This window comes from Zalophus californianus, chromosome 2 (assembly GCF_009762305.2).
Source record: "Zalophus californianus isolate mZalCal1 chromosome 2, mZalCal1.pri.v2, whole genome shotgun sequence".
In the NCBI taxonomy this organism is placed as follows: domain Eukaryota; kingdom Metazoa; phylum Chordata; class Mammalia; order Carnivora; family Otariidae; genus Zalophus; species Zalophus californianus.
Window position 1 is genome coordinate 56,452,936 of NC_045596.1, and position 121,896 is coordinate 56,574,831.

Here is a 121,896-nt window from a genome sequence, read left to right on the forward strand (position 1 = left end):
GGAGAAGCAGACTCCCTGCTGAGCAGGGAGCCTGATGTGGGACTCGATCCGGGGACTCCAGGATCATGACCTGAGCCGAAGGCAGTCGCTCAACCGACTGAGCCACCCAGGCGCCCAAGACTTAAGTGTTAAAGAGGTGTTAAAGACATACTAGTTACTAGTATCCAACCAAAACTTTCTCCTCCATAAAATCAGAAGAAATGAAGACAAATTTAAAGGGGAATAACTTTCCTAATATGTGACTCAATATTATGTAATATTGTGTGTTTGTGTGCTTGTGTACCACTTAAAATCCCACCTCCTCAATAATATAAAGCCCTGGGATGTTCTGATTCCCCATGAATTCGATAGTACCTGGGTTCAAATTTTGAATCTGCTACTTACTACTGTTGTTATATTAGGTGTGATTTAATACCCTCATTCATAGAACTAGGACAGTAGCCTCTGCCTCAGAGGGGTGTGGTGAGAATTAAATGAGATACAGACTCTTGCAAGATTCCTGGCAGAAAATTACACAGCATAAAACAAATATTCGTTCCCCTCATTTCCTGAGGGTTCTGTGGTCTCTTTCCAGTACTGGATTAGATTTTCATATGCTCCCACGATTATACAAGCTCTCTAAGAGCCATGGCAGCACAGGCAGCCACAGTCGGCTCCAGACTGTTAGAGCAAACAAAGAGCTGCTTTCAGTCCTATCCAGAGTAGCTACTAAGGCCTCTTGGAAGGCACAGGCCTTTTAAGCCCGTGCTGTGTAGCCACCAACCATCCCTTCCCACCCCCCAGCCTCCTGTGAGAGTTGCTGATGATCCAGGGAAGATTTATGGAAATTGTAAGCATGAAGGCCCCGAGACAGTAATTCTAATAGATGGCGCAAGTCCCTGGAGATTGCTGGAGGGAGGAAAGAGGCCACGGAGAAGGAGGAGCCTTTGTCCCTCAGAACAGAGTTGTGGCTTCATCTTAATTTCCTTATACACACACACACACACACACACACACACACACACACACACACACACACACACACCTGCTCCAATTTTAGACCTGCCATTTGACCATGCAGTCACTGAGTTATGGCTAAAGGCTATACTTTAAACATTCCCAGCACTTCCTATAGATTTAATTTGCAATTCTGTGATATCAAGTAAAGCAGAGTTCAACAGAGCATTGGAATTATTTTCTGCTCGGTGGTCAGAAGACCTTTTTTGTCTTTATGCTGTGACTCTAGAATTTCTTCACTACTTGATTCCTGATAACTTTACTCTTCTAAAATATTGCTTTAATAAGGCTTGAGATTTCATGCCATAATTAGGGATGATGAAAATGCAAACACAACTAGAGTTAATGCACTGACAAATTCAAAGTATCTCCTCCCCACTAGAATATAAACTTCTTGGGGTCAGGGAATTTGTTTTGTACCCTACTATAACCCCCTAAGTGCTAACATAAGTAACTAGCATATGGTTAGTACTAATAAATACTGTTGAATGAATAAATGAGAGTTCATACATGGTAGTTGGTTGTAGCAGTCAACATTTCCTTTGTTTACATATGTATTTTTTTTCATGCTTCTGGGCTTTACACATGTGGCATCATCTTTCTGTAATGCCTTCTCTCTTCCTTTTATTCCTCTATCACGCCTTCCTGATTTGTAGAAAGTCCATTAACTCTTTAAGCCTTGTTTCTTTGGTAAAAGTCTCTGTGACCCTTATCTTCCTTCTCAAATTAACTCTTTCCCCAGCTGAGCTCCTGTAGCCCTTTGCAGATAATCCTGTTAGATTTTGTGCTGTAATTATTTGTTTACAGGTCAGTCTCTGGCACTAGAAATGAACTCCTTGAGGGTTGTAATGTTTCTTTTGTATCCTCATACTTGGCATGGTGACTAGTTTATGGTCCATCTTTAATAAACGTTACTGACTGACTGAATGAATCTTGCAAGGGGTCCTCTATCCTGCAGGGCTCCAGAAAGTTCTCAGATCCCTTATAAGGAGTGCATTACAAGATCACTTCCTTCAAATGCTTTATTTTGAATAGGAAATCTTCTTGCTCACCATGGTTTCATTCTATAAAGCCCTTCCCCTATACTCAAATGGAATGATTGGTGTGGAAACACAGAGTAGAGCCTATAAATAAGGGATTTGGAAATGGTCAAATTTCAAGGTGGGACGGATTATCCTGGGCTGCTTCTCTGTAGATGCGTCCTGGTTACCCTGATGCCATACAAACCTTAAAGGTAGTGATATTTTGGGAGGGATGAAATATTTCTCCCAAGGAAAAACAAATGGTTGGACTATCTGGCACCAGATTCCTGTTGGTGCAGTACAGGGGAATTATATTGTGTAAAGCAGTAACTCACATCTCCAGCTATAAGAGGATTGTGGCCTGCTCAGGTTGCTATGGTTGTGACCATGACAACTGTGAAAAACATGACAGAATGCCAAGAAGAGGGTGCAGTAACGACCATAAGCAAGAGAGAACAAATGGCCAGGACTAGGGACTGCTTAGGGTCCCCAGAGTCCAGCGGTTGTATAGGCAAGGATTCAAGACTATATTGGAAGATCTGACTTCCACGTTTCATTATACATTGACGCAAACCCTGAACAGCTCGTAATTAATATCTATTATTCATCCATTCTGCTTTTAAGTAACTCTGAGGAGGGGAATGGAGATGGGGGAAGCAGCCTAAGAACATAGGGCACAACTCAAAGGCCTTCAGCTCTTGAGAATAGGCACTATTTAATTAAGCCAACTGTGAATTTGTGTGGGTGAAAGTAACAGCTGCTGATTCTTAGGGTATTTTTAAGTTGCAGCCAGTTGGGATACTCTCCATGCCTATATATGGTCCTTCATGCTAAAGGACCTCATGGAGATGGGTGGGCTGAAAACATAGACTCCTTGAAACTGTATCATCATCTCTTGGTCTCTGACAGCACATAAGCAGCTTGCTCTCAGGGAAACTTCAGCAAGGTTAAAAGTTAAGCTGCACATCTGACATACTCAGTAGTGACTCTTCCATCCCCCACCCCCCACATTGTTGCTAGGCCTCTTTGAGATTAAAAAAGACTTATTTGTTTAGTCCCCATACACTTTCAAGCTGCTTAGCTACCACATCTTGTGCACAACATGCACTCCAGGCAAACAAATTTTCAGGGCACAGCAGACTGAAGCAGCAAGCAAGCCTACCAGATTGAACCCCCTGAGCCCATATGCTATATGAAGCAAACCAAAACACAGCTGGTAGAGTTAATTTTAGGCTTTCTGACCTTGGCAATGTCCTATCAATTTGGGGAAAGCAGCTTTGATAGGTTCAAAAAGGACCCTTCCTCCTCCTTCTCCCAACACAGCTGCCTGGAAAAGTGGCTACATGGTCTAAGTTTAGTGGGGGAAAACAATTAATTTTGGCCAATAATAAATTTGACAGATCGAGAAATTTAGTATTTACTGAGCAAGTGCAGAGTCCATGTGAGAAATCTTTTATGATTTTTGTCTTATGAACTAAGATTCTAACAATTGTAGTGAAAGTAACACCTTCCAAAAAGTTCTAAGACTGGCTTCTCGAAAACAAAAATCAATTTCGAAATCATGGTGCTTCAAAACACCAAAAGTGGGCTGACAATGATAAGAGGGTTAGTAGTTTTATTAAACTATGCTGTTTATAAACATAACAGGAATTTAAATGCAAGGAGTAAATATGTACTATTCATTTCTGAATGCACAGGATCCAATTTTCTGACAACCAAAAATAGGTAAGGTCACATATAACATACACATATATACGCTCACATATAACATGGACTTTTCCTTCCTGAAACTTATACAATTTTTAATTTTGTTTTTATTTATTTTATTGCCTGTATTTCCCAATGACCTACAGGATTCGTAATTTTTTTGCTCCCAAAGGCCATAGTAGACAATAAATGCTTGTTCAGTGGATAAATGATTTGCATCCCATCATTGTATTAAATTTAATATTCTGATGCACAAACCTCACCTTCAAAAGAATGAACAGCTTGGGAGGGTATTGGGAAGATTTCTTCTTCTGCTATAACGCTTTAAATAAGCCTTGTGTTTTGATACGTTATGGCTTTCAGAGATAAATGAATGTACTGAGAGACACCAAGTTTCATGAACCAATCTTTTATACTTCCATTCTTTTCTATTATATCAGAATAATATGTCCTTGAGAAGCATTTATAACCATACACTGGTTTGTGAATAACCATACATGGTTGTTTTTAATGAAGCAAGTTACAGAATTAAAATCTAAAGAGCATTAATAAGGGTTAGGTTGAATTGCTAGGTACGTTAAGTGGGATTGTGTAGCATGCCAAAATTCACTTAGGATATATTCATTCTAATGTAGGTCATCCTGGGAATGGGGAGAGGGAAATGGGCTTTACTGAATTCAGACTGTGCTTATTAGCTATGTGATTTTGAGCAAGTTAAATACATAACCTCTTAGCATTAGTTTCCTTACCTATAAATGGGGGAAGTAATACCTAACACCAACTGTATGGGGCAGTGTAAGGAATAAATAACGGAAGGATAAAATATATGAAAAGCTTCGCAGAGTGACTAGACCGTCAGAAATATTCAATATATGGGGCGCCTGGGTGGCTCAGTCGTTAAGCGTCTGCCTTCAGCTAAGGTCATGATCCCAGGTTCCTGGGATCGAGCCCCGCATCAGGCTCCCTGCTCTGCGGGAAGCCTGCTTCTCCCTCTCCCACTCCCCCTGCCTGTGTTCCCTCTCTCGCTGTGTCTCTCTGTCAAATAAATAAATAAAATCTCTAAAAAAAAGAAATATTCAATATATGGTAGCTATAAAAACAATCTTATGAAATGAACTAATTAGATGGAATAATTACCACATCAGTCTAGATGTTATGTAACCAAAACACTGCTGCACAACAGAATGCATTTTATCAGGTTACTAAAGATTTGTTGCCCAGGTATACCTTTTCTTTTTTTTTTTTAAAGATTTTATTTATTTATTTGAGAGAGAGAGAATGAGATAGCGAGCACGAGAGGGAAGAGCGTCAGAGGGAGAAGCAGACTCCCTGCTGAGCAGGGAGCCCGATGTGGGACTCAATCCCAGGACTCCAGGATCATGACAAGAGCCGAAGGCAGTCGCTTAACCAACTGAGCCACCCAGGCGCCCCTTTTGCTGGATTATTTTAAAGCGGTCCCCTTGTAAAAGAATATATTTTTTTAAAAAAGATTTTATTTATTTATTTGAGAGAGAGAATGAGAGAGAGAGAGCACATGAGTGGGGGAGGGTCAGAGGGAGAAGCCGACTCCCCGCCAAGCAGGGAGCCCGATGCGGGACTCAATCCCAGGACTCCAGGATCGTGACAAGAGCCGAAGGCAATCGCTTAACCAACTGAGCCACCCAGGCGCCCTGTAAAAGAATATCTTAATATATAGGCAAAAACCTGGCTAATATGAGGACAAGGAAAAAATGCTCTAGTCCAAAGAATCATTGTCTATAACAGCAAATTTTAAGTTCCCATCATTAATAATACCTTTCTAGTCCTCTTCAAAAGGAGACCTGCTATTTCTCTTTCTTTTTTATTATGGAAAATTTCAAAACAAAACAGACAGGAGAGTATAAGGATCCTCGTGCACTTGTCTACCTGGCTTTGACAACTATCAGCTCATGGCCAATTTCATTTCATCTATACTCCTACTTCCCTCTCCTACATTATTCTGAAGCAAATCCCAGGCATAGTATCTCACCCGTGAATGTTTCAGCATATTTTTATAAAACATATGGGCTCTTTAAAAAAACATAACTACAACATCCTCATCACAACCGGGTAAATAGTGATCAGAAACCAGAGATATCTGGGAAGAGAAGTAAAGAAAGAACAAACTCAGATGCTTACAGGTAACACTTCGTTATGTCCATCCTTATTGGGCATGTAAATTCCTTTTTGGAAGCCCATCTTATGGATTCAAATACTTTTTTTTTAATTGTAGCAAGAATTACTACCAAACTCCACTCATCGGGCCAGAGACACTCGTGGCATTAGCCAAAGACTTGCCCCTCATGTAGTACACTACCTACACTTGTGAGTTCATTGGCCAACCAACCTCAACTCCAAGCTCTAACAATATGCAGGGCTTCAGATACTATTTACTTACTGAAGTCTGCATTCATGCCTCTAGTTCAGGTCTCCCTACTCCCTCTTTGCACAGCAGTCAAAACTCTACCTGATATCACTACTTTGATGTCTAATAGACATCTCAAAGCTAACATATCTAAAATGGAATTTTTAGTTTTACCTCCAAATTGTGACTCATATCTTCCCTATTTCAATAAATGTCTTTTTCCATTAATTGCTAATGCCAAAAATAATTGGAGTAATCTTTGACTCCTTCCTTTCCCCAACCTCCACAATTAATCAATCACCAAATGCTGTTGGTTTTACCTTGAGATTATTAATTTCTCCTATTATTAATGACACTACCCTAAGCCAAATCACAACTGAGAAATAATTGGACTATTAGAATAGTCTTCTGGTTTCCCTTCTGACATGTTGGCCCCCTCTGGTCCATTCTCCACAAAAAGTGAGAGTGATCTTTCCAAATGTTAATCACGGATCATGAGCTGATAATTGCTGAAGCTGTGTGATGGATTCATTATATTAATTTCTTCTCCTTTGTATATGTTTGAAATTTTCCAAATTAAAAAAAATGAAATGTTACTCGGATTATCTTATTTCACTTCTCTGCTGACTTTGCAATGTTCTTACAATAAAATCCAAATGTCTTGCCTAGGCCTGTGAACCCTAGTCTGCCCTCTGTCTACATGTCCAGCTTTATCTGATGCCATTTTTCTTGCTCACTCTGCCCAGGCCATAACCTTTCAGCTCTAAGAACTCTTTAAGCTCTTTCTTATCTTAGAGCATTTGTGCTTGTTATTTCCTCTACTAGAAAATGGTCATCCCCTCGCTCTTTGTGAGGCTGGCTTCTTCTCTTGTTTCAGGTCTTAGCAAAAATGTCACCTCCTTAGAGAGGCTTTTCTTAACCACTCCGTCTAAATTAGATCCTCTCCCTTCACCATTACTATCACATTATTCTGTCTACTTCCTATCTTACCACAATTTATAACTATCTTGTTTGTGTGCGTATATATATATATATCGTAAATTTGAATGAATCTTTTTAAAACATATTTGAAGGCATACCCACACATGTTCTATTCCATTCATGTTATAGTGTCAATTCTTTGAAAAATTGGTAAATACAAATTTTAATCATCTTCCTTCATAAACAAAGATTTATAAACGAATTAAGATTTTGATCAGGGGAGTAACTTCTCAAAATTTTAAGAGGAGAGTGATATGAAATATGAATTGGTGAAGGTGAAATTGGAATTAGAAACGTCTATTTGAATATACGCCCTATTTGATTCTAAATTTCCCAATGCTTTTGAATCTGAATAATTTTAAGTGACAGCCATGGTTTGATTTAAATGTTTAACCTCTGGAATTATATTCTGTATTATTAACATGACATCTCTATCATTTCTAAGACCAATATATTTACGTTTTATCAGCTGTTAATTTCAGGCAACTCTCCTTGAGATATGAAAAGAACTCAGCAGGTAATTTAGCAGAGTCTCTCCTCTGCCCATCATTATCTTGATTCAGTGTCAGAGAATTCATCTAAATTGTGTTAGAGCAAAGCTACATAAGCCAGTTACCAAATCAGGGAGCCGATGGGAACTGTCTGCCAGTCATTTGAAGGATACCCCTGACATGACAGAATTTTAGAACTGGAGGATATCTTACAGATCATGTAATAATCCAAGGCCCTCATTTTAACAGGGTTGAGACTGTTGTTCTAACAGGTTAACTGATTTACTCTTCCCAAACATAATTTCCTAATCTGGTAATTCAAGTTTTACTTGAATTGTCATAAATCCATTATTTTCACTATATTAAGATAAATCCTTTCTCCTCTTCTTTCCTCCAACTTTTGAGTCTTTAAGTCTTCTCAAATTACTTCAGTAACCTCTGCTATTTCTGAGATAGTGTCAAGAATCCAATATTTCCTTCTGTTTAAAAAAATGGTTTGATTTACTGACATACTAAACTAATACTTCACAAACCTCTCAGAATATATTTCATATTGTTCCTTCTTTTTTTTTAAAGATTTTATTTATTTATTTGACAGAGAGAGACACAGAGTGAGAGAGAGGGAACACAAGCAGGGGGAATGCGAGAGGGAGAAGCAGGCTTTCCCTGATCTCGTTTTTTTAAAGATTTTATTTATTTATTTGACAGAGAGGGAACACAAGCAGGGGGAATGGGAGAGGGAGAAGCAGGCTTCCCGCGGAGCAGAGAGCCCGGTGGGGGAAGGGGCTCAATCCCAAGACCCTGGGATCATGACCTGAGCAGTAGGCAGACACTCTCAACTGACTGAGCCACCCAGGCACCCCAAATAGCTGTACATTATTTAAGTTTTGTTCAGATACTTTGAAAACTTGTGGATTTGATGCGTGTTGCAAATAAAGAAGATGTACATCTCCTGTGTAAAATCAATGGGTACTCGAATTGATAATGTTGTGGTAGGCTGCTCATCAGTGGCAATGCTGATTAAGCATTTATGGGGCCCAAGACCATTATAACCAACCATTGGGCCTTCTGCTGCACAAAACATTCTAGAGGCACAAAACTGATTCAGTACCCCTTATAGAGAGTCTTGCATTTCAGAGTTAAGGGGTTCAGGTCCAGGCTTTATAATCTATTTAAGAATGCTCCACATACCTTGAATATGTCACTACAGCCATTCTCCCAGCTACTGATGACAGCCTAACTCGCCTGTTGAAACAATGATGGACCCTGACCTCTCCTAGTTCAGGGTTTTAAGATACAACCATAAAACGACAGGGAGCTTGAAAACCCATTTAGACTTTCTCTCTTCTGGCCGAACCACACCCAAACCATTCAAAACACGTTAGACTCCCTCCTGTTTTTATTTACTAGCAAAAGACTCCATAACCTTTCATCATCCTTTGCTGAACACTTGCAGCGGGCAGAACTCTGGTGGCAATTCCATCCCTCACTGCAGAACCCTGACATCCCAGAGTTGAAGCCTACTTCCTTCCTGACTGCTGAAACCCAGCTAAGCAGTTCGGAGGGCTCTGCCACAACCCCCAACTGAGTGGACTGGCCTTCGCTGGCCTGGTGGCCCCAGTGCACTCGCTGGGCGTGGTCTGGGGCTGCAAAGATGTCCAGAACTTGGCTGACCCGCGGCCACAGAGGGAGGAGGGTGGGCGTGCGCCGCTCTCGCGAGAGCTCGCGAGGTGAGAGCCGCGGGGGGCTAGGGGTTAGGAGCGGGAAGAGGAGGAGGAAGAAGAGGAGGAGTACGGAGAGGTGCGGCGAGCAGCTCAGAAGCCGCGGCGGCTGTTCTCCGGGGAGCGGGCGTGTGGCCCTTTCCCCGCCTTCTTTTCCTTCCCCTCCCAGTGAGTGATTCAGGCCGTGCGCTTCCCACTTCCGCCCCCTCTGCCTGCCTCGGAACTAGGAAAGCAGAACAAGTTGTGGCCGTCGAGCAGCTGGCGCTCCTCTTCCTCCTCTCCTTCTCCTCTTTTCTCCTTCCCTCTTCTTCCCTGGCCGCCGCCGGAACAACCGCCGCCGCCGCCCCGAGGCCTAGAGACCGCCGAGCCCCCCAGCCCACGCCGCAGCCGACATGAGCTTCTTGTTGTGAGTAGCCAGGCCCCGCGCGCGCCGGCTTTGTTCGGGAGACCAGGGCCGCGGGCCCCGCTCGCCTTGCCCCTTGCTGCTCGGGCCGGGCATTCCCATCGAGCAGGTCTTTGGGAACCTGCCCGGTGCGCTGGCGCTGCCTGACGGCTGTCGCCTCCACAACCCGCTTCGAGCTCGCCTGGAGCCCTCCAGCCCCCAAGGAGGCTCATTCTTCCCGGACCCCAAGTCCCGACACACCCCGGTGCCTGGATCTGCATTTCTCCATCACCCCGATCGTTGTCTTCCCTCTTCTCTTGGGTTTGTGGGTTTGGACGCCCAGCACAGATACCACTCACTCCCCCTTATGCCCCCTACGCGTCGCGTGCCCGGTGGCCCTGTCTCCGTTTCACTTGCCAATTGCATTTTTCTGGGTCCCAAGCATAGAAAATCGGGGGTTATACTTTTCCCTGTCACCCCAGCACCCTTTTAACTTCACTCTTAGGTTTTAGGAGTGGAAAGTTGGGGTGACAAGTCTTGTGGATATAACACCCTTAATGAGGCTGCTTTCGGGTCGGGATCCCATGGGTCTTGGGGTCTGGAGCAGCTCCTTGCTTCCCCGAGGCGCCCTTCTTCCCAGTGCGCTCCCCTGAAAAGTACGGGCTTTATCTTTTTAGACAACCACCAAGTAGTCTGAGTAGTGTGCCCCAGGGTTGATTAGGTCCTCTGGGGAGTTGTTTTGCAAATCATTGTAAATGCCGACTTGCCGTCACATTTAGGGCTGGTCATTGTTTCATTTACTTAACCTTTATTGTAGACGAGTTTGGGGGGATGGGCAGAAAGATGGGATGGCCAAATGGGGGTATGGAGGCAGCAGCCAGCCTCAGGTCGTCAGTAAACAGGACATTACACCCTTGGAATTCCTCTTTTGAAAGCTTCGTTGTGATTCATCTATGTTTAATCGGTATTTAGAAAGCTCATAAAAACTCAGAGATTGAAACTCGCACCATATACTCCTTTACTGTTGTGGATAGAATAGCATTTTTCTTCACAACAATAATAGTTCTGTTCTGATTCTCCCACCTGTCATTTTTAGTCATCACATTGGCACTTGGATCCTGAGAATTTAATTAACCCTTAATTTCACGTGCTCAGATGTAGAATATTGTTCGTTTTTCAAGCATTCAAGCAATAATGAGTGATCACAGAAGGCTAACTGGCAGGCCGAATTGCTAATGTTTCTCATACGCACAGGAGGCCTGGCTTGTGTCACCCTGCCTAATGTATGTGAGTTTGTGAAATCTCTTTATTAGGCTCATCTTAGAAGTTGATTCTGAGTTTGTCATGTAGGTAGTGCTAGATGAGAGGACTGGGTGACTTTGTTTCCTATTTTAGATTGAATCAAGATATCCAGGTATCTCAGCTTGAAGCTTCTCATCTTGACTATATTTTATATTGCTGATGTTTGATTTCTTCAAGAATTTAAAAGCTGTCTTCAAAATAGCAATGTAGGTGATGTCCATGACTGCTGCTGATGGGCTTATGTCTCTTGGAACTCATAGCTATAAATTGGTTGGAGCAGGGAAGAACCATATTTGGCTGAAACTAGGGGATCGAGAAGGTTTTGGTGGTATTTTCTGAATACAGATAGAACAGTATCCTATTTTTACATGGCTCAGTATTTAATAGTTACAGAAATGCAGTGGGTAAGTTCATTTCTCCTGAAGCATACTAGTTACATAAGAAAAATCTTGCCATAACGAATATATATATATATATATATATATATATATATATAGCACGTTAGGGGGTTTGTACTATTTCGAGCACAATTTTGCATTTGGGTCTCATGTAGCAGTTAATGTATTCCCAACATATTTAGCCCTTGTGCTTGACAATACAGAAAAGTAAATCCAACCTTACTGGTTTTGGGTTTTGTACACCAGTAGTTTCAGATCTAAAGTGGAGACCTCATAGATAGAAATAATTATTATAAGACGTGAAAGAACAAAGTTTTGGTTATTTCATATATATGTTATTTGGTATAGCTTTCTGAATATTATTTCTCTACCAGTAGGTGAGCAGAGAAATTAAGAGTTGCAGGTTAGGAAATAAATATAAATATTTTCCTCTAGTTCTTGGAAGCCTACTTGTAAGGCTACTGTGAGTGGATGGAGCTGAGGAATGTTTATGAAGGTGCTGACTCATAACTCCTGAGGGCTTTAAGACAGAAGGAAAGAATTATTGATTAAAAAAATCATTTAATGTGCCAGGCACTGATGCTGGCACTGGATATCATTTATGAACAAAACCAACAAAAATTCCTGTATTCAGCTTATGTTTTGGTAAGTGACCATAAACACTGAATATCAGTAAATTATATTACATGGTAGAGGATGTAGGTGCCATGGAACAAAGTAGAGCAGGGTAAAGAGGTTTTTTTGGATAGGGAGATGAGGTAGATTAGGTAATCTCCAGAGGACGCCTAGATAATCAGCAGCAGTGATACCTTTTGTAGCTTTTGTACAAATGCTGAGAATAAATTTGTACGGCATATGTAGATATGACTGGGACAAAGCTATGGTTGTGCTGCAAATTGGCCTTTGTGTATCTTCAAATTAATAAGCTAAACTCCCGAATGTACATAGGGAAACTTCACAGGAACCTAATTTAACTTTGTAGACTCAAATCTTTAAACATCCTCAGCACCTGCTGTGTGCTAAGCATTGTGCAAGATGTGGGACTCCAGAGTGGTAGACAGTTTATAAATAGTCATCTATGATAGAGGCAGTACAATTATGGGGGGTCTAAAAATACGGAGCAATTTGTTTTATTTGGGCTGGAGGAAGGCTTCATGAAAGAAGTGTTGGGTAGTTAATGAAATGTATAACAAGGGTTCTCTAAAAGGGTATGGGGAACTCGAAGATTTCAGTCAGAGGAGACATCATAGAGATATGAACTTGCTTGTGAATTGTCCATTTTCAGGTTTGTCCAAGAGGCTGTGGAATTGTGGAGCTAGATGGGATCTATCCATAACATAGCTTGCTCAACCTCTTAGTAAAATGGCAAAATCACCAACATCAGGTTACTGGTCTAATTATTGGGTTGGGTTGAATCGGAACATGGGTCTCTTAGGGTTTTTCCTCTTATGTCATTTTATGCATATAACATTCAGGGAAATTTAGGATCAGAGTGAGTTCTCAACATTCACTCAAAGTATATTGAGTGTTCTCTATGTTTCTAGCATTTTGAAATTGCTAGTCTCTTCTGACCAGTAGAATTTCACAGAAATATTTGACTTGGAGAAGACCAAGGTATTATTTCCTAATGTAGGGCTACTTGGTTGGAACAGAATTAAAAACAAATACTTGTAGTTAACTTTAAAATGGAAGTTGGAAGAAAGGTGGTTTAGGGATGTGAATGAATATAAACCAGGTCTGTTTCTGTATAGGAAGAATCAAAGAGATGGGTTGGGAAAAGAAGGAAATATTTATTGAGCATTATGCTGGGTAACTTCAATTTATCTTTTCTAAAAAGTAGCAATTTAGGGGCGCCTGGGTGGCTCAGTCGTTAAGGGCTGCCTTCGGCTCAGGTCATGATTCCAGGGTCCTGGGATTGAGCCCCGCATCGGGCTCCCTGCTCAGTGGGGAGCCTGCTTCTCCCTCTCCCTCTGCTTGTGCTCTGTCAAATAAATAAAGTCTTTAAAAAAATAAAAATTAAAAATAGCAATTTAGGAAAGGAGATGTAGCTGTGTTTGTATGTCTGTCTCTGTCTCCCTCTCCTATCTTCCCTCCCACCCCCAGTAATCCCAGCATCTTTGTTTTAAGGCAGATGAGTTGACTGACGTGAGTGCTTCAGCATCTTCACCTATGAAAGGAAGTTAATAATAATGTTATCATTAATAATAAATCTTGCTAAGTACTTGCCATGTGCCAGGCACTAAATGTTTTAAATGATTAACTCAGTTCAGTAACTAGCAGGAACCCTAGTAATTTGTTCAGAATTATGTAGCCAGTGATATAGCTGGGGTCTGAATCCTAGCAGTCTAGATCCAGGGATCCTGCCTCATACTGTTGTATCTGTAATTGATAAAATTATATAAAAAGATAGTATTCAAAATAGGCCTTGTTTTAAGAGAAGTCTCTCTTCCCAGGTATTGATATTTCATACTCCTGGGACTGTTTGTTAAGGGTCACCAAGACTATAATGGTAGAAGAAAAAAATATATAAACTTTTAAATTGAAATAATACTTTAAAATTATTTTTGACCTATTTTCAATGTAAAAATAATACACATGTTGGAGAAATCACAATATAGTGCTAAGAAAAGAAAATAAAAGTCACTCATAATGATTACACCTTCCGAAATAACTGTAACTTGTATTTTGTAATACAGTTTCCTAATCTTTTCTGCCATATTTCTACCATAAATAGATTAGGTTTTTCATTTGGGAATTTTTTATGTCAGTAAACATCATTCAGCAACATCATTTTGAATGGCTTTTGACCAAGTGTTAACAGTTTTGTTGCCTGACAACCTGATTTAATATGTTACGTTTTTTTGTCGGGGGGAGAGGGCATGGAGTAAGTGTGGTCATCTTTTTAGAACTACAGTTTGGGAATTGTAGACACTTGACTGGCTTTAGTTTACTTTTCCTCTCATATAGGACTACTTTTGCTTTACATTACTGAATGCAAAGTAATTACTATGTGATTACTTTTACCATTACTTTTTTCCCCTCTGTATAGTTGCAGAGTTTTTGTACCTTGGATTTTCTAATATACAAAAGCACATGTAGTACATCTTTTCAGCTGTATATTCAATTAGGAGGTATTGAGGCAGAATAGCTTTGGGTTACTTGAAAAATATGGTACCTGTTAGAAATGTTGAATTAAGTCCTACAGAGAATTCTTTTTTTTAACTCTCCTTTTCTTTCCACGTTTCCATTTTTTAAAATTGAGATATAATTGATGTATAGCATTGTATTAATTTTCTTTCATATCAGTTATCTAACTTAAGGCCATCTTTTATAGAGCATTTAGTTAAAAGTGTAGCTGTGAAACCTGTTCTTTTGCAGAAAGTTTTTAAATTTTATTTTGAAAGATTTTCGAATTTTTAGAGAAGTTACGGGGCGCCTGGGTGGCTCAGCTTTTAGGCGTCTGCCTTCGGCTCAGGTCATGATCCCGGGGTCCTGGGATCGAGCCCCATATCGGGCTCCCTGCTCCGCAGGAAGCCTGCTTCTCCCTCTCCTGCTCCCCCTGCTTGTGTTCCCTCTCTCGCTGTCTGTCTCTCTCTGTCAAATAAATAAAATCTTTAAAAAAAAAAAAAGAAAAGTTGCAAAGAATGGCACAAAGAATTCCTACATAGTTTTTATCCAGAGACCCTATTTAGTGTCATCTCTTGCTCCCATAATGTTATCCTCAGCGGCAGGATCCAGTCATGAATCACACCCAATTTTGTTCTGCAGCCTTCTTCAAACTGAAACGTTTCCTTAGTTTTTCCTTGCCTTTCAGGACCTTGATATTTTTGAGGATTATAGTCCAGTCATTTTGTGGAATATCCCTCAGTTTGAGTTTGTCATGTTTTCTTGTGGTTAGACCTGGTTCTGCATTTGGGGCAAAAATATCGCAGAAATGTTCCGTGTTTATCTTACAGCTTCTTACCAGGTGCATATAATGTATGTTTGTCCATTATTGGAATTGATCCTTTGATTAAAGTGTCTACAAAGATTCTCCAATGTGAAGTTATTATATCTTTTTTTTCCTCTTAGTAATTAATATTTTGTGGGGAGATGTATTGAGACTGTGTGACTGTCTCATACCTCATTTTGTTGTCATCCACTAGTTTTAGTGTTCATTGATGTTTCTTGTCTAAATTATTATTAATGATGTCTGTTCTGTCATTGCTTTTACATTTATTATTTGACATTTTTACTGAGAACTTACTATTTATTGATCTATAAGTGTGGACACTTAGATTCCTATTTTATTTAATGAGTTATAATCTATAACTATACTTATTTTGGTGCTCATAATGTCTCAGTTTTGGCTAATGGGAGTCCTATTCAAGCTGGCTTCTATGTCTCTTTGCTTGCCTCTGTCTTACCTAGTAGCTTTCTGGCACAACCAGATATTCCAGGTTTATCCTCCACTTCCTCTGCCCTATCCCTGCAAATGGTCATTTCTCTAAAGGTGTTGGTTCTGTTCATTGAAAAATACTATTGAGAAAACAGAATGTAGGTAATTGGTATGCTTATTACTGCAGATATGTTTCTGCTCCCAGACCCTCTCAGTGGACAGTGCTAGAAAACAACATTTCCACACACATTTACATACATAGATATTTTTTTCTATCTGTATATATTGAATGAGTTCACCCTAATAACCTGCAGTTCTGAGCCAAGTAGCACAAGGTTCATCCTAGCCTTCTCCCTTTACATATTTTTTACTTTGTTAGTGAAAAACCAGGCTCTCATAATCCTCAACATAATGTATTTGCTCAAACCACTGTATATAGCCATTCTCCTAACCCTTCCTGGCCACCCTTCTTGTGGCATGGCCCTCCACATGTCATCCACATCTCCTGAACATGTGCGGGCCCCTGCTTCAGCCATATTACTGTTGAAAGCAGTCTGAGACTCCACTGTGTATGGTATGAGTGTGACAGTAATCTAATTTTTTCTCTATGAATCCTGTGTTTAGGATCAGTACCTCAGATGGTGGGAGGATTAGAGATATGTAAAAGGCCTAACTCAATAAATTCTAGTTAAGTATAGCAGTGATATCTAGTTCATTATCGATAACTCAGCAGTGTCATTGCTAGTAGCTGTTATTATTTTTTATTGACATAGTCATCATTTCTGATTACTTAAATCATAGCCAATTTCTGTAGGTTTATAATCATATGTATCAGTGCTGCTTTGATCTTCTGCAGTTAGAACTTAAAAGCAGGAGTTTGAAGGTAAGCAAATATTTGGGTAATAGTTTACGTCATAGCCAAGTAGCCTTATTATTTATAAAGAAAAGTTTGAATTTTCTTTTATTGCTACTATTGTTTTATCTTTCAGCCTAAATCCTTTTGTTCTCAAATTGAAATTTGATGGAAATAGTTCAGTAGTTGTAGTTTTGGGTATTAGAGAAATATTTTTTGTGTGTTTCTTTGTAGAAATAGGTAATGGTATAACAAACACTTTCTTGGGACACCTGGGTGGCTCAGTCAGTTAAGCGTCTGCCTTCGGCTCAGGTCATGATCCCTGGGATCGAGTCCCGCATCGGGCGCCCTGCTCAGCCGGGAGCCTGCTTCTCCTCTGCCTGCCGCTACCCCTGCCTCCGTTTGTGTGCTTGCTCTCTCTCTCTCTCAAAAACAAAAAAACAAAACCCAAGGCTTTCTTAATATTCAGTGTAAATATAGAATAATTAAGTAAAAGCAGTAGGGGTGAAAACCTTTTATGGCAACTTTTCTGGTATCTTGGTGCCTAGATCATGTTCCAGACAGAGCAGCAGCATGGCCTCTTTGCTCTGTAGAGAATCTGTTAGCTTGTTAGTGCCCTATAGCATTAGATTTAACTGCTGAAATAACTTTGTTTAAAAAATTCCCCATGGTTATGGTTTTTACTCACATATGCCTGGTTCCATTCTCCCTAACTCTTCCCACATCCTGCCAAATGTTCAGCTGGCCCTCTTATTTTCAACTCTTAAAATTTTCACTTTTGAATCCGTGAACAACAAACCGATTTGACAAAGCCGAATTCTCTCAACTGGAGCACAGCTTTGTTTTGAGGACTGATGCTTGTTTTTGTCTCTAGTCTATTGTTAGGGACTCCCAAAGGGGTCTTAACAGTTAGCCTGTTTACCCTTTAATCAGTCCTTTGTCAACCTTGTCAATTTTTTGTGTGTGTGTTTTTTTTTTAAGTAAATTCTACCTCCAACATGCAGCTCCAGCTCTACCGACTGAGCCAGCCGGGTACCCCAACCTTGCAGTTTTTAATTTGGGAAATGACAAGTTATCAAGAACAAGAATAAAAGTATTTTTTTCTTCCAAACTACAGGCACAGCCAAACTGTTCCAAAAAATACAAAGTACAATTATAAGTTGCTAGACGTTTGGGAACCAAAATGTACCTCAATTGAGATATATTGATCTTAGCTTTTGCTTAAGTGGGAACATAATTTGGGTGTTGGGACTGTATTCTCCAGTGATAACTAGGGGTTCCAGAGATAACTTTTTTTTTTATTTGACAGAGAGGGAGACAGTGAGAGAGGGAACACAAGCAGGGGGAGTGGGAGAGGGAGAAGCAGGCTTCCCGCAGAGCAGGGAGCCTGACAGGGGCTCAATCCCAGGATCCCCGATCATGACCTGAGCCGAAGGCAGACGCTTAACGACTGAGCCACCCAGGTGGTCCAGAGATAACTTTATTATTATTACTTTTTAATGCCATTCAACATTTAGAAAAAAGTACCACTGTCATTTTATAGCACCATTCGGAAGAAAGGTTGCTGTTGGCTGTCTGGGGACAGAAGGCTACCCCCAGGACTAAGGAGATCAATATCTTAGCTCTTGATAAATCTACTTTAGATCCTTAAAGTGTGAAGCTTTGGTGTCACCTAGGAGCATGTTAGAAATGCAAGATTTCAGGCCTGAAACCTTGAATGAATTTTAAGATTCCTAGGCACGGTCAAGTTTGAGAAGCTTTAGATAATAACGAGTGGACAATGCCTGTATATTGAATTAACTGATTGAAAATAAGGTAAAGAAGAAAAATCCAAAAGAAGAAAAATAATAAAAAAAAAAAGATTCAATATGGCACTACCTTGGGGCGCCTGGGTGGCTCAGTCGCTGAGCGTCTGCCTTTGGCTCAGGTCATGATCCCGGGGTCCTGGGATCAAGCCCTGCATCGGGCTCCCTGCTCTGCAGGAAGCCTGCTTCTCTCTCTCTCCCACTCCCCCTACTTGTGTTCCCTCTCTCTCTGTCTTTCTCTATGTCAAAAAATAAATAAAATCTTAAAAAAAATACATATACCTATATATAGGTATATGTATTACTACCTCTGTTCTTGAGACATTCTGTGAGAGCCTGACAGATTCAGTGCTTGACCAAACTTTAGTCAGGCTCTTGAACCTTCTTCTAGGCTCATCTGTGCACTTACAAAGTTTACTTTCAGCAGGAACCCTGCTTGTTCAGTTTAACCAGAAGCCCCTCCCCCAATTTAAAAATCTGATTTAGCTTTGTCATCCTCCCCTGTCCCTCAGGTGATGTTTGATCACCCTGGCCTGTCTTCAGCAAGAATCCCATTAGGTCAGTTTAGCCAGAACCCTCCTAACCCTGATCTTTTCTCCTAGTAATTTTCTGTCCACTCATCACCGAACTCTGCTCTCACTTCCTGTAATTCCTTGCACATGCTGTATTTAGATTTGAACCCAGTTTCTACCTGTGCTCCGCCCCCCAGTGTAAAATCCCATTGCACTGGTTCCTATATCTGTCTCATCATTCCTGAATAAAGACTGCCTTACTATCTTTGACAATTGTCAGTATTTTTTTTCTTTAACCACTCTCAAGGAGGTTAAGTCCCTTGGTTGTCTTTGCCCATCTGTGATTATTTAAATTATTAATTAAGGTTTTTCATCCCTTCTGGACTGTAAGTTTCATAGGGTTTGTTCACTGTTCTATTTCCCAGGATGTTTGGACCACTTTCTTCCTGCAGTTCATTTGGGTTTTTCAGATAGAGACTGGAGTATGCTGGCAGTGGTTGGCAAAATCCCAAGGCATAGAGAGCCTCCGTGATAGGTGTTTTCTTATCACACCAGAGTCATTTGTGCCTTCCTTCCATGTCCTCCTCCACAGAGCCCAGCCATTTTATTTGCATTTCTTTTTTTATTTTATTTTTTATTTTTGGAGGGGGAGGGGCAGAGGGAGAGAGAGGGAATCTTAAGCAGGCTTCACGCCCAGCACAGAGCCCTGAGATGTGTGAACTGAGCTGAAATCAAGAGTCACATGCTGAATCCACTGAGCCACCCAGGTGGCCTGATTTGCATTTCTTTCAACATGCAGTTCTCCCGAGTCAGCCTGCCTTTGTAAATGCTGTTCCTGCTCTTCTGGCTGGACTGCCCTTCTCCTTCCCACCCTCATTTCTTTAGCTCAAGAGCCAAGTCTTTTTCCCTACCCTACTACTACTTTTTCCCTACCTACTAATAATTTAATGCAAATATGCCCCCTTTTCAGTTTGTTGGATACCATTTCAGATTCCTTCATATTCCTTATTATAGCCCTTATCAAAAGGATACTGTACTTGTCAGTTTTTAGGCCTTTCTTCTTCATCAGAATGTGTGACCTTGCAATTTCAATTTCAAAAAGCCGTTTTTAAATCTCTTCCACCTAGCACAGTGCCTGGTATATATTACATACTCAGTAACAAAAATTTTTTTATTTATTTTAATTTTTAATTTTAATTTTTTTTTTAAAGATTTTATTTATTTATTTGATGGAGACATAGAGAGCATGGATAGGTAGAGCATCAGGCAGAGGCAGAGAGAGAAGCAGGCTCCCCACTGAGCAGGGAGCCCGATGTGGGGCTCGCTCCCAGGACCCTGAGATCATGACCAGAGCCTAAGGCAGACGCTTAACCGACTGAGCCACCCAGGGGCCCCCCAAATTTTGTTAAATCAGTGACATTTTCAAGTATTTTCATGGTCGTAGGTGGAGGTGTGAGTATTCCTTTTATTCTGCTCTAATTTTGACCTTCAAGAGACTTCTTGGGAAATATAAATAGGTGGCTACCGTGCACAGAAAGGTTTGGAACACCTATTTATTGGATCTTTATCTCACAATTTTTTTTTATATTTTAAAGATAATAAACTTTATTGCCCAGCAATTACAAGTTTCACACATGTATTTTTTTTTTTTAAGATTTTATTTATTTATTTGACAGAGAGAGCGCGCACAAGCGGGGGAACAAAAGGCAGAGGGAGAGGCAGGCTCCCCGCCGAGCAGGCAGCCCCATGTGGGTCTTGATCCCAGGACCCCGGGATCATGACTCGAGCCGAAGGCAGAGGCTTAACCGACTGAGCCACCCAGGTGCCCCCAAACGTGTATTTTTCTACATAACTTATTGTGATGTGATCAATGTTAAAGAAAATATTAATTTTCATCATCTGTTTCAATTCATGTCTTCTTGACCAATTCTTCATTTTTCCTTCCAATTGCATGCCTTTGAGGCAATGAAGAATTTTAACCCCGGTAGTTATGGACTTGATATGCATCTGCAGCTATCTATATGCTCATTACCTGCAGTTGTGCTCTTAGTGGTTTTTTTACAGCCATCCTTTGGGGGTTTCTGGAAAACATCAGGAGGACCTTCAGTCATCTTCATCTCATAGGCTTTGTTGCACCTCAAAGAGCCTAGCGACTGGCCTGCAGACACTACTGCCCGGCCTGCTTGGCTGATGGTGCTTCAGGTACCCTCCTCCTTTGGTGTCTGTTCAGAAAAGAAAACCATCTCACAATTTTGTAGAGACCTTCTTGTCTTACCCTTTTTTCAGGATTAATATATGCCAGCCACGTTTCCTACCTGCCACTGTAAATTGTGTTACAGTAGCGGTGAGTTTGAGTACCCATTTCCTTGCATCCCTACCACCATTGCACTATTAATAATAATCAAGAAAACTTCTTGGCTTCTTGGGGTTTTCATATTAATACCAAGTAAACAAGTGGTTTTTATTTATTTATTTACGCCCAGCGTGGAGCCCAGTATGGGGCTTGAACTCACAACCCTGAAATCAAGACTTGGGCTGAGATCAAGAGTCGGATGCTTAACCGACTGAGCTACCCAGGCGCCCCTGAAGTAAACAACTTAATGGTAAAGATTCTTCCAAAGAATTTCTGTCCCCTTTATTTCTTTTTTCTTTTTCTTTTTTTAAAGATTTATTTATTTATTTGACAGAGAGAGAGAGACATGGTGAGAGAGGGAACACGAACAGTGGGAGTGGGAGAGGGAGAAGCAGGCTTCCTACTGAGCAGGGAGCCCAATGTGGGGCTTGATCCCAGGACCCTGAGATCATGACCTGAGCCGAAGGCAGACGCCTAAGGACTGAGCCACCCAGGTGCCCTGTCCCCTTTATTTCTAACAAAATAGGGTACTTGCTTCTATTACCATCAGTCTTTTTCCTCTTTTATTTTGAAAGGGTAAAATAATGTATTTTATGTTATAATTTAGAATGGAGCTCTTTGTTAATAATTAAAACTTAAAAATTAACTGTCATATAAAAATAATAGAATATAATTAAAAAATTTTTGTTGATAAATGTGTTTAATGGTCACAAAATTAAGTTTTAAGGGCGCCTGGGTGGCTCAGTTGGTTAAGCAACTGCCTTTGGCTCGGGTCATGATCCTGGAGTCCTGGGATCGAGTCCCACTTCGGGCTCCCTGCTCAGCGGGGAATCTGCTTCTCCCTCTGACCCTCTTCCCTCTCGTGCTCTCTGTCTCTCATTCTCTCTCAAATAAATAAATAAAATCTTTAAAAAAAATTAAGTTTTAAAATACTAATAACTTATTAGTAAAATACTAATTTTCTCCAAGATCTGCACAGATAATAGTCTGTAAAGGGGGATTTTACAAAATGAAATTTTTATTTATTTATTTATTTTTAAAGATTTTATTTATTTATTTGACAGAGAGAGAGACAACGAGAGGGAACATAAGCAGGGGGAGTGGGAGAAGGAGAAGCAGGCTTCCCGCGGAGCAGGGAGCCTGACACGGGGCTTGATCCCAGAACCCCGGGATCATGACCTGAGCCGAAGGCAGACGCTTAACAACTGAGCCACCCAGGTGCCCCCCAAATGAAGTATTTAACTTGAATTTCTTGTTATCTTTTTGGTACTTTAATGCAGAAAATAAACCAATAATTTAATGCAAATAATGAACATGTTTGGGAGGCAGATGGCATACTTGGAGCTGTAAAAATGACTTATAGATTCTGAAGATAGATTTAAAGCTGCTTTTCACTTATTACTTTTAACATACTGCTTTTCTCATGGAGTCTGATAGGGAGCTCTGCCTCTCTGTATTATTTTTCTCTCTGTATTATTTCGAGGGAGAGAGTTTTTTTTCCCCAAAATATAAGTAAATAGTAGTATCTAATTGCTGTTGAATCTGAAGCATATGCTTTTATGAAGTGCTTATAGTTTTGGGCATTTATGGGCTGCCTGTTTTAAGCATGAGTAAGTTAGTTGGTATCACAACTCAGAACACTTTATCATTTTATCAGTAAATACTTTGCATATTTGTATATATGAGAAACCCTGCCAACCTTAATGAATTTGTTCCTTTTTCTGATACTTACATTTCACTTAGTTCGAAAAAGAAACTGGAGATGATGAGAGATTTTTGCAATTAGTTTTATGCATTTTTTTTTCTTTTTCTCCTCTTTGGTGGTTTTCACTGATTTGTGTTATCCTTTCATAGTTTTAAATGGCTGCAGTTGAAGCCCATTGCATGTACTGGGGAGCATTGCTGAATCCAGATAATGCAAAAATGTTATTTTTACAGTATTAGGATTAAAGGGGATTTTTTTTTTTTAATTGTACTGTTCCTGTACAGTTCCGGGAGCTTTATATATAGCCCTTTCTCTGCCTTGTGTTCCCAAGTTTGACTGCATCTGATTATTTTCATAGGGGCTTTCCTGACATCCCACTGGTAACTACAAGCTGTTCTTGTTAGCTTTCATTTAGAGGAATGATTGTCCTGTGCTTGGGTGCCATAAGCTCATGCTTAAATCATTGGTGATTGGAAAGATGGAAACCCTTGCTTCCCAAAAGAAAGGGAGAATGAAGCATTTTTTTTTTTTTAAGATTTTATTTATTTATTTGACAGAGAGAGACATAGCGAGAGAGGGAGCACAAGCTGGGGGAGTGGGAGAGGGAGAAGCAGGCTTCCCACTGAGCAGGGAGCCCGATGGGGGGGCTCAATCCCAGGACCCTGGGATCATGACCTTAGCTGAAAGCAGACGCTTAACGGCTGAGCCACCCAGGCGCCCCGAGAATGAAACAATCTTGAAAAAAAAAATTTAAATTTCTCTGTAGAAGAATTCGGTTATTCTTATGACCTGCATTTGTCCTCTAAAACGGTATACTAGAGGGGCGCCTGGCTGGCTTAGTGGGTTAAGCATCTGCCTTCCGCTCAGGTCATGCTCCCAGGGTCCTGGGATCGAGCCCCCACATCAGGCTTTCTGCTCAGCGGGGAGCCTGCTTCTCCTTCTCCCTCTGCCTGCTGCTCTGCCTACTTGTGCGCTCTCTCTCTGTCAAATAAATAAATAAAATCTTTAAAAAAAATAACAGTATGCTAGAGCCAACATCTGTCATTTCCTGACTGGTTAATTTTAGCCATTCTGATTGATGTGAGGTGATATCTCATTGTAGTTTTGATTTGTATTTCCCTGATGCTGAGTGATGTTGAGCACTTTTTCATGTATCTGTTGGCCATTTGGATGTCATCTTTGGAGAAATGTCTGTTCATGTCTTCTGCCCATTTCTTGATTGGATTCATTGTTCTTTGGGTGTTGAGTTTGATAAGGTCTTTATAGATTTTGGATACTAGCCCTTTATCTGATATGTCATTTGCAAATATCTTCTCCCATTCTGTTGGTTGTCTTTTGGTTTTGTTGACTGTTTCCTTTGCTGTGCAAAAGCTTTTTATCTTGATGAAGTCCCAGTAGTTCATTTTTGCCTTTGTTTTCCTTGCCTTTGGAGACGTGTCTAGCAAGAAGTTGCTGTGACCAAGGTCGAAGAGGTTGCTGCCTGTGTTCTCTACGATTTTGATGGATTCCTGTCTCACATTTAGGTCTTTCATTCATTTTGATTCTATTTTTGTGTATGGTGTGAGGAAATGGTCCAGGTTCATTCTTCTGCATGTGGCTGTCCAATTTTCCTGGCACCGTTTGTTGAAGAGACTCTCTTTTTTCCATTGGATATTCTTTCCTGCTTTGTTGAAGATTAGTTGACCTAATTAGTTGAGGGTCTGTTTCTGGGGTCTCTATTCTGTTCCATTGATCTGTGTGTCTGTTTTTTTGCGAGTACCATACTGTCTTGGTGATTACAGCTTTGTAATAGAATTCCGGAATTGTGATGCCAGTTTTGGTATTCTTTTTCAACATTCCTTTGGCTATTTGGGGTCTTCTCTGGTTCCATACAAATTTTAGGATTATTTGTTCCAGTTCTGTGAGAAAAGTTGATGGTATTTTGATAGGGATTGCATTGAGTGTGTAGATTGCTGTAGGTAGCATAGACATTTTAACTATATCTGTTCTTCCATTTCTTCGTGTCTTCCTCAATTTCTTTCATGAGTGTTCTATAGTATTCTGAGTATAGATCCTTTGCCTCTTTGGTTAGGTTTATTCCTAGGTATCTTATGGTTTTTGGTGCAATTGTAAATGGGATTGACTCGTTAATTTCCCTTTCTTCTGTCTCATTGTTTGTGTATAGAAATGCAACTGATTTCTGTGCACTGATTTTGTATCCTGCCACTTTGCTGAATTCCTGTATGAGGTCTAGCAGTTTTGGGGTGGAGCCTTTTGGGTTTTCCACATAACGTATCATGTCATCTGCAGAGTGAGAGGTTGACTTCTTTATGCCTATTCAGATGCCTTTTATTTCTTTTTGCTTTATTTCTTTTGAGGCTAGGACTTCTAGTACTATGTTGAATAGCAGTGGTGAGAGGACATCCCTGCCGTGTTCCTGACCTTAGGGGAAAAGCTCTCAGTTTTTCCCCATTGAGAATGATACTCACTGTGGGCTTTTTATATATGGCTTTTATGATATTGAGGTATGTTCCCTCTATCCCTACACTGTGAAGAGTTTTAATCAAGAAAGGATGCTGTACTTTGTCAAATGCTTTTTCTTTATCTCTTGAGAGGATCATATGGTTCTTGTCCTTTCTTTTATTTATGTATTGTATCACATTGATTGTTTCGCAGATGTTGAACTACCTTGCAGCCCAGGAATAAATCCCACTTGGTTGTGGTGAATAATCCTTTTAATGTACTGTTGGATCCTATTGGCTAGTATCTTGGTGAGAATTTTTGCATACATATTCATCAGGGATATTGGTCTGTAATCATCCTTTTTAGTGGGGTCTTTTTCTGGTTTTGGAATCAAGGCAATTCTGGCCTCTTAGAAAGAGTTTGAAAGTTTTCCTTCCATTTCTGTTTTTTTGAAACTGCTTCAGAAGAATAAGTATTAATTTTTCTTTAAATGTTTGGTAGAAGCCATCGGCCCTGGGCTCTTGTTTGTTGGGAGATTTTTGATTACTCCTTTAGTTTCCTTGCAGGTTATGAATCTGTTCTGGTTTTCTATTTCTTCATGTTTCAGGTAGTTTATACGTCTCTAGGAATGCATCTGTTTATTCCAGATTGCCTAATTTGTTGGCATATAGTTACTCATAATTTCTTCTTATAATTGTTTGTATTTCTTTGATGTTGGTTGTGATCTTTCCTCTTTCATTCATGATTTTATTTATTTGGGTCCTTTCTTTTTTCTTTTTGATAAGCCTGGCTAGGGGTTTATTGATCCTATTAATTCTTCCAGAGAACCAGCTCCTACTTTCATTGATCTATTCTACCATTCTTTTGATTTCTATTTCATTGATTTCTGCTCTAATCTTTATTATTTCTCTTCTCCTGCTGGCTTTAGGCGTTATTTGCTGTTCTTTCTCCAGCTTCTTTAGGTGTAAGGTTAGATTGTATAGTTGAGACCTTTCTTGTTTCTGGAGAATGGCTTGTATTGCTATATACTTCCCTCTTAGGACTGCCTTTGCTGCATCCCAAAGATTTCGAACAGTTGTGTTTTCATTTTCATTTGTTTCCATTAATTTTTAAAATTCTTCTTTAATTTCCTGGTTGACCCATTCATTCTTTAGTAGGATGCTCTTTAGCCTCCATGTATTTGAGTTCTTTCCAACTTTCTTCTTGTGATTGAGTTCCAAAGTGTTGTGGTCCAAAAATATGCAGGGAATGATTGCAGTATTTTGGTACCGGTTGAGACCTGATTTGTGACCCAGTATGTGATCTGTTCTGGAGAGTGTTCCATGTGCACTCGAGAAGAATGTGTATTCTGTTGTTTTAGGATGGGATGTTCTGAATATATCTGTGAAGTCCATCTGCTCCAGTGTGTCATTCACAGCCCTTGTTTCCTTGTTGATCTTCTGCTTAGATGATCTGTCTGTTGCAATGCGGGGGGGTATTGAAGTCCCCTACTACTATTGTGTTATTATCAATGTGTTTCTTTAATTTTGTTATTATTTGGTTTATATAATTGGCTGCTCCCATGTTCGGGGCATAAATAGTTACAATTTTTGGATCTTCTTGTTGGATAGGCCCTTTAAGTATTATATAGTGCCCTTCCTCATCTCTTATTACAGTCTTTGGTTTAAAATCTAATTTGTCTGATATGAAGATTGCCACTCCAGCTTTCTTTTGATGTCTGTTGGGAGGATAAGTCATTTTCCACCCCGTCACTTTCAATCTGGAGGTGTCTCTGGGTCTAAAATGAGTCCCTTGCAGACAGCGTATTGATGGGTCTTGCTTTTTTATCCAATCTGATACCCTGTCTTTTGATTGGGGCATTTAGCCCATTTACATTAAGAGTAAATATTGAAAGTTAGGAATTTAGTGCCATTGTATTACCTGTAAAGTGACTATTACTGTATATTGTCTCTGTTCCTTTCTGTTTTATGTTCCTTTTGGACCCTCTCTTTGCTTAGAGGTTCCCTTTTAATATTTCTTGTAGGGCTGGTTTGGTGATCACAAATTCTTTTAGTTTCTGTTTGTCCTGGAAGGTTTTTATCAGTCCTTCTATTTTGAATGACATTCTAGCTGGATAACGTATTCTTGGTTGCATATTTTTCTCATTTAGCAGTGTGAATATATCATGCCATCCCTTTCTGGCCTACCAGGTCTCTGTGGGTAGGTCTGCTGCAAGTCTAGTGTTTCTGCCCTTGTAAGTTACAGACCTCTTGTCCTGAGCTGCTTTCAGGATTTTGTCTTTGTCCCTGAGATTTGTACGTTTCAGTATTATATGTTGGGGTGTTCACCAATATTTTTATTGATTTTTGAGGGGGTTTCTCTGTGCCTCCCAGATTTTGATGATTGTTTTCCTTCCCTCGATGAGGGAAGTTCTCTACTATAATTTGCTCCAATATTACCTTTTGCTTCTCTCTCTCTTTCTTCTTCGGGGATCCCAGTTATTCTAATATTGTTTCGTCTTATGGTATCATTTATCTCTCGAATTCTCCCCTCGTCATCCAGTAGTTGTTTATCCCTTTTTTCTCAGCTTCTTTATTCTCCATCATTTGGTCTTTTATATCACTAATTCTCTTTTCTGCCTCATTTATCCTAGCAATTAGAGGCTCTTTTTTTTTTTTTTAAGATTTTATTTTTTATTTATTTGACAGAGAGAGACACAGTGAGAGAGGGAACACAAGCAGGGGGAGTGGGAGAGGGAGAAGCAAGTTTCCTGCAGAGCAGGGAGCCTGATGCAGGGCTTGATCCCAGGCCCCTGGGATCATGACGTGAGCCAAAGGCAGACGCTTAACGACTGAGCCACCCAGGCGGCCCTAGAGCCTCTATTTTTTATTGCATCTCATTACTAGCCTTTTTGAGTTCAACTTGGTTAGATTTTAGTTCTTTTATTTCTCCAGAAAGGGATTCTCTAGTGTTCTCTATGTTTTTTTCAAGCCCAGCTAGTATCTTTATAATCATTCTGAACAGTAGTTCTGACATCTTACTTAGGTACATACTGATTAGGTCCCTGACAGTTTGTACTGCCTCTTGTTCTCTTTTTTGAGGTGATTTTTTTTTCTCTTGTCATTCTGTCCGGAGAAGAACAGATGAACGAGAGAACAAAATACTAAAATGGCAACAACAACCCCAGAGAAATACACACTAATCAAATCAGAAGAGACTCAAAACTGGGAGGAAAAAAAGAATATAATCAGACAGATGAGAATAGAGCAATACACTGGATTCTGTGTGTATTTTGGTCTGTTTTTTAGAAAACTAGTTCCCAAAATTGTAAAGAAGGAAAAACTTATATATGTACAAAAATTAAATACAGTGAAAGGATAGAATGTAACTGTAAAATGGAAATTAAAAGACAAGAGAAAAACAGAAAAAAAAACCCAACAACAGCAAAAAAAGGGATATAAACAAACAGGGGAAGAGAATAGAGCAATATACTATCTCCTGAGTATATTTTGGTAAGTTTGTTCGAGGAAACTACATCTCAGAATTGTAAAGAAAGGAAAACTTACATATATAGAAATAAAATTAAATACATTGAAAGGATTGGATGTTACTGTAAGATGAAAATTAAAAAAGACTAACAACAACAAAAAAAGAATATGATCAGACAGGTGAATGGAATAGAGCCATACACTAGATTTTGGGTGTATTTTGGTGGTTAGAAGAAACTGCATTTCCAAAATTGTAAGAAAGAAAAAGACTTAAAAAAGAAGTTGATAAAATAAGAAATTGGTTCAAAAAGGAAACAAGAAGAATTAAAAAAAAAAGAAAAGAAAAATTAAAAATTAAAGTTGAAAGACTAAAGAATCATGGGAAAAAAGCCATGAATTCTCTGTGCTGTATTCCCCTAGCTCTGGAGTTTTGCCGTTCTCATTGATCAGTAAACTTGGTCTTGGCTGGATGTTCTTGCTGATCTTCTGGGGGAGGGGCCTGTTGCATTGATTATCAGTTGTCTTTGCCCCAGCTGGAATTGCACCACCCCTGCCAGGGCACCAGACTAAGTAAGTGGTTCTGGATTGTTCTGTGTGGCTTTTGTTCCCTGAAAGCTTTCGGTACAGCTTTAGAGGATGAGGATGAGAATGAGAATGGCGGCCTCCCAGTTTCCTGCCCCAGGGTGAGAACTCGGGGCCCCACTCCTTGGTGCGCCCACACAGAAAAGCAGTCAATCACTCCTATCTCCCTGGTCTCCAGCCACATTCCGTGCTCACCCGGCCTGTGACCAAGTGTTTCTGTCTCAGGCACGCAATCCCGTTTGGAGTCTCCAAACCCTGCAGATTCCTGCAGTGCGCTCCCGTGCCACTTCTCCCAGAGGAGAAAAGGGGGTCTCACAGGTTCTGCCGCTTGTTGGGCCTCTGCTCAGAAAGCACGCCTGACTGTGCCCCGATTCACAGCTTATGGCAACCCTGAGCTGAGAGCCCACTCCTGGGCTCCCCGTTTGCAGCAGGCTTCCCTGCTCTGATGCCAGGGAGCTCTGCTGCACTCAGGCACCTCCAGTCTTCCCTGACCCCAAGGATTCTGAGAGCTCACTGTCCCAGGTAGAGTTCTGTCCCAGGTAGAGTTCTGTCCCAGCTTAGCCACCTGAGCGATGTCCCTCAGTGGAGCAGACTTCTAAAAGTTCCAATTTTGTGCTCTGCTCCTCTATCACTTGCTGGTAGCTGGCTTATGGAGGTTCCCTCCCCCTGTGGTCTGTCTTCCTATGTATCTCCTAGGAGATACTTCTCCACACATCCTACCTTAATGAAAGTGGTTGCTTTTCTATTTGTAGAGTTGTAGCTATTCTCTTCTTAGATCTCCAGTTGAGTTCGAAGGTGTCTAGCTGAATTCCTGGGACCAGACGAAACTAAGGTCTCCTACTCTTTTGCCATCTTGGACTCCTCTCTTAATAAATAAATCTTAAAAAAAAAAAAGAGGAAAGAAGAAAAATTAAAAAAAATCGAAAAGAAAAGAAAATTAAAAAAAGAAAAATCGTGTATTTTGTATACAATAATTGTATATTTTTGCCTCCTTTGTTGTAAATTGACTATATATGCTTGAGTTTATTTCTAAGTTCTCTATTCTGTTGCATTGATTTGTGTGTCTGTTTTTATGCCAATACCATACTGTTGATTACTGTAGCTTTGTAGTATAGTTTGAAATTAGGGAGCATGATACATCTGGCTTTGTTCTTTTTTAAGATTGTTTTGGCTGTTCATGGTTGAATTCTTATAATGGAAGAAGAAAATATCACCCCCCTCCTATACCACATATATACATACTTCCCATTCTGCCAGCTTTCCATATGGTTAGGACTATGTAAACACTGTTGACAATTGAGCCAAGTATGGACTGTAATTTTTAAAAAACATTTTATTTATTTGACAGAGAGAGAGAGAGAGAGCACAAGCAGGGGGAGCAGCAGAGGGAGAGGGAGAAGCAGGCTCCCTGCTGAGCAAGGAGCCCAATGCCGGGCTTGATCCTGAGACCCTGGGATCATGACCTGAGCCGAAGGCAGCTGCTTAACTGACTGAGCCACCCAGGCGCCCCATACTATAATTTTATTTTTCATTTCTTAAACAACTTACAGTGTCTCTGGAAATGTTTTATTTTCTATGTACTCATTGTTCTTTTAATATCCCAGTACTCCCCCAGTTAACCTTTAAAAACATTCAGATTCTTTCACTCTATTTTCTTCAGTAAGTGCCTGTTGGAGTTTTCTGACCTGCTCTATTCTGTCTGTATTGGCTGATGTTATCTAGTCTTGCTGCATAGCTGTTACTTGTGGAATCTCCTTTCATCTTCATTCTGCGGATTCCCCCTTGCATGGCTTTTGGATTGGATTTCTTATTTCTTGGATCTCATGTCCTTTTTCTTGGTTTCCTCCCTTATTTCGGTGGGGCAGATCTGTAAAAACTCCCTAGAAACAGTAAGCAGAATGTAAATATTTTGAGACCTTATGTATATAGAAATATATTCTACCTTCCTACTTGGTATTATTTTTATTATGTCAGTATAGAGTTCTAGGTTGTAAATAATTTTTCCACAGAATTTCAATTTCAATTTATATGGGGTTTAAGCTCCAGTTGTTGAAAAGTCCAGATGCCTTTCTGATTCCTAACTCTTTGTATGAAACTTAGTTTGGTTTTTTTTGTCCCCTGGACCATTGTAGGGTCTTTTCTTTGTACATACAGTTCTGGAGTTTTCATAATGGCATCTTTTGATGTGGGTCTATTTTCATCCAGTGAATTGGTGGTCTCTCAGTCTAAAAAGGCATTTTCAATTCTGGGAAATTTTCTGATTTACCTTGATAAAATATTTTCTTATTTTTCTATCTTTTTGGAATTTCTTTTTCTCGGATATTGGGCATCTTAGACTGGTTCTTGATTTTCTCCTTTCCATCTCTTTATTTTGTATGCTTTGTGTCCCAAGAGATTACTTCAAGTTTATTTTCTATTCTTTCTACTACGTTTTTGATTTCTGCTACCATTTTTTAAAAGTTTCAAGTGTCCCATTTAGTTTCTCTCTTTTTTTTATAGTATCCTATTCTTATTTCACAAAGCAATGTTTTGTTTTTTGTTTTTTTCCCTGTAAGTATTAGTAGTTTTTTTGGAATGGGGTCATTTTTATTCTTCTGGATTATTTATTCTTCAAGTTGCTTTTTTCTATATTAGTGTCTTCTTTCATGTTAGAGGCATCCTGCAAGTGCCTGGTAACCCTTTTGCTTTCTGCTTTTATTTACAAGTAGGATAACTGAAAAGCCAATTGGAAACTGTGTGCAGGTGTGTGAAGGGTGTGTCAACTGTGGTCTTTGTTGAAGGGTGATATGGCTAGGTTGTTTCCCTGAAGAACTCCTAGTATAAATCTTTTTAGGTCTTTGTACATGGGTGGTTAGATTTGTCAGGAAGAGCTCTTCTTGTGTTTGGAGATTATTATCCTGGCTGCATGGTTTTTGGGATCCTGTAGGGGGGCAGTGCAGGGGAGGCTAGGTAGAGGTCTTGACTTTGATTTTTCACACTCATCCAATCTCCCAGTGTTAGTCATGGTACATTTGCCTGCAAGTGTGCCTGATTTCCCAAGCCAGACACCATCTCTGTTTTGTCCTTTTCATAGAATAACTTTAGTTCCTAGTCTTTTCTTAGGATGGGGATAGTATTGAAGTCCACTGTGCAGATTGCAGAGGGGATTTGGGTGTGTAATTTCTTAGACTGTGAAAGTTTTGTTCCATCTTCACTCCCACTTCCAGAGTGTTTTACTTTATTTCTGAACCTTTTGTGGGATCTATGGTATAAATTGGGTTTGGGTTGCTTCTAAGTTTAGGATTAGGTTTCCTTAGGTATGTTAATTCAGTTATTTATTCCTCTACTTTCTAATTTTCAAAATTTTGTTGCCTTCTCTTTCATTCTCTTTGTCCTTCTGGGATTATGATTTTTTAAAAATTCACTTTAGGAGCGCCTGGGTGGCTCATTCGGTTAAGTGTCTGCGTTCAGGTCATGATCCCCATCTTGGGATCGAGCCCATGTCGGGCTTCCTGCTCAGCAGGGAGTCTGCTTCTCTCTCTTTCTCCCTCTGCCCCTCCCTACCATTCGTTCTCTCTCTCAAATAAATAAAATCTTGAAAAAAATTTAAAAAATCGCTTTATTATCATTTTGAGCACGGAGTGGAAACTAGTAGTCCACCACCTTCAACTATCACTCTTCAAAATAGTCTTATTATAAATTCTAATTCATTCTATTGCCACATTCTGTTACGTATCAACAGTTGTATGATGTCTCTTAAGTGAAAGGAAATTATGTCTCTGTTAAATTACTCCATTTTTTGAGTTGTTTTTGTTTCAGTGATGTATTAATAGGTAGTGAGTTTAAAGGTCCTTTTTCCAACTAACAGGGTTTAATAACTTATTTTTACAAGGAAACAGATTAATCCATATTTGAGCTGTAAAGAACTATCTTTTTTTATTATTTATTATGAGTCTTCACTGATTTTCCACATTATTCAGGTTATGCTTCTGAAGTATGTTTTAGCAAATCTCATTTAAATCTTTAATGTCTTTGACTTTAATTATTAATTGGTTAAAATTTATTTCTAAATCAGGAATGATCTGTTTTATTTAAAAACTAATAAAAACCAGTCAACTGCATTGGGAATTATATATATATGTTTTTAAGGATTTATTTTATTTGAGAGAGAGAGAGAGCAGGGGGAGGGGCAGAAGGAGAGGGAGAGAACCTCAAGCAGACTTTGAGCTGAGCACAGAACCTGGTGTGGGGTTTGATCCCACGACCCTGAGATCATGACCTGAGTAGAAACCAAGAGTCGGACGCTTGGTCCGCTCAGTTGGAGTGACTGAGCCACCCAGGTGCCCCTGAAATTATGTTTATAGGAGAAAATGATTTATAACTTTTGTCTTCATATCTCTGATATCTTTCTCCAGGTCCAGTAAATAAAAGAAATAAAGTTTTTTCCCATTTTCCTGGATACTTTATCATTTTTCGTAGGCAATCATGAGCTTCCTTATTTTTCTTAAGACTATTTAATGTGTTGGGACACCTGGGTGGCTCAGTCAGTCAAGCGTCTGCCTTCAGCTCAAGTCATGATCCCAGGACGAGTCCCAAATCAGGCTCCTTGCTCAGCAGAGAGCCTGCTTCTCCCTCTCCCTCTGCTGCTCCCCCTGCTTGTGCTCTCTCTCTCGTTGACAAATAAAATCTTTAAAAAAAAAAAAAAAGACTAATGTGTTGAATTTCTTAAAAATGCTATGGTTTTGAACTTTAAAGTATTCTACAAATATGATCAAAGCTTTCTGTTAGAATCACTGTTTATTAAAGAATAAACCATAGAGTATAAACTATATATTTTTTCATTGAATAAAAGGCCTGTATTTATTCATTGTGAATGTCTATGTGGTTTTATCCAAAAGAATACATCTATAGGATTAGCAAATAAATGTGGAGCTCATAGAAGATTTCACGAAAGTGAATGTTCTTGTAATAGCCTGAGAGAAAGGAGACAGATTAGGGCAGGAGTTCTGTATCTGGGTTTATGAACAGGTTCTAGTGCCTCCCTGAATTCCTGTATGTAAAATACTTGGTCTCTTATGTCTCTAGAGAAAGTTTATAAATGTCTTTCAGATTATCAGAGGCACAAAAACATTAAGAACAAGAGGCAAAAAAGTCAGTAATGAAAAAAATGTTGTTTAAGTGTTTAAGAACATTGTGGGAGGTGTATTTCTATATTATGTAGCTCAGAGATACGTCTTAGGCTCACATTCACTGCTTTAGGTTTATTTTTGTTTTTGTTTATTGAAATACAATTTATAAACAGTGAAATCCTCAGATCTGAGGTATATAATTTGATTAATTTAGACAAATGTATCCTCTTGTGTAACCCATACCCTTTTCAAGACCCAGAACATTTTCATGACCCCAGAAGGTACCCTAACTTTTTAAAGTAAAATCAAAGTCCATTCTTTGTAGCCCTTTGATATAAGGATGCATTCTTTTTTTTTTTTTTTTTTTTTTAAGATTTTATTTGTTAGAGCATGGGCGAGAGAGAGTGAGCGAGAGTACAAGCAGTGGGAGCTGCAGGCAGAGGGAGAAGCAGGCTCCCTGCTGAGCAAGGAGCCCGATGTGGGACTCGATCCCAGGACCCTGGGATCATGACCTGAGCTGAAGGTAGCCGCTTAACTGAGTGAGCCACCCAGGCATCCCATAAGGACGCATTCTTTGTAGCCCTTTTACATACGTTCCCCTTCATTCACTTCATGCAGTTCTGGAGAATCTGTTAACTAAATGAGTTGCTCAGCATTTTTTTTTTTTTTCCAATTAAGCTCAGTGTCCAATGAGGGGCTTAAACTCACAACTCCAAGATCCAGTCTTACACTCTACTGACTGAGCCAGGTAGGCAGCCCATAAATTTCATTTTATTTTATTATTTTTATTTCTTTTTAAGTAGGCTCTATGCCCAACGGGTCTCAAACTCATGACCCTGAGATCAAGAGTCACACCCTCTACCAACTGAGCCAGGCTGGCATCCCTTGAATTGCTCAGCTTTTATAGGGGAAGAACAAATAGTCTTCTACGGTCTGCTGATCACCCTTGCTGCTAATTCTCCCCATTGGACAACACAGCCTTTTTTTTTTTTTTTAAGGTTATTTACTTACTTTAGAGAGGGAGAGAGAGCAAGTGCGAGTGAGGGGAAGGGCAGAGGGATTGAATCTCAAGCAGACTCCCTGCTGAACTGGGGGGCCTGATGTGGGGCTTAATCCCAGACCCTGAGACCATGACCCCAGTCGAAATCAAGAGTCAGATGCCCAACTGACTAAGCCACCAGGCGCCCCTGGACAACACAGCCTTTTAAACTGATGATCTTTTAGGTGAGCAAAGCACTGAGATGACACTTAAGTACTTCACCTCCTAGGTTCTTAAAGAAATTAGCTCATGTGAATTGTTATAGTTAATCCTGTTACTTAACCCACAGTGGTTAATCAACATCTGATATAATGAGTGAAAGAACTTTAATAAACTTTCCTAAAAATAGTAGTTCAAGGAGTAGCAACTTCTAGAAAGATTAACAATTATTGATCATTTATTGCATTAAGAGTAGCTTCTGAAAAAATACCCACATGAATAAGAGGTGTAGGACCAGCTCTTAAGCACATGGTAATAAGGGAGACAGACTGTAGCATATAATTTTTCAGTTTGGTAAATACAGAAATAGAAGACTGCACAGAGTACAGTATCACCAGGAGGAAGGCATGGTTAATTCTTTAGGGGTTGGTCAAGGGCAGTTTCTCTGGGAAGGTACTTGACTAAGTAGGTTTATGTGTGGATAATTGAGAGAATCAGTTATATCAGCCAACTTCTAATTTTCCACCTGTCAGTACCTTTAGTGATCCTTAAAATGGATAGAGACTAGAGATTTGGTAGAGATTTGGGGGCCCTTCTTGAGAAAATGAATAAAAACTTATGAATACAAAATTCGGTAGCAAAGTAAATATTTTGAGTAAAAATACCACAATAAATTACATACTTAATAAAACAAAGTCAATGAATATCACAAAATATAGAAAAATAACATTTTTAAAAATTAACTGCCTGATATACCTTAATATATTTTTACTTAACATTTTTTGGTTGCATACTTTCAGACCTCTTGTCAACACTTTGTAAAATAGGGTTACTGTTTTCTATTGAGAGAATGGAAGGATTATTTCCTCTTTCTTCTAGCATGACTGATCAAAATGTGTTGTTTATTATTATTATTGATAGCTTCCAAGAGTCAGAGTTATAACTCATTGCGAATATCATGTACTATTTTAAGATTGTTGTCATATTTGAGTATATCTCTACTAAGTTTCTCCCATAGGTGATATATATTACAGTGTTCTTATGTTTCTGCCAGTATCCTGTGGAGCTCATATCTAGATGACTCTTGATCCTGTGCATTAGTGTAAATGACACCAGATAAGGCAGTGCTTGGGTGATAGGAATATTCCTGGTAGTCATTCCTATACCTAGACTGGTGGTAATTTAATCATACATGGAAGTGATTGAGAACTACACGTATCCTGTGAAACCTAAATACATCTCCCACCTCAACCTCCTTTTAGCGAAATACCCAGAACACTGCATTAACCAAGGATGGAGCAGGAGTTAGAGAAAGCAGTCTTACCACTTGCAATTAGCTTACTTTTGCAACTTTTTGTGAAAACATATGACCATGGGAGCACATTGTTAGGACTCCTTCTTGCACTTGGAAGGGACCCTGCCATTGAGGATCCCTGAAGTTTAAACTGTTATGTCAGGGTAAATCCAATCCTACAGTCTCAAGCTGTAATTTTGTGCTTAGACCATTCCATTTGTTAATTGACTACCAAAAATGTTAGTTTAAAGGAAAATATGTATACCACCATACATATGTAGTAATGTAGTATGTGCTATGCTACTTATATCTGTTAAGACTGAACCTAATTTTATAAGCCCAGAATATGAATTTAGCAAACATTGCCAAAATATTTGCTTTACCTTACTATTTTTGGCCTGGAGTCCTTTATTGGTTTGGTTCAACAGACATTTATCGAAGATCTAACCTATGCCTTCTGCTAGGTTCTGGAGATGCAGTGTTGACTTAGAAGTAGTTCTTGCTTTGAGAAACTCATAGTACATTGTAAAATAGAGACGCATGATAGTGACCTATGTGAACACAGAGGAGGCTTCGTTAATCCAGTTTAGGCTATCAGGGAAGCCTCCTGAGGAAAATGATACCTGAATTAATTCTCTGGGGATGACTAGACATCCAGTGAAAAAAGAAAGTTCAGTTAAAAGTATATGAGATAAGGAGAGTAGGCTCTGATTTTAACTTCATATTTTTTTCCTAGTTAGGCTGGTTTTATTATAAGAATTTAATTTCCTAGCATTTAGACCACAAAACTGCTATATTTTGCATTGTACACCTATTGCTTTACTACTTTGTATTTGTAGGCAAATGATAGACAACAGGAATTGTAGGTGAGCCTTTGCTCTTAGTGTTAACTTGAGATCTATATCTGATATAAAAATTGTTCCAGGGGACAAATGGTGGCTCAGTTGGCAGAGCATATGACCTTGATCTTGGGGTCGTGAGTTTGAGCCCCATGTTGGGCATGGAGCCTACCGAAAAAAACCAAAAAAAAAGATTGTTCCATTACTGCCAGGGCTGCAGACTTGGTCCTTTATTGCATCCTTTAAAATGGGTCATAGTATTGGATTAAATACCAGGGTAATTCTGCTGTTTTGCTTTGGAAAAAAAGAAAAAAAGAATCCTATTATTACAAGGAAGTGCTTATTAGCTTTTAAAGTATGATTAAATAACTTTAAAGTATGGGAGGATATGGCAACCTCTTCAGTTATTAAAAATATATATATATATATGAATACATCACAGAGATGAAAAGTATAGTGTAGAGGCTCCTGGGTGGCGTCTGCCTTCAGCTCAGGTCATGATCCCAGGGTCCTGGGGTCGAGCCCCACATTGGGCTCTCTGCTCAGCAGGGGGCCTGCTTTTCCCTCTCCCGCTGCCCCCTGCTTGTGTTCCCTCTCTCCCTGTCAAATAAATAAATAGTCTTAAAAAGAAGTACAGTGTAGAGAATATAGTCAATAATTTTGTAATAACATATGGTGAAAGATGGTGACTACACTTACTGTGAGCATTGAGTAACATATAGAATTGTTGAATCCATATGTTGTACACCTGAAACTAATATAACAATGTATGTCAATTGTATTTCAATAATAAAAAAACTGTAAAAACTAATTCTTCCCTTCCCCCCCCTCAGTGGGAGGAGTAAGCTTGTTTAACATTGCTGAGATGTCTTGCTTTGATTGACCAGTTTTTAAACCAAGGTTTAAGTAGGGCAGGACTACAAAGGGCCCAAGATTGAAAATGAAATTTTGTTACCCGGATTAGGAATAACCCAGATCCATCTGCTACTTACGTTGCAGTTAAAATCTTTTAGATTTGTTGTGCCAAATAAAGACAGAGGATCAGTTTTTTTTTTCTTTAATATTGGGACCAACTGCTCCTTGCAATAAGGACAGTTTTTTCTCCCCTTTCAACATCATTATTTAAAGTTAAATAAACATTTGTTAGGTGTCTGTTACATCCCAGGTTCTGTGTTAGGTACTAGGGATTCAAGGGTGACTAAGACATGATCTATATTCTTGACTAATTCACATTCTAGTGTAAAATGCAAACAAATAAGCAAGAGAGGGAATGATTTAACCCTTTATGGATTAGTGTAAGTGTGGCAGTACAATTGCAATGGTCTGAATGTGTATCCCCAAATTTATATGAACTCCTAATGCCCAATGTGATGGTATTAGGAGGTGAGGCCTCATGACTGGGGTTAGTGCCCTTATTCAAACAAACAAACAAAAAACCACAAAAAACAAAACAACCCACAGAGATCCCTGGCCCCTTCCACCATATGAAGACGCAGAGAGAAGTGGGCAGGCAGCAACCGCAGAAGAGGGCCTTCACCAGTACCTGACAATGTTGGCTCCCTGTTCTTGTACTTTCAGCCCCTAAAACTGTGAGAACTAAACTTGTATTGTTTATTAGCCACTCAGTCTGTGATATTTTGGTACAGCAGCCTGAACAGACTAAGACAGGGATAAAATGAGGATTGGTGTTTTATTTATACATACTCATATACATATGTGTATACATGCATGTAAACGTGCATATACATATAGTCATTCATTCCCTGAACATTTTAAAGCTGTCAGTTCCTATACTGCGCATATGCTGTGTGACAGCTACCTTAAAACTAAGTTGCTTTAAATGTATTGTCATAATAGTCCTACATAATTGGTGATACTGATCTCCAGTGTACTATCTAAAAAAGAACAAACACAAAAATACATAAGGTATTATAGGTACTTTAAGCTACAGTGAAACACGAGAGAATAGACAGTTTTTCCTGGGCGGTTAGGAAAAAATTTTATAAAAGAAGTGATGTTTAAGCTCCCTAGAGTTGTCTTGGTTGAAATACCAGTATATTTGGAATTATTGCCAACTCAGTTGCTAGATTGATGTTCATTCTGAGCTCTGCACAGGCAAAATTCACTTTCTTCCCTTTAACAGTGCAGTAAATTGTATAGGATTCTGAAAATGGAGTCACTGCCTTGCATGGAAATCACCCAGATGTTTGCCTCTGGGCACTTCCTAAAATCTCTTGCGGTTTCAGTACCTATTTACTGACTGGAATAATGAACTTAGTGCTGGGCAAAGGAAACTGCTGCCAATATACGACTCAAAAGCTCAGAGGGTGATTGAAGATGAGTGATTAAACTTTAGTGTCTTCGCCTGTAGTTGAGATAATGCCTTAGATCACTTCACAGGTGTAGAAACTAATTGGCCTTTGTGTGTGAAGTGCTTTATTATTTTCTAAGGATTAGATTGTAAAATGTGGGGCATTAAATAGTGAATTGACCAACCCTCTACCTGTTCTTATATGAAGTCACTGAGTTATACTTTATAAAGTTGTAAATGTTGTGAACCTACTTTACACTGAGGGGCAACCCAGTTATCAGTTTAATATACTGGTAAAATATTCCCTAATAATGTGTTAAAGAGCAAGATGTTAAAATACGGAAGAAAAGTTTCCATGACTAAAGATGTTTGGGAAGCCCTGGACTAAATCATAAACAATTTTCTTTACTACTATAAGACTTCTCATAGCTTATAAAATACTCATTTAATAATACACTAGTGCATCTTTTGGCACTGTGCTAACCAGTGAAATTAGCAAAATTATCTGTTACCTTTAGTCTGATCTTTCCTCTAGAGCCTGAGTTTTGTAAATACAGTTGCCTACCTAACATATCCATATGAATGTCTGATAGATATCTCAAATTAATATGTCCAAAACCCTCCATAAAGGGCCTATCTTCTACCTACTTGAGACTAAAAACCTAGGTATCCTTGATTCGTCACCACTTTCCACAAATCTTGAAATCCGATAGTGAGTCTTGTTGGTTCTACCTACAAATATTGGAATCTTTCTTCTTCTTTCCATCCCCACCATGAGAGTAGAGATCTTGTCTTTCTTGTTCAGTGCTGTGTCTCAGCGCTTAGAAGAGTGCTACTTAGAACATAGGTGATGGTCAGAGTATGTAATTTGGACGTGCATGAAAGAAACTGACTTATTGAGGTGGTGAGAAGCATTTTTTTTTCTAAAATCTTATTTATGTGACAGAGAGAGATAGTGAGAGCAGGAACACAAGCAGGGGGAGTGGGAGAGGGAGAAGCAGGCTTCCTGCTGAGTGGGGAGCCCGATGTGGGACTCGATCCCAGGACCCTGAGATCATGACCTGAGCTGAAGGCAGACGCTTAACGACTGAGCCACCCAGGCATCCCAGCATTTTTTAATAATAAAGATTATTCTTTGAAAAATGTAAAAGATGGAACTATAATTCACACACCATAAAACTCGTCTTTTAAAGTGTACAGTTTAGTGGATTTTAGTGTAATTTTTTAAGATTTTATTTATTTATTTGAGAGAGGGAATGAGATAGAGCATGAGAAGGGGGAGGGTCAGAGGGAGAAGCAGACTCCCCGCTGAGCAGGGAGCCCGATGCGGGACTGGATCCCAGGACTCCAGGATCATGACCCGAGCCGAAGGCAGTCGCCCAACCAACTGAGCCACCCAGGTGCCCCGGATTTTAGTGTATTAACAAAGTTGTGCAACCATCCTGGCTATCTAATTCCAGAACATTTCATCACACCCCAGAAGAAACCTTGTATCATTAGTAGTCACTCTTCCATTTCTTCCTCTCCAGCCCCTATTTTCTGTCTCTACGAATTTACCTATTCTGGACATTTCATATAAATGGAGTCATATGGTATGTGATACTACATATTTTGTGTCCGAGTTCTTTTCACTAGCATAGTATTATCAAGATTCACTCATGTTATAGCATGTATCAGTGGGCATGTCCTAGGCCAGGTTTTTTAGATTTTCTAATAAGATTTTATTTATTTGCCAGAGAGAGCACGAGAGAGCGTGAGAGTACAAGCAGGGGGGAACCACAGGCAGAGGGAGAAGCAGGCTCCCGGGGGAGCAAGGAGCCTGATGCAGACTCGATCCCAAGACTCTGGGGATGACCTGAGCTGAAGGCAAAAGCTTAACGGACTGAGCCACCCAGGCATCCTTTTTTTTTTCTTCTTTTTTTAAAGATAGACTTTTTCTGTCACTGTATCTCATCAACATTTGTTTAAATCTGTTTTTTTATTGAAGTATAATTGACATATAATATCCTCCTAGTTTCAGATGTATTCTCATCAGCTTTTTATTTTATTTTTTTTAAAAGATTTTATTTATTTATTTGACAGAGAGAGACACAGCGAGAGGGAGCACAAGCAGGGGGAGTGGGAGAGGGAGAAGCAGGCTTCTCGCCGAACAGGGAGCCTGATGCGGGGCTCGATCCCAGGACCCTGGGAACATGACCTGAGCCGAAGGCAGATGCTTAATGACTGAGCCACCCAGGGGCCCTCAGCTTTTTAATCTTACCAGAATTCCTCAATTTCTGGTCTACTGATAGCCTTCTTTCTTGCTTTCTAGCAATGTTAAGGACTTTTTACTTTCCTAACATTAATGATAGCAGCAATAGTACCACTAATAACAGTGACTTAAAAAGAATGTTAGACATGGGGTGTCTGCGTGGCTCAGTCGGTTGAGAGTCCCACTCTTGGTTTTAGCTCAGGTCATGATCTTGGGGGTTCTGGGATGGAGCCCTGTGTTGGGCTCCATGCTCGGTGGGGAGTCTGCTTGAGATTCTCTCTCTCCCTCTGTCCCTTTCTCTCCCTTCCCCTGCTTGTGTGTGTGTGCTCTCTCTCTCTCTCTAAAATAAATAAATCTTTTTAAAAAAGAAAAGAATGTTAGGGTTAGGGAGAAATGTAAGTAGGTATGTTTGTTCAGATTGCTCACTTTCTTGGATGAAGATGATCTTTTTGATACTCATAGCTTTTAGCCTATAGCCTTTAGCTTTATTATTTTTAGAGCATGTTCTCCTTGATTTTGGTAATTTCTAACTTTTTTTGCTGGCACACATCTGCCTTTCTGAAAGCATTATTATGTTCGGCAACTTTGAGAGAAATTGCTCTCTGGCGGGATTTTATTTTTTCTTAATGGTAGTACTAAATATTCATATAAATTAGAAGAGATAGGAGGAGAAGAAATGGAATTAAGTAGTTTGAAGATTGTTTTGAAAATGTGCCTGATACTCAGTTTGAATTAGTCTTGTGCTTTTTCATAAGTGGTTTAATTAAACTATGGTGATTTAGGAAGAAAATTGTTAGAAATAATTGGATAGAAGATAAAGATAAGTATCATGTAGTCTTTGGTAGTGGGTAAAAGAATGGGCTTTAAAGATTTAAATCCTAGATTTAAATTCTGGCTCCTTTATCTACCACTCTTACAATCTTGAGCAAATTATGTAAGTTCTTTAAGCCTCAGTTTTGTTATCCATAAAATAAAATAATAGCCTGTACATCGTAGAGTTAAAAGGATTAAATGAGATGTTACATGTAAAATACTTCTGAGCACAAAGCCTGCAGCAAATGTTAGTTAATATATCATATATGTATAATATATATATGAAATAGATAATATATGTTATATAATACATTCATCATTACTATTCTGATGTAGGAGTTCTTAACCTGAAGTTCATTGAAACTATCAATTAACAACTGTTTATCAAGTACCTGGTCTTTAGTATTGGACTTAGACCTATGGAAATAACAGGTTGGTACCTAGAGGTGGTGCAAAGAGAACAAATATTAGTGGAGTTCTTACCACAGGGTTCAGTAGTAAGGTAGATATTATTATTCCCATTTTATAGATGAGGAAGCTGAGGCTTGGTAATGTTAAGAACCTTTTTAAGATAATTGTCATGTTCTTCAGTGTCAGTAAAACATACAGATAACCTTCTAACCCTTGCTAGTGGCCCTGTTTTGAGTTCTCTGCGTATCTCCCCCCTGCCTCATTTCCTTTAGCCTTAAGATTCTCTTGTCCAAATTTGAAAATATCAACTTCATTGATAGTTGGATTGGACAATAAAGGATTAAAATTAAGGGTAATAATGGATGTGACAGTGTTGAGATGGTAGGAAATGGTTTATGGGAATTAACCTAGGTGTCACTGTGGGAACTAATCTATTCTTTAGGTTCTCAAAGAGGAGATAAATAATGCTGTTGAAACTTAGAAAGGGTAGATCAAATTGGATGACTAATTAAGTATAAGGAAGGTGGATTTAGGGTTTTCCCTTAGGAAAATCAACCTGTCTTGCTTTAGAAATTGATTGGCCTGACTTGTGTCAGGACAACCCTGATGTTTATAGCAGCAAACTGTGGAAAGAGCCAAGATGTCCACTGACAGATGAATGGATAAAGAAGATGTGGTGTATATATACAATGGAATATTATGCAGCCATCAAAAGGAATGAGATCTTGCCATTTGCAACGACGTGGATGGAACTGGAGGGTATTATGCTGAGTGAAATAAGTCAATCAGAGAAAGACATGTATCATACGACCTCACTGATATGAGGGAATTCTTAATCTCAGGAAACAAACTGAGGGTTGCTGGAGTGGGGGGGGTGGGAGGGATGGGGTGGCTGGGTGATAGACATTGGGGAAGGTATGTGCTATGGTGAGCGCTGTGAATTCTGTAGGACTGTTGAATCACAGACCTGTACCTCTGAAACAAATAATACATTGTATGTTAAAAAAAAAAAAGCAGGAAGGGAAAAACGAAGGGGGGGAAATTGGAGGGGGAGACAAACCATGAGAGACTCTGAGAAACAAACTGAGGGTTCTAGAGGGGAGGGGGGTGGGGGGATGGGTTCGCCTGGTGATGGGTATTAAAGAGGGCACGTACTGAATGGAGCACTGGATGTTAATATGCAAACAATGAATCATGGAACACTGCATCAAAAACTAATGATGTAAAATGTATGGTGATTAACATAACATAATAAAAAATTTGAATATGAAAAAAAATTAATTGGCCTTCTGGTGTGAATAAGAGGACTGACTGACCAGGACAAACAATCCTGAATCCTGGTTTATTTGGAAAGAAAAGACCTCAGGGTAATGCCATGAATTATCAGTTCAACTCCCTTATATGTAATGTATCATTCACATTTTAATCAGAAAGCCCCAAATTCTCATAAAGTTATACTGTGTTAGGAGCCATACAAGAATAATTAGCAGTTAGAATCCTTGTTGTCTAAGACTGAAAATGTGCATAGCTATTTTCATGCATTGTCAATGGGATTGTAAAAGGGTACAGCTTATTTGGGGAAAAATAGCTTATATAAAATTTAAAAATGTGAATGTCCTTTAGCACAGCAATTTTATTTTTAGTGATTTATCCTTCATATATGCATGTGCAGGAGGATACTTACTTCAGTGTTGTTTGTAATAACAAATGACTGGAAACAACCTAAATGTTTATCATTAAGTGACTAAGACATATTATACATTTATATAAGGAAGTACTATTCAGTCTTAAAAAGAATAAGTTAGATCTAGTTCTGTCTTAATATACAACCATCTCCTGGATATGTTTACTGAAAAACATTATTTAGTATAGCATGCAACAATTGTGTAAAAACAAAAACAGGCCCAGGTGTTCTTTGCCTTGTTTAGACATAGACTCTTTGGAAGGATATACAAGATATTTCTTCTGAGATTCTTCTGACACACAGATTTCTTCTGAGGAGGGTGGGGTGGAAGGGCAGCATACTTTGTGTTATTGAAAATGTTTTTGAATATTTGCATCAAATGTCTTAAAATGCCATATGAGATATATGCATTTGGCCATACATTGTTATTATGAGATCTTGTACTCATCGATGAGGACTTTTGCATATATGCTTTCATATTTGTGCTTTTGAACTTGAGGACTCTGTCAGTTGGTCTTTTGACTTAGGAATGGGGAGCAGTACTGACTACCCCTTCCAGGGTAGGGTGGATCCTGGTAGAAGTTTCAGGTTGAAAAAGCTGAATGTGGTTTTTAAAAAGAATATTTAGAAAATATTGAAATGGTTAGGTTATTCTGCCTGAATAAAGCAGAAAGCTTAGAGAGAAAGAAAATTAAAGGACTTGAGAACATTTTGGAAGTTTGAATGTACATGGAAAAGAGGAATGGAGAAAGGAGTCAACAGTTTCCAAGGAACTAAAATCATTTTATAAATATTATCTCATCTCTTAAATTATAACCTTTTGTAAAAAGTTATTTTCTAGACTTTCAAAAAACAAAATAAAGAAATTGAAGCCCAGATGATAATTTGTGGTTTTCTAAGTAACATAAGAAGAAAATAGCAAAATGAGGAATAGAACCTTGTTTCTTGATTTCCAGTCTAGTCCCACAATTAGCATTAGATCATCTGAACCTTGTTATGGGAATAGCATGAAAAAACAGAACAAAAATTTTAAAACTTCTTATGTAAACTTGATGTGTAAAAGTAAGGTTATATTTTCCCCCTATCCAGTCTTAGGAGAAGAGGGTGGGAATAGTGGTTGAATCCAGCTTTGGATATTGCTCTACCATTTCCTTTGTTACTCTGTCATTCTGGTTCAGAAACAGGAAGGACAATGAAAAAAACTAGCATTTTATGTGCACAGCATTTTACAGTTTTAAAAACTTTTTCACATATATTTTCTCATTTTGCAGCAGATCTGTCATATAGGTAGTGGTGATGTTTTGTTATTTTTATTAGGCTTTCACTGTTTAAGAAAGAATAGACTCAAGAAGGTTGGGGTATTTGCCTGAGAAAACATAGCTGGCCCTCACAAAATCGAACTCAGATTTTTTTTTCTTTCTACTCAAGAATAAAGTCTTATGGGGTAGATTTACTTAGCTTTGTGGAAGACCAATTCTGGATGGCACATCAATCAAAAAACATTTGGAAGCCTAAAATTTTGTGGCTGAGTGATTCAATAAATAGATGGTTTTGGGGGGCAGGTGAGGCTCTGACCTTCCTCTTGAGTGCAGGCACAACTGATGTTCCTGTAGCTCATGTACTTTGCCAGCCCTTTTCAGAATAGCGTGTCCCATCCTCAGTTGCTGTATTAGTCTGAAGAGTGGCTAATTAAGGGGAGTGTACTTAACTTACACCCTGCCTGAAGACATGCACCAGATTAGTCACAGGAGAGTTATTTTTGTAATTAATCACACATAAATTAGTGAAATGTCTTTGTTGTTTCTCACACTAAATTTTGATAAACAAAGGGTGAGAAGAGCAGGAAAATGAAGTAAGTCTCAAGCTTAGTGTAGCCATAATGATCTTTTCTGTGTTTTTGTATTTTAGAGATGCTAGGAGAGAATTTGGTGTTTAATGCATTATCTGACTAAACTGAAGAAGAGTTTCTGTACTCTACTGTTGGTCCAGGGCCTGACTGTGTCTAATGTTTGACATTTGGATTTACTTTGAGAGCATTGGAAAACCACTGAGTGTGGTTTTTTTTTTTTTTTTTTTTAAACCACTGAGTGGTTTTAAGCAGAGGAGTAATGTCTGATCAGGGCTTTTAGAGATACCTTGACTGTTAAGTAGAGATACCTGGCAGGGAGAGGGGGCAGTGTTAGAGTTGAAGAACCTCAGTTTACTCCAGTTGAACACCTGAGACGAGACCGGTTTAAAGGAGAATGCCATTGCCTTAGAAATGAAAAATACTTGTCATTTGATTGGATATTTGGGTTGATTGGTAGATTCTTAGTTTATCTCAGGATCCTCAGTACTTTTTGGAAAGCATATCAAGTGACTATAATATGTAAGCAACATTGAGAACTACCCTTTACCTTGGGGAAGACAGGAGAGATCATGGGATTAAGCTTGGGAGAAGGGGTAGTGAGTGAAAAGCTATGGAGAGCTTGGAAAGTATAACTATTGTTCATCTATTCTTTTTGGAATTCCTCTTTCGTATGTATAAGCTCACATGTCTGAATGTTTTGGTGGTATGGATTTAGTAACATTAAACTTTACAGAGTTGCCACTTACCCAGCCTCCTCTAATTCATTCTTAACTGTTCCTTTTTTATATGAAGAGAAGAAAAGGGAAGTATTGAGAAGGGATGACTGGGATATAATACAGTTTGATAAGAATTTGATAGCATTAATAGAAAAATCTATCTCTTAAAAACTCTTAAAACCATTTCTAAGACTAGTTTCATTTGACCCATTTAAAAAATGCATGTGTGTATCCACACGAATTCAGAAATTTGAGCAAGTCAGCCATATTAATGTCTAGCTACTTACCTGCATATGTGAAATTCTGGATTAAGATTGCTGTTGCTTCCTATAATTGGGCAGAACATGTAGCTTCTCTTTCTCACTCTAGGGTTTTTATGTTTTATTGACATAAAACTATCTTTAATGAAGGAAATAAATTATTTGTATTAGAATGAGAGACTTAATAGGGGTGAAAAGGAATAAAATGACCGGAAACAAGTACTTTGTTCTTGTAGACTACAATTTATAATCCTGAATCATTAATTTATTGTGAAAAGCTGGATGAATTATAGCTAAAAATTATCTTTCTCCTAGGGAGTTGCAGTAGGGAATGTAGAGGTTTGTAGGAGTTTTGGGTATCAAACATAGTAGCTACAACAATTATTTTTATTTTTTTTTTTTTTTTAAATTTTTTATTGTTATGTTAATCACCATATATTACATCATTAGTTTTTGGTGCAGTGTTCCATGATTCATTGTTTGTTCATAACACCCAGTGCTCCATGCAGAACGTGCCCTCCTCAATACCCATCACCAGGCTAACCCATCCCCCTACCCCCCTCCCCTCTAGAACCCTCAGTTTGTTTTTCAGAGTCCATCATCTCTCATGGTTTGTCTACAACAATTATTTTGCTGGGATTTAATGTATCCAATACAATTTAGGGCTATTTGTGGACTTTAGGATCACCTCAATGTTACTTTATTCAGTAGTACAATGTGGAATATTCTGTTGAAAGTCATGCCTTAAATATTGAGGTTCTTTTTTTCTTTTCTATTCATAGTGGTAGCCGCTCCTCTAAAACGTTTAAACCAAAGAAGAACATCCCAGAGGGTTCTCACCAGTATGAACTCCTAAAGCATGCAGAAGCCACACTTGGTAGTGGCAATCTCCGGATGGCTGTCATGCTTCCTGAGGGGGAAGATCTAAATGAATGGGTTGCAGTGAACAGTAAGTAGCCTATCTGTTTCTAGGTAGACTCTAAATTAGGTTAGTAGCCTCATTGTAGATGAGTGTTTGGATGTTTGTTCAAGGATCTAGTTATCAAACCTAATGCCACAGTTAAAGTGATACCTCAATCCACTTTAGCCTTTATGTTATTATATTTGTGAGTATGGAGTTTTTTGAAATTTTTTATCTCCTGTTACAATGTAACACAAAGCATAGATTTACCATCTTCAGTAGAAAAAATTGTAATAATAACAGCATTTAATATTTATGGAACATTAATTCTATGTCTGGCCCTCAGTTACCCTTTCTGCATGGATTCTTTTTATTTCATCTTTATAGCCTCATGATGTAGGTTCTGTTGTTATTTCAGTTTAATATGGATAAGGAAGGTGAGACAGAAAGATTAGTAATTTGCCTAGGTCATACAGCTATCAAATGATAGAAACTGGGCTCAGATATAGAGCTTTAGAATTTTAGAAACTATACTTTTTTTTTTTTTTTAAAGATTTTATTTATTTGACAGAGACACAGTGAGAGAGGGAACACAAGCAGGGGGAGTGGGAGAGGGAGAAGCAGGCCTCCCGCGGAGCAGGGAGCCCAATGCGGGGCTTGATCCCAGGACCCTGGGACCATGACCTGAGCCGAAGGCAGACGCTTAACGACTGAGCCACCCAGGCGACCCAAAACTACACTTTTTTTTTTAAGTTTTTAGTTTAATTCCAGTTAGTTAACGTACAGCATTGTATTAGTCTCAGGTGTACGATATAGTGATTCATGACTTCCATGCATCACCCAGTGTTCATCATGACAAGTAGAGACTACACTTTAGCCACTATACTAAATTGCCTTTTTCAGTAGCATACTCAGTTATTTGTTTACATTATGCTTTTTTTTTAAGGCAATTCAATAATGATTTTTGAAGTTAGTAAAATATGTTTGAGATACTCTTTTATTTTTGGGTAGACTTTAAAAAAATTTTAAATCCAGTGTAGTTAATATACAGTGTTATATTAGTTTCAGATGTACGATAGTGTTTCACCAATTCTATACATTACTCAGTGCTCATCAAGATAAGTGTACTCTTAATGCCCTTCACCTGTTTCACCCATTTCCCCCCCAGCCCCCACCGCCTCCCCTCTGGCTACCACTAGTTCTCTATAGTTAAGAGTCTGATTTTTGGTTTGTCTCTTTTCTTTGTTTCATTTCTTAAATTCCATATAGGAGTGAAACCATATGGTATTTGTCGTTTTTGACTGGCTTATTTCACTTAGCATTATACTCTCTAGATCCATCCATGTTGTTGCAGGTAGCAAGATTTCATTCTTTTTTGTGGCTGAGTAATACTTGTGTGTGTGTGTGCGTGTGTGTGCGCGTGCGTGTGTGTGTGAGAGAGAGAGAGAGAGAGAGATCTTCTTTATCCATTCATCTGTTAATGGACACTTACTTGGCTTGCTTCCATATTTTGGCTGTTATAAATAATGCTGCAATAAACATGGGGTGCATATATCTTTTCGAATTTAGTGTTTTTGTTTTCTTTGGGTAAATAACCAGTAGTGGAATTACTGGATCATATGGTAATTCTATTTTTAGTTTTTTGAGGACCCTCTATACTGTCTTCCAGTGGCTACATCAGTTTGCATTCCCACCAGCACTGCCTGAGGGTTCCTTTTCTTCACATCCTCTCCAACACCTGTTTCTTGTGTTGTTGATTTTAGCCATTCTGACAAGGTGTGAGTTGATATCTTGTAGTTTTGATTTGCATTTCCCTGATGGTAAGTGATGATGAACATCTTTTCATGTGTCTGTTGGCCATCTGTATATCTTCTTTGGAGAAATGTCTGTTCATGTCTTCTGCCACATTTTTAATTGGATTATTTGTTTTTTGGGTGTTTTTTAATTCTTTATATATTTTGGATATTAACCCTTTATCAGATAGGCCTTTTGCAAATACGTTCTCCCATTCAGTAGGTTTCCTGTTAGCTTTGTTGGTTGTTTTCTTTGCTATGTAGAAGCTGTTTATTTTGATGTAGTTCCAATAGTTTAATTTTTCTTGCCTCAGGAGACATATTTAGAAAAATGTGGCTCTCTTCTGTGTCAGAGACATTACTGCCTGTGCTCTCTTCTAGGGTTTTTATGGTTTATGGTTTTGTGTCTCACATTTAGGTCTTTAATCCATTTTGAGTTTCTTTAGTGTTTGGTGTAAGAAAGTGGTACAGTTTCATTTTTTTACATGTAGCTGAACAGTTTTCCCATTGCATTACTCTTTTCCTGCTTTGTCAAAGATTAATTGACCATTGACCATTCTGGGTTTATGTCTGGGTTTTCTGTTCTATTCCCTTGATCTATGTGTCTCTTTTGGTGCCAGTACCATACTGTTTTGATTACTACAGCTTTGTAATACACCTTAAAATCTGGAATTGTGATACCTCCAGCTTTGCTTTCCTTTTTCAAGATTGCTTTGGCTATTCAGGATCTTTTGTGGTTCCATACAAATTTTAGGATTGTTTGTTCTAGTTGTGTGGAAAATGCTGTTGATGTTTTGATAGAGATTACATTAAATCTGTAAATTGATTTGGGTAGTATAGACATTTTAACATTTGCTCTTCCAATCCATGTCCTTCCAAGACATTCCTATTTCTTTGTGTCATCTTTAATTTCTCTCATCAGTGTTTTATAGTTTTCAGAGTATAGGTCTTTCACCTCTTTGGTTAGATTTACTAGGTATCTTACTTTTATGGGTGCATTTATACATGGGATTGTTTTCTTTCTTTTTTTTTTTAAGAGAGGTCGTGTGAGGGGGGATGAGGCAGAGGGAGAAGACGAGAGAGAATCTTTTTTTTTTAAGATTTTATTTATTTATTTGAGAGAGAGAGAGTGTGTGAGAGAGAGAGCATGAGTGGTAGGGAGGGGCAGTGGGAAAGGGAGAAGCAGGCTCCAGCGCAGTGACCAGGGAGCCCAACATGGGGCTTGATCCCAGGACCCCGAGATCATGACTTGAGCCTAAGGCGGACGCTTAACCGACTGAGCCACCCAGGCATCGCAAGGACGAGAGAGAATCTTAAGTAGGCTCCACACCCAGGGTGGAGCCCAGCGTGGGGCTTGATCTCACGTTAAGGTCAGACGCTTAACTGACTGAGCCACCCAGGCACCCAAGTGGGATGGTTATCTTAATTTCTCTTGGAAGAAAGCATATTCATTCAGTCAATATGAATGAATGTTGAAAAACCAGAATATTAGGATTGTTATTACTACACCAAGATTATTATTACCAATAGATAAATTTAACAAGATTGTTACTGGAGTCAATATCAAAATTAGAAATAGCATCAAAAATATAAAAAACCCTAGGAATAAATCCAGTGAAACATAGAAAACTGTGTTATTAGTCCTTTTTGTGCTCTTCTTAAGAAATTTATTTGTGGAGATAGGTTGGGGAATGGGTGAAATAAATGAAGAGGATAAAGAGTACACTTAATGTGATGAGCACTGAATAATGTATAGAATTGTTGAATCTCACTATATTGTACACCTGAAACTAATACACTTCTGTGCTAACCTGTGTCTGGTCTCCATTCTGTTCCATTGGTTTATTAAGACCACACAGTTTTCTTCGTTGTGCTTCATAAATTTTGATGTTCATCTTGTTCAAGAATATGTTGGATATTCTTAGTTCTTTGCATTTTCAGATACATTGTAGCTTTTTTGATAGCTGTGGAATGGCATCCCACTATCATTTAAATTTGCAGTTCCATGATTGCCAATCTCTTGTGCTTTTTGGCAATTTGGAAGCTTCCTTTTGTTAAGTGCTGGTTCAAAACTGTCTCACATTTTTCTACTATGTTGTCTTTCTCTTTTTAATCCATAGGAGTTCTTTTTTTTTTTTTAAGATTTTATTTATTTATTTGAGAGAGAGAATGAGATAGAGAGCATGAGAGGGTCAGAGGGAGAAGCAGACTCCCTGCTGAGCAGGGAGCCCGACATGGGACTCGATCCCAGGACTCCAGGATCATGACCTGAGCCGAAGGCATAGGAGTTCTTCATATATTCTGAACACAATATGTTTTTCTTCTTTGAGAGAGAGTGCAAGTGGGTGTGGGGAGGTGGTGGGAGTGGTGGGAGAGGCTGAGGGAGAGGGAAAGAGAGAATTTTAAGCTGGAGCCAGATGAGCCTGACATGGGGCTGGATCCCAGGACCCTGAGATCATGACCTGGGCTAAAATCAGGAGTTGGATGCACCCCCAAATTTTTGTTGGCTCTGTGTGTTGCAAAGAATTTCTCCCACTCTGTGGTGGTTTTTTTTTCACCCACCTAAGGATGAACTTAATAAACAGAAGCCCCTAATTTCAGAGTAGCCACGTGTTGTGATTTCTGTGTATGCTTTTTGCCTCTTCTTTGTAGAGGAAAGAACACTGATAAATCTAGGATTCTCCTTGAGTAAAATTAAAATTTAATTTTTTACTGAAAACTGATACTTGCTTTGCAGCTGTGGATTTCTTCAATCAGATTAATATGCTTTATGGAACAATCACAGATTTCTGTACAGAGGAAAGTTGTCCAGTGATGTCAGCTGGCCCAAAGTAAGACATGGTTTATGATCAATTCTCATTTTTACTTAAAAGTTCTTAGATAAGAAGAAAGTTTCTGACCATATAGTTTCTCTATTTAGCATCTCCTTCAGTGGTTCACTAATGATATATTAAGTCCAGATTTTTTAGCCTGAGCTTTATGGCTCTCCCTGTATAATCGTCCTTCCTCCTTTCCTCTCTGTTTATGAATCTCCTCTTGTCTATCCAAACTGAATTACTGGAAACACCTCACTATTCCCTCCATTACTTATACTGTGAAAACTTGCTCATTCCATTCTTTTTTTTTTTTTTAAGATTTTATTTATTTATTTTACAGAGAGAGACTCAGCGAGAGAGGGAACACAAGCAGGGGGAGTGGGGAGGGAGAAGCAGGCTTCCCGCGGAGCAGGGAGCCCGATGCAGGGAGCCCGATGCGGGGCTCGATCCCAGGACCCCGGGATCATGACCTGAGCCGAAGGCAGACGCTTAATGACCGAGCCACCCAGGCGCCCCTCATTCCATTATTTTGGATATTTTTCTTCTCTTCCCATCTCCCTCCAATCATTATCTGGTAATAGTTCAAAAAATCTTACCCATCTGCAAGGTCCACATCAAATGCTTCTTTCTTTATGAACCTTTTGATTTTTTTCAGACTAGATCTGATCTATTTAACTTTTTTGTCTTTGTGATTACATTTCTTTGTTATATTATACTTACACTCTTTATACATGTCTTATTTAACCTATTAGATTCCTTCTTTGTTTAAATCCCTTTTGGTGCAAGAACAGTGCCTGCCACCTAGTTAGCACTTGGTAAATGTTTGCTTAGATCAATAAATTTTTGAAACAATTTTATTATTACTATGGCTGATAATGACTGCTACCATTTATTAATGCTACCTAAAATGTTAGGCCTTTCATACATTTTATCTTTCACTTCATACAGCAACCCTATGAGGTAAGAAAAGAAATTGAGTCTGAGAAAGGTTAAGTAACATGTCCAAGGTCCTATTATCTAGAAGCAGGCTGAACCAGAATTGAAATCTAAGTCACTTCGATTCTAGTGCCTCTATTCTTACTTTCTACATTGTATTATTATATTATTATAAGAAATATTAATTGATACAAGACATAAAGAGAGAGGTTTTAATTTTTAGTGTGACTTTTTATAAAGTGTATCCTACACTCCCATCATATATAAGGTGTAAATATCAAAACAAAACAACACTGCCCAAACTTAAAGTGTTCAGGAGTATTATCATTATAAGTTGTGACCTTAGATTGCTAATCACTTACTGTAGACTATTTTGGGTGACTTTTAAAGAGTCAGATTACTAACTACCCAAGAGATGCAGTGTTATTAGTTCATAGTCGTACTTTATTTTTTGACCAAATTCACATATTGAGCAAAGTGTTACCTAGTTGGAGTTGTCTACCTTATCCTTCAAATTAATTCCAAGTGAGTTTAGATGTTTCTCGGAATCCAGTCCTTTTAAAGAGGACTGACAGTTTGTTCAAAAGAATATGATTTGAATATTTCTTAAGGTAATTTTTTTTGAAAAGAACTTATTTTCAGACTATTTCAAACTTTGAAGCTTCCAATAATTTTAAGTGTACAGAAAAGTTGCCAAAAGAGCATAAGGAATTCCCATATTTCTTTCACAACAGATTCCCCAGTTATTAACATTTTACTGCATTTGCTTCATCACTACTCTGTGTATATACTCATTAACATTAATTTTTTCTGAACCTTTTGAGCAAGTTGTAGACATTAATGCCTCTTTTCTCTTCATACTCAGCTGTGTATTTTCCAAAAACAAGGGCACTCTTCTACATAGTCAGCATACAGACCCTCCAGATCACTTCTTCCAGTCCATGGACACCATTCACATTTCATGACTGCTTCAACAATATCTGTTTTCCCTTTCTGGTCTAGGATCCAGGGTCCTATCTAGGAATATGTATTGCATTTATTTGACTTATCTCTTCAGGTACCTACAATTTAGAATAATTTCTCAGTCTTTTTCTGGTATTGCCCTTTTTATGGAAAAGAGTTAACATAGCAGGCCTGACTTTATCTCTTGAAAGGCCTATTTACAAGGTTGATCCATGGATAGCAACTGGGAAGTTGGATTTCTTTTTCTTTTCTTTTCTTTTTTCTTTTTTTTTTTTAAAGTTTTCTTTATTTATTTGACAGTGAGCAAGAGAAAGAGCACAAGCAGCAGGAGTGGGAGAGGGAGAAGCAGGCTCCCCTATGAGCAGGGAGCCTATGCGGGGCTCTGTCCCAGGACCCTGGGATCATGACCCTAGCCAAAGGCAGACGCTTAACAACTGAGCCACCCAGGTGCCTTGGGAACTCGGATTTCAAAAGGGTTTCCACCTCCCTAACTTAAGATGAGACTGGCTCACTATGCCTAAACTCTTTGTACAAACAGTATGGCTAATGCTTTCCTTCTTGGATTCTAGAATTTTAATATGTGCCACCCAGAGGGTGCCTACTTGGCCATCCCCCAATAAATAAAACATTTTTTATTGGACACTGAGTCTCCAATGACCTTACCTGGTAGACAGTATTTAACATGTGTTATCATAACTGAGTCTTAGGGGAATTTAAGTGGGCCCTCTGACTCCACTGGGAAAAGACCCTTGGAAACTTGTGCATGGTTTCCTCTGGACTTTGCCCCATTTGTTTTTTCTTTTTTGCTGATTTTGGTTTGTGTTCTTTCACTGTAATAAATAATAACTGTGAGTACAACTGTGTGCTGAGTTCTGTAAGTCCTCTTAGCAAATCATCAAACCTGGGGGTGGTCTTGGGGACGCCTGACACAGGCTATCTGACGTTTCCTTATGACCACATTCAGGCTATGCGTTCTTGGGTGGACACCATAGAAATGATCATTTTTTTCTCGGTGGATCGTATCAGGGGGCACACAGTGTGAACCATCCCATCACTGGTGATGTTAACCCTGATTACTTTATCATCTTAGTGTCTGCAAGGTTTCTTTACCTCAAATTTGTCATTTCTCCCCTTGAAATTGACTAGTATTTTACTGTGAGGTTTTCTGATATTATACCAATATCCTGTGAACTAGGGAGAATTACTGCCACTTAGAATACTGCTGTGATCACTTTCTCCACAGAAACCTTCTCTAAAAAGCTGGCTAGAAAGAATGTATGTATTTCTTTGAAAGTAACAGGCACAGGATCTCTATAAAGATACTATAAAAACAAAAATGATCTTCCTTTTCTTTTTCCTTCCATTCATCCATCCTTCCAACTACCTTTCTTCTTTTTATTCTTTCCTTCCTTCTCCTTCCTTCCCTTCTTCCTTCCCCTCCTTCTGCCTTTGCTTCCATTTACTTCCCTCCCTTCCTTTTTATTTTGAGAGTCTTTTTTTTTTTTAAAGATTTTATTTATTTATTTGAGAGAGAGAGAATGAGAGAGAGAGAGAGCACATGAGAGGAGGGAGGGTCAGAGGGAGAAGCAGACTCCCTGCTGAGCAGGGAGCCCGATGCGGGACTTGATCCTGGGACTCCAGGATCATGACCTGAGCCGAAGGCAGTCGCTTAACCACTGAGCCACCCAGGTGCCCCATATTTTGAGAGTCTTAAGTTTTGTCCGTTGTTAGTGCTGAGGAGATGCAGTTGTCCTCATGTCCATCTTTAGCAGAAGATGCTTGGGATTGTACCAAGGAGAGGCATTTATTAGTAGCTTAGTACTGGCCCCTTGCAAAGTGTTATTGAGTGATACCTCAGAGGATTTTGTCAGTTATTATTTATTATTATTATTAACCAAGAAATGATGAATATTTTACAGTTTGCAGTTGATAAGTTCATACCATGATGACAAATAAGTTTCAAAGAGAATGATCTGCCAAAAGTGGAATAAAAAAATCAGTGTGGGCAAAATAGAGTCATCTATTTAATACTGAAGTCATCTTCAGTATAAACATGACAAAAGAAGAAGAATGGATCAGAAAATCATAGTTATAAGCTGTAGTGGTATAAGCAGTATATCAAAAAGCTTTGGGACATTGAGAATTAGTAGGCTTAAAAAAAGCTTCAGAATATTGAAAATGATTTCTAGGTCAACTGTGTCTGCTTTTGATTTTTGCATTTAAAAATAGACCTGATCACTAACAAAATGAAAAATATGATTGGGAGGAAAGGCAAAATGTTAAGGTTTCTTAACATGTGGGAGAAAACATGGATGAGTCCCTGTCTTTAAGTGAAGAGTAATGATGCTAAAAGTTCTACCATTTGTGGTCTCTGTCTCCTAAGAGGATCAAATAAGAACAGGCTTGAGTCCCCCTCAGAACTTTAGTTTCAGATTAGAAAGAATCTCTTGACAGTGAAAGTGATTAAGCAGTGGAATAGAATACCAAATGTTGGGGAATCTCTTCTTGGAGAGTAGACTTGACAGTCATCCCTGTTGCCCAGGGTTGGCAGTAAGGTATGCTGTTAGAATGTTTCTTCATGTGTATCATGTTGAGGTTTATTTTTCAGGTGTAAGTAGTTATGATTAAATGGAAAGCTTCCTTATTTAACCTATCTCAAGATCATTTAAAGTACTCTGTAGTATTTTTCCATTATATTTCACCTTCTTTGGTAGACTCACTGACCTATCATTTTGTCAGTTCAAACTGGAACAAGGTTAGAATAACAAAATTGATTCAAAGAGAGAAGCTAAGTGGTAGAAGTAATCTTCTGGAAACTAAAATACAAAATTGATAATTCAGTTTAGAGATTTTATGCTTTGGAGTTTCAGCTGTGTGCATATTCCCTATCTTAAAAATCAGGCTGTGTGTGTGTGTGTGTGTGTGTGTGTGTGTGTGTGTGTGTGTGTGTGTGTGTGTGTGTGTGTGTGTAACTCTATTATCATTCTTGCCAAACTGTTTGTGTGTGTGTGTGTGTGTGTGTGTGTGTGTGTGTGTGTGTGTGTGTGTGTGTGTGTAACTCTATTATCATTCTTGCCAAACTGTTTTTACCTTCTCATTTACAAGCCTATTTCCTCTACTAGTCTGTTTTCCTTGACAGTATGGAAAGTTAGTGTCCCTTGGTCAAGAACAGTATTTCTCTCATGGTAGGTGTACATTAAATGTTGATTATACCAAAGGATAGTGTTCTGTTAATACCCAGGTCCTATAGGCATCTTTATTTGGGTTGCCATGTTTCTTTAAAGGCATATTTACCTCCTCAACCAAATGTACTCAGATATTGACTCATTTTCTTTGTGCACGTTACTTTGGAGCTTCCATGTCATTATCTATCCTTAACCCAAAATTTAAAGTCCCAACTTAAAAGAATTGTATAAGGAGAATTGCATAAGGAGAAATGTTTTTCAAAGAAGAAAAACAACCATAAAGATTAAAGGTGGTTATCAGAGAAATGGAGAAGTGGAAAGCTAGCTAGGTTTTCTACTATGGCAATGTATGATTCTAAAATATAAATGCTGTATATAAAAAAAAGCTTACAAAAAATGAGTTTGATGGGACCTGCTTAGTTTGGATCATGATAAATGCAAAATAGTCTAGTAACAGTTTAAAGGCTCTAAATTTAAATGCTAAATGCAAAATATCTTTATTTAGAGGAGCAGATTGTTTAAAACATGTCCTGTGTACATTCATAATATACATGCATATATAATATAAAAATACACACATTTTGTATAGGTATATACTGATATTCTATGTGCCTGTTATCTTTCCAATACAGATATGAGTATCATTGGGCAGATGGAACAAACATAAAGAAGCCTATTAAGTGCTCTGCGCCAAAGTATATTGATTACCTGATGACTTGGGTTCAGGACCAGTTGGATGATGAGACATTATTTCCATCAAAAATTGGTATAATTGTTTTGTATAATCAGAATCCATTACGATTTATCTAATTTTTTTAAAGATTTTATTTATTTATTTGACAGGGAGAGACACAGCGAGAGAGAGAGCACAAGCAGGGGGAGTGGGAGAGGGAGAAGCAGGCTTCCCGCTGAGCAGGGAGCCCGATGCAGGGCTAGATCCCAGGACCCTGGGATCATGACCTGAGCCAAAGGCAGATGATTAGTGACTGAGCCACCCAGGCGCCCCTATGATTTATCTAATTTAATGTGTTTCTAGAGCTTATTGGCTCTCTATTCCAGGAACTATACTAAACTACCATACCTATCAAAATATTTCTAATCTTATACATTTAAAAGTGTTTTCTCTTTTTCACACTGAGTTTATCATGAACATTAAGTGAAAGCTCCCTGTAATTTTAAACAACGAGAAGATTAGTGTATCTTGAAAAGTAACAAAATTTAGCCTGTGTTATAGAAAAAAGGGACTGAATACTGGGTAGGCAGGGAGTATCATCTGCCACAGTCATATCCATTTCTTGTTTAGGGAAGGAGTTTGTATGACTTATCTCCAGGTTTACAGTGTATTTGTGGCAGAGAGGGAGTTTGAATTTATGACTACAGTGTGAATCTTACAGACTGAAATCAAGCTAGGTGAGAAGAAAACAAGATTTGCGGGGTTAGCCTGTTATCTACTGAGTGACTTTTGCTTTTTTTATATTTGCTTTTAAGAAAATTATATTTTCTTTCAAGTGGAAATTGTTCACATCTAGATAATTCATATAATTTTACCCTCTCAAACTTCTTACAACTTGTGTTTTCTGAAAAAAATAAGAATTAGTTCTTCTATCAACAGACAACTTTTTGACTATATTGTATGCTTTTAGAGTTTGGAGGAATGGTGTGGAGGAGACGGCAATGGAAATAGTTGCTGTTATTATGGATTGTTTTAAACACATTTATTGAATGTTTTAACTACTTTGGAGCCTTTGTAATAAAAAGATCTGGTTTTCAGGACTGCATTACTTATATCTATCATAATCGTTTTGGTTAAGTGCTAGCACCTTTTATCTCCTGTAATACATTTTATATATATATTATATATATATATTTTATATAACCTTTTATTATGACTGGATTTCACATATATTTTATATTTTATAACCTTTTATTTTGACTGAATTTCAGGCTTTTAGAAAATTTGCAAGAATTATGCAAAGAATTCCTATGTATCCTTCTTCCAGATTTTTTTTCTTCTTCCAGATTTTTTAGTGGCTAACGTTTTGCCACATTTGTCTTCTCTCTCCTCCCCCCAACTTCATGTTTTCTTTTTCCTGAACTGCTTGAGAGTAAGTTGTATGTATGATGCCCCTTTATCCAAATGTGCTTCAGTGTATATTTTCTTAGAAAATCACAGTATAACTATCAAAATCAGGAATTTAACAATGATATAATACTATTGTTTAATTTACAGATTTTCTTCAGATTTTTCAAATGTTCCCAGTAATATCCTTTATAGTAAAAGAAAATCTTTGATTTCTGTTTTCATTCACTTGTCATGTTTCTGTAGCTTTTTTAGTATGGAATATGTATACTTCATTCTTTTTTGGTTCTTTATGACATTGATCTTTTCGAAGAGTATAAGCATACTAATTTATATAGTGTCCCTTCATTTTGGTTTGTCTTATGTTTCTTTGTGATCTATTTATATATAAATAGATCACTCTCTCTCTATATATATATATACACACACACAATATACTATATACATAAATATGTAATATTTAAATATGTATGCATATATATATATATATATTTAAGACTTTTTTTTTTAAAGTAATCTCTGCACCCAGCATGGGGCTTGAACTTAAAACCCCAACCCTCTACTGACTGAGCCAGCCAGGTGCCCCGTGACCTATAATATTTTAAAATGAGCAGTAGGCAGTGTGATAAGGCAATGTGATAACACTGAATCCAAATCTGGGTCATTTAGCCAGTTTGACAAAGGACATGGAATTTTGTATTTTTTCTAGTCTTGTATTTGTTTAATTCTGTAAAAGTGCTCTTACTCATAAAACAGCCTCATTGAGAGGGACTTCAGCTAATTTCAGAATAAATGTAGACCTGGAAGTGTTATGAAATAATTTGCATAGAGAAAACATAAAAATGTATTGCAGGCATTGTAAGCAACACTGAGCATGGTTAGTATTGTTTGTGTTCAGCAAATATTTATATTGAGACTTGATGTTAAGAAATCTGAGAATATGAGTATGAGTTTTAGCTTCATTACCATCTTAGGCATAAATTTATTTCATTTTAGTAAAGTGGTAGGTAAAAAGGCTTAAGGGGCTTGCTAATGTCTAGTTCTAATTCCATGGAAGTTTTAAAGTTTATTTTCATTCATGATATGTTGAGAACTTCCAGAAAGTACAGTGGGTATTATTAGTAATTCACAAATACTTCCTTTCAGCTTTGTCTTGTTAATTTATGTTGCCGTTTGTTGACAAACTCCTACTGCCTTGTTCTTGTCTCTTGTTAATAGAGGGCGTTGTTTATCTATTTATTAGGTGTCCCATTCCCGAAGAATTTCATGTCTGTGGCAAAAACTATACTCAAACGCCTCTTTAGGGTTTATGCTCACATTTATCACCAGCATTTCGACCCTGTGATCCAACTTCAGGAGGAAGCGCATCTCAATACATCTTTCAAGCACTTTATTTTTTTTGTCCAGGTAAGTTGAATTAGGAGGCCTTTTTTGCTCAGTAAAACCAGTTATCTGCAGAGTTCCAAGGTGAATCCTCCATCCATACTTTTAGGATAAAATTTGCCTTCTCTGTCTAGTCTTTATCCTCTTTTATACTTACCATGATGATAAGGCCTTTTGTTTCTGAATTCCATTCATCTCCAAATTGGTTGCATGCAAGTCTAAAATGGATCTTTGAGGTCTTGCTTTGAATTTGCTTCATTTAGCAGGCCATATGGAGGGACTGAGTTAGGAATCTGGCTAGTTTGGCAGGCCTGTAGATGAACTTGGTACCTTTAGCACATTAGCATTCCTCCTCATCATCTTAACCCTGAATTCCTGTCTACCCTAGATTTTTTTTTTTTTTTTAAGCATATTCTGGCCTGGAAATGGACTTTGTATATAATACCTTTTTTTCTTCCTTTTAAAAACCATATTCTACTCATTATATCCAGAGAGGAAAAAAAAGGTCCCAAGGAATGTTGCTATTCCAGAGGTCCATTAGTGTTTTTTCTGACTCTGGTTGACCTCCTCTTCCTTCTCCCTTAGTTCTCAGAGGTGTAGACTAAGAGAAGTTGGATATTTTCATCCTGCTATAATATTTAGACCACTAATAGGCAGGAGTGAAAAAGAGGTGGAAATAGTTAAGCTGACCAGCTTTTTTTTGTTGTTGTTGGAGATTGAGAGGGTAGATGATAGGCAGAGGTCCAAATCTTGAATCTGTGTAATTTTTTTATATCTGTGGGCATATACTTACAAATGCCCTCCCCTTACCCCATCTCCACTAAAGAAAAATGTGTCTATTTTCCCTCTATACCTACCTCTCATACTGAACACACACATTTTGTGTCTTAATTTCACCTATATAAACACATTTTAGGAGATCTTAACTTGCCAAAACTGTTGCTCCGAGCAGTTACTTCACCATGGTATCCCACCTACAGACACCCACAGAAACAAAGAAAATGTTATTTCAAAGTTTACTTCTGTGATTTGGTTTAGGCAGAACATGATTGCCAATGTTCAGGTTTTAGTGATTTAGGATTGGGTTAGTTTTATCTTACTGTATGATTTTTCCTTTTTTTTTAAAGATTTTATTTATTTATTTGAGAAAGAGATAGAGCATGAGCAGGGGGAGAGGCAGAGGGAGAGGGGAGGCAGACTCCCTACTGAGTGCGGATCCTGTCTCATCTTGGGGCTCGATCCCAGGACCCCGAGATCATGACCTGAGCTGAAGTCAGACTCCCAACCAGCTGAGCCACCCATGCATCCCTGTATGATCTTCTCTTAAGGTACAACGTTATCTCTCAACTCCTAGCAAATAGTAGGGGATTGATAAATACAGCATTTACCACATCTGAGCCTTTTTATATCTTAAGACACTGTGACCTTCTTAAAGGTGGGTCCATTAATTATACAATCACCCCTTGACTGAGCAAGAGGGGCCTCTGCCCTGGGCCTCACTATTTAGACAACCCTATTCTGGCACTTCTCTAGCTGTACTCCCTACAGTGTAAGGGACCCACAGGGCAAAGAATTGTACCTCCCAGATCCCACTGGTTTGTGCTTAGGTACCTGACACTTCAGAATTTCCTTTCCACATTGTCCCAGTTGTATTTCCAGTGTCTGCATGGATCTTATCCTTGGGTCCATTCTTTCAAGGGAAGGTCATATCTCTGATATATGTACCTCTAGATCTAGGCTAGGGGGTAGTCAGATGGCAGCAGTTTGTGAGGGTGTCTGGCCATGGCCTATATAAACCAGCCAGGTGTCACACTCCTGCAAGTGAGGCCCCTTGAAGTGCAGGGTGGAGCTGGGGGTTTGGAAGATCAGGGAAATTTGCTGAGGGTCAGGGACAGGCTCTCCTCATGTTACTACTTCCCAGTGTAGAATACTGAGGAATTTTGAGAATTCTAAATTTGATTCTGTTTTCGTGCTCACTGTGAAGGCACATTTGTCAAGGTGGGGAAATAGAACATGTTTTATTTAACAGTGTATTAGCTTAATGTAAAATTTAATAGTAATAGTCATATATATATCCATTTGTGTTCTTAGTCCAGATCCCACAAATCTTAGGGGTAGGTTTGCTCTTAATGCCCCTAATGCTTCTCCCCAGTATTTACTATAGTGGTTGGCATATGATCATGTTAATAAATGACCGAAAATGAGAGCTCAGAATGCCCCACTATGGCAGAAGATCAGAAGTATAGACAGTCGATATTTATTAGCCTTACAATTTTATAGTTTTGGGGAAATCTATTCAGAACTGAACTTCAGAATGACAGGGGTGGAATTTTAAAGAAGCAAAAATTAAATCCAGGCTTCCTAATTTGTTTCTTATAGGACTTTACACGTTACTCACCTTATTCTCATACCCCATTTCATGATCGTTTGCAGGTGTTAACTCTTTCACTCTTCTTATAATGCTGAAATTTGCCTGAGATGCTAGATTTTTTGGTCCCCATTTGGCTGACTATATATAAATGATACTCAGGTTATTCCCTTTTAACAAGAAGCAGCACTCCCACTTACTGTTATGCCAGGGATTACATGAAGTGGTTAACACACAGTATCACATTTAGTCCCCACAGTAATTTTATGAGGTAGGGGGATTTACTCTAATATTATAATAGACATGTACAACATAATATCCAAAGTGCTTAAGTGATTTGTCTAAGGAAGACAGAGCTAGGGAAGAGAAAAACATTGTATTGAAAAAAAGATTAGACTTTTATTTACTTTGAAAGCTAATTTCCAACAAATGTTAATAGAAATCTGCTTTGGAATGAGATGTAAATAATACGTCTTTACTATTTTTTCCTGTCTTTATCATGCATAGGAATTCAACCTTATTGATAGAAGAGAACTTGCACCACTCCAAGAACTGATTGAAAAACTCACCTCAAAGGACAGATAAAAGGATGAAGAGCTGTGCAAGTTGTTCCTCAAATGAAGTGTGTGGAGTGTATATGGATTTTGTTGTGTTTTATTTTTATCTTGATCGTTTTTGTCCTAGGTTTGGGGTGCCTGTTTGGGTTAGTTTTTCTTTATTCTGAATAAATGAAACCATATTCTATTGCTAGAGGAAGCCAAGAACCATTCTCTATATATTTGATAGGGGTAAATTTTGTCTTAGTGGCATACAGTTTTTTTTTTTTTTTTTTTTGGTTTGATTACTTGCAAAATTTTTGATAATACTGTGTGTTGAAAGAAAATGCTTACTTGATTGGACTGCTGATGGATGGGGGTTCTGTGTTGTTGTGGCCAATTTTTGAACTCCCCAAAAGACTTACGTTTTTAAGTGCCTTTGGCAGGCTTACTTCTGAGGTGCAGAGCACAGACATAGAACTGAACAGGGCTTGAAATATTAGGAATACTACCCAGGGCACTTACTGATGCATGTTTTAAAATATCTATGATAAAAGCCATAGTTTACCTAAATTGGTGATCTCTAGCTTTTACTACATTGAAGAAATATAATTTGTAAACGTGTGCATGTAGAACATAAAAAATTAGTATTTTTGATATTGGTGGTAATTCTGTTCAACAAATGCTTAAAGTTCTACAAGCAGGTCTTTTTCCATCTCTTGATATCTGTGATACTGAAACTTGAGGATGTTGACGTGTAATACCTGTTGCATTTTAGCTTCTTTCTACATGTTAACTGCACTGTGGGTGTGAAAATCAGGTTATATATAGGTTTGCCAACTTCAGAGGTGATGCTGAACTGTGAGGTTTCTTAGCAATTGCCAAATGAGCCATAAGTCTACAGAATTCCCTTCTACTTTGAAGAGGAGGGGATGGATAGGAGTGTGTGTTTGGTTGGGAGGGTTAATTTGTATGGGGAGCTATAGATGGGATTAAGTATGGTGAGTCAAGTTCAAAAAGTCTTGTCTTAAAATCCTTGAATAGAGTGGCATGAAGATTTTAATTTCTTGTAAACAAAGTCTTAGAGACTTCCTTTTAGGAATCAACTTCCATGAGAAGTTAAAAATAAATTATTAATTTTAGGGTAGACATTAAACATGGAATTTAAGGACTATTTGGGGAAATTGATCATGCTCCAGCAGTCCCATTCAGTGAATGGAGCTGGTGTTTGCCTGTCATTTTAAAATGATACAGTACCTTCTTTGCTTATGATAGGCCCAATTTGAAGCATTCTGACTTCTAATTTTTCCACTGTGAAAGGAAATCTTTTTCTTTTCAGTGATACCAGACAATGAAAGTGCTAATTCAGTAGTATTAACTTTTGCATTTTATTTGTCATGACTGTCTAGTGAATTATTCCCGTGAGTAAAAAGTTCAGAAACTTAGTTTTTAAAATAATGTTAGCATTTTTTACTTCAGTTTTATTCTCAAGAAATATCTTTTTCAGACTTCCAGTTTTAATTTTGTCATTTCTAGTAAATCTCTTTCCTTCAGTTACCTATATATAACTCTTCCTTCAGTTTGAAATACACACCTTTTTCCTTGTAGAGTAGACATCTTGTTCTGAAATTATATAGACTAAAAATGGTCACGAGGAAAGAATCTTATGAAATCAGTTTGTTTTGCCATAACAAGGAGAGCAGTGATACAATTTAATTCCATTGCAATTATCACTAGGAACTGCCTTTTTCTCCATTTCATTTCTAACAATCATTCTCCAAGTACCAATAGTAGAAGTAACAGGAGAGCCTGGCAGAGGCAAATATATTGGACACGTATTGGTAATGTGTATGAGAACAAGCTGATTTCCTTAAAACAAATCTTTTATTATCCAGATAGGTAATATCAGCCACTATGGTTGATTCAAAAATAAAATTTGGTGTCCAATAATTTTGAGTCCTATTTATTTATGAAAATGAAGCACGTGGTTTTTCAAGTAGTCTTCCATACTGAATTTGACTTTATATCAACCCAGTAACAAAGGGGTTGCAATAGCCAAGTGTAGAGAATAGTGAAAAATTGTTCTTGCTCTTTTTAAGCCTTACACAGTAGTACACTGTAAAAGCGGAAAAAATGTTTCTATAAATTAATGTTTAGTAGTAGGCCCTACTTTCCTACTGTATGTAGATAGGAGTTTGTTGTCACTGTGTCAGAATCTCAGGTGCCTGCTTCTGAGTATTCCTTTCAACAGAGGTATTATTAGGAAGTAAGGAGATGTGTAAGTGTATATATGGTAACAAAGTAGAGAAGTTCTCCCAGGGAGAGGCCTGGAACTGTACATGGTGTTACATGGCTATAGGTAAGGAAACACTCACCAGAGCATGTGAGAAATAACTGATTTATCAAAACATTGATTAGTTCCCATGAGCATTAGTAAGATGCCCTTTATAGAATAAGGATCAAATCTTGGTTTTACAGCAGAGTTTGCTTATAATTGTGTATTAGATTCTTTCCAGATCTCTTAATTTATAAATAAGCAAGATAATGATTTTCCCCCTTGCTCTTTATACAGAGACATAAAGCAAAAGTTGGTTTTCTCATCCACTAATAAAAGCATAAAATATAAAATAGTAAGTTAACATAGTATTGTCACAGTGCTTTGGTTAAATTTGAAATGAAGCAAGTTTTAGGAATGATTTTAAATGATGGAGTAATGGTGGTGGAGAGAAATTAATAACAGAGTGAAAATCTTGTACTAAGCAGTAGATGGTGCTACTGGATTTCATTTGCTGACTTGATTATTTTGTTTCCCATAAAAATCATGGCATTAGACTGCATTAAAACAGTAGCACGTGTTAGTTTAGCTGGAAGAGGCTTTGGTGGTCAGTTTACTTTGAATTGAAAGATTTTAGATTGCTCTTTCTCCGTTCGTCATTTGTAAATTCTAAAGGGTCAGCATAAAATGTATTAGGTGGGAGAAGACAGGTTTAGTGTATAATATATCTCAGATTGAGTTACTGCCTGGCTTATCAGGAAAGATAAAACACTACAATCTCTTATCTTCAGGAAATACAGATGGTGTGGATATTTATATTTTACATGTAATCACCAAACTCCATTTTATGTATTAGCATTTTCCTTGCTTACGGGAAAATAGCAAAATGACATTTCTTTTATACCTTTATGTACACCCTCTCTGAGAGAGGTTTTGATAACCACTGAAATGGTAAAATATGTGAGATACAATTATTAAGTTGTAGGGCTTTCTTTTAAAATAAGTATGTCATACCTTAAACATCCAAATGAGAGTTGATCTTCAGAGTGGTTCCTGGGGGAGCACTGCTCTTACCAGCTATGTTTTGAAGCTGTAATGTTTTTGGAACATTTTTAGAGATGCCTTGAGAATTGGTTTATGACTATGCAAGAAAATTTATTTCATCATTTTAGTTGCACTGAAAACTTTTGGCAGCTTAATATGACCTATCTATCTCAGCCACCAAACCAACTCTACTTTGCTGGTTTCTTAGGACTAAACCATTAGGGAAGTTCAAAAGACTGCCATAGGTTCTAAATTTGCAGGAGAGAACATTTTGAGCATTGGTAGCATCATTTAATAAAGGAATAGTTTCTTGATGTCACTACTTTGAAGTAGTATCATTTGGATGTATAGGTTTTATTTAATTTTTAAAAATTTAGTTTAATTACCTTACAGCTAAATATACTAATTAAAAAAAATCAAAGTTTATCTCTTGTTTTCTACTTTTGTTTCTTTCCCTGATAACTTTTGAATTTTATCTCAACTACTGTAGGATAGTTTTGATTGAAGGGATAGTAAGAAAAAATGGATCCAATGTTTAAGATAGAAGTAGCTTAAGGTAACAACAGCCTTTACTTTTTAAACATATTTTCACTCAAATGAACAAAAGAATTTAAAGCCTGCAGAACATTGTACAAAGAAATTGGAATAAATTTTATATAATAATGATGCTGAATTTTAAGCCTGCATATCACAGATAAAATATTTAAAATTGTATAATCATTTCATACATTGTTTATAACTTTAAAATTTTGAATGTCTTTTTAAAAGTTGTGGGACCAGAAGTATATTTGTAATTTGAAAATGTGACTGCATACCAAGGGGAAAACTGATTTTGAAACTTAATCTGAAATTCTAAAGAACAGACCTAATTTTTAGAAACGCTATTCTGGATCTGTACTTTAAGAACAACTCCTAAAATAACAAATAGTAGAGTTTTGTCATAATGTTAAGATTCACCCATAGGAATTACTGTTTTTTAGTATCAGTGTAATGGTGTATGAGATTAATATTTAGAGGTAAAGATATGTCAAGATTTAATGGAAAAGTTTAAGATACAGCAATTCTGACTGTAAACAATTTGAATTTTTAAGATGTTTCTAATGAGTTAATCATAGAGAATAATTTATTTTAAAGGTATAATACTGTGTTCCACGTCTTCCATTTATAGCTGAACTGGTACTTAAATTTTGACAAAAGAGAGAAAATACAGATTAAAATACTGAATAATCTCAGTTTTGCAAGTATGATGCAAGTTCTTTTTCTGCATGTAATGCTGTGCAATAGAAAATTTTAGATTACAGTTCTCAAAGATACTGAAATCACTGGCCTTTTTTGATTCTATGTTTGTCATCTCCTTTTCCTTAAGTTACTTCTTACGCTGTTGACTTACCACCTCCCAACCTCCCCATCGCACTAAGAAAACAAAGTAGGTTGATTGTGTGGGTCCTCCTTGTTAGTGATTCTGAGGTACTTTCTATCAATACATTGACAGAAGTGTTGGAAGGTGCAACATATATAAGCATTTTTGGTTTGTTTGGTTGACAGCTTCATTTAAATTGTGTCACTAAACCCGAGATTATTAGTGATTTAAAATTTCTGTTAATATTTAATTTTTCTTCTGTGTATTAAATTCTTATGTTGGTGTTTTGCACATGTTTTCATTTTTATTTTGTTCTGAAATACTTGTGCAGTTTGTAAAATAGATTAGTGCATTTTCATGTTAAGAACATGTTTCTCCTTAAATTGTTCTGCAGAGATAACTATTTTTAGGGGGAATAGTTTTTTACAGCCACTAGATTGTATTTGTTATTTTTGTACATGCATAACTAAGGTGGTAAGGGCCCTAATCCTGTGGGGAACACTTAACTTTGTTCTATTTGAAATTTTCCTATACATTATTACTTAAAATTATCAAAGAACTGTCATGAAATCTAGTTGAGAGATAATACAATAAACATGACAAGACTTAAAAGTTGGATAGAGATCATTTCTGAGGACAAAAGCTGAATACTGCCAGTGCCATATAATGGAAGCATAGTGGCAGCATTCACACAGTGTAAATAATGCAGAGAATGCAAAAGACAGGGATCCTGCTCTCGTGGAGATACACCGTTTTTCTCTATTTTAAGTAGCTGGATGGGGAAAAATGGTCTAAAATATGAAATGCAACATGAACACTATATTGAAAACTGTGCCAAGATTACTCAAATTCTAGTCATTACTGATCAAAGTTTAACTGCTTCATCATTTCATTTTAAAAGGGGATACTGAATGTCAGAAAATCTGTCATACGTTTAATTGAGAGATGTAAATAATGTATACAGACTTGTATGTGATGGGACGGGAAATATTTAAATTCTAGGTTTTTTTTTTTAAAGGAAGAAACTGAATGTTTATTTAAAAAATTAATAAATAGTTATGTTTGGCCATGAATACTGACTGCATTACTGATTATTTTGGCTGTAGATGTTCTCACATTAAACACATTCCTAGGGAAATACTGAAAGTATGGAATATGTTGGACATTTAAAATTTGTTAGGCATTATTTTAAAGATTCATTTATTTTAGAGAGAGTGCACATGCATGCGTGCATGTGAGTTGGAGGATGGGCAGAGAGAGAGAGACTCTTGAAGCAGACTCCCTGCTGAACGTGGAGCCCAGCATGGGGCTCCATCCCACAACCCATGAGATCATGACCTGAGCTGAAACAAAGAGCCAGATACTTAACCGACTGAGCCACCCAGGTGTCCCTGTTAGGCATTATTTTTAATAAGGTTCACAACCACCCCAGAGGTTAGTATCTCATTGTCTTACATACTAGAAAACTGAAGCTCAGGAATTGTATAAATCCCTGATTAGGACTAGGATTTAAAAACCCATATAGGCTTGACCTTGAAGCCAATGCTTGTGTTTGTTTTCTTTAAACATTCTACTGCCGTGAGAACAGTTAGCAAAATAATTATTTGTTGGTCTTTCTATCAAGCTTTTATCTAATATTTTGGTTTCATTATAGGCCATTAAAGAATATTAATAAGCAGTATTGGAGGATCTTCATTTTGCCCTGATACCTAAATTCCAAAAGGAACTGTATATTTTATTCTCAGAGTGTCATTATTTAGAGATATTTATGTTTAGAGGCATTTGTGTTTGGACAATCAGGTCCACACTCGCCCAGCGTCACTAATTGGTATTGTAGAAAAGATTAGGAGTAGAAATACTAGTCCATGCTGATTTGATTTGTGCCTGCATACTTTAAATAAAAACACCTTATTATTTTGCACATACAGTATCTACAAAGCATCCGTGTATAAAGAAATACATACCCATGTAAAAATTAACTATATTTTGGTAATTAGGTTCATTTGCCTCTATTGTACTAAATTTAAATAATTAATTCTTCATTATGTAATATTACTTGGATTGATGAATTTTGGTATCAAGTTCTAAATATTCCTTTAAGCAACCATGTTTAATGTTATACTCCTGTTTTAAACAGCTTAATGAGTACAATGTCACATTTTCTTGATGACCTAAGTTTACAAGCATGCAGTGTAATACAGGTTCCTTTGATAAGGAGCTATATAGGACTGATGGCTCCCTGCTATGCCCTTCTAGCTTATTTTGCTATTGCACTTCAGATTTGCTGGAAGCGCCTGACTCCCCACTCTTGCTTTTATGATGCCTTCTGCATTCATGTGTTTCTAGGCAATAATGAAGGTTGCAAGGAGTATATTATAACCAAGCTTATTAAGCCAATAAATATCATTTTACAGAAGTTGTTGGGTTTGTGTGTACAAATGCATGGGCTGTAACCACTACTTACCAGTGTTCAGGGACTCTTTTTTTTTTTTTTTTTTGCCTTTGTTCTCATTTTCTGAGTTGGTTTAGAGTTTTCTTAATAAACCTCTATGTCAAGATCCTGTCCTTAGTTATACCAGCATTCCCACAGAAGAAAAGGAATTCCCAGATTGAAGTAGTTGTAAAATTTCTGACAAGAAACGGTGAAGATGGTAGCATGCTCCTGACTGGCTGGGTGTTCTGATACCCTGTCTTTTATCTGCAATTCCAAAATCTGAAAAGCTTGGAAAACAAAGTATTTTCCTGAATTTAGTGCAAACTTAACCTGTTCTGAAGTTAATAGTTTTTATCCCACCTAATGTGAAATCTGTGTTTCACTGCAAATTATCTGTGTATTTAACACCTCTGCAGGAGGGTAAGGGATGGTTATATGTACTACAGGATTCTAAATTTAAAATCCAAGAATTTTTGCATTCTGAAACATCTGGCTGCAAAAGCGTTTCAGATAAGGGGTTGTGGATAAAAAGGAATTTTTTTTCAAGATTTTATTTTATTATTTTTTTTTTTTTTAAAGATTTTACTTATTTATTTGACAGAGAAGGAGAGAGAGAGCACACAAGCAGAGGCAGAGGGAGAAGGAGACTCCCCACTGAGCAGGGAGCCTGATGCGGGACTCGATCCCAGCACCCTGGGATCATGACCTGAGCCGAAGGCAGATGCTTAACGACTGAGCCACCCAGGCGCCCCAAGATTTTATTTTAGAGAGAGAGTGCGAGAAGGAGGAACAGAGGAGGAAAGAATCTCAAGCAGACTCTGGGCCAAGCCCGGAGCCCAACACAGGGCTTGATCTCACGACCCTGAGATCACGACCTGAGCTGAAACCAAGAGAGTCACTTAATTGACTGAGCCACCGAGGCGCCCCAAAAATCAAGGAGATTTTAAAAGTGCTTTTCTCTTATCTCTAACTTGTATTATCCAAAGGTTATTTAGGAAAATGGTAAATTATGCTGAACCTGATGCCAGGAAAGCTGGGTTTCTCTCATTCCCCCATCGACTTCATATTTTTAAGGAACACTTTCAAGCTTTGAGGAACTCAAGTTCTCACAGCCAGAATCTGGCAGAGCTGGAATTTGAAACCAGTTTTTTAATTTTCCACTGCTTAAACCTCTCAATCTCGGCATTATACTACTTTTCTTTTGTGGCAACCACACGGGTATTCCTGTTCCTCAAACCTACACATCTTTATCAGTTCCATATGGAATTTCTTCCTTTTCTTCTACTTTCCTCCTGTTTGAAGGTCTCATTCACCCTGCCTTACTCCTCTCTCTCTACTGCCAATATCTTTACCATTTCATGGGTTTTCTAAGCTTGGGTGTGGAATATCAACACCCCGTGGCTTCCCTGGCTTCCTTGCCATCCCTGATGACAAGCGTTCAGGCTTTTTCATTTCAAGGATCCTGCTACTAATCACTAGGGGGATAAACAAAAGTAATAAAATAATTACAGGGATGTTAACAAAATGATTTTTGCTGTTTTTTTCTAGAATTCCCCATGAATTCACATTTTGATTTCTGCCTTCTGTTTCTCAGAATGGATTCACCATTTACACCCCTTCTGACTCTACCATTAAGATGCATTTCAGGTCTGATGGTAATTGCAAGGTAAAAAAAGTAACACGGCCTTTGGTTTCTGTAGACCATTTGAACTCAGGAACTTCTAGACTGGGTAGTGTGTTTACTAGATCTTTGCCAAGATTAAAAATGATTCTGGGTGGGTTTTTTTTTTTTTTTAAGATTTTATTTATTTGACAGAGACAGAAGAGAGGGAACACAAGCAGGGGGAGTGGGAGAGGGAGAAGCAGGCCCCCCGCGGAGCAGGGAGCCCGAATGCAGAGGCTTGATCCCAGGACCCTGGGGCAATGACCCGAGCCTAAGGCAGCCGCCCCACGACTGAGCTACCCAGGCGCCCCAAATTCTGGGTGTTTCTACACTGCATCTATCCCCAGCTAGATGAGTCTTCTAGCAAAGTTCATGGCACAGAGGTGTGCATTCAAAAATTCAGCATTTGTTAACTATTTGCCAGGTGTAGGGCATGCAAAATTAAGCTATCTATATTCAAGCTGAACAGAAACCCACCCAGTGTGGTAACTTCTGCATAGCATTGTAGGGGCAGAAAATTTTTCCCTTCTTCCCTTCTAAGTTCTTTGCCTGGTCTAATAGTTACATTGACACAAGACAGGTCAACAGGAGGAAACCAAATTTAATTGTGTGTGTGTATATATATATATATATATATATGAGCTCCATAAACATAGGAAATTCAAAGGAATGACCAAAGTAGGTCATTGTATCTTTTAGACAAACAATAAATTAGCCAGAATTGACAAGACAAAGGGGTTTGGGTTTGGGGTAATAAACTGGGTTTGTTAATAGGCCTTCTCGGCCCTAAATTCCCCATCTGGCCATAAGGAGGCCTTCTACCCTTCTGGTACAGGGAGGATACCTTTCACATAGATTCATCTCCTTTTAGTGGGGACAAAGGAGGGGCAGAGTGGGCTTGCACTATTTCTAAAGTACCTTTACTTAGAAATAATCTGTATGCCGTAGTGGCATATTTTGGAGTGGCATATTCTTTCAACATAAATGGGACTCAAATGGAGACGGGTTTGAGAGACCAGGAAAAGCTTGCTGTGGAGTGGCGTCTGACTGCGTAAATTCCTATCAGATCCACTCACTGCCTTTGGGACTCTGAACAAGTGGTCTCTCAGTGCCTGTTTCCTCACTGATAAATCGGGCTAATGGTGGGACTTCCCGCACTGGACTGCGAGTGAATTCAAGTACAGCTCTCTGAAACAGTGCCTGGCACGCAGCAGGAGTGCCATACATTTCCTGATGGCTGGGGTGCCCGGCGGCACTTTAGCCTGATGGTTGTCCTCCAGGCTGGCTACACAGGGTAACCCGTTTGATTTTTCCACCTCACACAGTTTCCCAGCCAGTTCTGTTCCAGACGCTCTCTTTACCTTCCACAGGCCCCACTGGGAAGGCCAGTTCTCCAAAGTCGGGGCCGGCCCACACCTGGTGACGAAGGCGGGTGGCATCCCCTGCCCTCGCTCGCCCTCCAGCTTCGGCGGTCACCCTTGGTTCCACAGGCCTCCGGAACCCCCGCCCCGAACCCCGGGAAGAGGCGCGCCACTGCGCGCGCGGACCCTCCCTATGCTCCCGCGTGATCCGACGTGCTGGGTGCGCCCGCAGAGGCCCCGCCCGCGGCGTCGAAGGCGGAGGGGCCGCAGGAGGCTTCGCCAGCTGGGGGAGAGGGAAGGGGCGTGGCTTCCCGGCTGGGCGGGCGGCCGCGCCGCAGTCCCGCCCCCATCGGCAGCTGACTCCGCGCGCCAAAATCAAACCCCAGGACCCGCCGGCTGGAGAACCTCCTGCAGACTGAAGCTCAGCTTGCGTGTCAGGTCACGTTCGGCAGTGGCGCGAGCATCAGCGCGCGCACCTGTGGCCACTTCCCAGCCCTCCTTGCTGGATGCGCTCGGGGCCGCCACAAGACCAGAATGGCCACCCCACCGAAGAGGAGCTGCCCATCTCCCGCGACCGGCTCTGAGGGGACCCGCATCAAGAAAATTGCCATCGAAGGGAACATCGGTAAGGAGCCTCGGGAAATGTTCCCAAAGCAGGGGGAGCCGCGGCGGCGGCCCAGCGCTCCTTCGCTGCATCTCTGCTGCTCCTCACTGAGGGCTTTCTTCCAGCCTGGCTATGTGAATGCGGACACGGCTTCGAATTCCCTTCGCTCCTAAATCATTTTGCCCTGTCCTGCCCAGCTTCTGTCCCGTTCCCCGAGGGTGGCGGTGGCCCCGGGGCGCCCGGGCCTTCAGGCCTCGTTAAGGTGCACCTTGGGCCAGTTTCCTCCCCTTGATGGGATTGCGCAAAGGGAAGGGTTTTTGTTTTTGGTTTTGGTTTTGTATTTGTATTGAGGGTGTGTGTGTGTGTTCTTGAGGTGTAATTTACATACATTAAATTATCCTTTTTTTAGGTGTTCTCTTCAATGAGGTATGACAAACATATAATGCTCTTTTACTACCACCATGATCAAGATTCAGTACATTTTTATCACCTCAAAAAGTTCCCTGGTGCTCTTTTGTAGTCAGGTCCCTCTGCATTCCTACCCCTTGGCAACCACTGATCTGGTTTGTCTCTGTAAGTTTTGCCTTTTTCCAGAATGTCATATAAATGGAACGACAGAGTATGTAGCCTTTTGTGTCTCGCTTCTTTTATTTAGCATAACGCTTCTTTTATTTTAGCATATTGCTTGTATTTGTAGTTCTCTTTTTTTGCTGAGTAGTATTCCATTGCATGGATATACCAGTTTATCTCTTCCCAGTTGTGAACATTTGGATGGTTTCCTTTTTTTTTTTTTTAAAGATTTTATTTATTTATTTGACAGAGAGAGACAGCGAGAGAGGGAACACAAGCAGGGGGAGTGGGAGAGGGAGAAGCAGGCTTCCCGCGGAGCAGGGAGCCTTAGGCGGGGCTGGATCCCAGGACCCTGAGATCATGACCTGAGCCGAAGGCAGAGCTTAACGACTGAGCTACCCAGGGGCCCCAAGGGAAGAGTTTTTTTAATGATCTTAATATCATGGCATTCCTCACCCCTGCACCCACATCCAAGTAAACACTGGCTTATGATTCAAAGACCAGTACTGTTTATGTTCCTAACCCAGATGAGGGTAGACTATACCATCCATGTCATTTTGCAAGGTACGTCTGAACTTAGATTCTTCTGTATTTCCTACCACAGGAAACCTATGCCTGACACTTCCTGTTCTGATAGAATTTTTTTGGCTCCAAGTTGGGTACTGGCCATTCATGCATACAGCAAATGTTTTTTAATTCTTACCACTTTCAAAGCTCTTGTACTTCTTTAAAAAGATGGGGCAAAGCAGATGCTATAGCAGCATTCCAAAGAGTAGAAAATTGCTGAACACGCTCTTAAAGAGGAGATCTTGTTGCCTTTCAACAGTATTCAGGCACCAGTGTAAAAGATCCCTATAATAAACTCTCATTTCCTCTTAGGATAAGTTCTTTGAAGTTGAATGTTTACTAGTGGGGTTCCTCATAGTTACATATTGGGTAAAGAAGAACATATGTAAAGGAGGAAGTGGTTGAGCAGCCATTTCAAAAGTAAATTTAAATGAACAACCCTTCAGATCAATACCACAATGAATTAATCCTCTTCCCTTTCTTAAATCCAATTAAGCAACATATCATATCTAGAAAGTTACTACTCCCCAAGCATCTTTAATCTTCCCAGCACCTGAAATAATTTCCTGATATGTCACCCCATCTCCAGTTTCTCTTAACTAGCTCCAGAGCAGACTTTCTATATACAAATCTAATTGTGTTATCCCCTACTTAAAATTCTCTGATTTCTCCATTATCTACACTGGAAGGAGTTTCAAACTGGTGGCTTGCATTTGCACAGTAGTGGCCTGCATAGATTTGAAAAAAAAAAATTTAATGAATTGCTAGCATTTAAAAATTTTGAGATTTCTTGTGAACATCTAGATTCTTGGCATTTCTTAAAATATCTGAAGATCTGGTAACGCTGGACGTTTGTTTCTGTAAGATATCAATTTGCTATTTAGATGGGTTATGTTCCTTACCACTTACTGTCTTCCTGACGCTGAGGCTTTGTCAGTTGCTGTTAATGTGCTAGCACTGTTGTTCCTGTCCCTTCCACCTTATTTGCCAGACCCAAATAAGTATAAATGTACAGATTGCTAATATGTGTGTAGAAGACTATTTAGTGATTCCTAGAACTTAAACTTTAACTGGTCATTTTAGTTTTATACTCAGTAACTTATCTTCTCATGTTCTCTGTTACTAAAATACTCCCTTGTGTTAGATTTATGGAGGCCTTACCTGCTTCTTTTTATCTTAATAGTTTGTATAGATGATTTTTGGCATCATAATACCTGGTTGGCATTAGTAATTCTGTTAGGTCCCATGACTTTTAAAGTATTAACATCAGTGTCTTTGGTCCTTGTTCTCCTTTGCTTTCATAGAATATTAATTTATTAATTGGCTTATTTTCTAGCTCCACACTTTCCCCCCAAAAAGCTAACGAACTAGATATTAATCTGATTGGGAACTACAGGTAACTGTTGTTACTCTGCTTGAACTGAAGAGTAATTTTAAAGAATAGCTGTTTTTGCTCTTAAAATTTTGGAGTATGACCACATGAAATTTTTCTGTTTGTAGGCATGTCAGAAGACAGGTGAATGTTCTAGCTTTAAATGCTTTCAGACTCTGGCTAATGCCTGATTTTTTTCATGTGTTCCTTGGATCCTCTTTCTTTTTTCTTTTTTTTTTTAAAGATTTTACTTACTTGTCAGAGAGAGAGAGGGAGCACAAGCAGGGGGAGCGGCAGGCTCCCCACTGAGCAGGGAGCCCCATGTGGGACTCGATCCCAGGACGCTGGGATCATGACCTGAGCCAAAGGCAGACACTTAACCAACTGAGCCACCCAGGTGTCCAGATTGGATCCTCTTTCTGAACATCATGTTTTCCTTTCCTTCTTCCATCTAGCTCAGTCAGTGTCCAGTGATCATTTTAATTGCTTCTGCTTACCATTCTAAATGCTCCATACGAAATCTGTGGTCACCAGTCTTTTTCCCATGATTAAATCTAATGGTCATCTAGTTTATCCTTAACACCTTTTCTCCTATCCTGTGGGGATGACTTTGTTTTGCTTCTCAGCAGTTCTCTGTTCTATGTTACCTTCTTATTGACCCCCTTCCTCCCCATCCCTGTTTTTGCTCTATGTGTGCTCTTTTAAAAAAAAATTTTTTTTTATTTACTTGAGAGAGAAAGTGGGGGAGCGGGGCAGAGGGAGAGAATCTTCAAGCAGACTCCCCACTGAGCTTGATTCTTGACATGGGGCTTGATCCCATGACCCATGAGATCATGACTTGAGCCAAAACCAAGAGTCAGACACTCAACCGACTGAGCTACCCAGGTGTCCCTCTACATGTGATCTGTTAAAGTTCTGTTTTTTTTCTTCTTTTTATTGCCTATGTAATGTCCTAGGTTTGAATATAGTCATTCAGGTCAAAAGTAAGTTCTTTTTACCCTCTTTGGATCCCGTTTTATAAGGATGAGGAAGCTTTCCTTGTAAGCTTGTAGAAGCTGCTTTTTTATATTTTAATCTATGTGTGTGTATTTTTATATACATATGGAGAGAAAAAGAGAGCGAGAAAGAGAATACATCATGTTGACCAGAGGTGTCTAATATAACCACTTTTGGTGACTTCAGATAGGAAGGGTGTGGTGGTCATTGGGAGTGTTGCTACACCCTGTAAAATTCTAGGTCAAGACTTTCCCTACTATTAAATGGAATGTATTCCCAAGTAATATTAAAATAGTGAATAGAGTATGTCCTGATTATACCTGAACTATTTCCGTTATTTTCCCTATAGGTGTCTCAGAAACTAGTGAATGATCAGGGAGAAGCAAAGTACATACAACTTTTTTTTAAAGGGTTGGATAAGTGCACAGAACCATGAAAGTGAAGCAGAGAAAGCATGGCTATTCCTTATAAGGGTCTTTGCAAAAATGTTTTTATAATTTCTGTTAGGTACTATGGCTTAATGTTGTATAGTTATACAATTAGTGTCATATAATCATACTAATTCTCTTTGTAAAACTCTAGGTACTGGATACATCTTTATATTGATTTTATAGTTCATTTGGCTGTTTCTAAGTTGGTTTTAGATAGAAAGATTTAAGTTTGTAAACAGAGAATAGAGCCAGTAGACAGAAAAATTTTGAAAATGCAAGAGCCTATAATGATTGTCACTGTACTCATAGCTTGTTTATCACAACAATTTCCATAAAGAGGGTATCATTATTATTTCCATTGTATTATGAAGAAACAGGCTCAGAGAGATTCAGTGACTTGCCCAAAATCACATATCTAATTAAGTGGGAGCATAGCCTTACCTGTTTCCCAAGTTATCTCTGATTACTTGGTTAAGGAAAGAGACCTGATTTTTTTTTCTGCCGCAACATGTTGCCTACAGTTTCACCAGATTTTAAATTCTTCTATTCCGTGGCTTTGATAAACTGAAAACAGTAACAAATGTGCCTAATACAAGTGTGTAGGGACCCTTTTAGTTTTCACTGAAACAAATCTAAAGAGAAAGTTTGGGAAATTGAATATTTTTGTTTTTTGTATTGTTTGCTAGTATAAATTTTGAAAAAGCTGATGTCTGTTTTGACTTTTTCTTTTTTTTCCCTAAGTCTCCTTCTTCAATTTTCCTTTTCCTCTCACAACAGCTTCAGGGAAAACAACATTTGTGAATATCCTAAAACAGGTCTGCGAGGATTGGGAGGTGGTTCCTGAACCTGTTGCCAGGTGGTGCAATGTTCAAAGTGCTCAAGGTGACTGTGAGGTATGAAAACAATATTAACTAAATAAAATAAATATCTATTGCTTTAGAGGACCAGTGGTATTTAACCTTTTGGGTTTTTTGGGTTTTTTTCCCTAATAAAATTTTCAAATCTAGCTTTAAGTCTGTATCTTCATCTTCATACATGGATGTTTGTGTATATGTATGTGTGTGTATAAACATTCATTGAGCTATGCACTTAAGATTTATGTACTCGTTGCATCTAAGTAGAATTTTAAGAGTTTTTAAAAATTAATTAAAAAGTTAAAAAAAATCTAATTGCAAATTAAATTCCTTGAGTAGCTTTTTACATTTTGTTTAAAAACAAGCGAACAAGGAAAACAAAGACCAAAAAAACTAACCAGTAACTGAATTTTATTAGTTTACCTTTTTTTTTGATAAAGATTTCATTTATTTATTTGAAAGAGAGAGAGAGACTGAGAAAGCAGGAACGGGGAGGAGAGGGAGAAGCAGGCTCCCCACTGAGCAGCCCCCCCCCCCATATGGGGCTCGATCCCAGGATCCTGAGATCATGACCTGAGCCGAAGGTAGCCGCTTAAACGACTGAGCCAGCCAGGTGCCCCTATCAGTTTACCTTTTGAGCCTTTTGTATTAGAGAGAAGCATTTATCTTCTTATTTCTTTGTACTTTTCATTCTTGCCAGACTTTCACCCTGGACACAACTGTCAATTTCCCAGGACTTTCCATTCTACATTGCAAATAAGAAAGAAGGAATAACAGTTAAATTTCGTATTTTACAGCAAAATTTTTTATTGTGTGTGTATGAAGGAAAGAGACCTGATTGCTAAGATTTCATTTCTGGAGAAATGAGACTTGAAATTGAAAGCAGCATAGCAGAAATCTTCAAAATGGAAATGTGTTCTAGAAACTTACTTTGTTAGAATTGAGGAAGATGGAGGATTCAACAAAAATGTCTTTTTTTTCAAATTTAACTGTTGGTATAAGGGAATCTGGGAATAATAATTGAGTATTTAAAATGTAAATCATTAGCGAGATATTCTGTAGACTTTGAGGATATATGGTTTTGAATAACTAAAAATATTTTCTCACACACTGATTTGTCAAGCATAGTTAACTTTAGGGGTGCAGCTTAGTACACTCTGATCCTTGGAATAATCCAGGATTAAATCTTGAAGGGACTTCCTTTCCATATGGACTCCACTTTTTTAAGAAATAGATATTTCAGTCTGGTCTGTGGGGAAAGGCAAGATTAGCCTTAAGTAGAATTTTAAAGTGGGCAAATTTATTTGCTTCTTTCTTTCAACATTTTTTCTTGACACATGATATAACTATAGAAAAGTATAGGAAACTTATGTATAGTTTGAAGAACAATTGGAAAGCTAATCATCAGCCAGGTCAAGAAATAGAATATTACTGATATTCTGGAAGTCCCTGTTTGTCCTTAGGTCACAGTATCTCCTTTCCTAGGGTAACAACTGCTAGGGGTAATCAATCACATAAAATAACTCCTGCAATAATACTTCTGCTTTCTAAAAATAATTTGACTGTATGTGAGTATGTGAACATATCTCTAAGAAATATAATGTAGTTTTGTCTGTTTTTGAATGTTATATAAATGAAATCACCTGTTCGCAATCTTTTTCTTGCTTTTTTTATTAAGTCTATGAAATTTGTCTATATTGTTGCATACAGTTGCAGTTTGTGCATTTTCATTGTCATATAGTATTCAGTTGTATTCACACATGGCTATTTGTCTATTCTATACTTTTGACCAATTTTTGAGTGATGTCTAGTTTAGTTTCTGTAAAAACAGCCCTATTACGAACATGAATCCTGGTGCACGCATGGAAGAGTTTCTCTAGGACTAAGAAGTAAAATCCTTGGTTGGTGGGCCATTTGTATGATGCCTGTTTTCCAAAGTGGTTATTATCCAGTTTCCTAATTTTTGTCATTCTGTTGGGTGTTTAATATCTTTTATGTTTTCAGTTTGTATTTCTTTGGTTGCTTATGAGATTGTGCTCCTTTAATTAATTTATTGCCATTTGGATTTCTTTTGTGAAGTCTCTGTTCAGGTCATTTTGTCATTTTCCTTTGGGTCTTCTGTCTTCCCTCCACTCTGCACTTTTATCTCCCAAAGTGTGTCTTGTGGCCTCTTTCACTGAAGTGCCCTGCCCAGGTTTGCTTACCTTTAGAAATGAGAGATATATATATATATATATATATATATATATATATATATATATATATATATATATATATGGGGTGCCTGAGTGGCTCAGTCGTTAAGTGTCTGCCTTCGGCTCCTGGCTCAGGTCATGATCCTGGGGTCCTGGGATTGAGCCCCGCGGGCTCCCTGCTCAGTGGGAAACATGCTTCTCCCTCTCCCTCGCCCCCTGCTTGTGTTCCCTCTCCCTGCTTCTCCCTCTCCCACTTCCCCTGCTTGTGTTCCCTCTCTCGCTGTGTCTCTGTCAAATAAATAAAATCTTAAAAAAAAAAAGAAATGAGATATATATGTTCTAAAAACACCTCTTTCCCCCTCATTTTTGGGGTAAACTATCAGTGCAGTTATTCCTCAGGTGTTAGGTAGGAAGTAGACAAAGTAAACCAATGTCAGAAATACAGAAGGGATTCTTTCATTGAGAGAATGTTAGACTAGATTGGATTAGTTGACCTCCATTTAAGGTCCATTCTGGTTTTTAGTGTCATAAGCTTCTAACTTATATTCAATATGTATAACTGATTCTTTGGCACATCAAAGGGACATCTCCGCCTTTCGATATACCTATAATTAATCTGGGGTGCAGAAACTGATATATAAAAACCAAAATGCCAAAAATTTTAATTTGTAGAGAGAAATGTAATTATCAGATTCACCAAATTAGGTCAATGTATTCTCTGTGGAGGCCCATAATTCTCAACCAGTGGAAGGAACTCATAAGAATCTCACAGTTTTAGGGTGTTTTATAAAATGATAAACAATCCCTTGGGAATTTTAATATGTGGAATGCCTCCTGGTTAAAAATGACTGCCCTAGTGAATCATTGTTAGTGTTGGGATTATATTGACCCCTTTAGTTTATGTTGGAGAGGAGAGGTAGAAAACATTGCATTAATATATATGGGAGGACAAATTTATAATAAGCAGGTTGTCTGTTAAGCTTAGAATCAGAGCCCAGGGGAATTAGTTATATTATCTTAATGACTGATGTCATCAGACTGTGACACATTGATGCATCTGTCTCTATTTTAAGATTCTTGGTTTCATGGATCTGATACTCATGTTTATGGGTGGGGCATTTTCTTCCCATGTACTGGAGTCAAAATTCCAAATTGACCTTTGTAACTACTATGTGGATGAACCTATATGTTCATCATACAGTTTACTATAATCTAGTCATGTCTCCATGATACTAAAATTTGATAACCTTAATTGGTGCATATTCTTGGAGAATAGTTTTATTTTTGTGTATATTTTGGGGTCTGTTTATCTTGTTAGTCCTCTGTACTTCTAGGTGGCATTTCAGACAGTGTGGATAGTATTTTGGAGATAAGGTTGTGGAGTGTGAGGATGGTGGTGGGTGGGTTCTCTTTAGCTTTGGATATTTTCTTTTATTCCACACCTCCACTAAACTCAAGAAATGGGATTTACTTCCTTCATCGTCGAGCCCTTCTTCCCCAGACTCATTTCTGATTGATTCCTTGGCCTTATAGTGTGAATCACCCACGGTCCAAAATCTCGATTTTCTTAGAAGACGGTCTTCAGACCGAACCTTGGCAAGGCCAGTCATACTTTGGGTGTTCTTCATTTAATCACACTTCTTGGCAGTTGCTGTAGAATTGGAAGAGTTGGGTTGTTGGTACCTTTGATCTCTTACCCTAGTCAGTAACTTAATTTGCACCTGCATGCTTTGCTTGCATTTTGTTTTTTAGCTGTTGCATTTTTTTTACCTGCTACCTAGTGGCTGAAATGTTGCTATACTATTGATAAGCTGCACCAATTTTAGCAAAATAATGAGGTAGAGTACCTAAAAAGATTATGTAGCCTTCCCTCCTTTCCCCTCCCATGGTAAGATTATTTTTAAAGGTGCCACCCAGATGATCATCAATCTTTGAATTGAAGGTTTATTTCAAATAGTTGCTTATTTGGTGGTTTATATTATTATTTAGGCCCAAAGCTTTGATTTAATTGCTTCCTTTTAGCTTATTTTTGAGATGGACAAATTCTTAGGAACATATCTCTGCTCTGTCCTGTTTTTCTTATTGAGCTGAAGTCTTAGGGTATCTTTGTTATTAATTGCAAAGCATTATTTTACTTTTATCCAACACTTTTTTACCGCTAAGGAGCTACTGGAAATTAGAACTATGATAAAGAAGGGATAAAATATACTTGTTTTTCAGATAACAGCATTTTTTGGGTGCCTGGGTGGCTCAGATGGTTAAGCGTCTGCCTTCGGCTCAGGTCATGATCCTGGAGTCCTGGGATCGAGTCCCACATCGGGCTCCCTGCTCCTTGGGAGCCTGCTTCTCCCTCTGCTTTTCTCTCTCTCTCTCTCTGTCTCTCATGAATAAATAAAATCTTAAAAAAAAAAAAAATCCAAAAACAAATAACAGCATTTTTTGATAAGTCATTCTTGAAAATTAGGAATGCTTGATAAAGTACTTCTCATACCTTCTGAAATCACCTGATAACTTTTGTTGGCTATTTTATGATTATTTTGTTTGGTAGATTCTAATCTTTTTTGATTGAACTTAATTCAGCTCTTTTGCATTGTTTACAGAGGTTAGATTAGAATTAAAAGATAAATGATTTTGTATCTTTACTCGATATTACTGGTTTTCACTTATCTTGACAATAATTTGTGCTTTCTGCAAAATAATGAAGTATTCTATCATGAAGTGAGTTACAGAATTACAGATATGAATGACAGAAACAGAGTGAAACTTATCTATTATCCCACCACCCTATATGTATCTTATGATAGGAATTTACTATATCTAATATTGGCAGTGGGGGGGACATAATTTTTAAAAATATTATACAGTAATACATGTTCATTGTTTGAAGTTAAGAAAATATCATAGAGTACCAAAGGAAGGAAATAAAACTTGCCTGCAATCTTATTACCTAGAGAAGACTATAGATCTTACTTTGCATAACCGTAAACAATTTTGTGCTTTGTTTTTTTCCTCCCCATAATGTTTATATCAAAGGTCATTAAAAATGACATTCTGTAAATGATTTCTAAAGGCAGCCTAACTTATTGTGTGCATGTACCAGTATTTATGTAATATAAATGCCTAATAATAGTGGAATGATACCCTATTTGCTTAGTAATGTGATAAAATCTTTGTGGTTAAATCTGTATTCTGGGTTATTTAAGACAAATTTCCAAAAGTGAAGTTAGGTAGGCCCAAGAATATAGATTTTGAAAAATAAATATAGTTAAACTGCTTTCTAGAGATATTCTATCAACTTTTACATAATATAATTTGACCCTGAGGCATTCACATTTTTTATCTGGATCCTTTTAAGAGGGGAAAAAACTGATAAAATTACACTCAAGTTGGTAAAGATTATACACAGTGTTTTCTTGGATAAATTTTTAATATGTATTTTATTCTTAACATTCATAGTTGCATACAAAAACTCCAGCAATTTGTAGTCTCCAAAACTTCATGCATAGAATCAAAAGAAAACGTTTTATATGGGCTTTTAGATTACCCTGAAAAAGTAGAAAATGATATCCTGGCTTACAGTTAATTTTCTAATATGGTGTAGTTAAACTCAAACAACAACTAACATGTTGAGAGCTGTAAAATTGTACTGCAGATTTTTTATTTAGTTTTAATTTAAGCATTTATATTTTTAGAGCAACTAGCTGACTATTATTTTTATAATTGGGTGATGAGTCAGTATTGGTTCTCTAATTTATTTTCATGTAGTAGACTTTGGAATTACTTTGGGCAAGAGTAAAAGAGTATTGGAAAAGCCAATAAAAGGAGATATGTAGTCTTTTTTTGTGTGATTAATATTTTCATTGTGGTAAAAACACATATCATAAATTTTACCATCTAAACCATTTTTAAATATACGGTTCAGTAGTGTTAAGTGTATTTACAATGTTGTAAAACAGATCTTTAGAATCTTTTCATCTTGTAGAACTAAAACTATATTCATTAAACAATTCTCCTTTGCCCCTTTCCCTTAACCCTTGGGAACTACTGTTCTCTCTTACATCTATGAATTTGACTACTTTAATTAATTAATTAATTTTTAAGATTTTATTTATTTTTTAAATTTTAAAGATTTTATTTTTAAGTAATCTCTATATCCACTCTGGGCCTTGAACCCACAACCTCGAGATCAAGAGTTGCGTGCTCCACTGACTGAACCAGCCAGGTGCCCCTGAATTTGACTACTGTAGATACCCTCATATAATTGAAATCACAATAGTATTTGTCCTTTTGTGACTGGCTTATTTCACCTAGCATATTGTCCTCCAAGTTTTTCAAAAAAAGTTTCAAACTTCTTACTATATAACAAGCCCATTTTATATATGTAACCTACTTTGTTATCCCTGTGCATTGCAAATTTATCCTAAGTGCTTTTCAGATGAACCAAGTTCACTTCTAATAGATATTATTAAATGTATGTATCAGGTAGATTTAAGGTAATACTTGCTGCTATAATGAGCTCTAAAATCTCTGTAGTTAAAAATAATAAAATTTTATTTCTCAGAGAACAGTACAATATGGTGTTTGGTGGATAGCCTACATGCTGTGACTCAGGGACCCATACCCTTTCTAAACTGTGGCTCATTGAACCTCTAGAACAGTGCTTTAAACTTTAGTGTTTATTAGAATGACCTGGAAGACTTGTTAAATCACATATTTAGTCCCTACCTCCAGTTTTTGATTTAATACGTCTGGTGTGGAGTGGGTGCTTAAAAATGTGCATTTCTCACAAGTTCCCAAGTGATACTGATGTGGCTGTTGTGGGGACCATACTTTGTTACCCCTGCCCTGGAGCTGAAGTTGAGAGCCTCTGCTCTAGGGTCTTGGTGTCCTTTATTTCTTGCTGATGGAGAAAGAGGGAAACATCACATTTGAGAGGTTTTTAGAGTGAAGCTTAGAAATGGTATACATTGTTTCTGCCCTGCTTCCATTGACTAGAAACTGAGTCACATGGCCACACTCAACTACAAGGGAGGCTGGGAAGTAAAACTTAGTTTGTGTCCAGGAAGAAAAACAACGTGGCTTTAGGGAACACATAGCAGTATCTGCCACACACACATTTCTAAATAGGAGTACCTTAAGTTTATTTTTTAATGTAACTAAAACTCAAAAGTACCAAGTTTAATTAATTTATGTGGAAGAGATCTTCAACAAATATTCTCTATTTTCCACTTCTAAGAGATAAAAAAAAAAAAAACTATTAGAAAAACTTAAATATGACCTTTGGCTCACAGTCCTAAGCCCATTCATTTTATAAAAGTATGCCAGGGATAATGTAACCAGGACCAGAGCAAACTAATCCAAGACTTAAATTTTTGTGTTTGGAATTAACATTTTTACTGCAGAGAATTCCGTATATACATGGATACCACTACCACCCTGCCCTCTACTTTAGCATCAAAGATAGGTAATTCCTTTAGTGAAGTGAAAAAACTTCTTTAAATGATGTTAGGATTAAGCTTGGAGTCTACTTTGCTATCAGATAAATGCTAGCACCTATCATGAAATCAACTGTAACTCATGAAATCAACTGTAGCTCATTAATATTCTGGTTAATTTAATGTACAAAGGGAGAAAGCCTAAAGGCTCTATTTTACTTCGTTATTTTTCATTTTTTTATTACTTTATATCACTTTTTGCCCCGAAGCTATTTTTGAATTTGATTTACTTTAAAATAACCACAATCATCTACCACCTTTCTGAAGAACTGGGGAAGTGTCTAAAAGCTGGTGTCAATACTGAAAGAAATTTAATATGACCTGGTATTTCTGTTTTGAGTTTTTTTGGTTTTTGTTTTGTTTTTTTCACATTGTACATTTATGTTTATGTTTTTTGGTCTACTCATAGACCCTCTTTGAGGGGGAGTAGCTGACATCCAAGAAAGGAAGAAGTTTTGTTAAGAGAAAATGTTTTTTTTTAAAGATTTTATTTATTTATTTATATATATATTTTTTAAGATTTTATTTATTTACTCATGAGAGACAGAGGGAGAGAGAGAGGGAGAGAGAGAGAGAAGCAGAGGGAGAAGCAGGCTCCCAGCCCGATGCGGGACTCGATCCCAGGACCCTGGGATCATGACCTGAGCCGAAGGCAGACGCTTAACCAACTGAGCCACCCAAGCGCCCCAAAAACACATATTTAATTACCTTGTCTTTTAAGAGGGAATGTTTGTAATAGTTGAAAGTACTAGATACGGCACATACAAATAAGCTGAGAAAAAGGAAGGAAACATCATTTGAGCGGCCCCAATGGAGGTCACAAAATTATGCATTAAAATTAATGTGGTTTCTTCATAGGGTATCTACTTAACACTTTTGACACAATCTAATAAACTTATTTTCTGATTAGAAGGGGCTATCAAGGGAGGGACTATAAAGACATGGTTATGTCGATGACCTGACACCTAAGGAAGAAATTGAAAAATAGACAAGAACTAAAAACTAATACCAATTTGGGCTCATTTAGTATAAGATTGACTAGCAATTTGAACAGTTTGTGTCTGATATTTTATGTGTACATTGGAGGCACAATTACACATATAAACTTCTTTTATAAATCCAGCAGTCGATATTTATAAAGTTGTCTAAGAGTAAGTGTCTATTACTGAGTAATTTTCAAAATACTATCCTTACAAGGGTAGGAAAATAAAATACATACTAGTGTCTTCTCCCTGTAAAAATAACTAGGTAAAAAAAGTGGTTAAGTTGATAAACTTCATTTAGCTGAAAAGATTCACTTGTATGAAACATTTTTCCCCTGGAGGATGCTGAATAAGTGCAAAGTCAGTTTATAATTAAATTAACAAAGCCTTTTTAATGAAATTTAATAAATTTATTCTTTAAGCAGTTTGGGAAGGCAACTAATTACACCCTTATTTCAGTTCATCATGTGCTGAGTTTTTTCTAAACAGACCTATTGTTGACAGTTAGCTTCTTGCTATTTTATACTTTTTTTTTTTCAGTTTTCAGAAGAAGATTCAGTTAATTATGTGGTTTGTGGTATGTAATTTAAATTCTGCCTCAGTGCCATGTGTTTGTGTGGTTTTTAGTTCTTAACTGAAACTTTGAGGTCAATATTTACACTTCTGGATTTTTTTCCCCCCGGAGGAAAACCACCTACTTTGAGCGTGACCTTCTAGGAAGCGTTCAGGGGTGTTTATTTGGACAAAGATTAAGAATAGGAATTAAGCCATCATATTTTATTCCTTGAAAGTTACTATACAAGATTAAAGACTTTATATGACTTTTTGGGGGAAACTTTATATAGCTTGACTTTACAGGCTGAGGAAGCATCCTTTGCCCACCATAGGGATCTATGAAGACAGGTCCTTATTTATTCCTTTTGTCTGGGACTATGGGTAAATATTTGACCCTACAGTGCACGTGGTGGATAAACTGTCTTCCTTTTAAAAAGAGTAGTATTCCAGATAATCAGCTGTTAGGGCAGAGCTCATTCTTGGTTTTCTGACAGGTAGGGAAATGATCATTCCTAGTTCACAAAGGGAGGACTACTCTCCTAGGATGTTTTCCCTTCTGGTTGTCTGGACTATGAATAAAAGCTCTTCTTTGCTAAAGCAGTTGCAGTTGAACTAATAATAGTGGGATGTGGTTCCTATAAATGGAAGCATTAGGTTTATATGTTTGATTTGGCATGTGTTGATCCTTTTAGGGATTACTGTTGGGTCACTGGAATTTAGAGAGGGGGAATATTAGGAAGTGAGAATGACTGACATATCCCAAGGTATGTGAGATTGTCCTTTTCCTTATAGATAAAATTGGAATTCGTATATTTTCCTTAATAAAATGGGTTTTTAAAGTTTAAAAAGGGGGGCGCCTGGGTGGCTCAGTCATTAAACGTCTGTCTTCCGCTCAGGTCATGATCCCAGTGTTCTGGGATAGAGCCCCACATTGGGTTCCCTGCTCCGCGGGAAGCCTGCTTCTCCCTCTCCCACTCCCCCTGCTTGTGTTCCTGCTCTCCCTATCTCTTTCTCTGTCAAATAAATAAAATCTTAAAAAAAAAAAAGTTTAAAAAGAGAAGCATATGCTTAAGGATAGATTGTAGGTGAAATTCAGTTACATTTTATGCTGTTGCAATAAAATTTTACAGATAATCTAAATATTTATAAGCTCTAATTCAGCTATTATTTAGCCATGTAATCTTAGAAAGCACTAGTTTTCCTATACTTTTCTTTATCATTAAAATGGGAATGATAATGGGAAAAATGAAGCTCGTGTAAGAATTAAATAAGAAAACAAAAATGAAAGTCCGCTGGGTTGGGAAGATAAGGTGTTGTATATTAAATTAAAGTACATGCAATATTTGGGAGATTCTTATACTAAAAAGTTATTTGTTATTTATCTGAAATTCAAATTTAACTGGAGGTTCTGGGTTTTGTTTTTTCTTTCTTAATCTGACAACTCTAGTATTAATGTATTCTAATATATTCTATTACTGTGAAAGAAAGAAAGAATATTGCCACAAAAAGGAAGAAATATCAGTGGCTTCTTTCTGTTCATCCTCTTATTTTGATTTGGAAAGTGTAGAATGGTAGGATTTATTGACTTTGACCCATAGTAGTGAAGTAGCAATGGAAGTCCTCAAATGCTCAAAATTATTTCCTATATATTTTACAAATTAGAGATTCATTTAGAATACCAAGTCTCTTAAAAAAAAAATCCACATATTAAATGAGATATCCCCTAATTTAAACTACTTTAATCAGACTGTATTAAAATCTAAAAACAAAAATTTGTGGGTAGAGGATATTGTTAAGTAAAATAAGTCAGAGAAAGGCAAAAATATGATTTGATGCTTATGTGGAACCTGAAAAAAACAAATGAATAAAAAAATAAAAAGCAGAATCAAATCTATAAATACAGAGAACAAACTGATGGCTGCCAGAGGGGAGGCGGATGGGGGATGGGCAAAATGGGTGTAGGGGAGTGGGAGATACAAGCTTCTGGTTCTGGAATGAATAAGTCACAGGAATAAAGGGCACAGCATAGAGAATATAGTCAATTATATTGTAATAGCATTGTATGGTGCCAGATGGTAGATACACTTGTGGTGAGCACAGTATAAGATAGATTTGTTGAATCAGTTGCTATACAACTGAAATTAATGTAACATAGTGTGTCAACTATACTCAAATGAAAAAAAAAATGTTTTTTAATGTGAAAACCAAGCAATACTGTGCCTATAGTTCCTCTCAGTAAAAATTACCTAGAACCAAGTCACCCATGCTTCCATTAGGTGGGACATATGCTCTCCAGTTTTATATATATATATATATTTGTAGTCTATGGTTATTGAGGAACCAAAGACTTAAGTAGATCTATCAATATTTAATATATTTGAAATTTAACTTGAAACACTTAAAAAATTTATCAGCTAATTCATTTAAAAATCACAGTAGTAAGCCCATTACATGTTAATGTAAATATTTTCCAAAAAAAAAAATTTAGTGAGAAAAGTGACATTGATTTATATGTTGCACATCCCTTAATATCTGACTTATTCCTGAGTTCTCATATCTGCTTCTACATTCAAACTGTTGCAATATCATGTGTTACGTAGCTTCTAGAAAATTATACATTCAGGGCTCCTGGGTGGCCCAGTTGGTTAAGTGTCTGCCTCCTGCTCAGGTCATGATCCCAGGGTCCTGGGATGGAGCCCCGCATCAGGCTTTCTGCTCAGTGGGAAGCCTGCTTCTCCCTTAACCACTCCCCCTGCTTCTGTTCTGTCTGTCTCTCTATCAAATAAATAAATAAAATCTTAAAAAAAAGAAAAAGAAAAAATATATACATTCATGAGAGAATGAGAATGGAAAAAGGTACATTTATTATTAAAATCATTTTTTTTTCTTGTAGACCCCTGCAAGGATCTCTGGGACTCCTCAGTCATTCCCCTGCCACACTTTGATGACCTCTGTTCTAGATAATATTTTTATCTGTAGAAATTAAAGACTCAATAGAAACTCTAGAAAAAAAGATTCTTTTAAAAAAAAACCCTGCAGCTAAAAGATTAGTAATTCCACTGTGTCATCACATCTAGTTTGTGTTCATATTTCTCTATTATAATTTTCTTATAGTTTGTTGTTATCAAGAGTCAAATAAGGTTCACATGTTATATTTAGTTGATAAGCCTTTCAAATTTTAATCTATTGGTTCCTCTTCCTCTTTTTTCTTTGCAGTTTATTAGTTGAAGAAACTGGGTCATTTGTTCTTGTACAGTTTCCATCATTATGGTCTTGGCTGAGTGCATCTCTGTGGTATAGTTTAACATGTTTCTCAATCTCTGTATTTCCTGTAAATTTGTAGTTAGATCTCTAGAGCTTTATTTTAGATTTGGTGTTCTTTTTTGGCTGGACTTCTTAGGTGATGATGTGTATTTTCTTTCACATTCCACCAGGAGGATGTCTTTTGTGATGTTAAAATCAATCAGTCTGTTCTGATTTGCATTTCCCTGGTCTGTTCAGGTTTTATCAGCCTAATTCATACATTATAAAATTCCCTATTAGCTTTTCTCTAATGATTTTTAGGATGTATTGCTAATTGTTGCCCTAATCTAATATATCAGTTGGTGTTGGAAAAGGTAATATTCTAATAATCAAGCCTGTTAGCTGAGATTTCTTCAGTCAGAGAAGACCTTTTCCTCATCTACTATTCCATTAACTTGAAATAACATTTGTATAGAAAGGGCCAGAATAAAATTTTGGATAATTTTTTCTGTCTATCTAGAGATTTCCAGAGTAATTAATTGGTGACCTAGCAATCTCCAAAGATGATTGGAGAGTTTTTTTTTTCCTGGTTTTCTTTAGTATTAATGAATTTATAAATTTTTGCCTTCCATTCACCATTCCTTTCGGGATGTTCAAAGGGTTCTGTCTTTTTGACAAGTGGAAGCCCTTTCATGTTGGCTCCCTCTCCCTTGGTACAACCTCAGTTGATTTTGATAGTTTACTTGTTTCCTGGGACAAGAGGTGTTAAACTCATCTTGTACATTTCTTTCTTCAGACGTAGAATCAGGTATGTGACCCTAATTCCTTTCAGTGGGAAATGGTATTTAGAGATCATAATCTGGGTGACATTTATGTTTGTTCCTAAAAGGTTGTCATTGTTTATAGGCCTTTTGGTGGACAGAGCTAGGAAAACTGTATTTTATAGAAAGGAAAGTAATTCATGAATTCTAGATGCTATTTCAGATTCATTTATAAGATTACCGAGTTTGGGGCACCTGGGTGGCACAGTTTGGTTGGGTGTTCTACTCTTGGTGTCGGCTCAGGTCATGATCTCAGGGTCATGAGATTGGGCCCCATGTTAGACTCCACGCTCAGCATGGAGTCTGCTTGAGGATTCTTTCTCTCCCCCTCTGCCCCTCCTGCTCATGCTCTCCATCTCTCTCTCAAAAAAAAAAAAAAAAAAAAAATTACGGAGATTTTGCTTTATTTTTTATTCTACATTTTTTTTCTTAAACTGAAAATATGGGTTCTAAAAATATGATATGAAATCACAAAATTTTAGGGAGGACTTATTCTGTTTTATTAGAAGATTGGGGCCTAAAATGCCTAGGGGGGCCAGGTAGCTAACAAATAAATCAGGCCTGTTGAGAGAATCAACAGGGAATGACAGGGGCTGATAAACTGGAGAGCGTATGTCCCACCTAATGGAAGCATGGGTGACTTGGCTCTAGGTAATTTTTATTGAGAGGAACTACAGGCACAGTATTGCTTGGTTTTCACATTAAAAGACATTTTTTTTTCATTTGAGTATAGTTGACACACGATATTACATTAATTTCAGTTATATAGGAACTGAATACACAAGTGTATCTACCATCTGGCACCATACAATGCTATTACAATATAATTGACTATATTCTCTATGCTGTGCCTTTTATTCCTGTGACTTACTCATTCCAGAACCAGAAGCTTGTATCTCCCACTCCCTTCCACCCATTTTGCCCATCCCCCATCCTCCCTTCTGGCAGCCATCAGTTTGTTGTTCTCTGTATTTATAGATGATTCTGCTTTTTGTTTATTTTTTTATTCATTTGTTTTTTTCAGATTCCACATATGCATGAAATCATATATTTGCCTTTCTCATTTAACAATACCCTCTAGGTCCATCCATGTTGTTGCAAATGGCATAACCTCATCCTTTTTTTGGCTGTGTACTATTCCACTATATGTATTTATATATATTTTTATTTTTTATATTTCTATATTTTGTATATATTTTATATATAGGATATATATACACACACATATATATATAACATTTTCCTTATCCATTCATCTGTCAGTGGACACTTAGGTGGTTTCCATATCTTGGCTATTGTAAATAATGCTGCAATAAACAGAGGGGTACATCTACTTTTTTGAATTAGTGTTTTTGTTTTCTTTGGGTAAATACCCAGTAGTGGAATTACTGAATCATATGGTCATTCTATTTTTAATTTTTGAAGAACCTTCTACTGTTTTTCACAGTGGCTATACCAATTTACATTCCCACCAATAGTCTATGAGGATTCCTTTTGCTCTATATCCTTGCCAACAACACTTATTATCTTTTTTGATTTTAGCCATTCTGACAGGTATAAAGTAAGATCTCATGGTCTTGATTTGCATTTCCCTGATGATGAGTGTTGTTGAGGATCTTCTCATGTGTCTTTTGGCCATCTGTATGTCTTCTTTGGAAAAATATCCATTTAGGTCCTCTGTCCATTTTTTAATCAGATTGGGTTTTTTGGTGTTTAGTTGTGTGAGTTTTTTTTAGTATATTTTGGGTATTAACCCCTTATCAGATGGATATATCAATTACCAATATCTTCTTCCATTCAATAGATTGCCTTTTTGTTTTGTTGATGGTTTCCTTTGCTTTGCAAAAGCTTTTTATTTTGGTGTAGTCCCAATAGTTTATTTTTGCTTTTGGTCCCTTGCCTTAGGAGACGTATCTAGAAAAATGCTGCTATGGCTGATGTCAGAGAAATTACTGCCTGTATTCTCTTTTAGGTAGTTTTATGGTTTCACATTTAAGTCTCAAATCCATTTTGAGTTTATTTTTGTGTATGGTGTTAGAAAGTGGTCCAGTTTCATTCATTTACATATAGCTGTCCAGTTTTCCCAACACCATTTATTGAAGAGATGGTCTTTTCCCCATTGTATATTCTTGCCTCCTTTATCATAGATTAGTTAACCATATAAACATGGGTTTATTTCTGGGCTCTCTATTCTGTTCCTTTGATCTGTGTCTGTTTTTGTGCCAGTACCATACTGTTTTGATTACTACAGCTTTGTAGTTTATCTTAAAGTCTCCGATTGTGATACTGTTACTGAAAGACCCAAGTTCAACTGCTCATCACTTGGAAAGCCAATACTCAAGAGATGAATTCTGATTGGAAAGGAATATGAGCTTTATTCAGGAGATCCACCAGCTGGGGAGAAGGTGGACTCTTGTCCAAAAACCAACTCCAGGGTTTCTGCCTGGCCCAAAGATTTTTAAAGGAACTTTAGGGCAGTTAATCAGTAAAAGGGAGCACAGTGGTCTTTAACACTTCTTGATTGTGTGCAGACTCAGTGGTGCCAGCTACAGACCTTATCGTGGTGCTCAGAGGTTGTGTATTGGTGCCCCGGGGTGGGGGAGGGATGTTGTTCAAGAGGGTTTGGTTCCGGGTTTTTCTAGGAAACAATATAGAATCTATAGATACACCAAGAAAGTTTTAGTTAATCCATCACTCAGGGCTAAAGGTGCTTGCTAAAACTTACAGACTACTAAGTTGGCTGGAGGGGCAGAGGCCGCGGATTCAATAACGATTTTCTTTGTTTTTCTTCAGGGTCTTTTTGTGGTTCCATACAAATTTTGGGGTTGTTTGTTCTAGTTCCATGGAAAATGCTGTTGGTGGTTTTTGCGTTTTTAAAAAGAAGATATAATCTAGGTATATTATGTGAAATTATTTAGCTATTAAATATTGACAGCTGGGGCGCCTGGGTGGCTCCGTTTGTTAAGCATCTGGTTGTGACCTTCAGCTCAGCTCATGATCCCAAGGTCCTGGGATCGAGCCCGCTCAGCGGGAAGGCTGCTTCTCCCTTTCTCTCTCCCTCTGCCTGCCACTCTCCCTGCTGTGCTCTCTCTCTCTGTCAATAAATAAATAAAATCTTTAAAAAACGAGTTAAATAACTATTGACAACTAATTCAAATGTTTAAAAGGGCTAAACAAGTATTTTCTGCCATAGGCTTTTAGTTTGTGACTTCTTGTGGATAAGCTCTAAGGAACCGATAGTTAAACTAGACTTTCGGGTTCTTCTAGAGCTCAGGCAACCTGAAAACTGCAATGGGAAAGAGCTGGAGGAAGAGGACTTCAATCATCTTGGTTTTGCTAATTGTGATGCATTTATTTATCTAACTTCTTTTTGAGCTTTTTAAAAAATTTAAATAGCTCTATTGATCATTAATTTTGCTTTTTGTTTCTTTTTTCAAATTCAAAATAGGAACTGACAGCATCTCAGGAAAGTGGTGGAAATGTTCTTCAGATGATGTACGAGAAACCTGAACGGTGGTCTTTTACCTTCCAGTCATATGCCTGCCTCAGTCGAATACGAGCCCAGCTTGCTTGTCTTGATGGCAAGCTCAAAGATGCAGAGAAACCTGTATTATTTTTTGAACGATCTATATACAGTGACAGGTATATATAAATGACTTGTCCTTGTCATTCTGGAATCGTGGCTTGGAACTGGGATTTTTATTTCTGTTTCTGATAATTAAAGGAATAAGAGAGGCTGTGTTGAGGATTTGAGATGCAACATTACCTTTAGCAGGTTGGTAGTAACGGCATTCCCTAGTTCTAGCATTATTAATTGCTAGCTTCCATGGAAACTAGGGAATATGATAGCCATCTCATTCAGATTTGCAGAGAAGTTTTTTTTCTTCCAACCCTCTTAAAATTTTCATCTACTCTGGTTAAGTCTGTATCTATATTCAAGACTTGCATCTTGAGCAAGATCAAAAATCTCTAAGGGGGCCTTAGAGTTACCCTGCTTATGTAAGGATTCTTTTAAGCTAGAGAGTTGGCTCAGAACATGTTCTCAAACTTTGGTCTCAGGATCCCTTTTCATTCTTAATATAATGATTGAAGAGCCCAAAGAGCTTTGTGTCTTACTGATGTTTATGTTATTAAAAATTAAGATTGAAAAATATAAAGAACATTTACTAATTTATTTAAAATTAGTAATAATAAACCCATTACATATTAGCATAAATAACATACTTGCAAAAATTATATTTTTCAAAACAAAAAAATTAGAAGAGGATTGTTTTATATTTTTGCAAATCTCTTTAATGTCTAAATGGGAGATAGCTGGATTCTCATTTATGCTTCTATATTCAGTCTGTGTACCATGTGGTTGAAGTATTGTATATACAGTAATCTGGCCTCTCACGGAACCCTTGGAAAGATCTTGGGGACTAGCAGGGGTCCTTACACTACATTTTTGAGAACTGCTGGCCAAGAACATATTTCTTGTAGTTGGAGATATTCTATTGATTTTTTCTGCTGTCTAAGGCATTATCTGCCATGGATTTTAGGAGAATGTTCCATGTCCATTTAATAGATTTATTTTCTCTTTTCTATTTCTTTGTGTTTTTTGGAAAAGAATTATGTTTTGATGTAGACTCTCTTTCAGGTATGTCTTTGCATCTAATTTGTATGAATCTGACTGTATGAATGAAACAGAGTGGACAATTTATCAAGACTGGCATGACTGGATGAATCAACAGTTTGGCCAAAGCCTTGAACTGGATGGAATCATTTATCTTCGAGCCACTCCAGAGGTGAGACTCAATAAAAATTTGCTTGCTAGGGCGCCTGGGTAGCTCAATCAGTTAAACGTCTATCTTTGGCTCAGGTCATGATTCCAGAATCCCAGGATCGAGCCCGGAGTCAGGCTCCCTACTCAGCCAGGCTCCCTGCTCAGTGGGGAGTCTGCTTCTCCCTCTCCTTTTGCCCCTCCCCCTGTGCATGCTCTCTCTCTTGTTCACTCTCTAAAATAAATAAAATCTTCAAAAAAAAAAGTGTTTTAAAAAAATTTGCTTGCTCCATTGACAATTTAAAGTAATATTTAGAAGTCCTTTTAGTGGTATGCAGTGAAGGCATTTTAGTTTAATTCCACTCCCTACTCTCTACTCCCCACATCCAAATTAGAAACTCAAACTGTATAGATAGAAGTATTCTCTTTTCCCAGCAAAGAAGAAACCCAGATTTGGCAAGTTGCTCTGTTAGGCCCTTCTCTGTGCTTCCTCAGTTTTGTTCTTCATTATTTCTTCCCAACTTCTGCAAGGTCTCTTATCTATCACAGCTAGGTTAAAAAATTTGCTCAAGCAACTCCTAGAATATAGGCTTCTTGGTGTGAGACCGGGTATTTTTAATTACTGTTGAATTTCCATTGCCTAGAACAGGGCCTACGTACATAGTAGGAACTCAGCAAAATTTGTGAATGAATCTCAAAGCTGATGAAAGTCCATTTCAAGAAATCTTTTATGTTTGTTCATGGGTCGGACTGGATGGCAGCCTCAGTTGAGAAGAGACTTAGAGGACCCTTACCATTTTCAGTTAAGGGAGCTTACTTGTGCCTTTCGTGATAGGTTATAACATAGCCATTCTTTTTTTTTTTTTTTTTAGGATTTTATTTATTTATTTCAGAGAGAGAGACAGAGATAGCAAGAGAGAGCACGAGCAGGGAAGAGAGGGAGAAGCAGTTGCCCTGCTGAGCAGGGAGACCGATGCAGGGTTCCATCCTAGGACCCCTGGGATCATGACCTGAGCTAAAGGCAGATGCTTAACGAGCTGAGCCACCCAGGTGCCCCCATTCTTGTTTATATATGAAATTATGTAATGAATCCAGGAAGTAGATTCCTTTCATAAAGCTAACCTAAATAAGAGCTTACTCTATTAACAAATTTCTGGTTTTCGTGCTTACATTCCAGTTTTTCTATGTTTTTTATTCCTATGTCTTCCCTAAGCCACAAAGTAGGCTCTGATGAATATAAATGTCATGACTTTTAGCCTGAAAGAATACTGTGTTGTTATTGAAGCTGAATTTTCAAAGAAACTAGGTTTCAGATTCCAAGTGATGATTTTGTTCTTCTTTTTAATATCAAGGAAGCCAGAATTAACAATAATTTTGAAATTCACTTATTTATTTTTTGAAAAGAATTTTTTGTTTTTAATTAAGAAAATAGTAAATGCAAATGTAGAACATAAAGAATACTAATAATTTCATTTTGCTAGAAAATATAGCCAGTATCTTAAAGTCTATAAACACAAAACTTTGATTTCATCAATATTATTTGTAATATCTTTTAATTGCAGGATCATTTAAGTATTTGAAAAGAGGATTTATGGGCGCCTGGGTGGCTCAGATAGTTAAGCGTCTGCCTTCAGCTCAGGTCATGATCCCAGGGTCCTGGGATCGAGTCCTGCATCGGGCTCCCTGCTCAGAGGGGATCCTGCTTCTCCCTCTGCCTCTCTCTCTCTCTCTCTCTGTCTCTCATGAATAAATAAATAAAATCTTAAAAAAAAAAGAGGATTTATAATAAATTTTGCAGCACAGTTTGGTATATTGAACTTTTTACTGAACTTACTTTACAGTATTTTTCAAGTATGGATCCCATAAGTTTATAGACTGAAAGTACTACTACTTGGTTTAGAGACACCAAATGGTTGAAAAGCATAAGGAGGGAAAAATGAACTATTTCAACTTTCTAGAAGGAATAAATGGAGATTTTGGCTAGCATAACTAAAGAAATACTAGAGAAAAAAAATTTAATGGCCGCAGACAAGAATAATTGTTCCTTGCCCCAACCCCTTTCTTATTGTTTGCTTTTAGAAATGCTTGAATAGAATATATTTACGAGGAAGAAATGAAGAACAAGGCATTCCTCTTGAATATTTAGAGAAGCTTCACTATAAGCATGAGAGCTGGCTACTGCATAGAACACTGAAGTAAGACTTCCTTATTCTTATTTACTATTTATTTTAAAGACCTTATCAAATTTTAATCTAAACATGTACAGATTTTCATTTTCAGCCATTTTTATTTTGAACTAGTATTATAGGATCTCCCAGAATTGGGTATTGTAATGAGATCCTATTTTCTTAAAATTTTTATAGCTGATCTCCTCCAGTGGTATTGACAGCATGATATATGGAATTTAAGTGATGAAGTAGGAAATATATATGTGTGCAGATATATTAGGTACTCACTTTCAGAGAGAATTTAAGATAAGATACTTCAGATTTATTTTTTAGATCAAGTCTTGGGAAGTAGTATAGCACAGTTATTAAGAGCATGGACTTTGTTGTCATTTGTCAGATCTTGGGTCAAATCCAGGTTTGTTGGTGTGTAACCTTAGGCATGCATCCCTTGAGCCTCAGAGTGACCTTCCTGAGCTTTAGTTTTCTCATCTTCAAAATGCAAACATTCCTTACTTTAGGGGAAGTTTTTGGTTTTTGAGAAGAATTACATGTCACAATGCCTAACTTTATATACTTTATACTTGAGATTTTTAGATATTAGTATTATTATATAGTAGTAAGTCTAGGGGAGAAAGAAGGGGCTTCCAGATAAAGTACTTGCTGGATAAATTTAATGTAAAATGATTGACAACATTTGATTTCCCAGAGATAGTATAAGAGTGAGTTTTTAGTGTTTGTCTTTATTTATTGCTTTTTCTAATTATTTTTTTCCATCTCTCTTTTTAAAATAGAACCAACTTTGATTTTCTACAAGAAATCCCTATTTTAACACTGGATATTAATGAAGACTTTAAAGACAAACACAACGGTCTGATTGAAAAGGTAGATTTATACAAAGACTATACACTAATATTTGTTTTGTTTTATCTAGAAAAGTGTGGTAACTTGTGAGAAAACAATTTTCTAACAAAAGAATACATAAAATTACAGTAAGAAATAGTTAAGAGCTTTAGAGGGGTTTAGACCTCAGATAATAACCCTAACTTTAAATTCTAGCTTTGTGGCCTTACCTAGAATGGGGAGGTTCTTTTCTCCTTTAGTCCCTTTATCTGTAATATGGGGATAATCACATTAACCGAAGTTCTTACTCACCCCCTTCCCTTCTTCCCCTCTTCCTTCTCTCACCAATCTTTAGGTATTTGAATAATAAACTACTTGTGAAATTAAATTCATCTTTTTCAACTAAATTCAGTATGGAAGATATTTGAAGTTGTAGGATAAAGATTTCATCCATTTTTATATTAGCTGAAGTCTTTTTTTTTTTTTTTTAAGATTTTATTTATTTATTTGACAGAGAGAGAGACACAGCGAGAACAGGAACACAAGCAGGGGGAGTGGGAGAGGGAGAAGCAGGCTTCCCGCTGAGCAGGGAGCCCGATGCGGGGCTCGATCCCAGGACCCCGGGATCATGACCTGAGCCGAAGGCAGATGCTTAATGACTGAGCCACCCAGGCGCCCTATTAGCTGAAGTCTTGAGATTAAAGGATTTTTAGTTCTGACTTTTATGTGGGACCTTGTCAATGAAGAATTGGCATTGCCTGATCATTGAGTTATTGTCCTAATCAGAGTTAATCTATCATCTACGTATTTGGGAGCTGATTACATTCTGTTAGTGAATGGTGCTTGTACTGATAAAGGGACTGGGAGAAAACCTATTGATGTACACTTGAGAGAGAATAGTAATGAGAATTGTATAATAAATATCCCGCTATCCATGTTAATTAACTTAGTGGTGATCCAAGATCTAAAATCGAAGCCACATTTTTTTGGTTTGTTTAGTTTTAAGAGAAATTTGATTTTTTTTTTCTCCTTCATAAAATGCCTGCTATTTACTGTAACAGAAACCTGATATTCATAACGGATATATCTCAAGAATTTTGAAAATCTCAACATTTATTATTAAATACTCTGTAGCATATAGTTGTTTTTCTCAGGCTAGAAATAAAGTAAAGCATATCTGGAAAATTCAGATGACGTCTTCATACCATAATGATGTTAAAAATATAGGATATAGGGGCGCCTGGGTGGCACAGTCAGTTAAGCGTCTGCCTTCGGCTCAGGTCATGATCCCAGGGTCCTGGGATGGAGTCCTGCATCCAGATCCCTGCTTGACAGGGAGGCTGCTTCTTCCTCTTTCCCTGCTCATGCTTGCTCTCTCTCTCTCTCTCTCTCTCGCTCGCTGTCTCTCTCTCAAATAAATAAAACTTTAAAAAAATTTAAAAAAATAGGATATAATTCATTCGTAATACTATGAAAATAAATGAAATAAAATTAAATCAGCCATTGTAATACTAACAGCCAACCAACATTTTTAACTGAGTTGAATCTATAAAACCACTGTTTAATTTTATCTAACACTTCTGTTTTAACTAAGAATAGTCTTTAAATGATATTGTTTACTTTTACTTTCATTAATAATGCTGGTAGTTGGCTTTCTTTTTCTTATTGAAATCCATAACTGACATACAATGTTATATATAGTTTTAGGTGTACAACATATTGATTCCACAATTCTATATGTTATGCAATGCTTACCACCATAAGCGTAGTCACCATCTGTCACCAGGTAACATTATTACAGTAGTTATTTTTTAGGTATTTCTTTAGGTATTTTTACAAGGCAGTAATCTTCGTTTCTTCTGAAGAAGTACTGTGTCATCTAGAATTTATGGAGAACAGAATCTTTTTGCATTGTGATGTTGGTCAGTTGGTTAGGTTCATTCACAACTTATATGACGTTTCCTTGCATATTAACATCACAGATTTGTATACATGAATCAAATTTGTGCTTCAGAAAAATTACAAAGTTTACATGTCTGGACCTTCAGAGTTGTTTAAATCATAACAATTACTTACGTTTTTGGTGCTAAAGCTGTATGTCAGTGGTCTATGTTATTATAAAGAGATAATGAAATTGTGTTAAGGCTGTTACAGAACTGTATCAATCTTAGATGTAAACTTAATAACTCCTGTAATGACATTTTGGGTCATTTATCTTTTTCTTTTTTAAGATTTTATTTATTTATTGACAGAGAGAGAGACAGCAAGAGCAGGAACACAAGCAGGGGCAGAGGGAGAGGGAGAAGCAGGCTTCCCGCAGAGCAGGGAGCACGATGTGGGGCTCGATCCCAGGACCCTGAGATCAGGACTTGAGCCAAAGGCAGACACTTAACGACTGAGCCGCCCAGGCGCCCCTAGGTCATTTATCTTTTACTACTGAAGTACTAATATATCTTTTGAAAATAAATGCTGTGGCTTTGTGATGGAGTTACTTATACAGTTTGGGTCTTCAGCTGTTCTATACTATTAAATAGAGATGAAAATTAGACATTTCCGATTAGTCAAGGAATTACATTAATATTTATTTCCTCCCCTCAGGTCAAAGAATTTTTGAGCACTTTGTGATTTTGCTGAAGACTACAGGCAACCAAATGATTCCAGCTTTGTGTATCTTCGTAGCTCAATATTGATACAAGTCTCTAGAAAACCCAGGTTTTTTACCATTTTTGTTCCAAGAAAAAAATTGTTTTGATGAATTCTATATAAAAGTTCACGAGCAGTTTCTTTTCTTTTATGCTTTAAAAAAAATTAAGACATCTAATTATCTCTCACAACATCTAGAGGTAGATGGTTCCAGAGTAAGTACTGGCTAAATTACACCATAAAGGACCCAGCCTCCTTCTGTTTTCCCCTCCATTATTCTCCTCAGCGGGCTGTCTGCCCATCCCCCCCTTGCTTCTTATTTCACTGGTGACCAGTTTCTTAACTGGGAGCTTTAATATTACATGTAAATGGTAATGTGACTCGTGTAAATTAGTGTACCTATTACAAGCTGAAAAGCGGGATTTAAGGAATCCCTAAAAAAGGATTATGAAGTTTTATTTTAAATACTTTTGATCAAGTGTCTCCCCTTCCATCTTAATTTATGTGGAAGATAAGACCAGTTTAGTATTTAATTACTTCATTGATATTTATGAATGTGTCTATAACTCATTAATAAAGGAGCAGGTCAGACTTTGTTCCCATTTTGTAATGGCATAACTTACCAGTATTTAATCTTTTTTTCCTGCTCTTGTTTCCACATTTGTGGTATGGGTGAGACTGCATCTTTTTGCATGGGATTTTAGAGGATTAAAGATGAAATGATAACTTAAAATGTTTCTGTACTTAAAAGATAAATGAGTTTAAAGTTTCAATTTATATGGAGCTTAAAATAGCTACCTACTTTCTCTCAGACCATTCTTTTAGAATGGAATATTACTCTTATAGTTAAAAGATGGTTTAAATTATGATTGTCTTTAACTCATTTGAGGTGAAAGTATAGTTTTCCCTAAATTTCTTCCCATTTTTATCAGTAAAAATTTAGTGGAACAGAACAAGGGATAAGTTTTTCTATTTTATTTTTTGTTGACCCTGTGCTGGGAATGAGTAGTTTTTCTTTCCCTTTATACTTGGTCAGAAGTCAAAACAGAAACTGAAGACAAGATCGATTATCTTCTTAGCAGTGCAGTCTCTTTTATCCCAGCTCTTACTTCCTGCCCTTACTTTCTTACTCTCTGGATTAATTAGGCAGCCTGCTATTTTCTTCTTCTTCTTCTTTTTTTTTTTTTTTAGTTTTTATTTATTTATTTTTTTAGTAATCTCTATACTCAACATGGGTCTCCAACTCGCAACACCAAGATCAAGAGTGCATGCCCTTCTGACTGAGCCAGCCAGGCACCCTGGCAGCCTGCTGTTTGAAAGTTTAAATGAAAGTCACACATTTCTGCTTTGAGAGCATCATGATCACTCATCGTTTCACGGTTTCCTTTGCTTCTCTGTAGGGTTATACCTTAGGGTTTTTTCCTCCTCCTCTAAATTACTGATAAAAATCATCTTGTTTTATATGTTCTGTATCTTGAAAGCATTATCATTTTTGTTAAGTATATATAAGGAAATATAATAGTAAAGAAGACAAGGAGGTAGAATAGTTGTAATTTTTTAAAAATCTGCATGGATTCATTTTAGGTCTGTAGATAAAGTTTTTTTTCAAGTTTATTTAGTTAAGGTGTGTAGTGTTTTTTTCTATGTATTTAACCTTTCTACTTGACATTTTGGAAAAATTCTGTTTTTGGAAAATGAGGGGAAGAGTCACTTTGACTATGAAACTCGTTTTCCTTTTTAAAATGGCATTTTTTGTTTTGGTTTTTTGATAATCAAGGATGATAATTTTGTAGGTTAAACATTGGGATGCACTGATCTTTTGAAAGGGAGACTTTGTCTCAAGTTCTACACTCACCATGAATATTGAAACTCTCTCATGATATTGTGTGGGGTTTTTTTGTTTGTGTTTGATACAAATGAATTTACTTACTAAATATTAGCTTAATAAATAAGTATAAATCTCATGAACTGTGATAGAGCTATACCCATTGAAATGATTATCTTTTTAAAATTAAAATTCTACTTTTGAAGAAAAAAATTATGAATATAAAAAGGTGACAGTGGTTTAAATAACATTGAATCTGTTTTAAGTGAAGACATAATTTAGAGATTTTTAGTAACCTCTAGAAATGTTTAACTTAATGCCTTTTTTAAATCTGTAGAATTGAATAAAAGCTTAAAAAATTTGTTTGTTATGACTCAAAAGATGTAGCATTGGGTGGGTCAAGAGTATTGAGCCTAGTGGTCTGAATTATCTCTTTGGATCCTATTTCCCATATTAGATCATCTTACATCAGACTGTATGTACTAATTTTTATAGTTGACTCTTTTAAGAAGGTAATTTTAATTGTGCATTCCCTCATCAGAATATTTTCATCTTCTATGTCTGAAACTTTGAGCACTGTATACTGAACTGCCTAGAAATTAGGTCTGTCATATTTTAAAGGACACAGAGTCCCAAAGTATTTTTTATAGAGAGATGTAAATTTTATTACCTCCAGAAATGCTAAACCAGATTACAGACCTTATTTGGATTTTATCAGTCTCTCTCTTGTTTAACTTTTTAAAATAGACTTTATTTTTTAGAGCAGTTTTAGGTTCACAGCAAAATTAAGTAGGAAGTACAGTTCCCATATACTCTTTTCTCCCATATTTGTACGGCCTTTTCCACTATCAACATCCCCCACCAGAGTGGTACACTTGTTTTAATCAATGAACCCACATCGTCACATTATCACTCAAAGTCCATAGTTTACATTAAGGTTTATTCAGTGTTGTGCATTTGTGGGTTTTGACAAATGAATAATCACATATATCCACCACTGTAGTATCATACAAAATAGTTTTATGGCCCCCCCAAATCCTCTGTGTTCTGTTCATCACCCCCACTCAACCTCTGGCTACCACTAATCTTTTTATTGTCTGCATAGTTTTGCCTTTTCCAGAAAGTCATTTAGTTGGAAGCATTCAGTATGTTGCCTTTTCAAATTGGCTTCCACTTAGTAATTTGCATTTAGTTTCTTCCATGGCTTCTTTTCATGGCTTGATAGCTTGTTCTTTTTTTTTAAACACTGAATAATCCATTGTCTCCATGTACCATCGTTATCCACTCCCCTGCTGAAGGACATCTTGGTTGCTTCCAAGTTTTGGCAGTTATGAATAAAGCTGCTATAAACATCTGTGTGTGGATTTTTGTGTGGACAAAAGTTTTGAGGTCACTTGGGTGAATATCAAGGAGTGCAATTGCTGGATTGTATGGTAAGAGTGTGTTTAGGTTTTTAAGAAACTTCGTAACTGTCTCCCAGAATGGTTGTATCATTTTGCTATCTTACTCGTAATGAATGTGAATTCCTGTTGCCTCACAACCTTGCCAGTACTTGGTGTTATCAGTGGTTTGGATTTTGGCCATGCTAATAGGTATATGGTTGTATCTCGTTTTAATTTGCAGTTTCCTAATGACATTATATTAACCATCTTTTCATATGTTTATTTGCCATCTGTATATCTTTGCTGAGGTGTCTTTTAAGATCTTTTGCCCATTTTTAATTGGGTTCATTTTCTTATTGAGTTTTAAGAGTTCTTTGTATACTTTAGATAACAGTCCTTTATCAGATGTGTCATTTGCAAATACTTTCTCCCAGTCCGTGGTTTATCTTACCCTCTTGACATTGTTTTTCACAGAGCAGAAATTTTTAATTTTAGTGAAGTCCAGCTTATTAATTATTTCTCTTATGGATTATATCTTATGTTGCTTCTTTTTTGTTGTTGTTGTTGTTGTTGTTGTTTTTGTCCTATAACTTGTGTTGTTTCTAAAAAATCATTGCCGTACCCAAGGTCATCTAGGGTTTCTCCTGTGTTATCTTCTAGGACTTTTAGAACTACGCATTTTACATTTAGGTCTATGATCCATTTTGAGTTAATTTTGTGAAGGGTGTAGGGTCAATGTCTGGATTCCTCTTTTTGTTTGTGGATGTCCGGTTGTTCCAGCACCATTTGTTGGAAAGATAATTGCTTCACTGTCCGGCCTTTGCTCCTTTGTTGAAGATCACTTGACTATGTATACATTGATCTCTTTGTCTGTTCTTTTGCCATACTGTCTTGATTAGCTTTATATTAAGTCTTGAAGATGGATAATTTTGTGTTTCCTAGAGGCCTGAGCTACTTAGGTTTAGTAATACTTTGGAGGCTTTTTGAGGCTATCCTAACAAGGTTTTGGTTTTTTTTTTCAAGTATTTATTTGTATGATGAATTTTTTTCTCATCTTCAGTTAGTTGAATTAATATTTTTCCTTATCCTATATAGTTCCTTACAATGTTGTCATTAATTATAAAGTATATTAGTCCTGAGATTAGTAATGCCAAATCCAGTCTTCCCCCATAAGAACTGTTCAATTAATAACTTTTTGCCATAATATGTCTTGGAAAGTTATATCACTTTACAGACAATCACCCTTTTTGCTCTTTGGGTACAAAGACTTTCTCTACACCAAAATACACTAAACAAGTATGCAGTAAAAATCAATATTTAAGCCATTACCATCTCAGACAAAAACATACTAATTTACTTAACACTTTCTATACCGAGGTTATCATTTTGAAAACATGAATTATGCATCAGGTTATTTTGCTTTGCATAAGTATGTCAAATGAGAGGAATGAAGAGGTTGCATCTTCTAGGACTCTAGTCTGTTATGTGCAGATGGCATTTCCATGTGTTTTGAAGTTCCCTAAAGGGTTGTTGTTGTTGTGTTATAAGTTAATTTTAAGTGCAGTTTGAATCATTAGTCCCCAAAAGGGTGGAAAATTGGTGGGAAGACATGCTACAGAAAGCAGAATTTATCTTCCAAAGAATGATTTCTTTATTCTTCTCCTCCACTAACCACCATCCACTATCAAGTTTTCCACCTTGGCAAGTATAATAAGCCTTTTTTACAATATATTTTACATATAATCCATATTGTTTATTGCTTATAAATTTGTTCTTATTCAGTTGATGCTTTTTTGGTATCTTGGTATATAATACCATGTAATCTTGGTATATAATATCATGTATTCTTGGTATATGATATAATGTGTCCTACTAAAATTAATGAGAAAAGTTTTCATTTAAAAACTTTTTACTTAGTGACAGTGCTTTCAGCAATACAGACGGTGAGGGATAGGTGTGGAATTCGAGGAAGTTTTACCTACTCCCTTGCCTGGTATTTTAAATATTGAATAAGTTTTACCCCCACCATTTTTTAGATTATTGTGGCTATGGCTCTATAAATGTATGTTTCTTGACTTAAGTGGGCTCCACGCCCAATGTTGGAGCCCAATGCGGGGCTTGAACTCATAACCCTGAGATCAAGACCTGAGCTGAGATCAAGAGTTGGACACTTAACCAACTGAGCCACTCAGATGCCCTGAGTTATAAATTCTTAATACGATATTGATATTCTCAGAATATATCAATAAGAAGTGGTTCAGGGATTTCACAAAAAATTAACACCCAAGTTCTGCTTTGGCAGATTTTAAATTGATAGTGAAGTGTTTTTTTTTTTAAAGAGCCAAGACCATCCTTAAGGAAGTTTAATAGCAGTATGGATATCCTTTGAATTTATTTAGTTTTAGTTCTATGCCTAGTATATGAAAAGTACTATACTAATCAGTGTCCACTGCACTAGAATAAAAGGTGACAATTAGAAGTCAAACTAGGTAACAGTACTTTGGCTTTTGGTTTGGTTTTTATGATGAGCTTAAAAATGTTTTATATGTAGACTAGTAAGTACCATAAGTAAGATAAAAGTACCATATAATATTATTATAAAATCTTTTCATATAACCGTCTTCTAGCCTCACAAGTGTGTAGAAGACAGAATTTATCACCATTTCACGGATGTGAGAGCCTAAGGGATTTCTCAAGATCCCACAAAAATTAACAAATCTGAAACAAGAACCCAAATATTTGACTCTAGCATATAGGTTCATTTTAGTCAACAGTGACTCTATTTTTACCTCTGCTTTTTTTTTTTTAAACATCTGCTCTTTGTATCTAAGGTTATTTTTATTTTCTTCCTTAATTCTGGGCAGTATTTAATGCCTGTTTCTAATAGCAATTAAAAATAAAAATTTGATAACAAAAGTAGTTAATAAAGCCCATGATTATTTCATAGTTAAACCAGTAGTTATAGTCATTTGCCACATGAGGTCATTATATACTTGATTCTTTCCTCTCTCTGGTGATAATCCAAGCAAAATTATTTTGATGGTGAGTCCTTGGACAAAGATAGGAGTTGATGAGAGGTCTTTTTTATTGCCAGAGCAAAAGCATTAATTGATTAATAAATACTTAATTGAGTGATATTTTATATGTTCAAATGTTGGGGGAAGAAATGTACTTCTGGATTAAATATAGGCAATCAAAAGGCTTTATAGAATTATTTTACTATAAGGAAGTCTGCCATACAACTACCTGCTGCTTCTCTAAGTATTCGATTGAGGAATACCAATTTTTTTTTTTAATGGGATAGTACTTGGTTAGATAATTATGCTTAACAGGTTGACAGGGAATTTAATTTTCTAATGTTTACTCATTAGACTTTATATTAAGGGCTGTCTTGCCAAGCTGTTTACCATTTATTTAGCAATTGTATATACGAAGAAACTTACATTTATTTTTACTATACTATGGAACTACACGGAGCTCAGACAGATGATTATTTTTCCAGGAAGAAAGATTTACTTAACAAAACTAAAGCCAAGAAAGTGATTGGGTAACAGAGGTAGTCAAAACCTGACCTTTGATTGACCCTGCTTCTGAGATGTATTACCTTTTTTTTTTTAATATTTTTATTTATTTGAGAGAGAGAGAGCACATTGTACGCATGCAGCGGAGGAAGGGCAGAGAGAGAGAGAATCTCCATCAGACTCCACATTGAGTGCAGAGCCTGATGCAGGCTGGATCTCACAACCTTGGGATCATGACCTGAGCTGAAATCAGGAGTTGGTTGCTTAACCGAGCCACACAGGTGCCCTGAGACATATCACCTCTTAATGCTTTTTTTTTTTTTTTAAAGATTTTATTTATTTGAGAGAGAGAAAATGAGAGAGAGAGCACGAGAGGGGGGAGGGTCAGAGGGAGAAGCAGACTCCCTGCTGAGCAGGGAGCCCGATGTGGGACTACATCCTGGGACTACAGGATCATGACCTGAGTCGAAATGTAGGACTCGATCCTGGGACTCCAGGATCATGACCTGAGCCAAAGGCAGTAGTTTAACCAGCTGAGCCACCCAGGCGCCCCTGACCTCTTAATGTTAATTGGCATCACTTCAAAATGTTGGTGGTGATGCTGGTGTTTGGGTACACATATATCTATATGTGTATGTAGGCACTGTTTTTTACCATCATTGCTTGTTTAAAACTAAGAAGGTTTATTCAAAGGTAAAGCATCTCTTAAAACTGCCATTTTGTCCTTGCTGTTACGGTCAGCTAGAGTGGAATCACTTTATGTTAAAAGAGTAAATTAGGAAATTGGCTAATGTTGTAAAACAATGTATGCTCCACTTGGCACAGAAATGCTATTTTGTTATGTTATACAATGCTTAGAATACTAGCTATCAAATCTGACTTGGGAACAGAATAGCCAATATAGGCATAAGTTATTATTTTGTTGATGGTTGACATGAACTGGTTGCTGGGTTAATTAATGAAATAAATCTGTTAAGTATGGTAACTAACTTAACAGACTGACCTTAAACAGACAATTGAATATTGTCCTCTTCAGAGTAGTTACCTTCAGAGACTATATGTTTATTTCAAAGATTCTGTCATTATTCAAAACATTCTTAGACCTGAGTTTAGAATCTGAGTCAGATATTTCAAAAATATGATTCAGGTTCTTTTTTTGTGACTGGATATAATGTGTTTGTTTGATGACCATAAATCATTTAGTTACAGTTCAGTGAATAAAATGGGTAGTAAAACTGGAAAAAAGCTGCTTTGGGCCATAAAAGAAGGTAATAGTAAGACACTTAGATCTCTTGTTAAGCTTATGAAATATATGTGAATGAAATTCATACGTTTTTTGCTAATTCAAATGTTTTGACTAATGGCAGACTAAACTGAACATATAACCTCTTGGTATGGTTACTTCGAAGGCACTACTAAGTATAGAAGGTTCTGGTATAATTTTTAAAAAATACACCAAAACATTGTGTTCTGTTATGTTTCCATCTGGTACATACCAACAGTCATTATTAAGTAAGAATTTATTTATAATATTTTTAACATCACAGAGTTAGTATTGGTTAACAGTACAGGCTCCAGGGGTGCCTGGGTGGCTCAGTCGTTAAGCATCTGCCTTCAGCTCAGGTCATGATCCCAGAGTCCTGGGATCGAGTCCTGCATTGGGCTCCCTGCTCAGTGGGGAGTCTGCTTCTCCCCCTGCCTCTACTGCTCCCCCTGCTTGTGCTATCTCATTCTCTCTGTCAAATAAATAAAAAAAAATCTTAAAAAAAAAAAAAAAAAGAATACAGCCTCCAAAGACAGAATGCTGGCTTCAAATCCTGACCCTGCCACTTACTGTCTAGTTTTGGGCAAGCCATTATAACCTTGGGCAAGTAATGTATTTTAATTTCCTTATCTAAGAGGGACACAAGTAATGGTACGCACCTATAAAGTTGTGTAACTTTAATGTGTAGTATATATAAAGCGTTTAGAACAATTCTCAATAAATGTTAGCCATTACTATTATTTCTTTTCATTCAGTGTGTTGGTGACTGAAAGCACCTGGAGAATTGAAAAGTTTGTGGAGTTATTAAAAATGAATGACTATAGGGCGCCTGGGTGGCTCAGTTGGTTAAGCGACTGCCTTCGGCTCAGGTCATGACCCTGGAGTCCTGGGATCGAGCCCCACATCGGGCTCCCTGCTCAGCGGGGAGTCTGCTTCTCCCTCTGACCCTCTCCGCTTTCATGCTCTCTCTCTATCTCATTCTCTCTCTCTCAAATAAATAAATAAAATCTTTAAAAAAAAATAAAAATGAATGACTATACCCACTGTATTTTTTAAGTGGAATAGTTATAGTATGGTCCCCTTTCTCTCTAATAGATGGTTGGATGGATAGGTAGTTATAGAGATAGGTCTATATCTATCCATCTATTACTATACATAGTAGGTACTTCCCTTTATATATATACTTATATGTGTATTTTCATACATATACATGTATGTATGGTATGTTGTGTATGGTATATGTTTGTGTAGAGAGAGATTCACTAAACTGTTCATTGTGGTTGCCCCTGGTGAGTGGGATTGGAGTGGTGGCTGAGAATGCCTTTGGTATAAAAATTAAAAATTAGGCAATTCATTTAATATTAAATTAGTCATTCTGCAGATATTTTATTAATTTCATACTACCTGCCAGGGACTGATGAAAGAAATTTAAGTTGTTAGGAATTACTCTTCTGCTTGAGGAACTTTGAAGCTACATAAAGGAGATTAGATTGCTACCTAAGTTCTTAGCATTTTCCTTTATTTTTTATTTTGTGTATTTTTATTTTTTGAGTGATGCTGAATATAAACATTTTTGGTGTCTTTATTAATGTTTTAGATAATTATAATTTTTCATGTGTGAATATAAAAGTTCTAATTTTAAAATATAAAAGCTTAGCTTTATTATATTCAGAGTATAAAAATAATAAATATTTGTTAACTCTCAGGAGAAATTGATACTTGATACTCCCTAACACCAAGAGACCTTCCTTCTCTTGGGAAGTAGATGAGATTAATAGGCTATGGTTTTATGTATTGTTTTCAAGCATAAAGATCTTTGTGTTCTTTCCTAGATCATAGGTTGTAAAAAAGAGAATTCTCAGTATGTATAATGAAGTCTGTTTGTTTAGAAATTGCCCTTGTTCTTTTTTTTTTGTAGAAGTTAGAAGCCTATATTACTCTTCTCTTAAGGAGAATATTAATTTTTTTTTTAAGATTTGTTTATTTTAGAGAGAGTGTGAGCAAGGGAAGGGGCAGAGAGAATCCTGAAGCAGACTCCCTGCTGAGTGGGGCGCTTGTAGTGGGGCTCAATCCCATGACCCTCGAGATCACGACCTGAGCTGAAACCCGAGAGTCGGACACTCAAGCAACTGAGCCACGCAGGTGCTCCTGAATAAAAGAATATTATGATTAGTGTTATGAGCCTAATATTTCTGCCCTGGGTTAGTGGTAAAAAGGACAGGGTACTCAATTCCTCATCCCACCCAACTGTTAACTAGATGCTCCTGCAAGTGTGTGGTATAAGCTGCAGGCAAAAATCCTGCATTGGTTTCATGCCTGGTCAGGACCTCAGGACTGTTCAGACAGTTGCAGAATGCCTTCTTTGGTGGAGCAGTACAGGTAATAGCAGGGTAATACTTGATATTATTTAATAGAGACCAAAAGGAAAGTGAATGAAACCTTTGGTCTCTGTCTATTGGTGTTCTGTAGTTCCTATTTTATTGCAAACAAAGTAATCAAGGGCAAGGAGAGAAAGGCATTCCTAATTTCATGGGTCCTAGAGCAATGTTTAGTATGGAAAATTAAACAATCTAGAAAATTATAAAGAAAAAAGTATAGTCTTCTAGAAAGTCCACATCCTGCACCCATCCACTGTGTATATATCCTCATGTGTGTGCACATATGTATATACATAGACCTAATTTGTACATTTGTGTATATTTGTGATCTTTGGAGGGCTTTTGTTTACATTCAGACCCAAATCCTGAATTCCATATTGAAAAGTATAATTAATTAGGGTTTTTTAAGCTTGGATGTGATTATCTACAAAATTTATTGACCCTCGTCTTTTATGTTTCATGAGAGATACCTGTCCCTAACTTAATGGACATAAAGCCAAAAGTTTTTTAAATTAGAATGTGGGTACACTAATATTTTTCCATTGACTTATAATTTGAGATGATGTTTTTTTTTTACTTCTGCTGAATTTCCCATTGGAAGTGATAATAAACCTAAACAGTTTCCTTTTTTTTTTTTTATAAAAGTACAATATGCTTGGGGCGCCTGGGTGGCTCAGATGGTTAAGCATCTGCCTTCGGCTCTGGTCATGATCCCAGGGTCCTGGGATCAAGCCCCGCATCGGGCTTCCTGCTTGGCGGGGAGCCTGCTTCTCCCTCTCCCTCTGCTGCTTCCTACTTGTGCTCTCTTGCCCTCTCTGTCAAATAAATAAATAAATAAATCTTTAAAAAAAATACAGTATGCTCATTGAAATAATTTGCGGATTGCAGTTTCAAGTAAGAAGATCACTCTTGGATCCCATCATTCAGAGGTAACACTGTCCTATCAAACTGTTACCTTCCAGCTTTATTTTTTTTAAAGATTTATTTATTTGACAGAGAGCCCACAAGCAGGGGAAGCAGCAGAGGCAGAGGGAGAAGCAGGCTCCCTGCCAAGCAGGGAGCCCGATGTGGGCTTGATCCTAGGATCCTGGGATCATGACCTGAGCCGAAGGCAGATGCCTAACCGCCTGAGACACTCAGGCATCCCTACCTTCCAGCTTTAGATACTTGCATCTACAAAGAAACATTTTTCTTTTTTACCAAATTGAGATGGCACTATTGATTCAATTTTGTGTCCTGCCTTTTTCCCTTAAAGTATATTGTAAGAAAATTTTTATGTCTAAGTTATTTTTGAAAATGCAATTAAGCCTATAATTTCTTGCTTATGTGAGATTTGAAATGTACAGAAAATATGAGAAGAAAAAAATATCTGTAATCCTACCATTGAGAGGTAGATAACCAATTTGCACATGAGTATTTCCTTCTGAGCTGTTTGCTTCCACCTTCAAACAAACAAAACTTAAATACTCATGATAGCTTCTTATTTAATTTCTTTTGTAAGTGATGATAATTTTGTATATGTGCTGCTGAAGTGAGCACAAGTGATAATAATTTTGAAAAATGAATTTCTTTAAAGAAATTTATCATTTTATTCTTAATATAATTAGTAAACTCATATTTTCATATTTTGTAGAACTTTTACATTTGTAAAGGACCTCTAATCCAAGAAAAATTGTAACATTTACCCCATAATTGGTATATATATTTGTGCATGCTTACATATGTGTGAAACTTTAAAAGTTCAAACCTTAAGTTTCATTATGTCAGAATCTTTAGGGAGGGATGTGTGTGTGTGTGTGTGTGCGCTGTGTGTGTGTATGTATGTGTATGTGTGTTTATGTGTGACAAAAGTAGAATCCAAAGACAGAAGATCTACTTCTTTTTTATCTGGATAGCTTTGGGCAAGCTGCAACTTTTCTCATTTGTCAAATCGTAATGCTAGAGAACCTTTCCAAGTCACAAGCTTGTTGTAAGGAGCCAATAACAAAATCAGTGAAAAGACTTCTTAAATTACAAAACATACAAATGTTAATAGTTATTATTCAAGATGCTCCAAGAAAGAAGAAAGGCAAAGGCAATTCTTGATTCCAGAAGTTATGGTGAGATTTCCTTTCAGAACAAATGGGAATTCGATATGCAAACCTTCCTGTAAGAAATACAGAATATAGCTTTGCTCTGACTTTCACATCTTTCTTAGCAAAATGTAAAAACTTTCCTAACTGACCACATGTTTAGATCTTAGGACAAGAGAGAATATGATATTTTTTGTAATGTTTTATTATTGAATAAGCCATGTTTATGGTACCTAGCTCTTAGGGAAAAAAAAGAAAAAGAGCAAGAGAGAAATGGTATATCTGCCCACCACCACCTGCTATTTTTAGATTGGCTAGGAAGCCCTATTTGGCTGCCTTTGCCCATCTCATTTGGCAACTCTTGAGCCTGCATCATTCAGAGATAATAAGAAGCTTAGAAGGTGGAAAACTGAATTTCTTTGATTTTCCAGACGTCATTGCTGAAAAAACATATCACCACAAGCAATTTGAAGGACATTGGCTGTAAGTAAAATATTAAGTGTTTTCATTTAGTGAGATGGGCTTATGCAGTACAAAAGACATGATGTATTTCCACCTTTTTGCCTTCATGGGGGGTGAGGAAGGAATGAACCTTCTGTCCTGATTTGATTTATATTCATTATCAAAAGAAATATTAATTTAGAAAAAGATGCAAATACTGTGCATGCATGCACACACACAAATACATATTTGCCCACACATTTTTATGGCTTTTTAGAATAAAATCCTTGGAAAAGAAAGGGAAACAATATGAATGCCAAGGAAAGAATCACAGAAACAATCCTGGAAATGACAGACTTTAAGATTAATGTACTAAGATGAATTTGAAAGCTAAATAAATAGAAGATAGAGATAATTGATTTTCCATTTACATGGATAAAGGAACATAATATACCCATGGATCAGTTTTAAATGAGCATACATGTCGGCATTTTATAGATAACAAAATTTAACCTATTTTATCTATAGTTTCTATGAAGTGTTTTGAAACGTTTCTTTTAGGTTTAGTAATTTACCAAAAGCTCTATTAAAAGTCAGGTTACATATGCTGTGTAGTTTTTCTTTTGCCTATATTATTTTATAGCTTTGACACTAACTTTCCTTTAACTGTTAAACTTTTCTTTAATTGTTAAATTATCATTTTCCTGTAGCTGAATAATTTTATTAAATGGTTAAGTAAGTGCTTAGTAAGTGTTTTCTATTATAGTTATATTGGCATTTTTAATATTTGCACAACTTTTAATAAAACTTATAAGAAAATTGATTTAAAGCTAGTCCTATTGCAAGCTATTTTAATTATTTTACATAACTGCACATTTAAGATGAAATTCACTTTCTCATAGCTGTTTCAAAGTTGATTATTTTCCTCAGTTTCCAAAAGAGTTTGAGGAAAGCTTGTATTGCAAGCTTAGTTTTAGTGGTAAAGTAAAATAATTGTGCGTGGTAGGAAAAGCTGTGGATATATTGCTCTATTTAAATCTGTCATTATGAAATCAGTGACATATAAAGGAGAATCAATTTACAATGACTTAAATACAAAGATAAAATTTTTCTACAGGTTTAACTTACTTGTAAAGGAAGTTCAGGGAGCATTTGTAAATTGCTTTATTGTTTGCCAAGGACCTTTACATACTTTGTCATTAAATCCTCACAATAACTGTGAGGTAAATGGTAGTATTCGCTTTTATAGATGAGGTAGATGAGCGTTTCTGAGGCTCACAGAGGTCCCAATTGGCATGTGACAAAGCCAGGATTTCAGGAGACTAGATGACTAGAAAGTGTTCTGTAGAAAGGATGCTTACATGATGTCTGCACCAGAAGGGATCTTATAAAAGATATTAGGGGTTCTTTCAAATGCACATTTCTGTGACTTCTATAGTTTTAAGTGGAACACAGCATGGTATAGAGGAACCACATAGGAAGACCTGAATTTACTATACCTGGCCTTGAGCAAGTAACTAACCTCTCTGAACCTCAATTCCTCATCTGTAAAACAGGAACAATTTTGAATAATTTACAGTGTTACTGAAAGGATGAAATGTGGGATGCCTGGGTGGCTCAGTCAGTTAAATGTCTGCCTTCGGCTCAGTCATGATCCCAGGGTCCTGGGATTGAGTCCTGCATCGGGCTCCTTGCTCGTCTGGGAGCCTGCTTCTCCCTCTGCCTGCTCTGCCACTCTCCCCCTGCTTGTGCTCTCTCTCTCTCTCTCTGACCAAAAAAAAAAAAAAAAAAAGAAAGAAAGAAAGAAAAGATGAAATGAGATAATGTAGAAAAGGGCCAGGCACTTAACTGCATCATGGTAGAGCTATTGTTAATATGTATAAATGCAAATACAATAGTCCTTCCAACATAATCACAGTTGCCACATTGCTTTAGTGCCATTCCTTTGAAGGGGAGTACAGTGCTACTTAGCAGCTATTTTGGGTGAATGAGGAAAATGAATGGAGAATTTGTTGAAGATGTTAAGAGCAGAGAAGAGAATTGCATAGAATGGAACCCATGGATATATTTTGAAGTGGAAACCAAAATCACAAGTAAAAGAAATGCAGATAGGAGGAAGAACACTGCAGGAGTAAGAAATAGCTCACAACCTAGTTTGGTGGGAAGAAAGAGTATGAGAATCATTTGGCTAAAACCTGGGGACAGCATTTCAGGACCCAACCATGTGCCAGAGAAGCCTCCAGCAACCTCTGTGGTTCAGGGAAATGGAAAGTTTCAGCAGTGGAATGAGATGGCTCACACTGGACGTGGGCTTTAGAGTCTGTTAGACCTAGGTTAAAATTTTGGCTGTGCTACTTGCTGACTGATCTTGGACAAATTATTTGACATCCCATGTCTCTTGTAAAAGGAGGATGATAAATCCTATTTCATGGAGTTGTTTCAAAGATTAGATATATATATATAAAGTGTTCACTTTATTTTTTGCTTTGTTTATTGCCTCCTCTGCCAACAATAATTTAAAATCTGTATGGGTAGGACCTTCGTTTTGCCTTTGTATCTGTTGTATGCATATAATAGTAGACCCTCAAATATTTGTTGAAAGACTAAACAGATGAACTCATCAGTATCTCTATGTAATAAGCCCATGGCCCTCATTGAATGATGTGAAGAAAATATTCCCAAACTGCAGTGGCATTTATAAGATTTTTATCGTGATCTATCCTTGTTTAATTTTTATTACGTTTATTGCCCAACCAAAATCTATTACATTCATGGTCCAATTGTGATTAATATTTAATCACATACTATTTTATTGCATAACTTATTGTATGTTTTATTTTTCTGATTGGACTGTTAAACTTGTGGAGAGTGGTATGTATTCATCATCATCCAGTCTGATGCTATGTTTATAGTATCAGTAGATTGGAATAAGGATATAAGTTGTAAATTATTGAGCCACATAACCAGGAATTTATGCTTGATAATGGTGATCGGTTATGGTAGGATTTTGGCTGAAGATGAAAATAAGTTTTCTTCGGTGGTCTGCAATGGATGTTTATCAGATGAAAGGCTGAAAGACATGATGTCAGTGGACAAGGAAAGGACAGAAAAATTTATATGAAAGTATTTATGTTCTAATTCAAGAACAGAGAATACATGTTGGTAGATATTTTGAGGTATTTTTTTGACAAACATGATATTTCTTGCTTCTGGGTCTTTGCATATGTCTTTGCCTAGAAAATTTCCCGTACTCCCTCTTCTCCATTTGCTAATTCCTATTCCTCTTTAAGTTTTTAGCTCAATGTCACTTTCTCCAAGAAGCCTCTGTAGTACCAACCCGAGTCTGGATTCAGTGTCTCTCCTCTGGGTCCTTTTAGGACTCTATACTTTCCCTATTAACAATACATATACAATTATGTTGTAATTTTCAGTTTGTGCCCACTACTAGATGACAATTCCATGAAAACAGGAGTTATATAGGTCTTATTCATGATTATACTCTCACATAGTGCCTATTAATAAATATTTGTTGAATAAATGAATGAAAATGACTAAAGAAAAGGGAGAAAACCTCAAAATAATAGCTATCATTTATTGGATGTCTGTTAAGTGATTGGGCTTTTCTATAAGTTAATATTTAATCCTTGCAACAATCCAGATGGGGCATTTGAGTTCAGAGAATTTAACATGGTCAAAGTGATACTGCTGAGATTTGAACCAGGATCTCTTTAGATCTGAGCCTCCATTCTTTCCACTTGGTAATGCTGCCTCTCTCATACCTTATATTTGTATAAGTTGTTCCAGGCTACAAAACTTTTTTACTCCTTATGACTGCCTTGTAAAGCTAGGTATTCTCTCCCATTTTATATCTACTAAGTGGCAAAGCCATAATTTTCAAATTAGGTATTCTAGAGCCAGGTTCAATTCCCTTTCCATAATAGCACACCTGTCTTATTCTGGAGAATTCAAAGGTGTAAAGTCTTTACAAAAATGTTTAGATGATGAAAATATAAAAACCGATCAGGAGTTTTTGATTCATAAATAATAGAAACAATTTCAGGTAGATGTATTTTAGCAGGCTACAATAAATTCTGTATTTTCCTTGTCATCTTTTTTTCCAAAAAGAGAAAAATAAAGTTGGGAATAATTGCTATTGATATTATCAAGTTGGGGCACCTGGTTGGCTCAGTCGTTAAGCATGTGCCTTCGGCTCAGGTCATGATCCCAGGGTCCTGGGATCGAGCCCTGCATCGAGCTCCCTGCTCCGCGGGAAGCCTGCTTCTCCCTCTCCCACTCCCCCCTTGTGTTCCCTCTCTTGCTGTGTCTCTCTCTATCAAATAAATAAATAAAATCTTTTAAAAAAATATTACCAAGTTCTTTCTTCTCTTTGATATCTGATTATTTCCTGACCTCCTATTGTATGAGCTCAGAATTCATAGGATCCTTACAAAAGATACTATTGCTGATGGGACAATATGATGCTGTTGGGTAAATCTGATGCAGCTCCTTCCGACAGCAGTCCTCCATCTTATAGCAGTTTGTTTTGCAGTGACTTTGCTTATCCCACACCCCTCAGATTGTGGCTTCTGGTAGGAGGGAGTT

The 121,896-nt window shown here is 37.4% G+C and overlaps 2 protein-coding genes and 1 non-coding gene across 3 annotated transcripts; 2 read left to right on the plus strand and 1 right to left on the minus strand.

Moving 5' to 3' along the window:
• Positions 1-5,968: 5,968 nt before the first annotated feature.
• Positions 5,969-6,119, minus strand: LOC113926114. The gene has a single exon (XR_003521190.1). It is a non-coding gene; the product is annotated as a small nucleolar RNA SNORA62/SNORA6 family (small nucleolar RNA).
• A 3,208-nt stretch (positions 6,120-9,327) lies between these two features.
• MOB1B (MOB kinase activator 1B) lies at positions 9,328-70,927 on the plus strand. Its single transcript, XM_027598839.2, has 6 exons — positions 9,328-9,707; positions 48,997-49,163; positions 53,646-53,739; positions 59,441-59,574; positions 62,132-62,295; positions 65,147-70,927. The coding sequence occupies exons 1-6, from the start codon at positions 9,694-9,696 to the stop codon at positions 65,222-65,224; spliced, it is 651 nt and encodes a 216-aa protein (XP_027454640.1). The 5' UTR covers positions 9,328-9,693; the 3' UTR covers positions 65,225-70,927.
• Positions 70,928-75,699: 4,772 nt separating this feature from the next.
• DCK (deoxycytidine kinase) lies at positions 75,700-106,551 on the plus strand. The gene is made up of 7 exons (XM_027599117.2): positions 75,700-75,937; positions 80,630-80,745; positions 97,447-97,640; positions 98,638-98,785; positions 100,840-100,955; positions 101,720-101,810; positions 104,367-106,551. The coding sequence occupies exons 1-7, from the start codon at positions 75,847-75,849 to the stop codon at positions 104,391-104,393; spliced, it is 783 nt and encodes a 260-aa protein (XP_027454918.2). The 5' UTR covers positions 75,700-75,846; the 3' UTR covers positions 104,394-106,551.
• Positions 106,552-121,896: the final 15,345 nt, after the last annotated feature.

Excerpts from the sequence above, each read along its gene's own strand:
- MOB1B (XM_027598839.2), top strand. Across the intron at positions 49,164-53,645 it reads TGAATGGGTTGCAGTGAACA|CTGTGGATTTCTTCAATCAG; the intron begins GTAAGTAGCCTA and ends CTTGCTTTGCAG. Across the intron at positions 53,740-59,440 it reads GTGATGTCAGCTGGCCCAAA|ATATGAGTATCATTGGGCAG; the intron begins GTAAGACATGGT and ends TTTCCAATACAG.
- DCK (XM_027599117.2), top strand. The coding sequence starts at position 75,847 with ATGGCCACCCCACCGAAGAGGAGCTGCCCATCTCCCGCGACCGGCTCT. Across the intron at positions 80,746-97,446 it reads GTGCTCAAGGTGACTGTGAG|GAACTGACAGCATCTCAGGA; the intron begins GTATGAAAACAA and ends AATTCAAAATAG. Across the intron at positions 98,786-100,839 it reads ATCTTCGAGCCACTCCAGAG|AAATGCTTGAATAGAATATA; the intron begins GTGAGACTCAAT and ends GTTTGCTTTTAG.